The sequence below is a fragment of the Dromiciops gliroides genome, chromosome 6, assembly GCF_019393635.1.
Source record: "Dromiciops gliroides isolate mDroGli1 chromosome 6, mDroGli1.pri, whole genome shotgun sequence".
Taxonomy (NCBI): domain Eukaryota; kingdom Metazoa; phylum Chordata; class Mammalia; order Microbiotheria; family Microbiotheriidae; genus Dromiciops; species Dromiciops gliroides.
The window spans coordinates 13,279,015-13,416,349 of NC_057866.1; the positions used below are offsets into that span (position 1 = coordinate 13,279,015).

General features: G+C 51.7%; 1 protein-coding gene and 1 pseudogene across 8 annotated transcripts; both read right to left on the minus strand.

Annotated features, from left to right (window-relative positions):
- Nucleotides 1-593: 593 nt before the first annotated feature.
- On the minus strand, nt 594-69,601 carry DAGLA (diacylglycerol lipase alpha). 8 transcript variants are annotated; one of them, XM_043970730.1, is made up of 21 exons: nt 69,468-69,551; nt 33,128-33,333; nt 28,148-28,286; nt 27,412-27,623; nt 26,973-27,074; nt 25,626-25,764; nt 23,080-23,167; nt 21,934-22,068; nt 20,606-20,683; nt 18,663-18,787; nt 14,880-15,033; nt 13,900-13,983; nt 13,526-13,603; nt 13,144-13,224; nt 12,723-12,865; nt 12,489-12,557; nt 12,131-12,203; nt 10,695-10,891; nt 10,286-10,415; nt 2,735-2,922; nt 594-2,243 (listed from the first exon to the last, which is right to left on the minus strand). In XM_043970730.1, the coding sequence occupies exons 3-21, from the start codon at nt 28,240-28,242 to the stop codon at nt 1,388-1,390; spliced, it is 3,027 nt and encodes a 1,008-aa protein (XP_043826665.1). In that variant the 5' UTR covers nt 28,243-28,286; nt 33,128-33,333; nt 69,468-69,551; the 3' UTR covers nt 594-1,387. The 8 variants fall into 8 exon arrangements, with proteins under 8 accessions (XP_043826665.1, XP_043826666.1, XP_043826659.1 ...); XM_043970731.1 differs by having other exon boundaries at nt 594-2,090; nt 69,468-69,550; XM_043970724.1 differs by having other exon boundaries at nt 594-2,309; nt 69,468-69,549.
- Nucleotides 69,602-86,871: 17,270 nt separating this feature from the next.
- On the minus strand, nt 86,872-113,570 carry LOC122731802 (annotated as a pseudogene).
- Between the last annotated feature and the right edge of the window lie 23,765 nt (nt 113,571-137,335).

A 137,335-nucleotide genomic window follows, 5' to 3' on the forward strand; every position in this document is an offset into this window, starting at 1 on the left:
AACAACCCAGCAAGCAGCGGACATGCCTGCTTTCCCTCCTCTCTGAAGCAGTACCGCTCACCATGCGACTGGGGCTCAGCTGGGGGATGTTGCAGAGGTTGGAGAAAGGGATGAAGGAAGGGGGTCGCCGCTGCCACAGCAGGGACCAGTGGGCAGCTCCGGTGTCAGTCAGGAAGGCCCATGAGTGAGAGGTTAGTACAGAGAGGTGCCAGGTCCTCTGACCACCCTGCCCCTGACACCCCTGGTCTGCTTGCATGGCCTAGCTGCCCCCAGGACTGTGGAGGTGCAGGGACCAGCAGCCATCCCCTTCAGAAAGCTCACATCAAAGTCTCAGGTTAGGCTGCTGTCTACACTTGCAGGGTCTGAGAAGCCTTCCACGGTGGGGTGGGGGACAGGGTGAGTGCAACTAAACAGGGGTGGCCCCAGGGCCTGAGAAGGGAGCTGGGCCCAGAGGACTCCCTCCTCTGAACAGCACTGGGGAGGAGAAGGGGAGCTGGGACGGGGAAGGGATGGACCTGAAAAGTCCCCGAAGGAAGCCCTGGGCCAGGCCCACCCCGGGGGGAAGCACCCAGCCTGTGGGGAAGGGGGGACGGGCCAGGCATTAACATCTTCAGTGGAGCCTGGCGGCTTCTGTAAACATACACAGCTCGTGATTGCGGGACTGTGACCCAAACTGGGGACCGAGGGACCAGGGTGGCGAGCCAGCAGGAAGTCCCGCTTAGGTGCCATTACAGATCCGGGGCTTTGGGGCAGGGGATGAAACGGGAGAGTAGGAGAGAGAAACCACTACTCTATCCTGCCCTCTTCCCGGTCCCCAGGCTCTGGGCACCAAGAGGGGGACGAAGTACCTGGCCCTGTGGGGCGGGCCCTTGCGGCTCTTCCCAGGGTGGGGGTGGGGAACAGGGTCCTTGGGGCTCCTTCTCCCCAGGGTGGTCTGGTGGGAGGGGGGGGGGACGTGGGGGCAGGGCCCTTGGGGCTGTGGCCCAGATGAACAGCAAATGAGAATTCCTAGAAGCCCCGGAGAGGCCGCTCCTGGAGGGGGGAAGGGGGAGAAATGGGCAGCCAAGCGCTGCCCGGCGCCTTCCTGGCCCCTTCACAGATACGGGCGGTGTTGGTGACCCCTGGATTGCTCACCTCCCTCCCCAGCTCAAGCGGATCCCGGGGCCTTCGCTGCCTGGGGCTGAGGTAGGGAAACGGACCCTGTGAGTGCACTCTCCTTCTTTGCTGGCAGCGGGCCCCTCCCTCTCCAGCAGCACGGTCCCGAGGGCCCCAGTGGCCCTCAGGTGATGCTTCCAGCCGGGCCGGCAGGCAGGCAGGGGATGGCGCCCCCAGGCCTGGGGCTGCGGCATGCTTGGTGTGGCGGGTCCGAGCTCCCCCGCCCCCAGAACTAGAGGGCCGAGATCATGAGGTCGTCCTGCTTGGAGGGGCTGGCGGTGTGGCCGGCGGGAGAAGTCCGGATCTTGTCCGGCGCCAAGCACTCCTGACTGCTCAGGCCGGTGGGGGTCAAGTCCATGAGCTCCCCTGACGAGCTGAGGGGGAAGGAGGGCGACACCGAGATGCCCGACGAGGGCTCGGTGGAGCCGGCGAAGAGCCGGGGGGGCTTGGGCACCAGGTTCGGCTCGTACTGGGCCCGCAGCAGGATCTCCTGCTCGCTCACCGACTTGGGCAGCGCGCCGTAGTCGCCGCTGGGGCTCTCGGACAGCATCATGCAGTACAGGTCCTGCAGGGAGCTGCTCTTGCTGTCCAGGTTGAAGAGGCTATCGATGAACTCGGCGAACTCGAGGACCTGAGGGCTGGGCGAGTCCCCCAGCCGCCCGTTGTGCAGGGTCAGCTCCCCCCTGGCCGGGGCCGGGGAAGAGCCACCCTCCTCCCCGCTGGAGCGCCGCCGCGGGCTCTCCCCGCCGCCGCCGCCGCCCAGCCCGGCCTCCAGCGGCTGCGTGTCCTGCGAGTGTTTGGACAGGCTGTCGGCGGCCAGCAGTTCTGTCCTCGAGCTGAGGGAAGGGTTCTCCTCGGGGATGGCCGGGTCGATGTAGAAGCAGTGGCCCTCGTCCCTCTCCATGACCGCGTGCAGGCTCGGGGAGCCCCGGATGCTGCGGAAACCGGAGGAGCGGCGAGAGTCGAAGCTGTAGATGGACTCATTGTCCGACAGGCTCTCCATGGTGGCGAGGGGGGCCCGCCGGTCCTGCAGCTCCACCGACAGGCGCTCCTGGGTGGTGAGCAGCAGCAGCTCCACAGGGTCCTTCCTTGCGGGGGACAAGGCCTTGGTCTCATAGAAACCCTCCAGGCTGATCTCGGACTGGGACTTGCTCCTGCCAAGTTCGGGGTGGAGCAGGGGTGGGGGCAGGGAGGGCCAGTCGGTAGGAGGCTCCTGGAGGCAGTGGGTTCTGCCCCTCAGGAGGTAAGAGGAGGCTCGTGGCTTAGGAGGCCAAAGAACAGGGCGCTGGCCTCTCGGCCCATGACCCTGGGCAAGGGCAGGAGGACTCCTGTCAACTCTGGGGTCCTGGTCCCCATGGCCAGGGAGGGGCACCAGGCAGGGTCCAGGTGGGCACCCCTGGGGTAGGTGATGTGCTCATTGGGTGAATGCCTAATGGAAAAGGCGTCCCTTTACTGACTTAATCTTGGGGTGAAAGACCAGAGGGAGACAACTGCCACCCCTCCACCCACCCACACTCACCAGCCCCGGACCCTGTCCCAAGGTAGCCCAACCCTCCCAAGGAGTCAAAGCGGAACTTACTTGATGCTGCTGCTCCTCAGGGCAGCTGGTGGAGGCTCCAGAGAGTGGATGGTGGTTCCTGGGGGGCCCGTGGGCAGGGGCTGCTGCTGGAAGATGAGCTCTGGGGTCAAGTCCACCTCAGTGGGACTCACCATGACCTTGGCTGCAGACAGCAGTGCTGTCTTGCCCTTGTTGTAGTTCTCCAGCACCTGGGGGAGAAAGGCCAGCATTACTGGTCAAGAAAGGCCCTGGATGGGCCATTGGGAAGCCAACCAACCACGGGCTCAAGGCTGAGCAGACTCTGTCTAGGACAAGGCCAAATCCAAGTCACTCTTGAGGGCCTGTAGTCTAGCTAGCACCATGCTAGACTTGGAGTCCGGGGCAGCTAGGTGGCGCTGCAACGGCTACAGAACTGGGCCTGAGTGAAAATCTGGTCTCCGCTCTTCCTAAATTCAAATCTGGCCTCAGGCACTTACTAGCTCTGTGACCCTGGGCAAGTCCCTTAACTCCATTTGCCTGTTTCCTCAACTGTCAAATGATCTGGAGAAGGAAATGGCAAACCACTCCAGTGTTTTTGAGAGTCAAAGAGTTAGAAGCAACTGAACAGCAAACAAAAGACTTGGAGTCAGAAGAGACCAGGGCTCCAATCCTGCCCTGGGCATTTACTAGCTAGCTGACTACAGGCAAGGCACTTTCCCTTTCCAAGCAAAAGTTCCCTTTTCTGTAAAACAGAGGCAATAATACCTATCATATTTGTCTCTCAGGTAGCTAGGGTCAGATGAGATGAAGCACTTTGCAGACATTAAAGTCCAATTTATTTATTTATTTTATTTTTTGCGGGGCAATGAGGGTTAAGTGACTTGCCCAGGATCACACAGCTAGTAAGTGTGAAATGTCTGAGGTCGGATTTGAACTCAGGTCCTCCTGAATCCAGGGCCGGTGCTTTATCCACCGCACTACCTAGCTGCCCCCCTAAAGTCCAATTTAAACGTTAGCCATTAGCATTAGCCTCCAAACATACTAAGCCTAATCTGCTCTTCTACCCAAGGCCTGTTATCCCAAGGCCTCTACCTGGTGTAGACATGATTGGCTTGGGCCAGGTCCTGCCAGGAAACAAAGGCTACAGGGACAAAGAATAGCATATGAGGAAAGCAGGGTGGATCTGGAGTCAGAGAATTGAGGCATAAATCCAGGATCTGCTCATTACCTGAATCACCTCCCTGAACCTCAATGCTAAATGAGAAGATTGGCCTAGACCAGAGGTATTTCACCTTCTTGGTGTCATGGACCCCTTGTACAATCTGAAAAATCCTATGAACCCTTTCTCAGAATGTTTTGTTTTGTCTTGTTTTTTGGTGGGGCAATGAGGGTTAAATGACTCGCTCAGGGTCACACAGCTAGCGTCAAGTGTCTGAGGTCGTATTTGAACTCAGGTCCTCCTGAATCCAGGGCCGGTGCTTTATCCACTGCACTACCTAGCTGCCCCCTCTCAGAATGTTTTTAAATGCATAGTACAGAATTACAAAAAACAAACAGCAAATTAAACAAAGTTATCAAAAGTTTTAAAAATTCATCATTAAAGATTTATTAAGTGCTTCCTATGTGCCAACTAAAAAGAAGTTCTCCAGATTGACAGCCTCTGGATTAGACAATCTTTAAGGTCCTATGGCCAGCCTAGTTGGGTGTACAGAGCAGGGGTTTTTATCTGCAAACTTTTTTTGAAAAATAGATTGAGAACTTCGACATAATTCAACATAATTGGTTTCCTTTGTAATCTAACCTTTTGTTTTGTGCATTTGAAGACATTATTTTGAGAAGGGATCCATAAACATCACCAGACTGTCAAAGAGGTCCAAGACCACAAAAGATCAAGAACCCCAAGTATACGCATAACCTGCTGGGACTCAGGACAATATACTTTTCAGTCATGGGCAACTCCCTAACAGTTCTAGAGGAGCTGTGACCTGTATCAGTGCTGGATACCTTTACAACAGAAAAGTAAGAGATTCTTAAAGTATCACCACCTGGTGATGGTGTTTTTCTTCATCATGATCTTCAAGAAAAAAGATGCCATGTTTTTTTTTTTTTTTTTTTTGCGGGGCAATGGGAGTTAAGTGACTTGCCCAGGGTCACACAGCTAGTAAGTGTCAGGTGTCTGAGGCCGGATTTGAACTCAGGTACTCCTGAATCCAAGGCCGGTGCTTTATCCACTGCGCCACCTAGCTGCCCGATGCCATGCCTTTTTTTTTTTTTTTAAGTGAGGCAATTGGGGTTAAGTGACTTGCCCAGGGTCACACAGCTAGTAAGTGTTAAGTGTCTGAGGCTGGATTTGAACTCAGGTTCTCCCAACTCCAAGGCCAGTGCTCTATCCACTGCGCCACCTAGCTGCCCCGATGCCATGCTTTTTTAAAGCCTTTCCAGATGGGGTCCAGAGACCCCAGCACAAATTGCAGTCCTGCCACTACTTTGTGGTGAGATCTTGGATAAGTCACTTCCCTTCCCTGAGTCTCCTCACCTGTAGAATGAGGGCATTTGGCTAGATAATCTCTAAGGTCCCTTCTAGCCAGAGCTGTAACTATCAATCTTTGCATCTAGAGCAAGCTGTGCAAAGTGTGTGTGTGTGTGTGTGTGTGTGTGTGTGTGTGTGTGTGTGTGAGAGAGAGAGAGAGAGAGAGAGAGAGAGAGAGAGAACAAACTTAGGGCCTCATGAGGTCACTGTCAGGGAGGCTGCTGTGGAAGGTGGTGAGCAAAGCTGAGCTGGGCTATGGAACTCATGTAGGGGGTGGCTGTGGGGAGCTGGTTGGGAGGGGAGGATGCTGAGCCATCATCCGGTAGCTTTCATTTTACCTAATTAGTCTTTTTTTTGGGGGGGGGGGCTGAGGCAATGAGGGTTAAGTGACTTGCCCAAGGTCACACAGCTAGTAATTGTCAAGTGTCTGAGGCAGGATTTAAACTCAGGTCCTCCTGAATCCAGGGCTGGTGTTTTATCCACTGCACCAGCTAGCTGCCCCCAGCTAATTAGTCTTGCTAACGTTTCCCACCTCTGTGCCTTTGAACAGGCCATTCCTCATACCTGAATGGCCTTCCTCTTTACCTCCACTTTGTGAGATCCCTAGCTCCCTCAGCTCAGCCTTAAATAAGGTCCTTCCTATTCCCCCTAGTGGCTAGCATTGCATGTCCTGAACTGATATGTATTAAGTATTTATTTATCATGGGACATCCTGCACCACCCAGTAAAACACAAGAACAGACTTTTGGTTTTGTCTTTATACCCCTGTGCCTTGCTCAGTATTCATCAATTAATCAGTCATCGAGTATTTATTAAGTGCCTACCTACCATGTGCCAGGCACCACGATACATGTTGGAGATACACAGACAAGAAGCCAATAGTCCTTACCCTCAAGGAGGTTACTTTGTATTTGGGGGTGACATGTCTGTACATGTCTTTCTTCTCTTTTCCTTTCCCTTTCTCCCTCCCTTCTTCACTGTCTCTTTTTCTTATCTGACCCATGACTTCACTGGCATATGGAACTCCCAAGTGAGGGGACTCCCTGTGCCAATGAAACTTTGGGCTTTGGAGAGGTTCCTGGGGCACTCGGAGGTTCAGTCACTCACCCAAGTTCACCTAGTCAGTGTCTGTCAGAGATGGGCCAAGGGCACATAGAACAAATCTGAGGTCATCTGAGGAGGGGAATCAGGAATAGTGGTTGAAACTCAGTATTAAAGGAAGTGAGCAGTTCTAGAAGGCAGAAGATGGAGTGAATTCCAGGCACTGGGGAGAACCAGCGAAAGGCCTGCAGATGGAGTAAGTGCTGTGGGAGGAGAGGGAGAAGACCAGTGCGACTGGGCCATCCAGTATGAGGAGTCATGAGACTGAAGGTGGGGCGAGGCCACAGGGAGAAAGAGGCCTTTCCAAGGCAAATAGGGGAGTCTGTATTTTATCCTGGAAGCACTGAGCTGCTGACAGAATATACGGAGTAAGGAGATGAACGTCACTGCAGCTGTAGATGAACGTCACTGCAGCTGTAGAGGAGGCGGAGAGATCAACCAGGAGGGTGAGGGCCTCAACCATGGTGCAGAACGAGCGGAGAAAAGGGAAGAAATGGATACAAAAGATACCAAATAGGTGACCGGATACCTAGGGTGAGTGAGCATGAGGAATTCGGCTGCAAGACTGGGAAGATGGTGGTGCCCTGGCCAGCACCAGCGGAGTCTGGAGGAGGGCCAGGAGGGATGGGCAGAGGCTCGTTGGGATCTGATGCGAAGGCAACAGCGGCAGGTGCAAAGGGCCTCTGGGGCCTCCCGTGGTAAGGGGGCCTGGAGGCCTGGTGTGTGTCAGGATTTACTTCTGAGGGAGGCCAGCACTGCTGAGGGAACTCCCCCCAAGAGGGTCGTGGCAATGGTGATGACAATGATAATGAGGGTGAAAATGACAATGGTGATCATGATAATCATGAAGATGATAACAATGATTACAATCATGAAGATGATAACAATGATTATAATCATGAAGATGATAACAATGATTATAATCATGAAGATGATAACAATGATTATAATCATGAAGATAACAATGGTTATAATCATGAAGATAACAATGATTATAATCATGAAGATGATAACAATGATTATAATCATGAAGATAACAATGGTTATAATCATGAAGATAACAATGGTTATAATCATGAAGATAACAATGCTTATAATCAGGAAGATGATAACAATGGTTAAAATCAGGAAGATGATAACAATGCTTACAATCATGAAGATGATAACAATGCTTACAATCATGAAGATGATAACAATGCTTACAATCATGAAGATGATAACAATGGTTACAATCATGAAGATGATAACAATGCTTACAATCATGAAGATGATAACAGTGATTACAATCATGAAGATGATAACAGTGATTATAATCATGAAGATGATAACAGTGATTACAATCATGAAGATGATAACAATGATTACAATCATGAAGATGAGAACAGTGATTACAATCATGAAGATGAGAACAGTGATTACAATCATGAAGATGAGAACAATGATCATAATCATGAAGATGATAACAATGATTGCAATCATGAAGATGATAACAATGATTATAATCATGAAGATGATAACAATGATTATAATAATGAAGATGATAACAATGATTATAATAATGATGATAACAATGATTATAATAATGAAGATGATAACAATGATTATAATAATGAAGATAACAATGGTTATAATAATGAAGATGATAACAATGGTTATAATAATGAAGATGATAACAATGATTCCAATAATGAAGATGAGAACAATGGTTACAATAACGGCCACACTGATAACAATGAAGGTGATGATAACCACAATGATCATAAGGACACTGAGAACAATTATGACAATGATCACCACGAGGGGGGGACACTGACGATGATAACAATGAGGGTTATTAACCAGGATACTAGTGACGATACTGACGTGAATACTGCTGACGACAGCACTGGTGGTGAGGGTGACAGTGATAACAAGGTGAGCAGTAGCTCGCCCCTGAGAGGTCCCTAAAGGTTTACAGAACGCTCTAGGCTCATCTTCTCTGACTCTCCTAACCACCCCTGGAGTTGGATGCTATTGCTACTGTTGTTGATTCCTTTCAGTCGCGTCCGACTCTTCTTCGTGACCCCATTGGGGGTTTTCTCGGCAGAGACCCTGGAGCAGTTTCCCATTTCCTTCTTCGGCTCATTTTACAGATGAGGAAACTGAGGGCAACAGGGTTAAGTGACTTGCCCAGGGTCACACAGCTAATAACTGTCTGAAGTGATTTGAACTCACAGAAATGAGTCTTTGTGACTCATTCTTTTCCTTCTTTCACTGATGAAAACACTGAGGCTTAGGGGTTTGGGGACTTGCCTGAGGTGACATAGGGAGCAGGTGGCGGTCTTTCCCACTGTCCTCCACACTGGTCCTCAAGGAAGGGCCCTAGGGAGGCACTCTCCACCCCCAACTGGGGACCCCTTACCCTGTAAAAGGTGCTGAGTCAGGGATGCCTGAGGGAGCCTTGCCCACTTGCTTCCAGTAGGCAACCAAGGACTCCCAACTGTCTGGGGCTGATTTTCTTTCCTTTGACCCCAAATCTCCTGCCCAGAGGAGGCCTTGGGGCAGGAGGAGGAGAGAAGGCCACGTCCTCTATGCTGCTGCTTGTTAGTGGCCCCCACAGGAAGGCCGGGGAGAGTGGGGATGCTGTGACCAAGTACTAAGTGCAGTTTGGTGACTCCTCTTGGCGGGGGCACAGCCCCCACCCAGTGCACCAGGACCTTGTCCCCTTTGTCCATCTGAAGGACCAGGGAAGTTTGGGAAGAAGGTGGCTGAGGCTGTCCAGGCCCCAGCTTCTGCCCCAGTATCATGAATCGAGTCTCTTATGACCTTTCTATGGCTGTGGAAGGGAGCACATATGTGGAGGCATTCGGAAATCCCAGGGGACAAACGGCTCAGAAATTCTTCAGCATTTGCAGGATACAGAGAAAATTAACACAATAAAGAGCAAGAGCAGCTCCCTAAAGGACCAGTGGTCTGAGTCTGAGTCACCTTTCAAAAGAAGAAATGCCAACCATCAATGCCCACATGAAAGAGGGCACACATCATTAACGATTCAAACAGCTGGGAGGGGCCCTCAGATGGACAAAGGGGACAAGGCCCTGGTGCACTGGGTGGGGGCTGTGCCCCCCACAAGAGGAGTCACCAAACATCTTCCGATTCTGTCTTGCTGCCCCAGCCACATGCCCCAGGGGGCTGAGGAGGGAAGGCCCACAGACACCAATCTACTTACCAGGGCTCTCTGAGTGGAAGCAGAGATAGGAGCAGGGTCAAGAAGCCTGCTAGGCCCCCCAGGACTGGGGGTGGGGCGGGCACCAGGACGGACTGGCCGATATTAATAGAGTGGTGGGCAGGGTTAGACCTTCCCCTAGACTGGGCCTTTCAGTTATTGTGCTGTGACAAACAGGATGGATTCAAAGGGAAAACCCACGGGACCCCCTCAGAGCAGGGTATGCAAGGGCAGGACAGAAGGGGAGGAAGGTCATGGAAGAGACTTGGAGGGGCCCTGGGGGAGGGGAGAGTGGCAAAGGGAGGGTGGGGGTAGGTCACAGATGGGGAGGAGGAGGAGGGAAAGGGGGAGGAAGGAGAGGGGGAGGAGAGGGGAGGGGAAAGGGGGAGAAGGAGGAGGGGGAGGGGAAATGGGGGAGAAGGAGGAGGGGGAGGGGAAAGGGGGGAGGAAGGGGAGGAGGAAGGGAGGGGAGGGGAAAGAAGGGGAGAGAAAGGTGGTCCTGGCCTGTTCCTTCTGTTTTGCTCACTTACCTTAGAGGAGAGTTTGGGGGGGGGGCGGGGCAGAGGTCATTGAGAAGGGGCAATAAGGTGGAAAGGGAGGAAGCATCTAGAAAACCTCTTCCCCGGGTGCCTTGGCCCTACAGGTCCTGGGCTTTAGGGAGGGAGGCTGCCCTGGCCAGGGCCCTTCACCAGGCAGCAGTTCCCAGAGGACCCCGGGCAGCCTGCTTCCCTAGCGTGGGGGCCAGGTGCCCCCTTACCTTGTTAAGCCCCTCCATGACCACATAAGGCAGGTGCTCATGGAGCATGGCCGGAGAGATGATCACTTCATTGAAGGCCTTGTTGTCCCCCCAAATAGCAAAGTACGTGGGCTCCTCCTGCTCGCAGCAGCTGGAAAAGACACGCAGACATGGACAGGGAAGGGAGGGCACAGATCAGAGATGCCGCCTCTGCCCCCTTCTCCTTCCCCTCCCTTGGCTCTGCCCTTCATCTCTTCTGGGCCCTGGGTGGGCTTGCAGGCTAAGCAGTGCCTCAGTGTCCCCAAGTGGGGCTAGGACGGAGAGCCCCCAGACTCAGCTGGGATCAGGGCCAGGGTCCAGCACCCCGACCACGGGCAGTGGAACTTGGCAGCGAAGCCCAAGGCAGTGGCTGGTGCTCCCGGGCGCCTACCAGCAGTGCTCAGCAGGGTGGTTGTGGACCACGTGGATGATGCGGCCTGGGGGGTACAGGGGTGTGCTGGCCGACAGAGCGATGGTCAGGTCGCTGGGATGGGTCCAGAGGCGGCTGCTGGCCATGGCGGTCACTTCGGCCTCCTCTGGCAGCTCCGACTTGGGGATGCACTTGGTTGCTCCAATAATGATGCGCCACTGGGTTTGGGAAAAGGACAGAGGAAACCGGGGGCTGAGCAGCGGCCCCGGGGGTGTGGGTGCTGGGTGAGCGCCAGGGCTCAAGGGGTGGTGGGAAGGCCCAGTGCGGATGTTCTAATGGCCAAGGATTGGCTGCTGCCCCTGCCTGGGCTCCCCTGGGGCTGACCGGTTCAGTCATTTGGTCCCTTTATGAAGCACCTACTGTGAGCCAGACACTGTCTGGCTGGGGGAGGCGGGGGCCTCACAGGCCCCACCTCTCCCCAAATGCTCACCGCCCCCCTCCCCCCCAGGCTGTGGAGCTCAGGGACCTCAGCCCCGAGCAGAGGTTGAGATGACCAGGCCCTGGTCACACAGGGAACGTCAGCGCCTGGAGGCTTACAAAGCACTTTGTAGAGACACTGCCCCACCTTGCGGGCGAGAAGGCCGAGGGCCGCCCAGTCGGGCCACACGGCTCATGAAGGATTCGAGACAGGATCTGAACTGAGGCTCCCTACTCCAGGAGGACCCGGAAACGGAGCCACAGAGGTCCAGGATCTCAGGGTTGGAAGGAACCTCTGGGGGGGGGGGGCAGTTAGGTGGCGCAGTGGATAGAGCATGGGCCCTGGAGTCAGGAGGACCTGAGTTCAAATCCGACCTCAGACACTTGACATTGACTAGCTGTGTGACCCTGGGCAAGTCACTGAACTCCAATTGTCTCACATGCCTCTGAGGGCATCCTAACTGTGCCTAGATCCTCCCTGGGGCTGCAGCCTCCAACCTCCACGGGAGACCCTCCAGGCAGCCCCTGCCTGTTCTTCTCCTGACACCAGGCCTCAGTGGGCCTCTCTGAGAGTCCCCTCATCCCCCGCCAAGAATGCCTGGTGTCAAAGAACAAGCCTAGATTCCACATGCAGGGCTGTCCCCCCGGCCCCCCCTCTCATCTTTTGGCTAAACGCCCCTAGCTCCTTCAGCTGACCCTCCCGGGACGCAGTCTCCCTCCTCCACAGTGCTGAAGCGAAGGCTCGGACTCCAACCTCTGAAGTCACTTCACCGTCTTGAGCCTCAGTTTCTTTATCCATAAAATGGGGACATGGGCTGTGAGGGAGGGGTTTGGTGAGTCTTAGAGTGACACAGAAATGGGAGTTCTGGCTACTGGACGCCCGCGGGGACCTGAGGGACATATGTGCCAGCCCCGCCACAGCTCTGGAGCAGGCGTGGCCTTCCCCGGGCCATTCGGGGGAGTGAGGGGCGCCTGCTCACTTTGGGCTTGGTGCTGCGCTGCAAGACGTCCAGAAGCTGCCTCCGGAACCCTTCGAGCTGCGAGAGGCCGATCCTGCCAGACAGGGAATGGAGTCCGAGCTCACTTGGGGCAGCAGGCGGGAGGGCCAGGCCCTGGGGCAGGGGCAGAGGGGGACAGAGCAGGAGGAGGGCAGGGAAGCCCAAGGGAGCTGGCCGAGATGGTGACACCCCGGAGGCCTGGGCCTGCCCTGGGCTGGGGCAAAGGAGGCGGCAGGGCACGGAGACCAGAGGAGATGGGAGTGGGAGAAAGGGCCCGGGGAGTCGCCCATGGGGACAGGGACGGAGCTGGGTGGCGGGCACTCAGGAAGGCCGGGCTTGCCTGGGCACCAGGTCTTTGCCGAGGACCACAGCTGTCACGAACTCCTTGGAGTACTCCATGGCATCCTCGCTGCAAAGGAACCCAGGGCCAGGAGTCAGGGGTGAGGCCGGAACAGCTGGCCACGCCGGGTCGCCCCCTCCCCCGCCAGCCTCACTCCCCTGTGTTCTTCCTGGGTCCTCCCCTGCCCAGCTCTGAGACGGAAGTCCGCCTCATTCTCGCCAGGCACCCACCTACCTCAGCAAGCCCCCAGGGGGGGAGTAGGCAAAGCACTTGAGGGTTGGGTACTGAGGGCGCAGGAGGAAGGAGAGGATGGCTGCAGTGCCCGCGCCCAGAGAGTGGCCCACCACGATCAGGCCGTAGTGCTTGGTTCCTCTGCCCTGGGGGAGAGAGTTGCATTCAAACACCTCGGGCCCCATCTCCACTAAGCCTGTTCCTTTTTGGGGCTGGCGAAGGGGGGTGCTGCCCTGGGGGTGGTGTATGTGGCCCAAGGAGGGGGGGCATGTGTGGCAGGGGTGTGTGTGTATGTGCTGGGGGGGTGTATGTGCTGCCCCAGGGGAAGCCCCCCCAAACCACCAAGACATGACACAAGGAAGATGCTTTGAGGAATGGGGGGAGGGGGCTTGCCCCTGGACTGCCTCAGGTGGAGAGGACTCACCAGATCCCGCCCAAAGGCCTGCGACAGGACCATCTCTTGTTCCAGCTTCTTCTTGATATATTCAGCCGAGAGGACCATGCCCTAGGGAGGGGGGACAGGGGTGAAGGAGCCCCTTCTCTGATACCCAGATTCCTCTGGGGCCCCAGCAAGGGTGATGGACCTTCACCTACTCAAGGCCAACAGGATGGCAAGGGACCCAGGGAGGGGTCATTGCACTGACCCTAAGGTCAAAGGTGGGAGGGAGCCTGGGCCGGGCCTACTGATCTCAGGAGAGGGCCCTGAAGCGGTCCCCGTCCCTAGGGTGATCCCAAGGTGGGATGCTGAGGGCAGCCAGGAGAGGAGGGGGAAGGGGCAGAGGCGCCAGGCAGGGGTGGGGGGGTACCTTGTGTCCTAGCCATGTCCCGTGGTGGCCCTCCACTGGGAGGCGCTCAGCATCTCCGGTCAGATCTGTCAGGGCATCCTTGGAGGAGAGTCCAGACAGGTGAGTGATAAAAGGTCACCCTGGGGAAGGGGGGCCTGGGGACGGGGAAGGGGAGAAGGGGCTGGCAGGGAAGAGGATTCAGGAAGCTTTGGCCTCCTCAGGCCCTCCCTAGATGCTGGTGCCCCCCTCCCCCCCAACAGCATCCTCTATGCATAGCCATGCTCTTGCACTTTATAGCCACCACTGTGTGCCTGACACACAGGAGGTGCTTACTAAAGACTGGCTGACTGATGAGCCCAATGCCTGAAGGGAAAGAGAAGGGCGGGGCTATGTACCTTGGGGGACAGGGTTCCCCGGATACTGATCACCACTTTCTTCTTGTCGTGGTCCACAGCTACATAGAAAGGCGTCTCATAGACCTGGGGACAGGGAGGGCCGACAAGTCAGGATCGGGCGGCTCGGCCACTCTCATCCATGCTCGGCAGAGGGCGACAGGGCTCCAGATGCCAGCCCCCGAGGCTGCCTGGGGAGCTCAACCCATGGCTCTGGGCTGGGCCCTTCCCCAAAGCAAGGCCGGCGGCCCCTGCTCCCAGGCTTTTGCTCTGCTGTGCCCCTCCCCGCGAGGCCTCCCCTGGTGCATCCTTCAAGGCCTCTCCCCACTTGGCCAGCCTACACTCATCTCCCTGTCTCCTAACTCCTCCAGCCCTTCTGGTGGGTCCCACACAGTTTCACACTCTGTTATCTCCTCTCTCACGCTGTTCTCCCATGGGCGCCTGTGCAAACTTTGTCTTCCAGCAGCCTGGGAGGCAGGGCCCCCACCTCCTCCTCCTGCTGAGCCCCCTCAGTGCCCACCGCGCCGCTCACAGACGGACTCGAGAAAGAGTGTTCTTTCTCTGCTCACGCAGGACAGGGAGCGGGTAAGGGAGGGCAGGTGGGGACGCCCAGAGGCCACGGCTGGAGGAAGGGATTCAGAGTGAAGAAGCTGCTGAGGAGAGGAGAGGGCTACGGGGCGAGGACCGGGGACGTCACTTGTCCCGGGCTCTCACACCATCACCTTCCTAGCTCTGACCCTGGTCACCCGGGCACTGCCAGGCTCAGCGGGAGGGAGGGGAGCCGGCCACCTCCACAACGCGCTCTTCGGGCTCAGTCTGACCTCTCGGCTGTTGGGCCAGAATGGAGGGTGTAGGGAGGAGTCCTACGTCTTCCCTGGAGCTAGGATAAAGCAGGGGGGTCATTCGCTACTGGCCGAGGGGGGGAGGGGCAGATACCCGAGCTGGGGAAGCCGGCCCTGCGCCCCTCCCCCCAGCCCTCTCACCGCATCGTGGCAGGAGGTGTAGACGATGTCCACGGAGCTCATATTCTCGTCCAGGAAGTGGCGGCGGATGGCGATGGCATTGCAACCACAGCAGTTGTCCTCTTCGATGGTGACTCCAGGGGCAAAGCGGGGGCGAGAGGGGCAGAGGCAGCACCTGTGAGGGGAGACCCGGGGAGAGAGGGCAGGCCTGAAGCCAACAAGGAGCGCAGCTCTACTTGGGGCCACCAGAGGGAGCCGGCGCCCAACCGATCCTCCCCAAGCGCATGGGCTCTCACGGCCTTCTGGAGAAGCCTGGGTTTGGGTGCCTTAAAGAGGCTGGTCCTCAGCCACATCCCCGCACGCACACACGCTTCCAGGTGGGAAGCCTGCCCTAGACGCTCCGGCCAGAGCCAAGTCGCACCGGCTTTACAACCAGCACCGTCTACACTAGTCCTCAGCCTTGTCTCACCACCAGCAGCACTGCTTCCGGTCCCCAGCAGCTGGTGCGGCACCCAGCACACAGTAGGTGCTTACAAAAGACTCTGGATGGTTGGTTGGGGACGTCCACACTGGCCAAGATGAGTCAGGTTGAAGGGGGATCGCCCCAGCGCACTGGGCAGGCCCGAGAGTGGGGAGGACCTAGGGCTGGCACAGCTGACTCAGGCTCTAACTCCTGGGGGTTGACCCTGACCGGCCAGGTACAGTGGGCAAGCCGTCTCCTCCCTCCACACTCAGCCCCACTGGGTGAGACCTTTCCCTTCACTCCCCCACTCTCCTGTGCACTCATCACAGACTTTCAAGTGGGAAGAAACCCAAGAGCTCATCACTGAACAGAGGCAGCAGGGGGGGGGGGGGGGCGGAGAGCCGTGGGCCGGGCATTATCATCATCAGCAGCTTCCTCCTTGGACACTTACCAGCTGTGTGACTCTGGGCAAGACATTCGTAAACAAGCTAAGAGGAGCCCCTCATTGCCACACTTGTTGTGAAGAGTAAACCTCAGCAAAATGCTTTGGAGACTTTAGGGGCGGCTAGGTGGCGCAGTGGCTAGAGCACCGGCCCTGGAGTCAGGAGGACCTGAGTTCAAATCCGGCCTCAGACACTTGACACTTACTGGCTGTGTGACCCTGGGCAAGTCACTTAACCCCAATTGCCTCACCAAAAAAAAATGCTTTGGAGACTTTAAACCCACATAAATATTCTCATCACCATCGTTATCACAGATGAGGAAATCGGCTCCCATACTGAGGATACGGCTCACGGAGAAGCAACCTCGTACTGTGCTCCTCCCAAAGCGGGTGGGAGAAAAACCTCATGGAGATTTCAGGATTTGGGTCCGTCAGGGACTAGCGTGACTGAGGAGGGCTGACGGCAAGGCCTCTGGCCCTGGGGCACAATGGGGTGTCCATGTGGGCCACTGTGGATTCATTTTGCTCAACTCTTTGCTTATTACTAGGGAGCATTCTCTCAGGGGGCCAATGAGTCACTGGCAAATGGTAATGGTTTAAAAAGTAGAAAAAAATCAATGAAACATCTAAAATAAATTTAGGAGGGGGGGGGTGGCTAGGCTGAGCACACACCTCCACTAAGTCTCGCTGAAGGATGCTTTCGAGAGGAAATGCTTACTAAAGACTGTTTGAGTCCCAAGATTAAGGTCATGCTTTCAACTCAAAATTATTCAAATCTGGCGGACATCACCACCATGAAGGAAGGGTTGCAACGCTCAATTACTGGCTTTTTTTGCTTATACATGAATTAGAATTTCAACAAAAAATAAATTAGGTACTTTATAAACTTGTCAAGGACAACACGCGTGTGCTGCGTTACTAGGGGAATTACTGGAAAATCCTGCCCCCCACCCCCACCCCCCCACCTAGGCGCTCTTGTCCCAAATTCTGGGCTCTTGCTGCCACCGTGTTGCCTTTTGTATGATGTATTATTTTGTATTATACCATCTGTATCATGGGGGGGGGGCGGGGGTGGACACAGCATGGACAGCCCAGGCACATCAAAGTGGGAGGGGGCTGAAGTGGTCACCTGACCTGGGGACAGGCAGGCCCTGGGTTTGTGCACTCAGACTCTTTGGTATCTGGCTGAGGTCCCGGTGGGGTGCAGGACCCTTCCTAGTCAGGTGAGGGATGGCTCAGAGGGCCTGGCTGAGCATCAGGTAAGGGCCCATCAGCCATCCCTCCAGGGTAGCCATATTGGGGAGGACCAGGCTCCTTCGATGGAGGGGCCCGTGCCTCTCTGAGGGAGGATGGGACAAGAGGCTGCCACCTAAAGTGAGTCTGGGCCTCCTCTGGCTCTCAGGGACAAACATCCCCAGTGGGTTCAGAGCTTGGCTCGGGCATCCCTGTATCTCCAGCTTAACTCTGGTCCTGCCTGTCAGTTATGGGATGGAGGCATGTCCGAGCCCCAGGGACCTGGCTCGGAGATCAGTTAGCCTGCCACCCTCCCTCATCCCGACTACAAGGGGCCACTTGAGCCACTCCCTGAGAGGCCGAGATCACCAGGTGGGCTGGGGGAGGGCTCCTCTCGTGGCGTCCCAAAATGTCACAGCAAGGAGGACTCTGCATGCACAGGGATAGGACCAGGGCTGCCGGCTACCCAGGGAGAGCACAGCCTTGTGACCCCGGCTGCGTGGCCAATGTGTGGCTGGGAGCCACGGGCAGCAGAATCCACTCACTCAGAGAAGAGCTGGAGAGGAAGTGCTGGGGCTCCCTCTGTGCTCATGGAGGCCTCCCTCTGCTCCCCATGCGTGTGCAGTCCAGGTCCTGGGGCTTCAGCAATTCATATTCTAAAGCCCCTCTGCCCAGACAGTCTAAATCCCTTCTCCTCTGGTCTAAGGCCCCTCCCTGCTCATTTCCTGGGCAAGGACAGCTGGCCCACACAAATCCCAGCAGTCTAGAGAAGCTCTCCCCACTCCCTGGCCTGGCATTTGTTCGGTCAAGGTCAGTGAGAGCTACAGCTTACTCTGGAGGCCAGCCATGGCCTGGGTGAGGTGGGGAGGGCAGGGCTCGGGTTCTGCCTTCTGACCAGCTGCTGCTGATGGGGGACCTGGGCCCTGTGTGGCAGTGACCTTTGACGCCATCACTTGGGCTAGAACCGGAGGCGCAGGGAGCTGTCCTAGTTTAACACCTCGGCCGCTATGGGAACAAGTGGTATGCTCGCTAGTGTGGGACGGTGGAAAGTCCTGGTCCATGGAAGAGGGTGTGTCCTTGGAGAGGGAGGAGGGGTGGGGCAGGAGTGCTGGCAAGGGATGGAACGGAGACAGGACTAGGTCAAGGACGGGCACCTGCACAGCCAATCACAGGCCTGCTTTTTCCAGCCCAACTGCAATGTTCCAAAGTGGGTCAGAGAGGGACAGAGGGCTCACTATGAAGCTGGTCTGGGGCCTGGGGTACTGCTGAACAAACTGGGGATCGCCTGGGGCTTTATTGTTTGTTTGCCTAGTTCAGAAAGGGAGATGGAGACCATGGGACTGACCAAGGAGGGGAGAGAGGGAGAAATGCAGCCAAGCCTTCAGTTCTCAGAAAGGCACAAAGAGGAGAGGAAGGAAGGGGAAGGGAGGATAGTGAGAAGGAAAGAAGGGAAGGAAGGAGGGAAGGAAGGAAAGGAGGGAGGGAAAAAGAGAAGAAAGAAGGAAGGAAGGAAAGAGGGAGGGAGGGAGGGAGGAAGAAGGAAGGAAGAGAGAAGAAGGAAGGAAGGAAATGGGGGAGGGAGGGAGGGAAGAAAGGAGGGATCTAGAAAAGACCAGAAGAGAGGCAGGGGAAGGAGACTGCCCGGGGCCTGCCACCGCACACTTACGAGCAGGATCTTGCCAGCCGGCAGAGCCCACAGGCAGGTTTCCGCATCAGGTACATTGGCCAACCATAGGCAGCCAGGGCAAAAAGCATGTAATAACAGACCTCTTTGTAGCGAAGCATCTCTTGCTGAAAGAGAACAGAGACAGCAGCGTCAGTCTTGCGCTCGCCCAGCAGCAGAGGGCTCCGCCAGAGATGGCCCCTGCCAGGGACGGCCACCTTGCCTCCCAGTGTTACCCGGCAAGAACTCTGAGAGCTGTCACGCGGTATGAGGCCTGAGGAAAGAGGAGGGGGGTTGTCAGAGAAGACCGTGATTGCATTTCTCTAATTATCTCCCTGCAATGAGGTCGCAAATCCTACAGAGACTTGTCCTGTTGCGTCAATCTCGGGATTAATGATTTGGGGACAAAACAATCCTCTTTGCACTGGGTTGATTTGGGTAACCATCTTGAGGAGAGATGGACAGGCAAAGACAGAGATGGAGGGGGAGACACCGAGAGAGACAGAACAACTGGAAGAGAGAATTCAGGGAGCTCTCTCTGGCCCCAGCTCCAGAGCCCCATGGGGTCTTGGGGAGGGGGCTGAGGCCAGGTTTCTGCAGCTGAATCACCAGGACAAGCCACCGAGGCACCAGGCCTTTGGTTTCTTTCTCTCTAAGCCACAGAGAATGAACCCGGCTCCTCATCCTGTGTCCCAGCTCTCGGGAGGACAGGAGACAACAGCTCTGGGGTGTAGGAGGAAACTGAGAGTCAGTGAGGGTGACTGGGCCACGGTCCCACAGCACATGAGTGTTTTGAGGTGAGACGTGGGGAGGGGGGAGGGGCCCCTGCCCCCACCCCCACCCCGGGCTTTAGGCCAGGGTTTGTCCCCCATACTCTACAGGCCTCATGGGGAGGATGTGGGGCAAAGCCAGCCTGTTGTTATTTCAATGTATGCGATGGGGACCCTCTGGTTCTGGACTGGAGCAGGTCTTGGGAGAGGCTCCTGACAACAGGCCAGGGGCTTGGCTGCCTCCTATATGTCTGAGAGCCTTGGGCAAGGGGAGAGCCGAGCTTCTCCTTAGAGGGAATTAGTCACCTTGTAAAAGTTAAGAAGAGGTTATTAGTCATAGAGTTAAATAGGTAGCTCTGTAATCAGCCCCAGAGGGGTGGAAACGTCCCTGTCTTCTCTGTCTGCTCTTCAGGAACAAGTGGAGAGAAGGCAATTATCATCTCTGGGTGTCAAGGAAACTCCCGCCCTGGGAAGGTGCCGGCTGGGTGCCGAGGGCTCCTGTTCCTGCTAGACACTGTCTCTGGCAGGGAGAGGAGGCTAAGGGGGCTTGCGGGGGTGGCACGGCGGTGCAGTGGGCAGGGACGGTGAGCTCCCAGCCTGCCCCGATAAAGTGGGTCGGGACTGTGGAGGAGGCAGCCTAGAGGAAGGAAGGTGCCGAGGACAGGAATGGAGGCCAAGCAGCATTAATGGGAGGGCAGTGTCTCCTTCTGTCTCTGCCTGCCTGGGACCAGGACGGCACTTAGCACACACTAGGCGCTTAATAAATGCTTGCTGACTGGCTGGAGAAAAGAAGGATCGGGTTTAGGGAAGCTGGGCTTCATCTGTTCTAATGGTCTTTAGTTCAAAAGGCTGCGGCCACCATGATGGAATGCAGCCTGCAGGGCTGCTCCGCTGGGCTAGGGGGGAAGGCTATGAACTACGGAGAAGGGCCGGGGTGGACAGACTGGTTTGGGAAGAGAGGGCTGTGGCAGGGAGGGCGAGGATGGGCCTGAGGCACAGATCAGACTAGAGACCACGTCCAGTTTGGGGAGCGAGCGGGGAGGAAGGAGCGGGGAGGAAGGAGCGGGGAGGAGCGAGCAGGGAGATCCAAGCAGCCGTGAAGTGCCTGAAGGCGAGGGGTGAGCAGGCGGGCGGCACGTGCCCCTCAAGACACGTCGTGACTTTTTTCAGACTCACCGAGTTTTTGAGGTCCAGGTACTTGGTATTTCTGGTTACAGGCATCCCAGACAAGAAAGCCAAGATGTCATTGTTGGCCTGTAACAGAGGCACAGGGAGGGTCAGGGGCCCAAAGCCTGGCTCTGCCCCTAGGCCAGCCTGGGGGACACCTGGCAGCGGGAGCCTCAGTTTCCTCATCTGGAAGATGGAGGGACTGGACGCTTCCTTCCAGGCTCCTCTGACAGTCCACGAATCCTTTCTCAGCTCCCCAGAGCAAAGCCTCCCCCATGCCGCTGATCGGACACCGGGTTCTGCTAGTTAATGATCCCTGCCCAAAGCCTGCAGCCTTGGCCTTCCTTCAGCCACCCCAAGGCCTGGGCTTCCCAACAGCACCAGGCAGACCACAGGGCCTGGGTGCCTTCTTCTCATCTGACCTTCCGGAGCATCTGGGAATCTCCTCCTTCCAAAGACTTAAACCTACTGGGCCAGGGGGTGTCTCAAGCCAGAAGGTTTGTCGCCAAGCAGGCTGGTGTCCCCCTGTAGCGAGGGGCAGGGGGGCGGCAGGGGGAGGAGATCCAACCTTGGGGCTGAGACAAAAGGACCAACAGGGCAGGGGGCATGGGAAGGGTGTCAAGGGCCACTAGGACCCAGAGAGGGAAAGGACCTGAGAGACCCAAGCCCTTGGTCTGACAGGGAGACCCTGGGAAGCAGAAAGGCTCATCCACGTTTCCTAGGAGAGTCAGGTCAAGCCTAGGAACCTCAGAGTTGGAGAGACCCCAGGGGTCATCTGGCATGACCTCTGCTCCACAAGTATTCTCTCTACCCCATCCCCAGTGTGGGGATCATACCTGAGCACCATGGCCAGATGAGGAGACCCACCAGATTTGGGAGGGAGGCCTCCCCTGGACAAAGCCTAAATCTGCCTGGAGAATGTCCCTGTAGATCTGCCTTCTAGGACCAAGCAGCACACGTCTAATCAAGCCCTTCAGACTCAGGAATTTCCAATCTGGCTCAACATTCCCTGTTCCTTGAGACAACCCCCGAAGGGAGGGCCCTCACTGGTCTACACATGGCAGTCTGGTCAGACTGAGGCAGCTCCTTCCCCTTTGCCAATCACCTTGCTTCTCGATGCTGTCCAGGGTCTTTGTGACCATTACCTTAGTTTGAGCTTGTGGTCCCCTAAGACCCCCAGACCATTTCATGTTTACTGCTGCCTAGCCTTTGTGAGTGCTCAGCTTCAGGAAGCAACAGGAATTCAGGCAGTGAATAGGGAAGGCAGGGTTCCACCTGTGGAGGGTGGGAGAATGGGGGCCTAACAGGAGGAGCAAGGAAGCCTGGGTCTCACTCACCTCATCCAGTACCGCATTTCGTTTGGCTCGTTGCCTCTGTCTCAGAAGCACCAGTCCAGCGATGATATCAGATGGCACGATGTCGAGGTCCCGAAAAAACTCCGCAAAGAGGTAGGCGATTTCAGAGTAGGCATCCTGAAAAATCCAGGGAAGAAGATGGGGGTGGAACACAGGAGGAGGGGGGGGAGAGAAAGGAGAGAGCCGAGCGTCCAATCAGCAAAGGGCTACTTATTCTTTCTATCTCTTTCTTTTTTTATTTTTAAAAATTTTTTTTGGCAGGGCAATGAGGGTTAAGTGACTTGCCCAGGGTCACACAGCTAGTGTCAAGTGTCTGAGGCCGGATTTGAACTCAGGTCCTTCTGACTCCAGGGCCTGTGCTTTATCCACTGCATTACCTAGCTGCCTTTGACTCTTACTAATATTCTACAGCCTACAACTTGGACATGTTCTAGATTCAGGCACTCCTGCCAGCTCTCAGCCTTGAACATTCTGGAACACTCGCTCTAGAACTGGGCAGTGGCGTTGTCTTCCTCCCCTCCCCAGAACCCACCCAGCAGTCTTCCCTGGAGGGGGCCCATGCCAGTCACTGCTCTGCTATGCCTCTCCTGGCGGCTGACATGTTGCGTGATTGTCAGGGTGGGAACTCCCTTCACCAGCAGAGATCATAGCCCTGCGCACCTTGGCAGATGGTCTTCCAGGGCTGCTGTGGCTCCCTCTGTGCAGCTTTAGGGAGTCAAGGCCTCAGAAGAGCGTTTACTGATGAGGGACACCTAGGTGTCACCGTGGAGCGTGTGGGACTTGGAGTCAAGAAGACCCAGGTTCAAATTTAGTCTCAGACTCTTAGGAGACTGGTGCTTTCTCATCTGGAAAGTGGGGACCATCCTAACACCTAGCTCCCAGGGTGAGCGCTCTACAGGTTACTAAGGTGCACTGAGCTGGGCTGCCTCCCTTGGGAGGTGGAGGGGGAACATGTCTGGTGGTTACATTATGGTGGGGGGATTCCTAGGCCACGTGTCACTCAGTCCCAGGATTTTTTTCGGGACGTGTGGCTGTCATCAGGAGGTTTCCTTCTGGGGCCGGCCCCTGCCTCCTCACAACAGAGGCCCCTCTGAGGCCGGCCCAAGGGAGGGAGGCTCTGGGACTCACCGACTGAGAGTCCTTCGTTCGCGTACAGCAGAGAAACACTTTGAGACGGCGAGACCAGCTGGTGGCCTGGCCTTCTTCTAGGCGGTGCCTGCAGGGTCAGAGTCAGAGAGGGAGTGTCAGGGCGGTCACTAGCGCAGGCAGGGCTTGCCCCTAGGACCCCGATCCCCTGGAACTGTCTGCTCTGCCAGGAGGCCGCATACAGGCTGAGAAGAGCCACTCCCGAGAGACCCCAACCAAAGACACACCCTCAGCCAAGGTGCGTCCCAGGAACTTGGGGTGGGATACTCTAGCCTTAGCCTCACCAGGCCTTTGTGGGCTGGGCCCAGAATCCTGCCCCGCTTTCCACATTATGGACATCTCACCAATCTCAAGGAGATGGAGACCGCTCTGGGGCATGGGTACACACATGCTGGGACACCGCAGAGGGGTGTCACCCTAATGCCTTCTCCTCTCCCGGGCTCAGCCCGTTTGTAAGCACTGCCAGGAAGAGGCTGCACCCAACCAAGGGCAAGGTGTCTCAATACCGTGACAGATGGGAAGAAAGTAGCTTCGGAAAAGCCCTGCCTAAAGGCAGGGAGAAGACAGAATCACCCTGCTCTGGGATGTGGGGTTATGGACCCCAAGACTCTGGGGACATCATCCATGTCAAGTGATATGGGGAATCAAAACCACCAGGAAACAGGGCAGCGAGGTGGCGCAGTGATAGAGCACCGGCCCTGGACTCAGGAGCACCTGAGTTCAAATCCAGCCTCAGACACTTAACACTTACTAGCTGTGTGACCTTGGGCAAGTCACTTAACCCCAATTGCCTCACTAAAAAAAACAAAAAACAAACAAACAAAAAAAACCACCAGTGTCCCAGGAGCTAGGTGGAGGAAGGGTGGTCAGTGTCAAGCCAGGCCAAGGGCTGGTGCTCCTTGACTGACCCCAGCCGAGGTCAAGAGCTGGTGGTCCCTGACTGACCCCAGCCAAGGTCAAGGGCCAGTGGCCCCTGACTGCCCCCACTGGGGTCAAGGGCCAATGTTCCCTGACTGACCCCAGCCAGGGTCAAGGGCCGGTGGCCCCTGACTGCCCCTACCCCAAATCAGTGGGGATTCTGAGCTTTCAGGAACAGCTAACCTCCAATGAAGCAAAGATGGAGCCTGAAAGAATTCAAGGGTGTTGCTATTTCTGGGAGGGTGTGGTCAGAAGAGACTAGGGTTAAAAGGCCAATCCAAAATGCAATTGCTCATCCACTAAGACCTCTCCCATAGGCCGGCTTGCCAGGAATGCTGGGTCAAGGGGCTGGGGCGGACCTAAGAGGTGGCCACGGGGCCCTTCTACAAAGGGCTGTGCTGGTCTTTGATGTATGTAGGGGCTGGGGATCCAGCCTCTGGGGCAGAGGCGCCTGCCTAGGACGGGCCCCTCAGCTCAGGCTTGGCCAGAAGCATGGGCTACTCAGCCAGTGTGTGCTGCCTGTGCTAAGCACTCCACTTTCTATGGCCTGAACACAAAGGATGCTGGAGCCGACTGCAGGGCCTGGGACAAAGGCCAGATCCTGCAGCTCTCCTTCAGACTACCCCTGAGGAGATCCAACGGGCATCTAAGCGTTAAGTGGTGGCCGGGGGCAGTGGCGGCCGGCAGAGAACTCCAAACCCACCAAAAAGCTGCTTAATTAAAATGACGGCAGCCGCAAAGCCCCAACTGCAAGAGAGCCATAAGCATCTGCGGCCCCAGAAGCAATTAAGGCCTGAAGAGCCTGAGAAACCAGGGTGGAGGGTGGAGGTTGCTTTGAGCTGACCGGACACTGTGCTCACCGCCCTTGGCCCCAAGGCAAGAAGAGTGGAAGGGGCTGATTCCAAAGTGCTGAGACAGCCAGGGAGGCCCTCCCCCTCCTCTCCTCCCCCTCCTCTCCTCCCCCTCTCCCTCCTCCCCCTCTCCCTCCTCCTCCTCCTCCTCCTCTTCCTCCTCCTCCTCTCCATGATGGTAGTGGGTGGGCAGGCATGACCCCTAGTCTGACAGGGCAGACAGAACTGCTCAGGCCTTACAGTCCCTGGGTGAGTTTGCCCCTGGGTCTTCGTACAGCTGGGGCTTCCGCCTAATACACCCCCTTCATCTTCTCTGCTAAGTGAGATTCCTTCTTGACAAGAAACTTTGGGCAAAAGCCCCTTCCTCCAAGGAGCCCTCCCTGATTAATCCTCAGCCCACAGCACACGTGGACTACCCTCTGTTCATCTGCGTGTCTTCATGTATGCGTAATATATGCTGAGAGAGAAAGTCAGAGACAGAGGGAAGCAAGGAGGGAGGGAGAGAGACAGAGACAGAAAAAGACAGACAGAGGGAGACAAGGAGGAAGGGAGGGAGGGAGAGACAGACAAAGGCAGAGAGGCAGAGAGAGAAAGAGGTGTGTGGGGGGAAGAGTCCTGTCTCCCCTATTGGTTCCTCCAAAAGCCGGGGACCCCTCTGCCATTTCTTTTCTCTCCTTCCCAGTTCCCGCCCCTGCCCCAGCTCTCTGCCTGCAGTGGGCAGGGAGCTCCCGCCGCTGGCTGGCTGGCTGGCTGACTGACCGCAGGTTGTAGGTCCGAAGGTTCCGCTGCCTCCTCTTGGTGGCCCTCAGCTTAACGAAGGTGCGTCCCGTGGGGTCAAAGACACACAGGACGGTGATACAGACGCTCAGGATGACGACCCAATTGCAGACAACCATTCCTGTAGGTACAGGGAGGGAGGGAAGCAGTCAGGGCGTATCTGAAGGTCTCCCTCCATCTCCTTCTGCCGGAGGGTAATGGAAGCCCACCCTGACCACTCCTGATTCCATAGACGCAGAATAATAACGCTGAGGATGGGAATCTCTGCAGTGATTCACAGAGCTCATGTGGTGCCACCCTGTCTTGGAGGTAGTGTAGGAATCGCTACCCCATTTTTCAAGTCTTCACCCGAGTGTCCTGACCTCAGAAGACAGATGATGGAATACACTTCCCTCCTCTTGTAAGAGAGGTGGTGGACTGCAGAATACACGGTCAGTAAGGTGTTCTGTTTTGTTTTTCCTGACTGCCTTTTGTTACTGAGAAGGCAGTGAGAAATGATAGTTCTATTTCTTGAAAGTAGCAACAAAGTATTTTTTTTTTAAACCTTGAGGCTCAGAGAGAGTGACTTGCCCAAGGTCACAAAGTTAGCAAGTGTCAGTGCTGAGATTCCCATCCAGGTCTCCTGACCCCTAGTCCTTCCACTATAAAAGAGTGTCAGAAGTCCTCTCCCAGAGCCCCAGTGCCTTAATGATGCTTGTTGGCTGACTCTGCTGGGGAAGCAAATGTTGTGATCCATCTCTTACTGAGGAGACTGAAGCTCATAGGGGGTCACATAGCCAGGAAGCATCCAAGGCTGGATTTGAACTCAGTTCTTGCCATGCTCCAGCCACTGGGTCACCAGCAGTCACACAACTGTGGGTCAGCTGGCTCCCACCCATTCTCCAAGGAGATCTACTCCTAGCATGGCCCAGGGAGGCAGGAGAAGGGACTGGGGACCTGTTTCCCATGTTGCTGCCCTGTCCCCGCCCTGCCCTGTCACCCACATGCATGAAGGAAAGGGCTGAGCAGAACCCCACCGACCGGGGCTCTCGGGTCCTACTCTCAGCTCAGTTGTTGGTTTTGCCAAGTGATTTTTAGAATAGCCAAAAGTCCTCTGGTAGAGCTGGGCTGATGGAATAGGGGACCTGGATTAAAATCTTACCTTTTACCCCCTACTACCGATGAGATAGCACCTCTATGCCTCAGTTTCCCCCTCTTGTTTCTGAGGTCCCCTTGAGTTCTAAGCCATAGACTCTATTATCCTGATCATCTCTGTCCCTTTCTACAGGCCAGGGGTATCCAGCCACTTGAAGGACCTCCCCCTTCTGAGTGCCGAGGGTTGGGACATACCGAGGGTGACATTTTTGGCAGTGACATCATTGCAGGAGGTGTAGTAGTGGGTGAGCCAGACGATGCCCACAATGGCGTAGATGAACTCAATGAGCAGGATCGCTACAAAGAGAGCACAGCCAACATGAGCCCTGCGCCTGTCGTTGTCCAGCATGGGAGTGCCAGGCACAGGACGGCAGAGGGGGGGTGTCAGGGATGGGGCCAGCATCCTGTCTTGAGCACAGGCCCCAGACGGACAAATGAATGAAGGAATGAACGAACAAAGGAACAAACAAAAGAATGAACGAATGAATGAATGAACGAATGAACGAAGGAACAAACAAAAGAATGAATGAACGAACAAAGGAATGAACGAATGAAGGAACAAACGGATGAATGAAAAAACGAATGAAGGAACGAGCAAGCGAATGAATGCAGGGGCAGATGGGAAGGGCCTTACCCAGGCGGACGTAGAGCACGTACTGCATGGACTCGCGGGGCTCGGTGTAGAGGATGCCTCCCCGCATGCTCAGCCAAATGATCGCCATCTCGGCGATCATGCAGCTCAGGAGGATGCCCAAGTAGCCACGGCCGTGGTCCACCAGATTGAGGGAGCAGGCTTCGTTGGGGTTGTACGCCAGGCCGAAGAGGACCACCGAGAGGATCACAAACCTGCCGGGCATCGGCCTGGCGGTCAGCCTCTCCTTCCCACTATGCCCCCAGGGGCTGGAGGGCAGGGCTGGGGGCAGAGGAGGAGGAGGGTGGCTGTCTGGGGCTTGGGGACATTCCCTCCTCTGATGGAGGGCCACTGTCCCCTGGGTGTGCAGCCCTTTGGGGGCATGGCGCTGGCAGGCTGGGCCACAGAAGGGTCTGTGCCAGAGAGGTAGCAGCGACAGCCCAGCTGGGGGTCCTGAGACTGTCACACAGACTTTCCTTAAAGTCCAGGAAGCCTCAGAATCTCCTTTTAGAACTATTCAAGGACAGACGAAGAGGATGAGAGGCATGACATCTGGAGAGCTAAGGGGGTCCTCTAGGGTGTAAAGCGGGGCTGGGGGTTTCCCCGTGGCTCCTGGGGTGCTCAGACCCAGCCTCCCATTCCACACCCCTGTCACGGCATGCCACTGGGCCTACCAGAGGCTGGGCTGGAAGGGGCCCTGGGCCCAGGGGGCCCTCCATGCCCACACACCCACACTCACCAGGTTGTATGGAGCAGGAAGAGGAAGATGGCTGGCAGGACGAGGTCATCGCTGCCCACAGACCAGCGCCGGCGGAACACCACGATCCCGGGCATGGCGAGCGGGTCTCGGGAGGCTCAGCAGTCGTGATGCTCACCTCCTGCAAGCAGACAGAGCACCATCCACGTGCGTCAACGGCCCTTCTGGCTCAGCCCCGGCTTCTGCTGCCTGTGCCTGCTCTCGGCAGGGTAGGCCATCAGGGACCCAGGATGGGGATAGTGAGGGGAGGGGGATGGCGGGCAGGCCTGGCCGGGTGCTAAATGGTAGGAGCTGGGGCGGCCCCGGGCCTGCCCCTTGAATGACTCCTCCTTCTGCTCAGCTCAGAGTGATGAGAGCAGGGGATGGGGGGGGGCCTGGGGAAGGGCCTCAGTCAGAGCCAACCCCCCCCCCCCACCCCAGGCAGATGTCTGCTCTGGGCTGGCCCTGCTCTGCCAGCCACCACCCACGCTGACCCTGACCGTGTGCAGAAAAGGGAAGGATACAGGTAATGGGCATTTAACGTAGGGTCAGAGAGCTCCATATCTGGCTATGCCAACGATTTGATGTGCATCCTTGGAAAAGTAGCTACCCCTCTCTGGACCTTGGGTTTCACACCAATACACAACACTTAGGCTACTATGTCATAGAATCACAGGCTTTGAGGGTGAGGTGGGTCCTCTGAGGCTTATAGTCCAACTGTATGTGAGACAAGAGCCGGCCCAGGCTCCGTTGGGGCCCTGCAGCTGCACGGCATCCCTGGGGCAGGCACTTGGACAGGGCGCCCTGGCCCCCATCCCTCTCCAAAGGAGGCCCCAGACAAGCAGCAGGATAAGCGCAGAGATGAGGGAGGATTGGTCCCAACCAGGATCCCGGGCAGGGATCACTCACCCCTGAGCCCAAGGGGGAAGCGGCAGCCTAAGGGAGCCAGGGCTGGGGGGAAAGCGGGTGGGGCTCAAGACAAGAAGCTCCTCAGCCCAGCTCAGAGAGAGAACCCCCAGGAAGGGCTCCAGGGAGCAGCCTGGGCAGCAAGTCCTCCTCCCGGGGGGGAGTGACCAACTCCCCCTTTAGCTATTACAGCCCCTGGGTGGGCGAGGGGGAATGGCATGGGCAGCAGCTGCCCAGTGTCTCTGGCCAAGCAGCCTCCTGCCTCCCAGGCACAGCTACCTCATCTAGTCACTGGGCAGGCGGGCAAGGCGGGCAGGCCAGGGGCAGGCAGGCCAGGGGCGTGCCTCCTCCTCCTCCTCCTCTCCCCACCTCCCCTCAGGAAGTGACATCATCCCCCTCTTCAAAGGAGCCCAAGTGTGGATTCTGGGAAGAGGGGATAAGGATGGAGAAGGAGGGGGATGGGCCAGGAGTCAAAAGATGCCCCTCCTTTCTAAGGAGGGCTCGGCTCTCCTCTGCTGAGGGGAGCCGCCACCAAGGCTTGGGAGCCTTTCAGCTCCTCATCCCTCGTGGCACCTGCCCACCCCAGCGGGATAAGCAGGAGGGCGAGGGTTTGCTCCTGGTGGGAGGGGGCTGTTTGAAGGGAGAGCAGAGCGGGGATGCCCTGGGGCCCTGCTCCAATGGGGTCTGGTGGAATTCTGCATTCTGCTGTGCCAGACCAGAGCCCAGAAACAGGAGCCTCCCGGTATGGGTCCTGCTGCCCACAGAGACAGGGCTTACCCCAGCTGGCATGCCCCTCTCCCTGCGCCCTTCCAACCCTACAAACATCCAACCCTAGGCGCCACACACTGCCCTGCAGACTGCCCTCTGGGCCCCAGGCATTGTCGTTTGCAAAGGCTGGCTGCCTTCCTTTCACTGGCCTGCCAAGCTGCCCCCAAAGGGCATGAACTTCTAGCTTCACACACCCCCACACATGTACACACATGGACATGTGCACACATGCACACACTGCACAGTATACTCAATCACACACACACACATATCCATACAAGCACATGCACCACACACACATGCATACACATGCACACATCCACAAAGGAACGCAATACCCTTCCATAACTACTGTTCACTTTGTAGTCTGGCCATTTTAACATACCCTCCTGTAATGGATGGTAATGAGAGACACTGGAACTCTCTTGGCATAACCTTTTTTCCTAGGGATCTCCCTAAAGCTTGCTATGATCTTAGGGGAACATGGACGAGGCCCCCAATGTGCATAAGAATGAGGAGCGAGGAACCTGCCAGCCCTGGACAAGATGCTTTTCCTGTGAGTCCCCAAAGTCCCAGGATCTGGGGAGGAAGAACGTGGAGCTGGGAGTCGAGTGGGGTCAGCCCAGGGAGGAGCCGCTGCAGTCAGCCCACTGCCCAAGCCCTGCTGCTGGAGGAGCAGCCCGGATCCCAAGGGACCCCCAGAAGTTAAGGAGCCAAAAGAGCCCAGGAGCCCAGCAGGTCAGAGGGGGGTGGGGCTGGGGTCACAGACCCTGGGTTCCAATCCTGATGCTGTTCCCATTTAGCTGTGGAATTCTGGGCCACTTTCCTCCTCTGCGAAGTGAGAGGCTTGGTCCTATGCCCCCAGTCTCTGTTCCCCAGGACTGCTGGGCACTTAATGGACTTAGTAGACCTGGGAAATGCATGCCTGGCAGAATGGAAGCCATGCATAGCATGGTCTGTGGGGTCCTCCTTCCATTTATGCCTGAAAGCCCACCATTAGTGATTCCTCCTTCTAAGTGCCTGACACTAAGAGCTTCTCTCACTTTCCCCTCCCATCAGAACACGGGACCCTTCCCTCTCTCCTCTCACCCCGCAGGGCCCTCCTAGGCTGTCAGCCCGGCTGAGCTCACCCCAGAAGCGAGGGTCTGAAGGGGAAAGCATCTACTTGTTTGCTGCCAGGCCCCTCGGATGGCGTCAGAGTGAACCATCGCCACAGAGGAGGATGGCCTGCCCCATAGCTCCTGGCACTGCCAGCCATCCCTCCTCTGCCTCAGGGAGGCTCAGCCAAAGGTGTGGCTGGGCCTGGGACAAACGCTCAGAGACCTCGAACACAGAGCTGGCGGCCGCTTGCCTGCCAGGGTGGGCAGACCATTTGGGGGCAAGTCTGGCCCTCTGTTCTCCATGGGGATCCATCCATCTTGGAGCCACTATTGATAATGCCCCTGAATGGTCTTCTTTCTGCTGGAGACCCCAGCACCTCACAATCCTGGCTTTGTCTGGGCCGTGGTGGGGGCTGTGATTTCATCTCTGGGCAATGTCCTGGGGGAGGCGGAGGAGCAATCACATGGTCTGGGTGCTTGGCCCCAGCCAGGTTTGCTTCGGCGGCATACACTGGCTTAACAAGGCCTGGCTTCCAATCATCAGCAAGGCCGCTTGGCCTCTAGAGGCCTCAATTTCCTCATCTGTAAAATGCAAGGTTTGCTCATCTCTAAGGCATCACCTTGGGAGGGGTCCTCCCTCCCACTGATGCCTGAAATTCTACCCTTCATGGTGCCTTCCTTTGAGAGAAGGGCTGCCTTCTCCCTTCAGGGAGAGATGGTGCCTGAAACCCTGTGAGTCTGGGCCGTGATCAGATCCTCTTCCTAACAAGAGAAAAAGGGCCGACCCGGGCTCGTGAGAAGGCATGAGAAAGACTGTCTGGGAGCCAGAAGCCTGAGGGCTGGGAGACCCTGGAGCAGTCACTGCTCAGCCCCCAGCCCTGGGGGCTCCCGGGACAGAAAGGGGAAGGAGAGGCACAAATTGGCTCCTTTACAGCTCTGTCAGAATCGCCATCCTCCCTCCTGCAGCTCATTGCCACCAGCATCATCCATTCCCTCCAGAAGGATTTATTAAAGGCTAGACTAAGCTCTGGCCTATGGCCAGGTACGGGGAATCTGAAGATCTTAGACCTAGAACTGGAAGGTACTGAGTCCAAACCCCTCACTTTGCAGGCCCACACCACAGAGGTGTCCGAGGCAGGATCTGAACCCGGTTCCTCTGGCTCCAGAGAAGTCTCTGTCTACTGTGCCCCTTCCGCTGCCTTTCCAAAGTGGACGTCTCTGCTCTCCTGGAGGGCTGCACCCACCATGGAGGTAAATGGGAAGGAGACACCATGTGAACTCAGGGAACTCTGGGGAGGGGGGTAGAAGGGAACCCCAGGAGAGGAGGGGAGCAATGCAGGGATGGGGAACCACACGTGACCAGGCACAGAAACAGAAGGTGGCTCATGCAGAGAAGCAGCAACGAAGCCCATGGGCCCGGACCATCGAGTCCAGAAAGGGCCAGAGCAGCATAAGGGGCTTCGCACCAGGCAAAGACTCCTGAATTGGATCCTGGGGGCAGCAGGGAGCGAGTTTGTGGAGCATGGGGAGACAGGAGTGACCGGTGGGTGGATGGATGGACAGGATGGATGGGGGAAGGGCACCCCGGAGGTAGGGAGTCCCAGGGGAGAGGCGCCCTGGGCCTGGTGGGAGAAAGCATGAGCCTCTGGCCCACGCTGACTGACATCTGCGCAGAGAGGAGAGGGCTGGTGTTGGCATCAGGGCCAGCAGCTCTCTGCACGTCGTTGGAAAGGGTGGATCCCAACTAGGATCACAAGGCCTGGGTGCCGAGACAGCTCCCTGGCCGTGCCCCACCTTTCCTGCATCCAGGACCCTCCCTCGGCCGCCCTGTGTCTGTGGTTCAGGAGAAGAGACTTCTGGATTTGGGGGCCGGGCTAATTCAAAAGGGGGGCAGTGGGGGGGTGGCTTTCTTTCTTTCTAGGTGCTTCCTTTCTAGGTCACCTTCCATGATGTCACCGAACATGGAGAATCAACAGATGTGAAGCCAGCTCTCTTGGTCAGCTCCAGGGAGTTGGGAATCTAGGTCAGAGTGAACTCAGGGCCCACAAAAGAGACAGGGATGGGAGGTGGGGAGATGCCTCTCCTTCCCCCTCTCCACCTCTACCCTTAAAGCTGGCACCGGCCAAGGTTACCAGGGTCAGGCAGGGCTGGTGGCTAGAGCTGGCCAAGGGGGCAGGGGAATTATATTTAAAGACTGTTTTCATTTCACCTTCCAATGCCTAGGAGGGAAGAGAGAGCTCAGAGGCAGCAAGCCTGGCCCGGGCCACAGCTGCAGGTTATAAGATCACAGGAGGGGCCCTCGAAGTCATTTGCCCAAGGTGGCCCAGCCAGTAAGGATCTGAGGAAGGATCTTCCTAGCTCCAAGCACGGCGCTGTCTCCACCACCCCACCAAGGTGTCATCTCCCTTTGTGTGTCTGGTCAGAAAAAAAGGCAGGAGTTTAGAGACCATTTAAGCCAACTCCCACTTTACACTTGGGGAAACTGAGGCCTACAGGAGGAGAGGGGCATCAAGGTTATGCAGAGAGCCAGAACCAGCCCCCGGCCCCAGCCCCTACTTCAGTCTCCTTTCCATTACAGCATGTGGTTTCCCCAGCATCCTCCTCTCGCTTCATGGAAGATCCACCGGGGCCCCCACATTTTTCCATGCCTTACCCTGGCCCAGCCCTGCGGTCAGTCACCCCCTGGCCTTAAACACAAAGCACTGAGCCACCCCAGGGAGAATGCTGGTGAGACCATCTTGTTTTCATGAAGGAAGGAAGACATGTAACCTCCCTCTCCTAAGTCTGCAGAGCCCAAGTGAGCTCCCGCACTGTGGATGAATCAGGAAGGGCCAAGGAGTTTCTCCCACAGCTGCCCAGGATACAGGCAGCCTGGGCTCACTGACCTGCCCAGTTCCTCTGGCGTTTCTCAGGCCTCTTCCCTCACTGGGAGGCTGTATTCAATACTGCCTGTCCTGTCTCCTCTCTGGCTGCCCCTTCTCAGTCTCCGGTCCAGGCTCACCCTCTCTGTCCCACCCTGAAACCATGGGTGCTCCCCAAGGCTCTGTCCTGGGCCCCCTTCTCTCTCTACACTCTCACTTGATGACCGTCAGCTCTCATCTCTCCACACACGACTCCCAGGTCTCTATGTCCAACCCCAGCCTCTCCCCTGAGCATCAGGCCTGCTTCTCCAACTGCCCCGTGGACCTTTGTTGTCCCATAGACATCTTCAATCCGACATGACCAAAGCAACTCCTTATGCCACCCCCCAAATGCACCCCTCGTCCAAACGCCCCTATTTTCCTTTGAAGGCACCACCGGCCCCCGATCACCTGGGGCTCTTCACCTAGTTCTTAACCATCTCCCTCATCCCACACACCCAGTCAGGTGCCAAATCTCACCAGCTTTACCCCCACGACCATTCTTTCTCCTCGCCCAGCCCCCTGGCTAGCTCAGGCCCTCAAAGCCCCGCCCCGAGATGACTACGGCCTTGTCTTTCCCCGCCCCAGCCCCTCATGTCACGGGCTCCTTGTGGAATCTCTCTTTTCTCTCAAGACTCACCATGAGCTCCAGCTTTTACATGAAGCTCCTGGACACCCTTAGCCAGCAGGCTCCCCGCTCCTAAGGACCTGTGTTTAGTTATTCTGCACATGTCGGATATGTGTGTGCTTGTGTCCCCCATTAGAATGGGGCTTCTTTGAGTCACTGTCTCTGCATCCCCAGGCCTCACAGAGAGGCCGGCCCAGGGCCTCGCGCAGCAGGCGATCAAGTCGGACCAGGAGGCCAGCCTGCAACCCTCCATCACAGGGAGGAGAGGGGACCTACCCACCAAGTGCTCACCCTTGGATGGAACATGGCTACTCTTTCAAGATGGTGGGTGGCACCATCCTCTTGGGAACTCGTCCTCTTGGTAGACAGGATCCCCTAAAGCTCCAGGGGAGCCTGCGGGGCACAGTGGGCAGAGAGAACCAGCCTCGAAGGCAGAAAGACCTGGGTTCAAGCCCTACCTGACCCAGACTGGCTATGTCACCGTGCTCAAGTGGCTCAACCATTTGACGCTTTAGGCGGCTAAGTGGCAGAGAAGATGGACGTCCCCTGGGAGGAGGAGTGTCCTCACCTGCCCAAGAATCGAGTCACTCTCCTAGAGCTCTAGGAAGGAAACTGTAAAGGGTGAAAGGCCATGAGAGCTCTTGCTACCAAGAGGAAAGGCCAGAGTCACGTGGCTACTTTCTTTATGCACAAGAGACAAGAGCAAAGGCAGGGAGTGAAGGGACGTGGAGTGAAGATACCACCTCTTCCTGTTCCGGAATCCTCGCCTTTAACTCTTCCACGTGGACAGGCCATAGTACGTCCCAGGAGGGCTCCAGGCACCTCATTTCATCCTGATATCAGCACAATAGGCATTATCCCCATTTTGCAGATGAGAAAACTCAGGCACAGAGGGGTTCGGAGACTTGTCCAAGGCCTAGCTGGAGCTGAGACAGCAGCTCAGGCCCGCTGCCTCCCTGGGGGACTGTTCTTCTTGTGCTTTTTTTTTTTTTTTTTTTTGTTGTTGTTGTTGTTAGGCAATTGGGGTTAAGTGACTTGCCTAAGGTCACACAGCTAGTAAGTGTTAAGTGTCTGAGGCCGGATTTGAACTTAGGTCCTACTGACTCCAGGGCCGGTGCTCTATCCACTGCGCCACCTAGCTGCCCCCTTCTTGTGCTTTTTAAGCCACTTCCAATCCTTCGGCCTCCCCACTAAAATGCCCCAGGAACCACTGAGGCCACAGCTCCTTTGCCTTCCTTTCTGTCTCGTCTCTCGCTCCACCCTCTCCCTCTCGGCTGTGCCCGAGAGCCAGCCCGGCCCAGCAGTGAAGTCAGGGTTTGAAAGGTACTGGCCGGGCCGTGAGGAGGAGAGGGAGGAGAGCACGTGTGGGTTTGGGGCCGGGTGTGCTCAGCCCAAGCAAGAGGCCTGAAAGCTGCGGGATTTCACACATCAGATGGGCTGGAGCAAAAGCAGAGCCGATCTTGCCCAGGGCTGGGTCCAGGATTCAGGGGCCTTTTGACAGTGTCTCTAACTCACCATGCCTCTAACATCCAGGTGGTAGAGTCAAGTAGGATGTCTGGGTGATGTGGGTCTACCATGGAGAGCTCCGGGGACGGGCCTGGGAGAGGGAACCCACCCCACCCACCCAAGGATAAAGCACCTCCTGGACTCCAACCCCACCCCCCAAACAGGGCGATCTCAGGCTGGGCAGAAGGTGAAGGGGGGAGCAGAGAGACTCCTATCTCATTAGGGACAACCCCTGCCTCTGCAAAGCCTTGCTCGCTGTCCCTCTGTGGAGTAGCCGAGGCCGGAGGGCCGGCAGCAGCTCCTCCCTGCCAGTGAGCCTCTGCTCCTCTTCCTCACCACAGTTCCGTCTAGTCTCTAGCTTCTTGTTCTCACGCTAATTATTTTGCCTTTGTCTACACTGAACTGACTTTGCCATCTGCTGCTGGGCCAGTCATCGACACCAGCCAACTCTGTTGGAATCTGGTGCTTTTGTTTCCTGCTATTTGTCCGGGAAATGAGGAACATATTGCAGAGAAATGAGAAGGGTCCAAAGAGGTCCTCTGAGCCCTCCCCGGGAGACCTTTCTCTGCCCTTCTGCCCTCCCCATCACTCCTGGTTTCTTTTCTAGGTTTGTGGCCCAGATGGTTTCAAAAGATTCCAGTGTTTCCCACGAGGGGCTGTTCTGGTTCTAGAAGCCAACCAACTTGTTCCTATCCCTTTGGGCTGCTCCTCCTCCCGCCTGGAACCGTCCTAATTCCATCCCACCATGGGGTCCGTGCAGTCGCTGTATGGCTATGGACTAACTGGACAGTTGCCCCATTTGGCAGCTCTTTCACCCAGTCATCATTTTTGAATCTTCTCCTTTGAGGCCAATTGGTTTCATAGACTGAGCTGATCGGGCCCTCCAGAGCTCATCCAGTTCACATTGCGGTCACCAGGCAGACCCAGAATTAAGTACACTGCAGAGATGAGGACGCAGAATTAGAAGTGCTTTAGGGAAGGAGGCCCCCCAATCTCCCTTAGTAACCCTAATGAAAGGGTTGTCCTTCGTGAAACTCGCTGCTCTGTGGTGAGCTGAATTGCACTTTGGGGAGCCCAGTCTTTTCTGAGGTGGCTAAACATCTACAAGTGTTTCTTCTTTCCTTGTTTTTTCCCTTGGAAGAGGGGAGAGGAAGTCGATAACTCCCATATTCAATAAGGAGGCTTCTTGACTGGGTTAGAGGGTGCCTCAGATTGGAAGAATAAAAGAACGGGTTCCTTCCAAAGATGCCAAGTGGGGTTGGGAGGGAAGATAAGATCTTTTTCCGGGGTTGTCTAGGGAGTAGCTTCCAGTTAAGAGAGCATCATGGGTCAAGCTATTTCTGGGTAACTTCAGTTAGGGATGGGTTAAAAGGCCCCCAGGACTAGGTCACTATTTCACATGTACATCTCATCACCTTGCTATGTGGATCATGTCTGAATTTGTCTAGGCTCTTTCCCCATATTAAAAAGCTCTACAAGATGTGAAGCACATGAAAGAGGTAGAAAGGAAAGAGGGAAATGGGTCAGTTAGCAAGGTGCAAGGAACATCTCCCAGCACTTCACCAGGAGACATCCAGGTGGTCTGAGATCAAGGCTGGCCTTGTCACGGCTGGGGCTGCCACAGCTCTCTGCATCCGAGGAGCAGGGCCAACTCAGGCAGCCAGGAAGATATCAGGGATCACCGAGTCAGAAGGTCTCAGAGGCTCAGTGCATCCAGAAAGAGATCAAAGAAGTTTGGAAAGTCTGAAGGTGCAGGGCATTTCAGAAAACTCTTCCTTTTCTCTCTTGGAAATCCTTCCTGCCACAAACACTGAGGCCATTTCCTCCTGCCTGTCATTAATGAAGCCCCAAGGCACCTGATCTTCAAAGCCAACAGCCGACCTCTGCCACTTGCAGGGTTCTAAGCTAAGCAACACCAACACCTCTGGCCTTCTCCTGTGCAACTTATTCTAGAAGTCTTTTAATCCCTGAGCTCTTCCCTCCAAATTCTTTCCATGACCCTGGGTCTAGACACAGCCAAAGGCTTTGGACTCTTCTGCCTCTGCAAGGCCTTGCTCGCTGTCCCTCTGTGGAGCAGCCAAGGGCCAGGAGGGCGGGCAGCAGCTCCTCCCTGCCAGCGAGCCTCTGCTCCTCTTCCCTACCACCCTTTGCCCACAGTCCTTCTGTCAGCTTTTGGGTCTGTCTGGAAGGCCACTGAATCCTGCCTATTTGAATTCATTGCATGAGAAAGAGTCATGAGCAGCTGTGTGAAAAGTTTCCCAAATGCACAGACACAGCCGAGGGGGTGGAACAAGCCTGCAAGGGGACTGCTTACTGTGGCACCGGCGCCACCTCACCAGCCCAGAGCACATGCTGGAGGCACAGCCGATCCAATTTCACTTGAACCTACTCCCCGGGGCCACACGGAAGTGGGGATCGAGTGTCAGAGTAACAGGATTCCCTTCTATATGGGGAGGATGTTTGCGGAGTCACACACATGTGAGGAGATGGACAAACCTGTCCTGTCTCTGCAGCTGGGAGGAGCCTTCAGGCACAGGATCCCAAGAGCAGCCATGCATGCCGACTGGGTGCAGGGTCTCCCCAGAGCCTAGAGGGCCAATCCACTCTGGCTGGCGCTCTTGCATACTCCCCAAAGGACAACAGTGCACCAGCAGACAATCAGAAACTGAGAGGTTTGGAACCTAGCTTTAATTCCTCATTCTAGCAGATTTTCTCAAGGAAAAAAAAATCCATCAAGTTATTTCTGTCTCATGTCCCAGGAATCTAGAGCGGGGGTCTTCTAATGCCTGCTCTGGGCTCCTGAGTCAAGGACATGGCCAGAAGACCCCTTGTTGCGGCTGCGGCCCCTCCAGCTCTCAAGTTGGGGCCAGGGCCTCTGTAGGCACAGGCACCTCTTGGGCTGAGCAAACCTAGTGTACACAAACTTGGATTTGCCGATCAGATCCTTGGGATTGCTGGGCCTTAGGTGGTGCCTCCCTTGCCACAGACCTCCTTTAAGGACGTTTAGGATGGGATTTGTGTGTGTGGCGCTGCCCTCTTTTCCTCATCTCCCCCGATTTCCAAGTCCTTGTACTGCAGCTTTCTCCAGGCCTGGGGAGCAGAACCACTCCGTGCCTGGACAGCTTCCTTCCCCAGCTTCTCCTTGGCCACACTCCCTTCAGTCTGGCCTATCCCCAGCAGCATGATCGAAGTTACAGGGGCTCCCGAACTGCTTCTTAAATCAAATGAAAACTTGTAATGATGGGCTTCAAGGCTCACACCAGTTGGCTGCCCCCTGCACAACCTCCTTCATCTTCCATCAAACTTCCAGCCAGGTATCTTCTTGTTTGCTCACAAGCCCAGGCCCTGGCCCTGCCTCTTCCTGGGAGGGCCTTCCCCTCCTGTGCCAAGCGCCCAAAGATCCCCCTGCCCCAGTCTTCTCGGATGAGGCTTCCGTCTCCCCTCTCATTCGGTGACAGTAGAGATGTGTCACTTGTGTTTGCTGCACACTCAGGGCCAGGCCTTGGGGCTAGAGCTCAGACCCACGGAGGCCCAGCCCTGGGAGGCCCAGCGTCTGAGACCTATGCATGCTTAGAGGACAGCCATGGGGAGGGGCCTTGAGCTCAGGCCATCCAAGTAGGACTGGCTCATGGAGAGCATGAGGGTTGCCTTCCAAACTGGGAGCAAAGGCTCACTGGACCAGAGGGGTCAAGAGGCCAGCCTCTCATTTTACAGCCAAGGAGACTGAGGCTGCCCCCAATACCACAGTGTATGTGTCTGAGGCAGGATTCAAACCCAAGTCCTCTGACTCCAGGCCCATCATTGCCCTCCCTGGGCTTTCACTTAGACAAACGCGCACGTGAGCTCAACGCAAGCAGAACTCCTTAACCCGCAGCACTCCCCACAAGCTCGATGCACTGCCGCAGGAGGCAGTCAGTTCTCCATCCTTGGAGACCAGAGATGCCCATGCAGGTAGGGCTGGGACTCGGCTGCCAGTACAGAGTCTGCGACTGGGAGGCTGCCCTGGAGTTTGCTTCTCCCATTCCACAGACGCGTATGATGTCCCTGCTGTGTGTGCGAGGCACTGTCTGTCCAGTGAAAACACAAGGCTTTTACACTCCAAGTACCAAGGGCTGAGCTAGATTTCCCCTGACGTTCCTTCCAGTGGGAAGATGCTGGGACCCACAGGCTCATCTCACTGAGGTCTCAGCCATCCCCAAGGACACTAACAATTTCCCTTCTGTTTAATTTCCTGGGGTCCACCTGAAACACATTCACTGATTTCCCTAGGCACCATCATGAGGCCCTTTTCTGAGGCAGACAAACTAAGGCTTGGAGAGATCAGACTTGCTCGTGGCCACACAACCCACCCGCTGCTCTGCCCAAGAAAGCCAGCAGATATTCTTTGCTTTCATATCTTCTGTGCCCAGAGGCCCTGGACTGGAAGGCTCTGCCCTCGGACAAAGCCCCAGAGCTCTGGCCGGCAGGAGCAGTGACCGGGCCTCACCAGAGAAAGGCCTTTGCTGACCAGACAGGCCTGGGGGCCCACAGTGGGCAGCAGATTCCATTTAGCACAGAAACTCCCTGGGGCTTTGCAGGAGCACGGCAGGGTTTGACACCAGCCTCCCTGGGGCTCATCTTCTCCACACCATTAACCACGGCGGCGGCAGTGGTGATAGCAATGAAGAAAAGCTGTCCCTTTTACGGCAGCTGAGAGGTCTAGAGAGAGCTCAGAGGGGCTCCCGGTAAACCACAGGCAATGAGCCTTTTAATGCACACACTGCCAGAGTGGGGAGAAGTCCAGGGCTGAGCTGGATGACTGCTAATGGGCTACCCTGCCTGGGAGCCCGGGGCCGGAGCGGGGAGACCTGCGTACAGAGGAGCATGAGCTGGGGATCGACCGCTTGGCCCCTGGGCTGGGCCCAAGCCTCCATTGTGGACGCAGGAACAAGGACTGGGAAACCAGGAGGAGACGGCGAGGTAGTGAGAACTGGGCACTGGGGCTGGGGTCCGCCTGCCTCACCAGGACAGTCAGAAATCATTCTTGGTAATTCTCTGCTGCAAGCAGTGACCTGGAATCGTGGGCTCGGGGCCTCCTTGGGTGCCCCCCAACCTGTCAGCACTGCCCCTTGTGCCATCTCAGTGTGATGCCCACCTTTCAATGTGTCTGGCCACAGTCTCCCCCGCCCCCCAACCTGGGCGTGCCCCAGCTGTCAGCACCGCACATAACTGGGAACCATGGGCAAAGGTGCAGGGACGAATTCTGGCACCTGGTGACAAAAGCCTTCCTAACTCTAAGCTTTCTCAGCTGTCCCAAAGGGAGCTGCACAGGGGGTTCTCATCACTGCAGGCCTTCGGGAGCAGGACAAATGCTTGACCGCTTGGCAGGAAAGCTGCAGGGGGGACACTTTTTCAAATGTGGGTTAGAGGAGAGGCCCTCAGAGGTGCCTACTGAATGCAAGTCTGTATGTGGCCAGTTAAAGGTTCAGGACCACCCTGCTACACCACAGGCATCCCAGGGCCAGCTTCTAGAGGGGGTGGCAGGGAGGCGGGCAGACCCCTAGTCCAGCAGGATGTATCTCAGTGAAACTTCAGCCCCGCAGTCCTTGCTAGCCAGCTGTGGTCACACAGGTGCAGTTGTCCTGGCTCACTCAGCTCAGAAGTGGTCTCAGCAACAAGAAGAATGCCTCGTGTGGTAGAAAACCCTGAATCTGGAGCCAGAGCACATGGGTACCAGGCTGGCTCTGCCTCTGATAGTGCCGAGGTGAGCGTGGGCAAGCTGCTCCTCCCCCTGGGCCTCAGTTCTCTCCGATCCATGATGGTGGGGGGTGCGTGGGTAACCCCCAGCTTCTGCCTTGGCTTCATCTTGCCAATACTGCATGATCCTGCCCCATGAGGTTGGCCCAAGCTCCTGTCAGAATCCCCAGGCCCCCACCCAGGAGGACACCAGCACACTCAATGCTCAGGCTTCCTCGACCCCATTTCTGACCTCTGAGTCTAGGGGACACCTGCCCTAGTCCCTCATTTCCCACCCAGTGCCAGCTCACTTCCCTCCTCTTGGGCCATGCCCAGCCATGCTCTGGAGCATTCCCAACCCCCTCACCCCCCCACCCCCCACTCCCAAGGAGGAGGCTCTTGTCCAAAGGGAGCCTTGTCCCTTGCAAAGCACCCATATGAGCACCTCCAGATGCAATTTCCTCGAACACTCTGTGAGAACGTATTCCCATTGCCTCTCTGGGGAAACTGAGGCCCAGACAAGTTGGATGGTTCATTCAAGGTCGCAAAGCGGCCCGGGATCCTTTCGACATCCCACGCTGCCTCCCTGGCGTGACTGGGATTTGCCCTCTGCCAACCTCCCAGGATATTATGAGAACAAATAAGATAAAACACAGGCTTCTTAGAAGAAAGAAAGACACTATAAAAGTCGCCCTAATGTCATTAGTTCCCTTAATGCTGTGCCAGTGCCTTGGGGCAGGCTGGGCCTGTTCTCTGGAGGATAGGGCGGGGGGGAGCATTCAGTTGGGGTGTGCCCTGTGAGGGGGGCAGCTCTCCCCAAAGTGCTGCTGGGGCAGGGGAGGCCAGGTTGGGCGTAACCTGCAGGTGGGCAGCCCACTGAAGTCAGTGCCTTCTGTTGCCAGCCATTGTCACCAGGGATGACACAGCACCCTTTCTGCCTCTCTGGGGCCTTGGAGAAGGCTCCAAGCTGCCCTCAGTTTCCTAATCCGGGAAGGGGGCACTGAACTGTACGGTGTCTGGGCTCCTGGCTCTGCCGCTCTCCATGCCAGGCTCCTTAAAGAGAAAAGGGCAGCAGTGTCTCAGGTGGTATGAATTATGCACTCCTGCTGCCCAGTAGGGAAGAGGGCTGTCAGCCCCAGTCAGGAGGAGGTGGCCACTCGATAACCCCAAGCCTTGGGCGGGGGAAATTGGACACTCCCTAGCTTCCCAGCCCTGCCGGACAGCAGCCTGGCCTGGCCCTCCAAGCCACTCCCCTTGCCTTGGTGAGTGAGTTACAGTCTGTTTCCCACTTCCCACACCACCCCCAGCTGAGAGGCCATGGGGAGCAATGTCTAAAGGGTGTCTGCCATGGAAAGCAGGGTTTCTCAAGAGCAGGAGACAGTGGTCCTTTCTTTGCAGCTGGGCCCTGTCAATACATGGTAGTCTGGTCTCTCCTCCCCCCAGCAGCCCTGGAGTGGTCAGGGTCAAGGGGACAGCAGAAGACTCAATTCTGTTTTGCCAGGGAGAGGAACTTCCCTGCCCAGGGAGGGAAGGGCTCTGGAAAACAATCAACACGGGGCCTTTGCTCCCATCTCAACCTGGGGAAAGGCTCACCCCCCAGCCCAGGCAGGGAAACCCAAGGGCAGAGAGATTTCCCTCCCAGCATGCCCGGTGAAGCAGGGCACAGGGACGTGAAGGCCATTCAGCTGGGCAGGGCTGTGGATGCTGACAGGCATTCCGACTTGCACAGTGACCATCCCCAAAAGGAAGGGGAGACCTCTCCTGTGGAGGGAGGACAACAGGAAGGAAGGCACGCAGGGCCCAAGGGGAGAGCCTCTCTGCTCCTGGCATCAGATTGGGCCTTTACTTGTATCTGCCCACACAGCCAAAGCCGCCACAAATGGACACCGTCTGCCAGCTGCCTGATTGTGGCACAGGAGTCAGCAGCACGCCCAGGAGGCCAAGGTCTGGGACAAGGGAAGGAACTGATTTCACCTCCAGGAGCTGAAGGGGAGGCCACCAGAGGAAGCTGAGCCAGTGTGTGATGAGTCCTTGCCACTGTGAGGCAGCCCCGCTGGTGAGCGAATTCAGTCCTGACCTCCTCTGTGACTCCTGCCCCTGGTGTCCCAGGTGCTGTGAACAAGCCCTACAGAGCCCTGCTCTCACATCCCCGGAGGCTCTTCTGATTCAGGCCAAACAGCCCCCATTCCTCCACACACTCCCGTCACAACTTCTCCAGACCCTCTCACACCCATCTGTGTCCTCCTGAACCGGTGACTCCGGAAGCAAACCCAGCGATCCAGATGTGCCCTGAGAAGAGGAGCCTCCCTCAGCTGGAGGCCAGGCCTCCCTCCATGCAGCCCAACATGGCACTGGGTTTCCTGCTGACCCTGCAGTTCACTAACCCCTGGCTTCCTGGAGATTGGTCCCATCTGGTGTTTGTAAAATGGATTTTTTAAACCCAAGGATAAGACTTCCTGTCGATCTCTACAGATTTCCTCCTTACTAGATTTGCCCAACAGAGATAGTTGCAAAAGATAAAACAGGTGATTTTAATTACATGGGATTTAAAAGCTTCTACATAAACAAAATTAATGCATCGAAGAACAGGAAAGAAAACTATTGACTACTGACTTGGGAAAAATATTTGTATTGAATATCCCTGGTAAGGGTTTGTATCCAAGCCATTTATACAACTAGCAGAGACACAGAAGAGCAAAAACCAATCCCCAAGAGAAGGGGTCAAAAGATAAGGACAAACAAGAATGAAGGATCGCAAAAGATGGACGACCATAGGTTGACTGATCAAAATTCTTAACCAGAGAAACACAAACCAACATCCCTGATGTGCCTCACACACAGTAAATTAGCAAAGATGACAAAACATGGGAATAGTCAGTGTTCCTGGAGCGATGAATTAGTGCAGCCATCCCAGAAAGCAACTGGGAATTAGGCAAATAAAGTGATGATGGCTCCCATCCTCACTGAGCATGTACCCCAAGGGGGAGATACCTGACCAAAGTAAGGCTTCACAAATACTGAAATCTTCACAGCAGCACTTTTTTTTTTTTTTTTTAGTGAGGCAAGGGTTAAGTGACTTGCCCAGGGTCACACAGCTAATAAGTGTCAAGTGTCTGAGGCCGGATTTGAACTCAGGTCCTCCTGACTCCAGGGCCGGTGCTCTATCCACTGCGCCACCTAGCTGCCCCTAGCATTTTTAATGATAGCAAAGAACTAGAAACAAAAGAGATGCCCATTAATTGGGGACCGACACATGTATTGTTCGTTACATGAAATAAAGAAATATGGACGGGCTGTAAGAAAAATAACCATGCTAAACACAGAGAAGTATGGGAAGACTTCCATGAACTGATGCAAAGTGAAGTAAGCAGAGCCAGAAAAACAACAGACCCAACAACTAACTATAAGCATGTAAAACAGCAGAAAAATGAATGCTATGAAATGATCAAGAACAGACCTGACTAGGAGCAGCTAGGTGGCACAGTGGATAAAGCACCGGCTCTGAATTTAGGAGGACCTGAGTTCAAATCCGGCCTCAGACACTTGACACTAGCTGTGTGACCCTGGGCAAGTCACTTAACCCTCATTGCCCTGCAAAAAAACAAAACAAAACAAAACCAAAAAAGAACAAGCCTGACCCCAAAGAAGATGCACAAGATGATGTCTCCATAGGCACCAGGGAAGGGGGAAGACATGGCATGGATGGGCGGGGAACAGCGCATATACTAGAAGTCTTTTTCTGTATACTAATCAATTTTGCTAAATTGTTTCTTCCTCTTTTTCTTTTTGAAAAAAAAATTTGTTCTAAGGGATGGCTCTCTATGAGGGGGAAATTGGAGGGAGGAATACGGGGGAAATCTAGGTGATGAAAAACCAAAAGCTATCAACAAAAATTTATTTTAAAACTAGATTCAACCCAGTCTTGACATTCTAGCATGTCAGGATCTTTTTGGATTTTGACCCTCTCATCCAGTGTGTTGGTCATCCCCCAACTTGGTTATCTGAGAGCTCACAAGCATACCCTCCATACTTCTGTCTGAATACCTCAATTGCCCCAAGTTAGTGCAGCTACCTGGGGCGCTCCCCTGGAGACCTCTGGCCAAGCCAAAGCTGGCCCACTAACGACTGACTGTTGTGATTCTGGCCATGTCCTTCGCTGCTCTACGACGTCTGAAATGCCCAAGAAGCACACCAGAAACTGCAGAAATGCTTCGCTAGAGCCAGGAGCACTATCTCCGGCACTTCCCTCCACAATCCAGTCACAACAAGGATGTCCATTCAGACTGACGCAGCCTGTGCTTGGACACCGCGCTGGCTCTCCGTAGTCCCTGCTCCCTCGTTCCAGATGCCCCCGAACCAGCTCCTTCGTGATGGGTTCTAGAATTTCCCAGGCACTGATGTCTATTCCCTAGTGTGGAGGCACTGCTCTGTGTCCTGCTCTGGCTCCCCTGGACTGCTCCTGTTCTCCACGATGGATCATATCCAACAGCTCCTTCACGGGCATTTCCAGGCTGGATATTTATCTCCAGAACTCTGCAAAGTGCTTAGCACAGACCGATGAACTTCGAGTCCAAAGACCCGGGTTCGAATCCCAGTCCTTCTATTTGCTACTCATGAAGGTTTAGGGAAGCCTCAGCTTTCTTGCCTGTAAAATGATGGGGCTGAATAACAGCCTGGAAGGCTCCTCTTACTTCTAAATCTTATGATCCTATGACCCAGTAAAGGCTCGCACACCTTCATTTATACCTGCAAATATGGTACCACAGGGTCAGGAGACTTGAATTCATTAAAAATGACGAGATGCTGCTGCTTTTTGTTCAGCCATGTCCACTCTCTGTGACCCCATTTGGTATTTTCTTGACAAGGATACGGGAGTGGTTTATTGTTTTCTTCCCCAGCTCATTTCACAGATGAACAAACTAAGGCAGAAAGAAGTTAAGTGACTTACCCAAGGTCACACAGCTAATAAGTGTCTGGGGCTGGATTTGAACTCAGGTCTTTCTGACTCTCCAACTGGTGCTCAATCCACTGTGCCACCTAGCTGCCCATAGATGCTCTTTCTGCCTCCTTGAATCTTGGGCACCAGCTCCCTCTTCACCCTTTTTGTACTGTCATTTTCAATGCAAAGGTCATTTTCCACGAGAAGAAAATGAAAACAAAGAAGGAACTGTCTTCTCTCTGTTGTCAGGTATTGTCATCCCATCGACCCCACACACTGGACCTGGTCCTTCCTGAGGCTCTGCTCTCAGCCAGTGTAGCTTAGAGAAGCTGACTAACCCCCCCCCACACACGATAACCTCCTTTGTTTTCCTTGGTCCCCCCACAGCCTTGAGCTCTCACGCTCCCGATGCCATGTTTTCGAGGTTGGGCAATGCTCCCACAGCCGTCCTGTCTCCGCCCCTGCTTCCCTCTTCTGCTCAGCTCATTTTTAAAGTCTAAGTTGGTGGGTAAGTTCCCTGTTCATCAAGTTGGTGTCTTCAGAGAACTCCCACTTTTCTGCCTCATTGGCAGTATTTTCCTTTGTGTCTTCAGAACTTCATCCAGGAGAGTTTCTGGGCATGAATTTCCCTGTGGGATTTTAGTCCACAGCATCCTACCTGTTCCTCCTTTGAATCCTTGAAGTCTGTTTTCCCAACATCAGACTATGCCCAGATCTCTTCTTCCCCACTGCAAAGTTTAGGAGGGCGTGCTCACTTCCCCCTTCCCCAAAGTTCCCATCATTTCACCCCAGCAACCACTTCCTCCCCATCAGTAAGAATCAGATTCAGAATTTCTCCTTGCGGGTTCTCTGTCTTTGCAAAGATGAACCTATCATCACTGCAAGTCAAGAAGCCCTAGGCAGCTCAGTCTTTGGCAGAAAGCGCTCCAGCAGATGTTCGGATAACTGAACTGGCCTCTGTGTGGGATTTGTAAGCTGTATCCTGAAGCCTAAAGCAGTCTACTGGACCTCTCTTTTTTCTGGATCATTCTACCCAGAGCTGGGGTGGGATCCCCTGGGCCTCCTGTGGTCAGCCGCCGGCCCTTCTCCTTGGGCCCTTCCTAGGTGACTGCCAGACCAAGTCCAATGCTTTCCAGTTCACTCACCGGCAATACAGGTGTCCCTGACATTGCCGCCCTCATCCCCAAAGCATTCTTGTCCTTGGCCCCTTCCTAGTCCCTCTCAGAGCTGGAGGCCTAAGGAAGCTTTGCCAGCCACGCCAAGGGAACAGGCCTGTGACATCTCAGCAGGCCAGGTGGTGAGAATGAACTACACGGAGCCAATGGACACAGAAGGGAAACCTGCTCTCCCTTTCTTACCTGAAAAGAACCACAGTGGCGGCCCCCAACAAGATAGAGTCTGGATGGCGGGGCCTTGTAGAACGTCTCCCCCTCCCCTCACATGCCACCTGCAACAGCCAGGCTGGGGAATCCTTCAGCAAACAGCCAGCCAGTCAGGTGTGCGGGCATGGGCCGACAGCCTGCAGTGCTAGGAAAAGCAAACAGAGCAATGACTGTCCTCCTTTACCGGGTACCAATAAATGGCTGGGCTGCTTAGGGGCAATGGTTCCTCTGGACACACCTAGGCCTCGTCTGGATGGGGACCTGGCCCAGGGCTCAGCCGTGCCCCAAACCAGGGAGTGGATGACCGGCACTGGCACAGCGAGTGCCCCCCCACGCAATCTCGGTGCCCTGGCAGGCCAGTGGGGGGCTACTCTGAGGGGAGCCAAGGGAGGCAGGGGATTTAAGCAGTGTAGACACTGAAGGGGCTGAGCTCCACCAGGGGACAGGGCCGGCGACATGTGTGGATCCTACCAACTCCTGCCACCTCCTAGGCTCTCCCCACCCCCTTCACTGCCCTCCTACCCTTCAGGGTCTGGAGCCCGTGGATGGAGCTGGCCCTGCTTTAGCTCCAAGCAGCTGTCTGGTGAGGGAGGACACAGGACGCCCCTCTGGCATAAGGCACGGTGGCTCAGGAATGCCAGGGGCCGGTGGAGGGCCACAGGTGTTGGAGACACACTTTTCCCAGGCGTGGCCAGCTGATGTGGCCAGACCTCCCCAGAGCAGATTTCAGCCAGGATGGGGGCCGCCGAGGAGCCGGGATTCCAGACGCATGACTTACGGGACTGCTGGGCCAACAGTCAGGGAAACGATTTTCTGGTTCCACACCAAAAGCTGTGGTTTCTCCATCCCATGGGTGGAGCCCTGTTTGGACCCTGCCCCAGGTAACTGCCCGGGAGGCTGGCCAGAAGTCTGGGCTGAAACAACAGCTTAGGGCAGAATTATTTGTCCAGCGCTTTGCTGGGAGGGAGGAAAGCACAAGATGGAAGGAACAGCTAGTCTCCCACCTTCCTTTGCACCGTTTGGAAAGACACCCGTGGCCCCAGCCCACTTGCTCTGCCAGGGGCCCGGGCTGCCTGGCTTCTGGCAGGGCCCTTCACAACTGGACACCAGGCTGCTCTGCCAGGGTTTATCTCACACTATTCCCCTCCATGCACGCCACGGTCCCATCAAACTGCCGGGCCTGCTCTTCTCCCTCCTCCAGGCCTTGGCCCAGCCTGTGCCCCGTGCCTGGAATGCCTTCCCTTCTCACCTCCTCCTCCTCTCAGGCCTGGCTCTCATCAGAGTTCAGCTCGGGCACCACCAGCTCCTGGTGCCCCTCCACTACTTTTTTTTTGGGGGGGGTGGGCAATGAGGGTGAAGTGACTTGCCCAGGGTCACACAGCTAGTAAGTGTCAAGTGTCTGAGGCCAGATTTGAACTCAGATCCTCCTGAATCCAGGGCTGGTGCTCTATCCACTGCGCCACCTAGCTGCCCCCCTCCACTACTTTTTACTAGCCTCACATTTTTCCAGATTTACTTATGTGTCTAATAGAGATTCCTGTTAGACTGTAAGCTCTCTGAGGGCAAAGATGATTTCATGTTCACTTCTGTACGCCCAGGCTTTAGCCCACATGAGGCCCAGGAATAAATGCCTGGGGACTGATGGAGTCTTTGGGCTGGAACTTGAACCCAGGTGGGGGACAAAGACTAGGCAGAACCTTCCCCATGCTGCTGTAGGGGGAGAAGGATAAAGGCTGGGCCAAAATCACCTGGGGTGGGGGTGGGAAGATGAGCCAGGACCCCCCCCCAAGAGAGCCCTGCAGAGCTGACCATGCTGGGTGGCACCTCAGCCTCTCTTCTCATATGCCTCCCTTGTTCTCTCACAGCCACAGCTGGGAGCTGGCACCCAGGGCAGGGGCACACCTCTGCCAGCCTGGCCTCTGCTGTCCTGCACTGGCCCTTCCTTAGAGCTCTTCCCAAACATCCTGGGTCTTCCTGCCTGACTTCCCAACTGGCTCTGCCGTTTTCTGCATCCCGCGGGGAAGATTGATTGGAAGACCGAGGCCCAGCTCGTTTCACAACTTCCAACAAGGCGTCATCTCATCCACGTGGGCACCAGCTCCAATGACGGAGCTCGGCCGGGCTCAGGCCTTCACAAGAGGCTGCTCTGGGCCTTGATTAAAAGTCTTTCCTTCCAGCCTGGAACAACTCAATAAGCATTTACTTTGTGCCCTCTCCACAAAGACGAGACAAAACTGCAATCAGCTCTGTCCTTGGCAGCCCAGATTCCATCAGGAAAGCGCATCAAAATAAATGTGGGGTGATGTGGAGGGAGATGGGGCAGGGAGGCAGGAATGGCCTCTTGCATAAGGTGGCCTGGAGCCGAGCCCTGAGGGGAACTGGGACTGGGCAGGGGCCCAAAAACCCCAGGCATGGGGGCTCACTTGTGCAAAGACCAGGAGATGGGAGATTGGATCACTGACCAGAAACAAGGAGCAGTTTGGCTGGAATAGAGGACCAAAGTGAGTGAGTCTTAAAGGCCCTCCAGGGAGCTCCCAGGGGAGAGAGATTCCCTGGAGGTCTAAGAGCAGGCCTGCGGCCTCCCGTGACCTGAGGGAGAACCCACATCCTCGAAGAGCAGAGGCCCGAGGATCCTCTGGGGGCCACAGGGCCTCCCCACGTGGAGGGTCCACCTGTGCTATCTAAGGAGCTTAGTAAAGGTCTTCCTCACACGCCCTCCTCTCCCAAGCTGAGTGAAGACCAAACCCAAGACCTTTCTTTAAGGAGGAGACGACCTATGTGGACTGCCAATGTGGCCTGGAAAGAAGCACCTGTCCTGGTGCCAGCCTGCAGTCTTCACCACAGCCGTGCACCAGCCTCGACAGGTGAGGAGGGTGAGACGGCCAAGCTGTAGTGCCAGGCAGGGGCATCTGCAGTGGACATTCCAGGCAGGTCCAGAAGAGGGAGAGGCCACGCTCCTGCCCAGAGTGGCTGGGCGGGCCCAGGGGGCCCTGGGCTGGGCCTCTTCGTGCCTGGGGAAGGGAGGCTTGTGCGTGAAGTGGAGAAGCGCAATAGCTGCCCGACAGCCTCAAGCCAACAGAAACTGGTGACGAATCTCAAGCAAGGCAGCAGATACGGGTGCAAAACCGTGTCCATGTGAGAGATCGGGCAGATCCACAGAAGTGACAAGGGAGCTGAGGCTCACTGGCTCCCCCCCCCCCCCCCGTGTGCCCACAAGCAGTGCATCAGACTGACACACACACCTAGCGCCAGCCTGGCCCAGCCCACAGGAGAGCTGCTGCTCATCTGCCAACGCCCCCACAGGGCTGCTCCAAAGCCTTCCCCATGTGTCTGCGCCTTCTCTCTGCACCCCCTCCATGTGGGAGCCACAGCACAGCTACCCCCACTGACACGGCAGCCACGGCAGCCACGGCTGCCCACACACCCCAACTGAGAACAGCTCTCACCACACACAAAACCCACTTGGTGCACTGAGGGACAAGTGTTGGGGCCAGGCAGAAACCGGCCCCTGGAGTGAGCTGCCCCACAGCCAGCCCTCCCCCACCCCCTCCTCCCTTGGGGCCCCCTTCACCCCACCCTGGTGACTGGGTAAGCCAGCCTTCCCCGGGGGAAGGAGGGAGGCGGCTTCATGGAGGGAACAATCCATGAATTCTCTCTCTCTTCCCTTTTCTGCAGGGGGAGGGGTGGGGAAGTTGGGGGGGGGGGAGCAGAAGCGCCTAGAAAGAAGAGGAGAGCTTTGAGCTGGCCGCACCCTGGGCCCCCATGCCGCCTCAGGCTCTCTGCAGCCAGAGAAAGAGCCAAGGCTTGCTGCCACTGTGGGCTAAGCAGGAAGAACGAGACCTAGGCCCTGGGGTCTTCACCAAGTCTTTCCCAGGAAGCCAGGACACACATCCAGCACATCTAGCTGGAGTCAGTGGGAAAGCCGACATGGATGCTGGGAGGCTCGGAGCTGTGCAGTCACACTAGAGGGGGGTACACCCGGGCCAGCCGGGGGGCACCGGGAGCCCCCACTGGGGGCAGGCCTGCCCTCGGCACAGCAGGGGCTCTTGGGGACTCCTAAACGTCAGATGTGAAGTCACTCTCATCACCCAGACACCCTCCCCAACAACCTCTGCATGATGCGCAGCAGCAGAGCTGAGGCTGAGTCAGCCAGGGAAATCCCAGCATTAGGCTCAGGGCGACTGTGCCTTCCTTCCAACACCTACGGAGCAGGGCAGCCCAGCCGCGCCCCCCACCCCCACCCCCCGCCAGCCAAGCGGGAAGGAAAGGAGGAAGGAGACAGGCAAGGACCCCCCTTCCCCCCAGGCTGCTCTCACTCCCAATGCACAGAAGGCAGGACAGAGTAGTTGTGGGGTCCCTGACCAGGGCAGGGAAGGGGAGGAGCACCAGGCCTGGACCCACCTAAGACGAGTCACTTCCCTGCTGTGGGCCTCGATTTCCTCCTCTGAAAAACCAAAGCTAGCCTTGAGGCTGTGAGGAGCCTGCCTGCCCCCCACCTCTGCCTCCTCCTAGCCCCCACCAAGAGCCTCAGCTCAGCTCTCACCCCCTGCATGCCCCCAATCTCGGTCTGCCCCTGCCTCCTCCCAGGCCACCACCCCACATGGGCACTGCCTACGTACAGCCCTTGGGAAAGGCCTGCCCAGAACCTCAGCCCCTGCCAAGAATCAGATGCCAGCTCCAAGGACCACGAGAGGGAGAGAACACAGAAGGAAGGTGCAAGAAACTCTGGGAGACAGAAGGCCAGAGAGGAGACCGACAGCCTTGGCTTGGCAGGGCCCGGGAAGAGAATGTGGCTCCTTCACAGTGACCTCACTGGCATCATGCCCCCTCTTCTCCCCCCAGCTCCGCCAGATTCCCTGGAACCAGTAGGACCGGTTAGCAGCCTCCTCCTCCTCCTCTCTCAGCTGTTTACAAAGCCTGGGCAGCCTCTCCATGCTGCCCAACATCTCACTGCAGCATCGCCACAGCTTCCCTGCAGCCCTATCCCAGCCACTGGGGGAGCAGGTGGGAAGGGAGAGGGCCAAGAGCCGGCTTGGGAGGGGATATGCACCAGGAGAGTTCAGGCTTGCCTAAGGGGGTCAGGAACCCCTCCAGCATGGGTCTCCCCAGCTCATAAAGCTTCACTGGCTCCCAATTACTGCTAGGGTCGGCCCCAATGTCCTCAGTTTGGTACTGATGGTTCCTCATAGTGAGGCTCCCACTTCTCTCTCCAGACTGATTCCACTCTGCTCCCTGTCCCATCCTCTGCATTCTCAACTGGACGGCTCGCTGTCCTCTGGACACCACGTCTCATCTTTCACCTCCACTCCTTTGTCTAAGCTATCCCCTGCCACCTCTGCCTCTTGGAACCCTGCTCCCCATATGTTCTGCCTCAGCACCGCCTCCTCCCAGACTCCTTACCTCACTCACTTCCCCAGGTGACAGAGCCCTCCCTCCTCCATACATACCCCAGAGTTCCTTGGTACACTTTACAATGACATAGCCTGGCAGGGAGAACATGAGCTCCTGGTGATCAGTGACTGGATCCCTGGGTCTCTGTGCCCACACTGCCTTCCCCATCAAGGGCTGAACCCAGTTCTTGGCATGGTGGAGACAGCACTGTGGCATTCACAGACCAGCCACAAGCTCTATGGAGGTGATGAAGGGAGAAGAGCTTCTATAGGCATCCTGATGCCTAGAAAGTTCGAGGTCAAACATCTAAGCCTCAGCTCCTTGGCGTATCTGCCTCGAATCTAGAAGGATCCTTCCCAGATCCTGCCTCTGGGGTTACTGAAAAGGGGCAATGTTAACAGAGCTCCCTGGGCCAGGATAATGAGGACATGGGGTCCCGCAGGGCTGGGGCTGGCATCCTAGGGAAATCCAGCAAGGCGGATGAGGCCCAGTCACTAATGAGCCTGCTTGGGATGTGGCCCCATAGACCTCTGGGGTGGCACATGGGGGCCAGAGAGGCCACAGCCAGAGGCTCCTCAATTCCCAGCTGCCCCATCCAAGGGATCTAGCTCTTCCTCTCCCTATGGTTTCTGCTGCAGCATCTGGTCTCCTGCACTTTCCCAGGCTGGACATTTGGAGGCCGGAGGGACCTGGCGCCCGACCCATTAAACTTAGAGAAGATGAAAATATATAAACAAGGTCTCAGAATGCCAGGGCTGACTGAGAGGTCTTTAAGAACAAATGGCTCCAACGGACTAGGGCACTGACCTCAAGTTGGGGGAGTAGCTAAAGGGGGCGCCAGTGGCTGGAGGAGGCTCCCAGGTGGCTGTGGGGCCAGCAATGAGAGTCATGGTCCGGCCTGGCCCCCTCCCCCAGACACAGAGGATGGGAGGGGCCTATGGCATCACAGCTCTTTCTGATTTGTCAGCTAATCACAGTACCACCACCTCCAAGTCCAAAGGGAGGCCTCTAGGGTCCAGAGATGCCGGTCTTCCTTCATGTACAAGCCTGGCAAAGGTCTTGGCCTGGATGAGGCCAGACAGCCCTCTGGGCCTGCCCTGATCCACTGCTAATAAGCTCCCACTGGTCCCAGCTGAGCAGAGGGGCTGCTGCTATAGAACATCAGCTCGGTGGAAAAGGTAAGGGATTTGGAGTGAGAGGACTTGGGTTCAAATCCTTGCCCTGTCATTTCCTGAGGGGTCCTGGGCAAGTAACCTTAGCAGCCCCCACCATGAGAAGAGGAACTGGGCAAGATGCCATCTGGCTTCTGGCTGCATGATCCTCAGTCTGGTAGCAGAGCCGGGGCCTGGGTAGGGGGGTCGGGTCCTGGCTGGGGGGTCCCGCCTTCCTCCTCGGCCTTTCTCCTCCACCTTGAGGAAGGAAGACGTGAGGGCAGAGGGAGGGCCAGCCACCTCTCCAGCTCCAGGGGTGGGCCCCTTGCCCGGCTCTACAATCCAGCCTGCGAGCTGGCCTTGCTCGGCCCTGGCCGGGCCTGGCTCAGGTCTCGAGCTGCTTGCCACCGCGCCCAGTTAGAGCTGCCTGTAATTTCTATACCCCAGGACACACTTCTCCAACTGCTTTATGACAGGGGTTCATTACAGCACTGAAGTTAAATTTTTAGAAGGGGTCATGCAGGCGGCGGAGGCGTGCGGCTCAGTTACTGCCACCAGCGAGGCAGCGGCATGGGGTCTGCCCAGAGAGGGGGTCAAAGCTCTTTCAGGGAGCAGGGCTGGGGCCCGCTATGCAGCCCCACAACATTTCCAGGCTCTGGAAGATCAGTGTGACAGGCCTCCATCAGTGGCAAGAGCCCACAGGGTTCTAGGAACAAATACCTGCTGCCAGGAGGTCACCCACAGGGCCCCTGCATTGTTCAGGGACTGAGGAAAGGCAGGTTTGAAGCTGGGCATAAAAAGTTGGGAAAGATGGCAACAGTGAGGGAGCGGGTGGGCAGGCAGGCGGAAGGAGCAGGGGCGATGGTCTGTAGCAGGAGGGATAGGCCTGTCTGGGCCAAAGAACATAAATCACAGAGGACATCCTTGGAGCTAGAAACAGGGAGTGGTGAAGGATCATAGCTGTACAGGGCTGCCATGGGAGGTAGTGAGTTCCCCGCCCTCAGAGAGGAAGGCTAGATGTGGTCGCCTCTCTGGGACATTGCAGAAAGGCCTTGCCTTCCCTGGGGACCTTGGGAGCTTCCTTCCATCTTGACGTTCAACATCTCTCCAGAAGGAGCGAGATGCATCCAAGAACTCTGAGAAACTGGACTGTGGAAAAGACCCTTCCACTTCTAAGAAACCCATTCTTTTTTTTTTTTTTTTTGGTGAGGCAATTGGGGTTAAATGACTTGCCCAGGGTCACACAGCTAGTAAGTGTTAAGTGTCTGAGGCCAGATTTGAACTCAGGTCCTCCTGACTCCAGTGCTCTATCCACTTGGCCACCTAGCTGCCCTGAGATCCATTCTTGTAAGTCTGCCCCAAGGTCCAATAAAAGGTGGGAAGAAAAGAGGCCCAGAGAACCTACTAATACTCTGGAGACAAATCCCTAATTCCCAAACCCTAGCCTCCAGTGTCTGTTTAAGGAAAGGTGAGCAAAACAGTAAGACACCCCCCCCCTTCCAGAATCCAGAGCAGCCTTTAGAGAATACATTTCTGGGACAACGGACTGCGTGGATGCTGCTTCATCTCCTTCCAAAGGAAGGCTCAGGAAGCTTCCATTGGGACTGAAATGGATTATCTATGGCTGGAGGTCTCTATTCAGGGCTGGGAGGGGCAGCGGTTTCTTCCTGGGGCCCCCCTCCCTGGCTCCCGGGGTGTGAACTGCAGTGGAATTGCTGTGTTGGTGGAGGGGGCGGTGCTGTACTCTTGGCTCCCAAGCTACCTTAGGGCTCCCAATGGGAGTTAAAGGAGAAATAGAGCAAAGACATCAAGGGGGCCTCCAGGGTGGCACAGAGCTCCTTCCGGTCAGGGAGAGGATGTGAGGAAACCTGGCTCCCCCGAGGGCTTAGGAAGGGGAAAGAGCCGGGTCCCGCAGTGGACAAAGAGAAGGCAGATGCTTGGGAGAGGCCCTGGAGGGAGGGGAATAGAGGGGGAATGGAGGGCAGGGGGAAATGAGCTGGGAGATGGCAGTGGGGGTGGAGTAAAGACAGGATGTGAGCCGGGAGCCAGTGGGGGAAGTGGCTGGTTTTAGAGACAGACTGAAGAAAGGTCAGCCCTCCCTGCCCCTCCCCCTGCCCCTCTCCCAGCCCTCCCCAGCTTGCCGAAAGGGAGCCTAGGCCAGAACAAGGGCCAGGCTTGTATCCTAAGGCTCAGGGAGTGTCAGCTCAGCACATTCAGGGGAGGGAGAGAAGGCCGGAATGCCAAGGGGGACCACGGTATTAAGGAATGTCTGTGGTACGCCAGGCAGGAACAGCGAGGGGCAATGGGGACTGATCAGGCAGAGTGGCTGATTGAGCCCGTGCGGATGACGGGGAGGGGACGCCAAGGCAGGAACACCTCAGGCCCATCCAAACGAATCTCCTGCAGCTGTGGCTGAGGGGCTGCCTGTCCCAGCGCCTAGTGGACGAGGAGTCTGGACAACACGGGGCTGAGTGCACGCTGGCTGTGCGAGCCAGAGAAGACTGATGTCATCCCCGGCTGGAGGCTGAGAGGAAGTGGAATAGCAAGTCCCTTGATGAGCCAGCCAGCCCAGGTGGAGACTTACCAACTGGGGGGAGGGAGCGATGAGCAGACCCCAAGATGCTAACCCAGGGGCAGCCCCAGGTCCTCCTCTAATCCACAGGCCTTTGCCAAAGGCAGCTGCTGGCTCCTGGGATAGAGCACTGGGCCTGCAGTCAGAAAGACCTGGGTTCAAAGCCAGCCTTAGGCCCTTACCTAGCTGTGAGACTCTGGTCAAGTCACTTAACCACTGGCTGCTGCAGTCTCCTCTGCTGTAAGATGGGGGTGATAAGGGCACCCACCTCCCCCTTGTTGTGAGCCTCAAACGAGATATTTGTGAAGCCTTTAGCACAGTGCCTGGAACACAGGAGGGACCATCTAATTTCTCATCCCCCTTCCCCTCCTCCAGGATGGAGCAGGCGCCTCCGTGACGATCCGTGCCATATTCAGTATCCCAGAGACAGCCGCAGTGTGCCCAGGAGGAAAGCCGATGAGAAAGCAAGAACACTCCAAGCCAACGCCCTGGGAAGGCGGCCACAGGGAGGCCTGCCCCAGCTCCAGGCTCACACACCAGACTCGCACTTTCCCTGGGCCTGTGGGCCAGGCAGTTTCTGGGTTACCCCTTGTCTCTCCAGCAAACTGGACCCAGATGGATTCCACTGTACAGAATCCTGGGCACCCGAAGGTCAGATGAGGAAGGAAGTCTAGGCAAAGAGGGTGGTTTGGTCCGTAAACTTCCTGTCCAGGGGAGCCACGAGGCCAACAACTTTGACTGGCGCTCTAAGTCTTGCAAAGTGCTTCCCAAAGATCACCTCACTGGATCCTAACCACCCTAGGAGGTGGGTGGATTATCACCCCTTGTTTACAGATGAGGAAACTGAGGCAACAAAGGTGATACAGACAGTAAGTGTCCGAGGCCGGATTAGAACTCAATTCTTCCTGACTCTGAGTCGAGCCACAAACAAAATTTTCCCTATGTCCCCAAACCCCAGCCCGGGAATCCAGGGACCTGTAATAGGAGGGCGCCGACTGGTTTAGATAACCTCTAAGGTCCCTTTTATCCTGAAATCAGTGAGTGGATGAGCCCGAATCAAGCAGATGGGCATAGAACATGGCATTCTCTTACTGCTCTCTCTGAGGCCCTTCTCATGATCAAGATGCACCCCCCGGGGCTCCTGCTGACCCTGTCCCCCATGACAGGAGTCCTTTCCAGCAGACTGGCCACACTATACCCATCCCTCCAGCAGAAATGAAGCCAACACGGGTGGTTACGTCGGTCACTTAAAGTGCAACCTCGGGAGCAGGGACCGGCAAGCTTTCAACCCTAGACATCCGGAGCATAGCACAGCAAGAGGGCCTGCCTTCTGGAACCAGCCTTTCCTGGGCCTCCATCTTGGGGCCTTCTCCCCGAGAGTGTCCTCCATTCACCCTGGCTTGAGCTCACTGGGAGCAGCTCTTTGCCTGTTGTCTGGAGCAGGGGACATCTTCTGTCTGTCTGTCTGTCTTTCTATCCTCAGTGCTTCAGGTCCAGAATAAATGGTGGCTGACTAGCTGGCAATGCCTTGTGCATCATAGTAGCTGATATTCTCTCACACACCCCTTTAGGTTCATAATCTAAGGGGGCATGGGCTAAGAAGCAAACATACACATATATACAGTATGTATGTATGCAGCTATATGTACATATGGTCGTTTCATTCCAGTATTATATTCCTTTTTAATCTGCTGCCTTTTATTGTGTGCAGGTACAGACATGATTCCGAGAGGGGGCCATCAGCTTCCCCAGGCTCCATATCTCCGGTCCCTCCCCAACAGTCCAGGACACAGATAAAGTGAAGACCGGTTGCGTCCCAGTTTGCAAAAACACTTTCTATGCGTTATCTCATTTGATTCTCACAATGATCCGAGGACAGAGGGGCTGTTATTACCCCCATTTCACAGATGCTAACTGACTTGCCCAGAGGCTGATAAGTGTCTGAGGCTAGATTCGAAGCCAGCTCTTGCAGGCACCACGTCCAGGACGTTAGAGTGGGCAGCACTCATTATAGCACTTAGAAAGCACTTGGCGCTCTTTCAAAACCCTTTCCTATCTGCTAGCTCACTTGGTTCCACCCCAAGCTGTTAGGTGGGTGAAGTGACTTCTCTAGGGTCACCTAGCCAATAAGTGTGTGAGAGAGCATTCCAAGCCTGGTCTTGCCGCTGTACGCCATGCCAAATTGGCTCTCTGATCACAAGAACATCTATGTAGCCTTGAAAGATACTAATACACATCCTCATGAGACATTGTTTATCCAGACCGAATGTTTGCTTATTTATCACAGCAAGTCCTTTAATGAGATGGCTGGTACTGTTCTGCAAATTTCAGAGTCAGGGAATACACATGAAGTGATGAAGGTTGCAGCCTGCAGCTACTGGAGAGTGCATTCACAATGTAAATCACTAAGACTCAGGACCCATTATTCACATCACAGAATCTGTTGGAGCTGAATAAAGGTCAAGACGACAGTGCATAAGTGGGATTCACGAACCCAGGCGGAGGTTAGCAATCGCTGGTCTAGCTCAATGGCCTCATTTCACAAATAAGGAGAATGAGGGCCAGGGAGGCGGTGATTGGCTCAAGGTGACATACATCACAGTTCTCACAGACACAGGGGACGACACCGGAGGAACCTGAAAAGCCCTGATAAGGACGATCAAATCTTGGGCTGGAAACCACAGATCTTAGGGGACAAGTGTGGTGGTTTTCAGAAAAAGCGTCCCTGTCAAGTGAATGGCTACTTAAGGTATCTGTCTTGTCACTCACTGATTAAACACCTACTAGGTGCCTGGCCCTGGGTTAAATTCTGGGCAGGCAAAGAGAGGGATGATAAGGAACTGCACCTCTCTCCTTCTCCCAGGAGAGGACATAGAGAAGAAAATAGGACTGGATCCTAATGCACTCCCATGTTTCTATTTGTTACAAGCCAGGGTTCAGAGGGGAGTGGAGAGAGTTTAAAGGGAAATGATAGTGTAACAAGTGGCAACAAAGCCACTTAGAATGAAATACATTGTTTTTAAGTCAGTGGGAGGGGAAAAAAGATACCTTGAGACCAAGGTTTCAATATCTGGATTATGGAGTAAAACATGGGAATCTTGGGCTGTAAGCAAGGGATGGAGTACACCTAACAAGGGCAGATACAAATCTATTTACCTAGAGTCCTCCAAGCCTAACTTTAAAAGGCTTTAACTGACAAGGATGGGGAAGGGAAACATTGTTTCTATCAACCAAGCAAGATACCATAGAGAAGAGCCACAAAAGAAGAAAAAGGGAAGGAGAGGCCCAGAAACTTATCAAAACTAAAATCCAAGAACAGAGCAGGCCGTTAAGCCCATGGCCTTGGGTGTCTCTAGACAAAGTAGGGAGAGCAAGCAAGGTGAACTAAAGATTCAGATGCAAGGAAGATGAGACATCACTAAGCTTCAGTGAGATGGACACAGGACGAGAATACAGCTCCAGAGCAGGGGTTCTTTTTTTTTTTTTTTTTGCGGGGCAATGGGGGTTAAGTGACTTGCCCAGGGTCACACAGCTAGTAAGTGTTAAGTGTCTGAGGCTGGATTTGAACTCAGGTACTCCTGAATCCAGGGCCAGCGCTTTAACCACTGCTCCATCTAGCTGCCCTGAGAGCAGGGGTTCTTAACCTGGAATCCTTGAACTCACCTGGGGCTTTTTTAAGTTTTGATACTAATATTTCAATAACTGCTCTCCTTGGTAATCCTATGTATTTTACTGTTGCATCTAAAAACATTCTGAGAAGGGGTCTAAGCTTTGCCAGGCTGCCCCAGAAATCCAGGATACACACAAAAAACTGAAGAATCCCTGCTTTAGGAGGATACACTAAATTCAAAAGGGAAATAGTAGACTGGGATGAATGAAATGTTATACTAAGAGCTACATTTATATGACAAAATCTAGGGACCAGAGGAGGGTATGATGGTAAAACACATTTAGGTGAAGGTCAATGGAAGCAGGACTAATGTCACCATCAGAATATACTATAGACCACCTGGGCAGAAAGAAGAACTAGATAAGGTAACTGGCCTACCACAGAAGAAGAGAGAGGATAGGAAAGATCTGGGCATCTGCTGGGGATCCTTTTGTGTCAAAGGCAGAGCAGCTGTAATCTTTGACCTGCTGCAATAATAATGAACTACTTCAAAAAGTAGAAGCAGCAATAAAGGGGACTGCTATTGTGGATCTAATTATCATCAACAAGAAGAAACGTGTTCCCAAAGTAGGACTGATAAGAGCCTTGGGAGAAAGTGACCGTTCCATCTCAGATCTTGGGCAAGAAGAAAGGAAAGTCAGCTGCGGTCTGACACGTGCCCTAGATTCCAGGTGAGCAGCTTCCAAAGGGTTCAGACAAAAGGACAGGGAGGGTCCCATGGACGAACACTCTACAGAGGAATTTAACTACCCAGGAGGGAAGTGAAGTTCTCATGAAATAAATTCTCAAGACACAAAGAGAAAGCATTCCATTGAGGAGGAAAAGGTGGAGTTGTCTCAAGAGCCGATCTGGATGTCATTGACCAGCTTGCTTTGCCCACCAGATGGAAGGAGGAGAATGGAAGAATAAGGTAAGAAGCACTGAAGTTCAGAATATGCTGAAACTAGGGAAAAGGGCCACGGCCACCAAACAGGGACATTTTCTTAAGCTGGGAAAAGAGGGAAAAGAGGAGGGTCAAGGACAGGTAGGGCTGCTGCTTGGGGTCACCATGATGACAATACTTCCTGTGGTTCTTTTCTGGTGAGGAGAACAGTCTTTGAACTGGAAAAGACAGAACTATTATGGCCGACAGAAAGGTGAAACTCAAGCTAAGGAGGAAGGTAGTGAGAGTGCGCCTAGCTGCCTGCCCTAGATGGGCCCGACCACATCCCAGAGTACTGAAAGAACTGGAGAAAGCTCTGAAAGCCTGTGGAAAACGAGAAAGGTGATAAAGCATTAGAGAAAGGCAAATGTTGGCCCAACGAACCCACACCCAGGAGCTTGAGCCAAAAGCCTGGAAACATTCTAGGGCTGATTATTAAAGGGACAGTTCGTGACCCCTTAGGAAGGAAGTGGCAATCACAACAAGGCTTCCCCAGGATCGGCTCAGGCTGGAGTCACTTCCTTTCCTTTTCTGACAGCATTACCAGACTGGGAGACGATGGGAATGCTGTGGACACAGGTTAGCTTGTCTCTCTGGCTGGTCCTGTGCTAGAGACAGAAAGACGTGGGCTTGACAGTGGCATGGCCAGTCAGGCAGACTGAGAGCAGGTGAAGTGGTCAGACCCAAGGAGCACTCACTGATGAGGAGTGTGATGTCCACGTAGCAGGAGGGCTCCAGGAATTTCTGCGGGCCACTCTATTGTTTACCGTCCCCTCAGTGACTGGAATAAAGTCATTGCATAAAGGTAACCCTTATCAGATGAAGAGATGACACTAAACAAGGAGGGATGGCCAGGGTGCTGGGCGCTAGAATCAAGACTCCAAGAGATCTCAGTGTGACAGGGAGAAATGGAGTGCCTGACATCTGGGTTCCAAAAATCCACACCAGGGGTCCAAGATGGGGGGGGCGCGTGTGGCTGGCTAACAGCTCCCCCGAAGATCTGGGGCTGCTAAAGGATGGCAAGCTCAAGGCAATAGCCTAATTTGCTATTTGCTATAATTTGGCAGCCAAAGAGGCCAACAGGCGGCAGGCAGCACAAAGTCTGTGAGAGCCGATGCTCCACCTGGCCAGGCCACAGCTGGGATTCCGGGGGCAGCTTCAGGTGCCACATCCTAAGGACACTGGAAAACTGGGGAATGTCCAGAGGATGGGGGCTAGGTCAGAAAAGGGCCTCAAGACCTGGCCGCACGGCAAAGGGGGCTGGGAACAGTCAGCATGGAAAAGATGGGTGGGAACGAGAGCAGGTGGGAGAGGGGTTGGGCTTGAGGTGGGGAGGGAGCTTGAACGAACCTCCTCATAACTGCAGCTGCCCCAAGGGAGCGGGGGCTCCCTCTCAGGAGAAAACTGTGTCCAACAACTAGAAGGTCACTTTGGGGAGGGGCTGGAGGAGCCCCTTGGCTGGGGCACCTGGGGAAGAGGAGCCACACTGATCACTGTCCGCTCAGGCCTGACTCTCAAGGCAGCTGCTCACCCCCAGCCCACATTAGGCCATGCCTATCTCGCTTTGCCCTGTTAATGTCCTACTTCAGAAGGGAGAGTTAACCTGACTCTGGCTGACACACTCAAGATTAGGGAGGAGCAGAGGTCAGCTGGGTCACCCTCTGTCCTGAAATAACCCCTCAGGGAAAGGGGACAATAGAAGGGTTTTGTCCTCACTCCCATACACATCCCAAAGGCAGACAGACCTGAACTAGGTGACAGAGAGTGTCCACAATACGAAGCGGACCCCTCCAGAGTGTCCTTCAGACACAGAGGATGAATGTGCTGGGTTCCGTTCAGGATAATGTTTTTTATAATGAATGGACATCAATAATAAATCAGCCTCAAGTAAGAAAAGGAACATCAATCATAAATTAATTAAATGGTTCCAGGAGAGACCCAACCTGGGGCTTCTTCAGGATGAGTTAGAAGTATTCTAGCTTCTCTCTACCAAGAAAAGGAGCCTATAGCCACACAGGCACACATCCACCCACGTGCACAGACACAGAGCTCCCAATGCCCTACCCAGAATTCTCCTCATCCACCACAGGACATCTGGGGGGCCGGGTTTTCTACCTGCTCTCCCAACTGCCCCCCAATCCAAAAAGAGCAAAAAAGACTCTCCACTTACTCTCTCCTACCCCCAGCACAGAGATCCAAACAGCTGAAAAGGTTTTAATGAAACCTCCCAGCAGAGTCACCTCTTGGGCTGAAATCAGGCAGGAGAAATTTCAAAGGGTAATTTGGTGAGAAAATGATGAAAAGGCTAGGAATAAGTGGAAAGAGCACTGGTAAAGCCTAACTAATAAAAGTGGGGGAGGGGGAGAGGCCACAGCAGGTCAGTAGAAACCAGCCTTAGAGGAATGACGAAAATCGCTGTGGCTCACCACTGTTCTGGAGAGATTCAACTTGCAGAAAGCCTAGGTCTGCTCAAGTCAATGATTCATCACCCCTTGCTTGGGCCACTCCGATGGCTTCCTAATGATGGCTTCCTAATGAGTCTCCCTACAGCTATCCTCTTCCCTCCTCCAATCCATCCTCCACACAACTTCCTGCCTGACTGTCCTAAAAGCACAGGACTGCTCATGTACTCCCCTGCTCAAGAACATTCAGGGGCTCCCTATTATAAAGTACAAATTCCTCTGGTTGACACTTTGGCTCTCTTTCCAGGCCGATTCCACATTCGTTCTGGCCAAACTAACCCATCAGCAATCCCTCGCACACAACGATCCCCACATCCAGTCTGTACTTCTGCCCAGCTCATCCCTCATGTCTAAAGTGTTCTCTCCTCCTTCAAGCTTCTGAGAACAACTAAACCCTTTCCACCACAGCACAAGCAGTGACTCTTACAAGGAGCCTTTCCTAATGCCCCCACTTGTTGGTCTGCCCCCCAAGACCAAAGTGACTTTGCGTTTATTTCTGTGTCTTCTGCATTCATTGTACACCTGCTGTTCTCCTCCCCTCCAGCAGAAAATTCTTCAAGGGCAGGCAGGGTGTCCCCCTGCAGTGCCTGGCACACACTAGGCACTCACATGGAAGTCAGAAGGAGCAATACAATGACTCTCTCAAGGTCTCTCTGAAGAACTCTGAAACTGATGGTGTGACATGGGAGACATTGGCCCAGGACCGATCAGGGCATCAGAGAATGTGCCATGCTCTCTGAGCAAAGCCGCATTGCCGCAGAGGCACGTCCACTCCAGAGGTCCACGTGGCCTCTGCGTGCCTGACCTGTGGCAGAGCCTTCCCAGCTCAGGTTGGTCTGCTCAGCCACAGTCGCACACTATACTCGACCCCAACATTGTGAGGACACTTCGGTCTTCTTTGAGCACCAAGGACAACAGCCAGGCACCCCCTGGGTTCTTGCTGAGGTGCCTGCTGCAAGTCACCAGGACTACCTCACCCAGAGGCGAATGTGGCTCCTCTTTGGAGTTCATTCAGCAGGGGGCTTGTCTACAGGGAGTTGTTCTCCAAAGGTGGGGTGGACCTGATCCTCATCTAGCCAGTGAGCAGAGCTGGAAGGGACTTTAGGAGGACACTGAGGCCCACCTGGCCTCAGAGGTGCGTAGAGGGGAAGACAAGGTAGACACAGTGTTTAAGCAATGGAGCCCGGTGGCGCTTCCGTAGTCCCCAGGAAAAGGGCTCTCCTTTGCTGCTGGTAGCCAGCTTCTCGTGGGTTTATGAGAAAAGGGAAGACAGGCCTGCCTGGAAAGCCTACAGGTGGCATGGATTTCAGAGACAAGCCCTATATGGGGACTTCTGAGGAATGCCCAGGAAGCCATTCTCCCCCAAGCTAGAGCACCAAGGCGTTCCTTCTCCCTCCTCCCACTGCTGTCTCCTGCTGTGCAGAACCCACCAGCGCCCCACTCACACACACCCACTGCCATCAGCCCGGGCCAGACGCAGAGTCCCGAAGCCTCCCGGGGCCCACACAAGGCACCCCCACAGGCACTGGTGGTAGGCAACTCCCTCCCCCTTCCCCACAGCCTCCAAGGGGCACTGGGCCCAACTCCAAAAAGATGCCCTCAATTATGCCATCCCCAGTCCCAGCAAGGATCTGCTAAGTGCCCCCTTCCAGGCCCAGTTATTTACTAGGCTGTGCTGCCCTCCACATCACACCCAAGCGCCGACCTTTCCTCCTGCTCCCTCTCTCTCCCATCTGACCCAGGGAGCCCCAGCACAGCAGATGCTGGGATCATAAAAACCCTAAGAAAATCAAAGCAAACACTCATCTTAAGCAGGTGTGCGGTGGTTGGGTAACCACATCCTGCCCTGGCCCCCATACCACATTTCTCCTTCCTTTGCCACAAAGCTTATGGAGAGCCCTCCCAGGATGCTGGCTCTGGCAGATCCTGGCTCTGGAGGATGGGGGCCAGGCCTCCAGCCTCCAGGTAAGGAAATGCGGGAGATGCTCTAGGGCCCAGCCCCAGCATCTCCGGGGATGGGGGGAGAGGAGCACCAGGCGAGCTAGGAAGTTACCACGACATGAGTTCAGCTCCGGCCTCTCCTCACAGGGTTCCCTCACATACCCCACAAGGTGTTTTTGTGCTAGCCGAGAGGAGGATGAGGCAAGGCAGAGGACCATTCCTTCCCACTTTAGAGAATGGGAGAAGGGAGCAGGCACCAGCGAGTGGGCAAAGACCAGGTATGGTATCAGGTCCAGGATGACCCCGAGTGCCAGCTTCGTACTAAGGGTGAGGGGCCATTCCCCTAAGAGGTATCCCTGTCCAAAGCAGGGGCCACATGCACAGAGAATTCAGACGGGGTGTTGGGAGGTGACCTGCCAGGGGCGCACACTGTCTGAGAGTCAACCAAGACACCTCTCAGGAAAAGGGGCCAATTCCTTTAGCCCTTCCAGATGTGCCGGGCCGGCCTGCCAGCCAGCCTCAGGGCGCTGCAAAGCAGTCACACCCCAAGCTGATGGCAAGGGGTGACGGCAAGGGGCGACGGCAAGGGGCGACTGGAAGAGCGCCTCAAAGCATCTGGCCAGCCAGCACCCAGTGGTGTGGGAAGGTGGCACAGGGATCCCAAGGGCTGCTGACCACAGACTCCAGGAGGGCCCGTGGGCTCCCCATGCCTTGCGAAGGAGACACTCTGGGGATGTCTCTCCCCCTCACTTCCGCTGCCCCTGAGAACTGCAGAAGGAGCAGGGAGGAGCCCAGGCGGCTCTGCCCACATTGGGGAAAGCGCAGACTGGCAGCCACCTGTCCTGTGCCCCAGGCCCTGCTGGGGGCCAGGCCTTCCTGCCAGCAGGGACACTGCAGCAGGAGGGCTGCAGGCCAGACCTGCGGCAGCACTTTCTGCGAACAGGGATTGCAGAGAAGGGGTCAGGGGCCAGGGAGGGGGCCGATGGGACAGATCATCCTCCTCAGGACTCGGGAGGCCCCAGGGCCAGGCAGCAGAGCAGTTAAGTGCCAGGGCCACTTCTACCACATGGGGACCATCCCTATGGCTCCAATAAGAACAAGGTCAGGGGAACTCTCCATGTGACAGGGCCCTCAGCCCCTAGTGCAGGACACACAATCCATCTTCAAAGCTTCCTCTGTGCATCCCATGCCCATCACCCCGCATGAGAGCCTCCCAGGGTCCAGAGAGGCACCGGCCCAGCAGAGGAGGGGCTGGGCTTGGGTCCAGGACCCCTCAGGGTCAAATCCTGCCTGTGTGATGCTGGACATGGGCTCCTCTCTGGGCCTCAGTTTCTTCGTCCATAGACCAAGAAGTCTAGATGGCATCTGAGAGCCCTTTCAGCTCTGACTCCATGGTCCTGACGTTCATCTGTGAAATGGGACTAAGCATGATACCTATCTCACAGCTGTGAGCCTCCAGGGAGGCAATATGGCAAAAGGGGGCGCGACATGAATAGAAGCTAGCATCGACATTGCATGGGTGGCAGCGGCACCCACCCTGGATTCTGGTGCCCCAGCCTGCGGGCATTCTGACCTCCTCCCCTTCCCAACATCCCACCCCCTGCCCCCAGCTCCGAACCAGGTTCTGTGTTTGGAGGCGCGCCCTGCCCCCCCCCCCCCCAGCCAGGAAGGAGCCAGAGGAAATTCTCGAGAGAAAAAACAGCATTTCCAAAATCTTCCTCCTGCACAGACATCCCAGATCTGTCTAGTGTGAGCAGTGCTGGAGGGAGGGAGGGAGGGAGGGAGGGCCAGAGGCCTGGCCTGCAGCCTCCTCTGGGGCCCCTTGGCCTGGAGGGGCAGGCCCTCCCCACACCTGGAGCTCCCCCCAGCCTGGCTGCTGACTCACCAGGTCAGTGGACACTCTGCTTCTGTGGCTGGTCCATGTGTCCCAAGTCTGATCCCAGATCCAGAGCTGGTCCTTCCTCCCTCCCCTCCCCTCCTTCCCCCCCTCCTCCTGATGCTGCTGCTGCTGGGAGCCCAACAGCTCCTTACCCTCCTTAGAACATCTTGGAGGTCCACTCTTCCTGCCCCCAACCAGACTCTACTTTTGGGGCCTCCACCAGACCCCATCCCAAGCCTCCTCCGGCCTGTCCCCACCCCTCCCGGCAGCATGGGGCTGGCTGGTGCCTGGGATCCCCGCATGACCCCCTCTGCAGTGGGAGGAGGGGGAGGCTTACCGGTTCCGGGATCTGGGATGCTTACTCCGGGAAACAAGTCCCCAAAGAGACCCTGCCCCACGTGGGGGTCCCCCCACTCCCCACAACTCCTGAGTGCCTCAGAAGCCAAGCTCAGCACTGGGAGGAGCAGGCTCTGCTGGGAGCAGCGGAGCAAGGCGCCCCCCCCCCCCACCAGCGAGCAGGGGCAGGAACCCCAGAAGGGGTCTGGCTCCCCCCCAACAATTCCCGGCTGTTCCCACCGTATGCATCCCTCCCCCGCAGCCGCCGGTCCCACTTGACACCGGCTCGCAAACAGGCCACCAGCAGGTGAGACGCGCCCTCCGTGCACAGGCCACCCAGGGGCTGGCATCCCACGACCCCCCTGCCCCCTCCCCGCCGCGGGCAGCCCAGGCATCTCCAGGAGGGGAGCGGTAGGTAATCTGGGAGCCCCGGGACAGGCAGGAGAGTGGGGCGGGGGGCTTCCCCAAGTCTGGGCACCCCCACACCTGGGCAAGGAGGGAGGGGTCCCTCAGTCCTGGCTGACCTCACCCCTGGGCCCCGGCACTCAACACCGCAGGAGCGCCCCCAGCAGGAAACCACGCGCTCCATCACTCAGTCAGTCAGTGAGCAAGCACTTATTAAGTGCCAACTGTGTGCGGGGCGCCAGAGCTGGGCGAGCTCCGAGGAGGCCGGCAGGGGCAGAGGCCAGTGAGTGCCTGCCCTCCAGGAGCTGCCAGCGGGGTAGGGAGCCACCACCAGCGCCAGGGCTGGCGCCCACCGGCCCTGCCCCAGCCCCGGCAGGGTCCCCGAACCCCCGTGTCAAGGTCACCACCTGTGTCCACCCACCTCCCACACCGCCGCTCACTGCCCTGTGACCTTGGGCGAGTCCCTGCCGCTGCCAGGCCTCAGTTTCCCCGCCTGTAAAACGAGGGGGCGGCCCAGCGGCCGCTGCGGTCCCTGCCAGCTATGACTCGCGGGTCCGGCGATGCCCGGGCGGGGGGCCGCGTGGGGTCCGGCGGCCCTGAGGCCCCCCCACGCGTACCCGCGCGGGCCCCCAGATCCCCACGTGTCAGCGCCCCGGCCACCCCCGCACACGCGTGTCCGGGCCCGGGCGCCCCGGCCGCGCCTCCCCCACGCGTGCCCGTGGGCCCGGCCGCCGAGCCGCCGGCGCTTACCTCCCTCCCGCCGCCGCCGCAGGGCCCGGCCCGCAGCAGCTGCTGCGGCCGCCGCTGCTGCCGCCGCCTCCATCCCGGGAGCCCGAGGCCCCGATTCACTAACGCGCCTTCCGCAGGGCCCGGCGCCGGCGCCCAGCCCGCCCCCGCCCCCCGGGGGACGCTGCGTGCTTTACGTAACGCCCCCTGCGCAGCCGGCGGTGACCATGGCGACGGGGCCGGCCTGCAGCGCCCCCTGGCGCCAGGGAGGGGAGTGGAAGAGGAGGGGAGAGGAGAAGGGAGGAGAGGAAAGGAGGGAGGGGAGGAGGAGAGAAGAGGGGAGGAGGAGAAAGGAGAGGAGAGAAGAGAAGAGGGAGGGGAGGGGAGGAGGAAAGAAGAGAGGATGAAGGAAGGGAGGGGAGGAGGAGAGAGGAGTGTAGGGGCTAGAAAGAGAGAGAATAGGAATGGTGGAGAGAGGGAGAGAGAAGGGAGAGACAGAGAGGAGCCTTAAGTAAGCACCTCTTTCATGCCAGGCTCTGTGCTTTACAGAGGTCCTACCTGAGCCTTTCACCAACCCTAGAAGGAAACTCAGTTAAGGAAACTGAGGCAGGGGCAGATTTGAACTCAGGTCTTACTGACTCTAGGCTCAGGGTTCTGCCCACTGCACCCCCTCCAGGAGAAAGGGGAGGGAGAAGGGCCCCAGAAGAGAAGTGAGAGTATGGGGATGATTAAGGAGAGGAGCCAAGGAGGAGCGGAGAGAAGGGAGAGTGCAGGAGCACACTTGGTCAGTGGGTAGCGAGCTAGAGGGGAGCAGAGAGGATGGAGAGAAGCCAGACAGGATGCTGGGAGAATACAGAGGAGGGCAGAGAGAAAACTGGAGGCTGGGGCAGGGTGGGGGTGGCATGAGGAGGGCTGGGAGCAGAGCAAGAGGCCACAGAGACTTAGGATTGCAAGTAACCTTACTTAGAGGTTTAGCTGACCAACCGGATGTAGCTAGGGCAACAGGGTAGCTCAGTGATTAGAGCACCAGACCTGGTGTCAGGAAAACTCATCTTCCTGAATTCAAATCTGGCCTGAGCCACTTCTTGGCTGTGTGACCCTGGGCAAGTCACTTCCCCCTGTTTGCCTCAGTTTCTTCATCTGTAAAATGAGGCATGGTAGCTTCTGAGGTCCCTTGGCTGCTTGAGCTGCATGATCTCTGGCCTCTGCCATTTCAGCCATCTGAGCTTCTGGAAAATGAGGCAGTTGGACTAGCAGCCCCTAACTAAGATCTCTCCCAGCTCAGACCCCCTGGCTGCAGCTGGGCCCCTTTCCCAGGTCCTCCTATCCCCAGGGTCTATTGTGGGTTTTTCTGCTCTTCTGAGTTTCTTTTGTCCCCTGGCCTCTCCTCCCCTCCCCTGGGTCCTCATCCCAGCACAATCCACTGCTTGGGAGACCTCTGGAGAAGTCACTCCCCCTCTCCAGTCCTGAGTTTTCCTACCTGTAAAATGAGGTGAAAAAGTTGGGGGACAGGAAAATTTTAGATATAAGGAAAAACTTTATAACTGGGACAGTTGCCCAGGAGGTGAGCGAGCCGACTGAGGAGGTGGTGGTGGTTTTGCCCACCCTGGAGGCATTCAGTGGGGGTCTGATGGATGACCCTTTTCTTGGGACTGGTGAAGAAGGGGTCCTTGCTGAGGTGAGAGGGAGTCCCTTCCTGCTCTGAGCCTGAAGTTCTGTGCTGGGACCAAAAGCCCTCACAGACCTTTTAGGAGTTTCATGCTTAAAAGGGAAGAGAAAAAAGGAAATGGGATGATTTGTCAGTCATTTCTTTTGGAGAAATAAAGAAGTGGGATGATTTCTCCACAAACTGTGACCCCTCAGGTGGAGGAAGAAGGAGGTTTTGGGTCACTCCGAAGAAAGCGGTTTTTTATCTGATGGCTGACCGCCTCAGGGAGGAAGGAGGGGAAGGAGGGGAGGAGGGATAGAATTTGGAACTCAAAACTTTAAATGAAAATGTTTATCAAGAAAAAAAAAAGTGGGGGCAACTAGGTGGCGCAGTGGATAGAGCACCAGCCCTGGATTCAGGAGTACCTGAGTTCAAATCCGGTCTCAGACACTTGACACTTACTAGCTGTGTGACCCTGGGCGAGTCACTTAACCCCCATTGCCCCGCAAAAAAAAAAAAAAGAAAGAAAGAAAGAAAAAAGAACCATGGTTTGGAGGATCCATCATCCCTCCTCCCCTCCCTGCCCTGGTACTTCTCCCTTACTGTCCCCAGTTATAGTTCTCTTGATGGAAGGAACTCTCCCCACATCCTGAGTCCAGAGGATTGCTCAGACCAGGAAGGGGAAGACAGCTACCCCTGCCTTATAGACCCTGCTGAGTGTGGTTTAAAAGCCCATATGAATTAGGAGGGGAGGAAAAGTCCTGCCCAGCACCCATCAGGGGTGTCCCATTACTTTGGGGTCCATTTAATTCCTCCACCAATGCAGGTCAGCACCCTCTGTCAAGTGACTTGTCCAAAGTCACACAGCCAGCCAGTGTCAGAGACAGCAATTGAACCCGGGTCTTCCAGCTTGAAAATCAGCTCTCTAGCCACTTGGCCACACTGCCTATAGGCCAGGATTACAAACTCCCTATAATTTTGTCCTTTCCAAAGTTTCCAGTGATCTCTTAACTGCCAACCTGGGTGCTCTTTTCTCAGTCTTCATCATTAGTTCCCTCTGCTGCCAGTGATGCCGTTGACCACCCCCCTCTTTCTGGATCCTCTGCACAATATATAATGGGGAATTTATCTTCCTTGCTCAAGAGGAATTTGTAGGCTCATTTCACTTGCATAAGGGGAATTTAGTGGAAAAGAGAAAAAGATCTCGATAAAAGGTAAATTAGGCATAGGGATTTTTACAAAGTTTATAAAGAGGAGGTGGGCCTCCCCAAAGTAGGATCTTCTCTTTGACATGGCTCCTCAAGGTGGGGAAAGAAGGCAAGAACAATTCTAACTCTATCAAAAATACACCTGTATGGAGAAAGGCAGCAGCTCTATTTAGATTTACCATTAAAAATGGCAATAAAGTAGATACACATTTTTACTTGTTAACACTTCTCTTTGTTTAGTTCGGAAATGAGGCCAAGCAACCTTTGGACTTCCAACTCCACAGCAGGCCTTTATCTACAGAAGGATCGGGGCTTTGTTTTCCAAGCAGAGAATTGTTTCCCTTTAGGAGTTGTTTTGGAAGGGACAAAACAGCTGAAAAATTAATATGGGAAAGAAAAAGATTTGGAGTACTTACTCATTTGCCCAAATGTTGCCACACTTGGGTTAATTGGAGCAAACAATGCACAGAAAGAAATGTCAGCCAAAGCATGGATTTTTCACAGAAAGAATAGATTGAATAGGAGAAGCTTTTTCTTTATCTCCAGCTGTTGGGTCAACCTCTTTCAGGGGAAAGTGACCAATGGAATCCTCCATTAGGGGGTTCAGTTATATGTTATGGTTACCATTCAATATCCTGGTCCCCTAAAGAAATAAACGCATAAAGTGTGGGGCTTAGGTGGGAGTGGGTCTGCAACAGGAGAAAAGGGGGTTGTGGGGAGTGCAGGTAGGAAGAACTATTATCTGCACCTGGGAGAAAAGAAAACTAATGTGGGGAAGACTAGAGGGAAATTTGCTTTTGATCATTTTTAATTTGATAAGCAACATTGTTATAAACAGAACAAAAAGAGGATTGTATTTGAAACTGTAAGTCTCTATTTCATATTACCCACTTTTTTTCTTGGTGTTGTTGAGTCATTTCAGTGATGTCTGACTCTTTTTTACCCCATTTGGGTTTTTTTGGGCAAAGATACTGGAGTGGTTTGCCATTCCCTTCTCTAGCTCATTTTATAGATGAGGAAACTGAGGCAAGCAGGGTGAAGTGACTTGCCCAGGGTCACACAGCTAGTAAGTGTCTGAGGCAGGATTTGAATTCAGGTCATCTTGAGTTCAGGCCCAGAACTCTATCCACTGCTCCACTAGCTGCTCAATATGTAATATTCTACACATTACTTTCAAAACTATCCTATTTGTCTGTGTATCCTTATGTTCCCTTTTAAACACATTTCAATGTTTCCCTCTCCTTTTTTCCCCTACCACTCTAACTCACTTCCCCCCAATTAAAAACCAAAAGGGAGAAAAAGGGGTAAATCAAAAACAAAACTTTGGAAGCATTTAAGCATAGTAAAGCAAAACAAATTCCCACAATGGTGATATCCAAAAACATGTCACTTTCTGTACCTTATTTCTATTCCCTCTGTCAGGAAGCAGGTAGCGCACTTCACAAGCAATGCTCTGGAAACGTGGAGAGTTGTTGCATTGACCAGCATTCAAAGTTGTTGTTCTTTACTGATACTTCTCACTCTGCCTTGGTTCAGACAACCCAAGATTCTCTGTAATCATCTCTCTCATCATTTCTTACAGTATTATCTATTCCATTCCATTCCTATGCCACAATTTAATCAGCTCTTCTCTGATTGGTGGACACCCCTTAGATTCTAGTCTTTTGCTTTTCTTTTCTTACCCCTTTAATACCCATGTTGGGATCAAGGAGTTTGTTTGGCTTGAAACTATTCCATCACCTTATTTCCCTCCCTTTTAATCTCTCCTCACTCTTGAGTCTGATATATTTCTACACAAAGCAATTTCTGTGTGTTCCTCTTCAGCACTTTGTTGACTGTTTCAGATAGGAATATTTATCTGATGCCTGCCCTCCCACCCCTTTCTTCACCCTAAATAGGAGAAACAACTTCTTGTTCTACCCCCTTCTTCCTCTTTCCTACACTAGTATATTCTTCCTTGTATCCTCCCTTCTCTTTTCCCTCTTAAGATTCTCAGAACAGAACTAATCCACCTTTAGGACTCTCCAACTTTGATGACATTTAGATTCTCAAAATACTCTCATTTCTTCTCTCCCTATTAGAATATCATCTTTACATCATCAGATGGTCCCTTCTAATCGTTCAAATAAATTGAGCTTCCTATGCTTTTCTTGACTCTTGTGTTTGCATATCAAAGTTCCTAGTCAGGCCTGTTCTTTTCACGAGGAATGCTTGGAAGTTCTCTGTTCCATTAATTAGACTCAGCTTTTCAGTGTAAGTCATTCTTGGTTGGAAGCCTATATCTTTTGCCTTTTGGAATATTGTATTCCAGGATCTTCTTTCATTTAGAGTAGAAGATGTATGGTCTTGTATAATCCTGGCTGTGGTTCCTTGGTACTTAACTCCTTTCTGGATGTTTGCAGTATTTTGGAGGAGCTCTGGATATTGGCTATTATATTTTGGCAATTTTTCATTTGGTGGTTTCTTTCAGGATGCGATTAGTGTATTCTTTCTATCTTCACTTTGCCCTCTGGTTCTAATATACCTAGATAGTTTTCATTTGTGGTTTCTTGAAATAGAGTGTCCAGGCTTTAAAAAAAAATCATTGGCTTTCAGGGAATCCAGTTATTCTTAAATTGTCTTTCCTTGATCTTTTTCCTGTAAGTTATTTTTGATATCAGATAATCTATCTCACATTTTCTTCTATTTTTTTTAATCTTTTGATTTTGTCCTAATATGTCTTGAGATCTCATGGAGTCATTGATTTCGTGTTAATTTATTGTAGTTTGCCTAGGTCTCTTCCTTGGGTAAGGGTTACCAATTTCTTTTCTAAATTATTTATTCTCCTTCCAATTCTTTCCTTCACAGCTTTTATGTTTTCTATCTCTTGCTTCATTTCTTCTATGTTTTTATGTAGTCCCTATGGAAGATCTAGAGCTTCCCCCGGGTTCCTGCACTGACCTCCACTTCCAGAGAGGTTAGGTTCCTTGGATCTTTGAGGTTAAGAGCTCTCAGTCCTTAAGACCTTCTCTGGCAACTCAGGACACAGTGCTAGGAATTTTGGACTCCCTAAGTCCCGGCTGGAGTGAGCTAAGAACTTATTCTTATTCAACGCTATTCTGATTGCTGACAACCAGATTGCCCTCTTCCAATTCCCCTAGTCTGGGGCTTTCTGACTTCCCTGGGTCTTTTTCAAAGCCTGGGGTAGGAGGAGGCCTCTCAGATACATATTTGCTGTGTCACCCTAGACAAGGCCCTTAACCTCTTCTGGACCTATTTTCTCATCTGTCAAATGAGAAAGGTGAGCCTACAAGTGTGTATTTGGTTGGGGAATACAACTTGTAAACAGAGAAGCAAAAGGGGGATAAGTACAGACTAGAAAGAACAGGAAAGCTTATGGGAGGAGGAAGCAATGGAGGAAGAAGGAAAGCCTGGAAGAATGATTCTCAGGATTCCAAGGGGCAGGGAGGTCTGGAGGCTTCCGGGAAGGGGGACATACCTTCTATAAAGGCTCAGAGGTGGGAGATGGGAGTATGGAGTTCTGGTAAAAGCAAGCAGACCAGTTGGGTTTGGGCACTGACAGAACAAAGGGCAGGAATGCAAAATATCCAGAACACAAACTGTAAAGAACTTTAAATTCCAGGCTAAGAAGTTGGTATTTTACCCTAGAGACAATCGGAGAGGCTCTCGCACTCAGGGAAACCAAGGCCCAGGGGGGAAGGAGCCTGGAATTTGCCGGAAGGAGGCACAGTTCTGAATGCGGCATTGACAGCCAGTTCCTGACCTGGGCTCCTCATCGCAGGCACACCCATGCCAGTGCCCACACTCTGAGCTCTCCTAGCCCCAAGGGGCTAGTGGAGATTACTGAGCAGGCAGAACGTGGTCAGACCCGTTTTCATCAAAACTATTTTGACAGTTCTGTGGAGAAATGGATTGAACAAGGGGAAGACTGGAAGCAGAGAGGCCAATTTGGAGGCTATTGTGATGGTCCAAGAGAGAAGTAATGAAGCTCTGTATTGCACTCGTCCCCCTAAGTTCCTGGGGTGGAGGCTACCTTCCTCCTCCTCCAGTGGTTTGCTTGACCTTCTAAGTCCTTGACTGCTCCCAATTCTCCCCACCCCTCTCCTTTTTTCCCCTTTGGTTGCTAATAAAGACATTTATTTTTTTAAAAAATCCAACCTCTGGATTTCAGGAATCTGAAGTCTGGAATAGGTCAGTCCCCCAAAGAAAGGAAAAGATGACATCGTTTCCTCTTCCCCCTCCCCCATCTGCCCCAGTTCCCGCCCCTAGAATCAGGGAATTCTAGCAGCAGAACGGATGTCAGAATTCATCTAGGCCAGCCACCGTACAATGAGAATCCTCTCTGCAACACAGAAGCAGAGTGGGGCATGGGAAAATCAGAGCACCTGGTTTCAAATCCCAACTCAGACACTCACTGCCCCTGTGACCTTGGACAAGTCATTTGCCCAGACAAAGAGTTCGCTCTAAAGCTCTGGAGCCTGCAGGGTAGAAATCTGTGATCGGGTAATTCTAATTCAGAGCCTGACCCTGCCTTCTCACCTGATATGTGCCTCCATGCTGACTTCATAGGACCCCCTCAAAATCCCCTGGGATCTGACTCACCCCCACCCCAAAGGCACTTGTCTCTTTGAGACTGGCAAACCTGCTTGGAAAAGAGCTCTCAGCTGGAGAGCAGATAATGATCATAAAAATAATTATTAATAATAATCCCTAGCATTTATGTAGCACTTTAAGGTTTAAAAATAACTTTAGAAATATTATCTCATTTGATCTTCACAACAATCATTGGAAGTGCTGTTGTTTAGTTGTTTTCAGTTGTGTCAGACTCTTCATGACCCCATTTGGGGTTTTCTTGGCAGAGATACTGAAGTGGTTTGCCATTTCCTTTTCCAGATCATTTCGCAGATGAGGAAACTGAGGCAAACAGGGTGAAGTGACTTTCCCATGGGCACACAGCTAGTCTGCGTTTGAGGTCAAATTTGAACTCGGGACTTCCTGACCGCAGGCCCAGAGCTCTACTGAAGCTGCCTAGTTGCCTTCCAAGGGGTGGGATGATATCATAGTTCTGAGGTGTAGAAATCCTAGTCAATCCTCCATCCTAAATAGAGATAGCCCACAGAAGTCTATGGGATGATAGCATGAATCCAAGTGTGGGGGGGTGTTGCCCAGATTAACAACCTTCTGAGTTCTTCCTCTACCACCGCCTCCCCACCCCAATAAGCTATAAACTCCTTGTCATAGACTCATTGGAGCAGGGGAACAGTAGAATGCTGGAACACAGATTTAGAGAATAAAAGAAGCTCAAAAATCATCTAGTCCAGCCCCACCCCCCACTTCAAGTGAATTGCCCAAGGTCACACAGAGAGTCAGTAGCAGAGCCAAGATTTGAACCCTCATCTTCCAAGTTGTTTCCTACTTTGCTTTCTGGGGCCAAGCCCATTGAATTCTACTGAACTGAATTCAATCCCACCAGCATTTCTTAAGCACTTTCTGCTATGGTACTGGATTTACAAAGCACTTTCTCACAATAGTTCTGAGAATTGGGGGTACACATAGTTATCTGTTTTATAGACAACTTGGCCAAGGTCCCATAGCTCATAAGTGCCTGAGCTGGGATTCAAATCCAGTTCTCCTGATTTCCCATCCAGTGGTCTCTCCATTATAATTCATTGTAACCAGGACTGCCAAAGCCCCATGATTCTGAGAATACACCTGAGCATCAAAGGCGGTTCTCCCATCCACTCTGTCCTGACACACCCCCTATGAGCCTCGATCACATCAGTGTCCTTGACTCTGCCTCTGACCATTCCCAAGGCGTCTGGCTCACACCTATGGCTGGGGCGACAGGGCAGGAATATCTATCTGCTTATGCCCAACCTCAGGTAGATCAATCCTCGGCCAGGGAGAAGTCCGAGAATGTCGTTTACCTGAACAGCGTAAACTTAGCCTGCCTGAGAAGCCAAGCTGAATGATTCCCACGAGGGGAGAAATGAGTGTGTCTCGGGGCAGCTAGATGGTGCAGTGGATAGAGCACCGGCCCTGGATTCAGGAGGATCTGAGTTCAAATCCGGCCTCAGACACTTAACTAGCTGTGTGACCCTGGGCAAGTCACTTAATCCCAATTGCCTCACCAAAAAAAAAAAAAAAGAAATGAGTGTGTCTCATGGCCTAGGAAATAAGTATGGATTGGGTTCTTTGTCACCTAAAGCCAAGCATCCAAGATCAGGTTTATCTGGAGATTAGGGAAACCTTCTGGAGGGATTGTCATTCTAATCTCTGCTCTGCTCTCTCTTAAATAACTGCTTTCCCTTCCCTCCTTGGAGGCCCACCACACCCGGAAAGAACTCTGAGAAAGAAGAGTCTCAGGGTTAGAGGGAAAGAATGGTCCAAGTTGTCACCTTACCTGGAAGCAGGTAGGATGAACCTAGGGGCACTTTTTTCCTCTCATTCTAGAAGTCACTTGTGATCAAGTGGAGGTGAGAAGGGGCCTCTGCAATGGACCACCAAAAGGAGGCCTTCCTGGTCTATGGTGTGTTAAGGGGTGCATTGTCCCTTATATAGATAATGACCATTTACACACAGAAAGGAGTTACCACACTCAGGAAGGAAGGGCAGTTGAACTGTGAGAGGAGATCGGCAAGAGATGTGGCCAACACTTCTTAAGACCGACACTAGACTAGCTCCCAAACTGAGGCCAAAAAAAATAGAGTTTGGGCGTCTAGGTTGGAGTTAGTTAGGCTGGCCCATTATAGTACACCATGGTCATTGAGCTGTTTGTTTGGGCAAGAGAGCCTAGTGGGGCCTCTGTGCTAGAGCAGAGCATGTCCTGGGAGTCTTGTTACCTGGGCCGTTTTCCCTCTGTGTCTCTGTCCCCCTGGGCTTGTGCATGGGACTGTGCTCTAAGTTGCTTGAGGTTGCAGGCATCTGCTTCACTTGGTTGGTGGGCGATCATGTTACTCCATCAGTGACAGCTGGGTCCCTGACAACACCTTCCGAGCCTCAGTCCCGTCTTCTTCGGCATGCCAGGGACCGTGATGATCAGGATGGGGACAACGATGCTCAGTGATGGTGGTGGTAATGGAGTGGAGTTTTCCGAGTATTCTCTCTCCTAGTCCCACGTGAGAAGAATTTACTCCGGCTTCACCAACACTTTCCCCAAGGCCATTAGTAAAGCCTGGAGGGTTCTGGGGATCCTCGTATCTGTGTTTATACAAGCTTATTTGTCAGGGTCGTCTCCCTGGTGGACTTTATAGTAACTCGTTTCTCTGCTCGGGACACCGGGGAGATGTCGAGTGGCAAACACAGACATCTCTGGAGAAGGCCTGCCTCCCTTGACGATCACCACACTACATCTGGAGAGGAGGCATGGCATAGTCCAGATCCCTCCTTTTCTAAGGCTCTCCCTTGCGTGAAGAACAGACTGGCCCTGAAGGGAGCAAGGATATAGAAGACTTTTATTTAAGTGAAAGAAATGGAAAACAATTTAAAAATTTTAAACCTTCCTTTGCCACTTGTTAGAGGACAGGCTCAGAAGGAAATGATAGTTTAAAGAGAATTCTCCCATTCTGAGAGTGGAATAAAGGTTGGAGAGAAGACAGACCATCCCTTTCTCCCTTTTTTTGGCCACATCAGTCAGATGAGGCAGAATTCTGCTGAGTAGGAGGCTCAGAATTTAGATCTAAGTCATCTCTTCCCATCAGGACTGGCACATCATAGGTGCCTAATACATGTTCACTGAATGAGTAAACCTCTACTTTCTCAGGCATTCTCATAAGGCATGATGGAAGCAGAACTAGCTGTGGACTTGGGAGACCCAGATGTGAGCTCTGGCTGTGTCTCTTACTGATGTTACCTTGGGGAAGTCCCTTCATCTGTTTCCATCTATAAAATGGAGATAAGAAATCACACAGAGCCTTGCTTTGCAACCTTGAGGGCTATGGAGAGGGGACTTTCTGTTATCATTCAAAGCTGACTGTCAAAGGCCTGCAGAATGTGCTGGGGAGGTCATCTGAGCCCAGCCCTGATACCTATTAGCTCTGTGAAAGTTTCTTCACCTCTCAAAGCCTCAGTTTCCCCGCTTGTACATACAACCTACCTCATAGGGTCCTAGAGCTAGATAGAGCGAGAAGGGGTCCCAGAGGCTTTTGAACTAAAGCCCTTTATTTTCCTGAGGAGGCAACCAGGATGTTCGGTGACTTGCCCAAGTTAGGTGGGATTTGAACCCAGGCTCCCTGATTCTAGGGGCAGAGTCCTTTCCCCTGCTGGGCACTGTCCTCCAGGATTGTCCTACAGAAAGTGTTTTGTGATCTGGGGAGTCCTATGAAAAGATGAGCTTCTATTACGGCCCAGGAGACCTTTTGAGAAGCAGGCTCCAAGGACCGAAGGGTTTTTTAAGTGAAATCCAATCTAAATGGGGCAGCTCTGAACAGACGAGCATTAAGCGGTGTGGGCTTTGCCCAGCTGCACGCCTTCCGGACGCTTCATTGGCAATTTCAGAATAACCAACCAACCGGCTACTCCCTGAGCTTGATGAGCTAGGAGGGGCCTCTGGGAGTTTGTACAGTGCAATCCCCGCCGCCCCCCTCCGCAATTTCTGCCTTCAGAAAGGTTCATCTCAGGGGTCACCTGCCTCATGGAGCCTCGCTTGATGCCTGCCCCAACGTGGAAAGGTGTTCAATGTCTAGAGAACCTTGTCCAGGTCTGGTCTCTGCCCCACTTGCACCCCCCCAATCCCCAGCTGCTTTTTAGAATATGGGCAGCTAGGGAGCCCAGTGGATAGAGTGAGCCCTGGGCTTGGAACCTGGAAATCTGAGTTCAAATCCTGCCTCAGATGCTTACTGGCTGGGTGATCCTGGATAAGTCACTTAACCTCTGTTTCCTCAGCTGTAAAACCAGGGATAATAATATTAATAGGGATCACCCCTACTCACAGTGTTGTTGTTAGGCTCAAAGCATTTCCTGATCCTTAAAGATCTTTCTAAATGCTGCCTATGATTATTATGATAATAGGCACTTAATAAATATCTGTTGAATTAAATGAAATGGAGGCTTCCATTAGAAGAGGATTTTGAAAGTCAGAAATAAGAAGGGACTGTGGACATCCCAAATGGAACAGCAGATAGACTGCTATAGCGGGAGTCTGAAGCTCTGAATTCAAATCCTGACAGTGCTGCCTGTGTGACCTTGGGCAGATCACTTCCTCTATCTAGGCACCAGTTTCCTCATTTGTAAAAAGGCTTCTGAACATCCCTAGATCTGTGATCCTGTGACCCCTGAGGTCTCTTCTAACTCTGATCCCAAGATTTTAAAGAGTAAAATATAGCATAAAGTGGAGAGTCCTTGGAGTCAGGAGACCTGGGTGCAAATTCCACCTGGGACCCTTGCCATCTGAGTAATTTAAGTCATTTAAACTTCCAGAGCTTCAGTTTCCCCACATGTTAAATGGAGACAACAATTCTTTCTTTCTTTTTTTTTTTTGGTGAGGTAATTGGGGTTAAGTGACTTGCCCAGGGTCATACAGCTAGTACGTGTTAAGGGAGACAATGATTCTTGCCCTGTTGGCCTCATTGTGACTTGAATTCCCCTGGAGATGTGAAGTATTATTGTTCAACTCAAGTTGATAAACTTCTGCCAAGTCATTGATGTGTGTAGAGAACTCTGCTGAATGTTGGGGAGAATACTCTGCCCTCCTAGAGTTTACAGTCTACCTCAAATCATCTGTAATTCAAAATAATGCATCCGTGTTTCAGGGAAAATCTGGGAGAAGCAGGGAGGGCTTCCTGAATGAGGCCACAGCCCTTGAATTGGGCCTCCAAGATTGGGTAGGAGTGGGATGGGTACAGACACTTCAGGCATAGGAAGCGGGAGAACAAAGGCATGCAGGCATTGGAGGTGGAAGGGAGGGAGGGTTCAGAGGTCATGGGCTCACTGACCTAGAGCTGGAAGGAGGCTTGGGAGACATCTGGTCCAGTTTCTTCCTTTAGCCAATGAAGAAAGGCAGGCCCAGAGAACCTAAGTGACCCAAGGCCCAGACTCTGCAGATGGCAAATCTGTGGCTTCCTCCCGCCTCTCTGGAGGTCCGACCACATCTGCCACTGATGTTTCTCCTGTGTGCCCAGGAACAACAGGTGGAAGCTGTCAAAAGATAAGCCTAGGCTTGAGGTCAGGAAGAACTTCCTGGGAATGAGTGGAATGTATAGGCAGCTAGGAGGCCCAGTGGATACAGCGCCAGGCCTGGAGTCAGGAAGACCTGAGTTCAAATCCAGCCTCAGACACTTCCTAGCTGTGTGACCCTGGGCAAGTCACCTCACCCTGTTTGCCTCAGTTTCCTCATATGTCAAATGAGCTGGAGAAGGAAAGAGCAACTCTCTCCAGTGTCTCTGATAAAAAAAACCCAAATAGAGGTCACCGAGAGTGGGACACTATTGAAAAAAGAACAGCAGACACAGCAGGTTAAATTCTGGGGATACAAGGAAGGACAAAAACAGACCCTGCTCTCAAGAAGCTCACAACCTAATGGGGGGAAGCATGCCGGCCATCGCAGACAAAGGAGCTCATGGAGAGAACCAGCAGAGAGAAGGCCCTGGCATGGATGGGAATAGGGAAAGGCTTCCTGTGGAAGGTGTCTGTGCACCCCAGGAGGCAGAGAGCAGGAGGGAGAGCACGCCAGGCAGGGGGACAGCCAGGGCAAATGTTTGGAGTCTGGAAGGGAGTCTTGTGCTCCCACTAGGAGAGGACAGGATGCAAAATGACGGGGAAGGCTGGAGGGAGCCAGATTGGGAACCTGTTCCTTGGCCAGCAAAGGCTTCAAGGATCAAGAGGAAAGTGCTTTGCAAAGACATTTTTAAAAGGATTGGATCCTTTAATCCTTAGCATTTGTAAAGAGCTCTGAGGCTTCTGGAGCCACTTACCAGCCTTATCTCCTTTGATCCACAAAGCAGACTGGGAGGGAGGGGAGTGAGCACTCTCCCTTTTGGTAGTTTTATTTTTATCTTATAGATGAAGGGACCGAGGCTGGGAAGTTTAAATAACTGTCCGAGTCACACAAGTAGAGAGTAGCTGAGCTGGGATTAGAACCCGAGTCCCCTCCCTAATCCCCCCCCTCAAGTGGCCTTCACCCCCTGGAGAGTCCATCCACCTCACAAGACCCCTCCTCTCATCAGGGAGTTCTTCCGGGAACTCCCTTTGGAGGAAATGCCCCTGCCAACCAAGCTCGTCCCTTCACTCATCTCCCAGCTCTATTCCCGACTCCCTGCGCTCCTCCATCATTCCCAACAACCCGCTCACCCAGGAAGCTGGTGCTACCCCTGTGTCTCCCTATTCTCTTTCACAAGTTCCTCCTAGAAGCTCCATTTTGAGGAAGTGGCCAAGCTGGTGATGCTCATTTTTTCACTCCTTACTCCCCTCCCTTTTCAACTTCCCTTATGCACCATCTCCCTTTATGCCCTTTGACTCTTCTTTTTGTTTGTGTTTGTATTCTTAGCAGAATCCTGGAGCGTCTTAATGCTTCCTGACTCACCCAAGATCGCAAGGTGGTAAAGAGCAGAGCCAAGATTCAAATCCAGGCCCTCAGATGCCAACCTCTGTGTCCTTGCCACTTTACCGCTGTTCTTTTCTGATGAGGAGCCCTGAGGACATGCCATGAATGTCGAATGGAATTAGGAATCTGAAGAAGGGGAGACTTGGGAGGTGGTTGGATGGGGAGACAGGGCATGACAAAGGCTATCATGTGGAAGAGGGATTAGGTTCTGCTTGTCCCCAGAGGACGAGCCAGGAGTGATGAAGTAGGAAAGTTACAGAGGAGCAGATTTAAGCTGAAAAATAAAACAACTTTCTACCAATGAGAGCTATCTTAGAGTAGAGTGGGTGGTGTCAAAGGTCAAGGATTTCCTTTCCTTAGACCTCTCCAAGCTCACAAGCATGAGCACATGTGTGTTTTGTTGTTTCAGACTCTCCTTGACCCCAGTTGGGGTTTTCTTGGCAAAGATACTGGAGTAGTTTTACCTTTGCCTTTTCCAGTTCATTTGACAGACGAGGAAACTGAGGCAGGCAGGGTGAAGTGACTTGCCCAGGGTCACACAGCTAAGAAGTGTCTGAGGCTGGATTTGAACTCAGGAAGACCAGTCTTCCTAACCATGGCTCCAGCCAGTTGCCCTTTCCTCTAAGCAAAGTCTGTGTGATAACTTGTTCGGGACGTGGAGGCAGGGATTCCTGGTAAGGGACGTGTTGGACCAGATGGCAGCTGATGCCCCATCTGCTCAGAGAATGTCTTATTCGGAGGTCTCGCAGATCACCTTGTCCAATCGCCTCATTCTACAGAGGAAACCCAGGCCCGACATGGGGAAGTAACACAGAACCATAGATTGGGAGCTCCGGGGGCCACAGCTGCCTCCTGCCCAGCATTACAGGCTTAGCAGCTTTGTTATCTAAGGGCACTGGAGACAGACCAAGAGCCAGGGGATCGGGAACCTGCCTTTCCCTCTGCCGGCCTTGTTGCTTCTAATGAGCTCTCCTCACCTGTCTCCAAGAACCCGTCTCCTAAATGGCTCCCGCTGGGAGATAAATGGGATGTACCTTCCTTCTTGTTCATTCCAGCCAAACCCTTCTCCCCTCAGGGCTCTTCTCCCTTCCCCCACCTCAGTGACTAAGGACTGCAGAGGTTTAAGTCAGCTCAGAACTCCTCCATTGGAGCAGCGCTAATTAAGAGCCCTGGCGCTGACCTAGGTCCTGGGGAGACAAAATCAGAACAAAACAAATAACTAGCCCCTGCCCTCACAGGGCTTACAATCTCTACTGAAAGTGCAATCTGGCCTATAGAGCTCCACCCAATCTGTAATCAAGGGAAGTGGGTTCCAGTCCAGACCCTGACACTCTTGTTCAATTCTTCCTGACCGTGTCTGGGGTTATCTTGGCAGAGATACTGGAGGGCTTTGCCATTTCCTTTTTCAGCCTATTTTACAGATGAAGAACCTGAGGCAAACAGGGTAAAATGACTAGCCCAGGGTCACACAGCTGGTAGGTGTCTGAGGAAGGATTTGAATTCAGGAAGACTCATCTTCCTGATTCCTGGCTGGGCACTCTATCCACTGTGCCATCTGGTTGCCCTGTCACTAAGGACCTGTAAAACCTTTCAAGTGCATAATATAATGTCCAAAGTCCTTCTCAGATCTGATATCCTATGTTCTAGGGTCCCTCCCAATCCACATTTTGTTCTATGTTCTAAGACTCCTCCCAGAGATTCATAGGATTTAGAGCTGAAAGGCACTTGACAGATCATTCAGTCCAACCTGCCCACTTTACAGAGGAGAGAGCTGAGGATGGGCAGTGGAAAGTGACTTGCCCAAGGTCACACAACTGACAAACAACAGATTTCTTTCCTTCTTACATCAGGTTCAAGAAGAGAAGCTGTGCTCTCTTCCAAACCTAACACAGTATGACCGTGGCTTTGGATCTGGTTCTTGGTCGGGGAAAGAGGGGCATCAGTGTGAGACAGAATTATCCCCCCAGCCCCATTCCTGAGCCTGGAAGCTCCTTCTTTCTCCCAAGAGACCCCCTCTGCAAATCCTAAAGCAATGAAGGGACCATGGGATTAAGAGACTTCTGGCGCCCCCTTCTGGCATAGCCAAGCTCCCAGTCCCCTCTGGACGGCTTCATCTACAGCACAACCCCAAAGGGGCAGAAAGCATCCAATCAAAGGCCGCAATCAGAGGAGCACCCTGTGCTCTGGAGCAGCTCCAGGCAGTCCCTCCCCATGCCCGCATCTCTCCATTGGAGCTCCTCCCCTTTGGGGGAAGGCATTGCCACCACTGGAAATGCAAACCCAATTAGGGACCCACCCCATGTCCCCAATCTCAGGGAGCTGGGAGGATCAAATGAGATAACACACGTCCAGCACTTTGTGTGCCTTAAAGCATCGTGGGAACGTGGGCTGGGTTGTTCTTATTCCCAGACTTCTCCAGCAGATGGGGGGGGGGGGAGGTGACAAGGCTGGGGCAAGGCTGGGCATGGTGGACATTGGGCAAGCCCCTTTCCCCTTGCTAGGCCTCTGTTTCCTCATCTCTAGAATCAAGGGGCTGGACCAGAGTCCTCCAAGGCCTCTCTCTTCCAGCTCTGACATTTGGTTCCTCTGAGCCTGGCTTATGATCAGTCTGAGAGCAGTTTCGAGGATCTCGGGGGTTCCTCCCAGAACCCTGGGGGCCAGGGTCTAAACTCTCATCAAGCCACCCCAGACCCATGACTCATGCAGCCTCTTCTTTGCCCTGCTCTGACTCCATACGATTGCTGCTGCATCTTGCTTTTCATTTGGATGTAGCTATGTTGTGGCTCCCTCTCCCTCGGGGCCAGGCCACTTAGGCTTCTCTTCAGTCTTCCAGGGCTCCCTGAGGGATCTGTGGTGTCTTCTTTACTGTCATACTTAGATGGAACCCCCACCAGTGGCATTCCTCCCATTGTTAGGACCAGTGACTGTCCCCCAGTTCTATTTAACCATTAACACCAGGTATTTTTTACATGGGGATATTTCTTCAAAGATAGCTAGAACAAAAATACAAACATTTCCCCCAGTGCCTCAGGGCTATGTCCTCCCATATACCACCTCAGTATCTGGGGGAGATGGCTCAACATTGAGCTCAGTTTTTCTATATTTGGTTCCACCAAGCAGCACCCACCAGACGAGTCCTCGACTCGACCACTGCTGCCCTGGGTCTAGAAGGTCACTCTCTGATCCTCTGGGCATCACTGCTGGGTTGGCTCCAACTTCTGGCTTGGGATACTGGGACCCCGGGGTGCCCTCCTGAAGACCTTTCACCTGGGGCCTACTTCTTGGGGCCACATGGCCTCAGAGGAAAGGGCACTAAGGCAGAGTCTCCGCCAATGAAGCAGAGGCTGACAAAAGATGCCCACAGTTCTGGCTACACAGCAACCCCCCAAAGCTCCTCCCAAGCATGTGACTAACCAACCAGATCAGGTGCAGAATGTCCACTGAAGCTCTATAATCTCCCCAAGCCTCTTCCCTGAGGCATCATCACACCTCCCAGAAGCCATTCCCCATCATCCTTCCAGGGGAGAGATTGCATCCTACATACAAGCTGATGGGATGCAGCCGCGGGCCATTTGGCCCCGTTACACTGAGGATAGAACATTGTGCATAGAAGTCAGAGTTGGAAGAGAGTCTAGAACATAGAACATAGAATATAGAATGACTGGGTTGGAAGGGAACTTAGAACACAGAACATAGAGTATCAGAACTGAGAAGGCCCTTAGAACAGAGAATAATGGGACTATAAGGGAGCTTAGAACATAGAAAACAGACTGTCAGAGATAGAACAGAGAATCATGTAACTATAAGGGAGGTTAGAACTGTGATGAAATAATGGGATTTAGCAGATACTCAAAGACCCACCTGGAGATTAATCTAGACTGATTGAATCAAGTGAGAGTGATTGACTGCTGATTAAGCCTACTTCAAGTTAACTGGATTGTAATCACACCTGGCTATCCCTTAAGAAGGTATTGTTCTCAGAAGCTAGACTGTGAACTCAACTTGAGAACACCTTCAAAACCAATGGATTTGGATGACACCAACCAATCAGCTTGAAGCAGCGTGTAAGGACCGCCTCTGTTCCAGACCTATAAAAAGCTTCCACAATCAGCTTGCTAGAGAGTTCCTGATTAAAGCAGGCTCGTGGAGGAGGACTTCAGGAAGAACCCAACCAGGCTGGAACTCTAGGTTAGGTAGGACTTCTTTTTCTTAACTTTCTGAATTCTTTGTGAATACCTCTATGCTTTAATAAATGTTTAATGCCCAAAACTGGTGCTGAAGCTTCTGAATTAAGGCAACCACAATTTAGATTTTAAACATCACAGAACATAGAGTGTCAGAACTAGGAAGGCCCTTAGAACAGAGAATAATGGAACTATAAGGAAGCTGAGAACATAGAATATAGAATGTCAAGGTTGAGAGGGAGCTTAGAACATAGAAAACAGACTATCAGAGTTGGGATAATTATTGGTTCAGAGAACAGAGAATAATGGAGATATGAGGGAGTTTAGAACATAGAATATAGAATATCAAGTTTGGGGAGGAGCTTGGAACACAGAACACAAAGGGTTAGGGCTAGGAGGCCCTTTCATTTGACAGGTAATAAAATTGAGGCCCAGAAAGTGAAAGTGATTGGTCCAAAATCAGAATCTGAGTTGTAGAAAGTTTGTGATCAGCATCATTCATACTGATGACAGTCAGGTGAAGCCAAGAAGACCTCTGTGCGAATCCTGTCTCCCACACTTACTAGCGGTGTGACTTTGGACAAGTCCACTAAACCTCTCTCAGCCTCAGCTTCCTCCTCAGTAAGACAAAGGTGTTAAGAACACTTGTCAGAGGTTGGATGCTCTGCTGGTTCCTCGATCTCATTGGTGCGGGTACCATTCCACCCATGCCTTCTCAGGTCGTGCAGCTTGTAGCCATATTGATGTCCTCCCTCCTTCTGTCTCCTGTTCCTCCTCCTCCTGCTCCTTGTGTTTTAATATTCTGTGAATTCCAGCTCAGCCCTTGGGCCATGTAGTCCCAAGTCTTCATCCTGGTTATATGAGTGACCTCCTTCTCTCACAACCACGTACAAGACATGGTTGATGTCATCTACATCATGAAGCACCGTCAATTATAGGCTGCAGGCTACTTACCCCTGCTGTTCTGCTCTGCATTGCCCTTTGGGTCACTGGCAATTTTGATTTGTCAGAGATAGGAATGTTCTGTCGCCAAAAAGAATCACTGGGAGAATATTAGGGTTAAAAAGACCAGTTTAGCAGCAGTGAGTTTCTCAGAATGAAAAATCTGTCTAATTTTCCCAAAGAAAGCCAGCCCTCTCCCATTTACCTTTTCAATGAAGAGTCCAACCCATTCCCCAACTGCACAATAAAATTAAAAATAAGAATTAATAATGATCATTATTTACCAAATCTCAGAGTTGGCTATTTAGGGCAACCCATATCAGATAAAAATCCCTGAAACACACACAGACCTAACTCCCATTCTGAATTTAGCACAAGTATTTTTAAAAACCAAGCTGTACATGATGAGATTCAGAGTTTGATATATAATACTATTTCTGTTCTTTTTATATGGAAATGGTCATGTTTATTGGAGTGTGTCCAGTTCAGAATAACAAAAAAAATTGTCTAACTTGTTACATATGTGTGTGTATGCAAGCAGAGATGCGTTGCTATCTGTCTCCTTGGAGAGAAACCACAAATTGATAAGATCATAAATTCTAACCTCTGTTGAAAGACTTCTAGGGATGGGGAGCCCCACCTCCCATTTCCCAAGACATCCCATTACACGTTTGGAAACACCCAATAAGATCTATGATCTTATCAGTTTGGGGTTCTCAGCAACAACACAGATAGCAATGCAGTTCTGCCTGCCCATCCTGTGGGACTCTCATCCACATCTTCCCCAGAGGACACCCCAGAGGGTCCGTTCAGTGTGTGGAAGGTCTTTCTCCCTTCTCTCTGGCTGGCTGGCTCATGCTCACCACACTCACACCCGGGATTCCTGTTCTTGGGAGTTGCTCATCATTTATTTCCCTGCTGCAGCCTGTGCACCCTCCCCACGCTCTCCATTGGCCCTCTCCAAGGTGCTCGTCCCAAGTTCTTCAGAGGTAGCGGCAGAACTGGGGCTCACTGCCCAACAGCAGCTCTGTGAAGGTGTTTGTATTCAGCAGATGGGCCTTTGCTGGAATGGGAAGCTTAAGGTTGGTAAGTGGATTCTGCAAGTCCTCCAAAGCAAAGAAAGCTCTTTTCAATCCTGGGCCTGGCTAACAGGCCGTCTGCGCTATCTATCCAAGGAAGACACTAATATATGTGAAATATATCCCATGTAATATGACCTATTACCATATTTCATAATATATAATAGCATGTGGTGATATTTAACATATTATATGGGATATACCACATATATTCCTATAATAATACAATTTATGGCTATGGTTTACCCCTATTATATAATATGTAACATATTGTGGTATTTAATATATTATATGGAATTATTATATTATATTCATATAATAATCTAACACGACTATATATTATCCACATTACACAAAATATAACATATGAATATATTTATAATATGTAATAACATCATGATATTTAATATATTAAATGGAATATATCAATAAATTCATATAATAATATAATGTATGGCTATATTTTACCCATATTACAGAATGTTTAACATATTACCCTATTTTATATATACACTAACACATTGTGACATTTAATATACCATATAGAATATACCACGCATATTTATATAATAATGGACTATATGGCTATATTTTACCCATATTACATAACATATCACATATTTCCATGTCTACTGCACACGCAAACACCAAGCCAGACAAGTCTGGTAGAGTGTCCTTTCCAGGTGCATGTTGAAATCTGGGTAATAGACATTCTTCTTCCACTTAGTCATTCTTGTGTGAATGGAGAAGCCAGACTCCCTTGGGTGATTCCTTATCTCTTCCAGGAAGCTGGACAGTGTCTTGGGGCTTGATTTAATCTACACAGTGTCCACCAGACAGGCTCATCTGGAGGCATTTGCCGACCACAGGAAACCCCTCCCTTCCCTGGACTTGGGGCTGGATCTCCTCCATGCCAGAGGTCGAACCTTCTGGCAAGCAGGCATCTCCCTGTTTGTACTTCACCTGATAATTATTATGAGAGGGTCATTGAACAGGGTTGTTTCTGTTGTTTGAATTTCCAAAGACTCCCCGATGGCAGCTTTCCTGGGACTGTTTTGTTCCACCCAATTAAATGCTTTTCCATAATCCACAGATAAGCTTGGTGGGATCTGATGCTCTCTCCACCTTTCAGTCGATTGTGAGGTGGTGAAGACATTTGCCATCACTGAATGTCATGGCTAGTGACCTTATAAAGACAGATGGGAGAGGAGGCGTGTAGGTTGGCGGTGATGGGTGCCCATTTGGCCGACTTTCCCCCTGTATTAATAAGATTGGAGATGTTTGCCCCACAGTTTGGGACCTTTCCCTCCTTTATCCCATATTTATTGGTGCCTCAAGGCTCTCTCAATTATATCACCTCCAACACTGATCTCCCCTGTATAGATGGGGGGGGGGCGCGGGGCAATGAGGGTTAAGTGACTTACCCAGGGTCACATAGCTAGTAAGTGTCAAGTGACTGAGGCCGGATTTGAACTCAGGTCCCCCTGAATCCAGGGTCAGTGCTCTATCCACTGTACCACCTAGCTGCCCCTGCCCTGTATAGACTTAATTGGATCTGGGGGCTTTTGGCAAATTTAGCAACCTCTGAAACTCTGACAAAGGCCAAGTCACAACCTCTTAGAGCCTCGGGCAACACTAGAAAACTAATGTAAGGACTCAGGGAAATCATGGAATAGACAGCCCCGCTTTTTTTTTTTTTTTTTGCGGGGCCACGGGGGTTAAATGACTTGCCCAGGGTCACACAGCTAGTAAGTGTCAAGTGTCTGAGGCCGGATTTGAACTAAGGTCCTCCTGAACCCAGGGCCGGTGCTTTTATCCACTGTGCCACCTAGCTGCCCCCAACACCCCCACTTTTGTTAAGGGATTACTCTTCCTACCTTTCTAGGCCTCTTCCACCTCACTCCCCCCCCCCCCCCCGTGGCGATCCTCGAACACAGGACTGCAGGTGTTTGCCCTGACTGCGCCCTCTGCCCAGAGCACACGCACGTGCTCTCTCTTCATGGCCACCTCCCGCTTCCTTCAAGTCTCAGCGGAATTTCCATCTTCCGTTCCCAGGCCTCCTTGCTCTCAGTGTCTTCCCTCTCCTGCCTATATCTTGTTTATACATAATTTTTTTTTTTGGTAAGGCAATCGGGGTTAAGTGACTTGCCCAGGGTCACACAGCTTGTGTTAAGTGTCTGAGGCTGGATTTGAACTCAGGTACTCCTGAATCCAGGGCCGGTGCTTTATCCACTGCGCCAACTAGCTGCTCCTTGTTTATACATAATTGTTGGCCTCTTGTCTCCCCTGGTAGGTCCTTGAGCAGGGACTTATTTTTCCTTTTCTTGGTATCCCCAACATTTAGCACGGCACCTTGCACATAGTAGGTGCTTAAGCATACAAATACCAAGACAAAGCAGACAGTCCCTTCCCTCAAGGAGCTTCCATTCTCGGGAAGAGGGGGGGGGGGCGCCAACACAGGGCCAGTCACTGAGGCCTGGGAGAGCCCCTTAGCTTTGCCCAGAAAAACAAAACAAACAACCGCGTGCCCCCTAGCTCAGCCAACAACTGCACAGGTCACGGGAGACTGGGAAATTACATATGGAGCTGGAAGAGACTGCGAAGCTTCAGGGTTCTAGGATGAAAGGGGCCTCAGCTAGTCCAACTGCTTCATTTTACAGATGAGGAAACTGAGGCTCAGGGATATCACTTGCCTAAGGTTATAGAAGTGGTGAGTGTCAGAGGCAGGATTTGAACCCAGGTCCTCTTCTTCTAAAGGAGAGCACAGACGAGGAGGAAGAACAAGATTCAGCCTCATGAAAATCCCTGGGCATTGTTTGTACCCTCAGTTAGGACATTTACATGGGCTTTAAGGTTCATTGGGGCCCCAACAAGGTGGTGAGCTCAGTGAGCCCCATCTGCCAGGTGAGGAAAGGCAAGCTCACAGGCTGGCCAGTAAGTGCCATGGGCAGGATTCATACCCAGATCCCTCCTGGCGGGAGGCCCAGGGCTCTTGCTATCTTCTCTTTTTCTCTCTCTAGAGTAGAATGTTGAGATCTTTTAAAGCAGAGAATGTCTGGGATAGGAGGGACCTCAGAACAAGGGATGTCAGGGCTGAGAGGGGCTTTAGAACAAGGGATGTCGGGGCTAGGGGGACCTTAGAATATAGAATGTCAGAATTTGGAGGAACCTTAGAACATGGAACATAGGATGTCAGAGTTGAGAGTGAGCTTAGAACATAGACCATGGAATGTCAGCACTGGGAGAACGTGGGCTGTCGGGTCAGGAAAAGCCCATCAAACATGAGCAGAGAAAACCTTTTCTGCTTTTGCAGAGCACCCTGTGGGCCTAGAAGGCTAGAGACACACTCACAATTCCTCAGTTCATCAGCAGTGGAGTCAGAACCTCCTCTGCTTCTACTCCACCAAACCACCCCATATTTTCTCTCCAAGTAAGTGCTTAGAGGCTTGGGGTTCTGCTCCATTCACCTCTATGTTCTCCATGCTAAGCCCTGCACGAATGAAAAGTTGGAGAGTCTCTGGACTCTGGTCTCAGGGAGACCTTTTCGTCCTTGTTGGGAGGTTATCAGATGAAAGCAATTCACACTAAGGCATGACAGAGTCAGTCCAGCTTCCCCAGGGATGTGTCCCCAGAGCCAGAAGAGAGATTGTGACGTCAAGTGACCTGAGACTTAGCACGTGGGTGGGAGATGAGCCTGTGGGTACCCAGCCACCCCCTCCTCGCCCCCTCCCGAGAAGCCGGGCACCCCTTTCTGAAAAGCTTCCCTTGGATGGCCTTCCAGGAAGGTGCAGGAGGGTCGGCCCCTTGACTGGGTGTGAATGGACCATGCCAGGGCCTCAATGCAGCGAGACGGACTCAGAACACAGGAGCTCAGGCGTGAGCCGAGGCTCAGCACTGAGAGGGCCTTAGAAGCCAACTTGTCCCACCCCCGTCCTCTTACAGAAGAGAAACTCCAGCCCAGAGAGTTAGGAGACTTCCCTGAGGTCACACAGGTGTTAAGTAAGGGTCAAAGTCCGGATCCCAAAGCCCCTTCCAGCCCTGACAGTCCAGGTTCATGGGATCACAGTACTGAGCAAGGAAAAGGACCCTACAGTGGAAACCTCCTCATTTTGCAGATGAGAAAACTGAGGCCAGAAAGGTTCTGCCACAAAGTGGTCAGATTAGAACGCATCTATGTTTTAACGTCCCTTTGGGTTCTAGGGTCCATTCTATGTCCTAAAATTTCTCCCAACTCTAACATTCCATGATCTAAGGTTCCTCCCAGCACTGACATTCCCTGTTCCAAGGCTTTTCCTAGCTCTGACATTCTGTGTTCTATGTTCTAAGCTCCCTTACTGTTCTGATACTCACTCAAGATTCTACTCACTGTCAGGATGCCAGAGAACAAAGTATGAGCCCTTGCCTTCCCAGAGTTAATAGCTCAATGGCCAAGATGAGCCAACAGATGTGAACCTGGGGTGCAAGAGTTGGGCAGTGCGGTAGAGTGGGTAGAGTGCTGGACTTTGTATACATAAGGACTGGGTCTGAATTCCATTTTAAATACTGTGTGACCTTGGGCAAGTCACTTCAACATCGTCAGCCTCAGTTTCCCATTCTGGTTGTGGGGCCCAAATGAGATAATTTTTGTGAAACATTTAGCAAGCCACAAAGTGCTCCATACACCTTAGCTGTGGTCAACATGGTCATTGCCAATATGATCATCACCATCACCATCATGTCAGATGACCACAATTTAGCAAACTAAAAGACCAGCATTTGACCAGAGGCTCCTTACTTCTCTTTGCTAAGATCCCCTTGTTGTGTTGGGTGTTAGGCCCAGTGAGGGGACCCTGGAGGGGGCTTCTGAAGCTCTAGTCCCCAACATCTAACTCCCCCAATGAACCCCAAGTGGCTCAAAGGCCTCTTGGTCAGAGTGGCCATGACCCCCGAAAGCACCCACCAGTTGTGAGCTAGTCTATATGTTATATATTGTTGAGAGCAATGTGGAACAAGGCCCAAAGAGCTATCAAACGGTGCATACCCTTTGACCTAGTGATACTCTTTGTGACCCCATTTGGAACTTTTTTGGCAAAGATACTGGAATCGTTTGCCATTTCCTTCTCCGGCTCATTTTACAAATGAGGAAAGGGAGGCAGATATGGTTAAGTGACTTGCCTAGGGTCACACAGCTGGTAACTATCTGAGGCCAAATTTGAATTCAGGTCTTCCTGACTATAGATAGGCTCAGTGGTCTAACTACTGCACCGTCTAGCTGCCCTGTGATGTAATACTATTGTGCTATAAGAAATGACCAGCAGGATGCTCTCAGGAAAAACCTGGGAAGATTTATATGAACTGATGCAAAGTGAAGTGAGCAGAACCAGAACATTGTACACAGTAAAAGCAACATTGTGTGATGATCGACTGGGAATGACTTAGCTCTTCTCAGCAATACAATGATCCAAGACGATTCCAAAGGACTCATGATGAAAGATGCTATCTATCAGTCTCCAGAGGAGGAACTGATGGAGTCTGAAATGCAGATCAAAGTCGACTATTTAAAAACTTAATTTTTCTTGGTTTTTTTTTGGGGGGGTAATCTACCACCCCCTACTCCCCCACCCCAGCAATTTGACCAATGTAGAAATGTGTTTTGCACAACTGCACGGGTATAATCTATATCAAATTGCTTGTCTTCTCAAGGAGGAGGGAGGGACAGGAGGGAGGGAAAGAATTTGAAACTCAAATTTCTAAAAAATGAATGTTCAAAATTGTTTTTGCATGTAACTGGAAAAAATATAAAAATGTTCACTTAAAAAAATACAAAAAAGAAAGCAGCCAACCTCCCCGTCATCCCTCCCCCTCAAGTCAGGCCTTCTTTGTGTTACCTTGCCTGAGAGTCTACCCTGAGAGATGATAATCATAGTAAATTCAAGATAATTATAGCTGACATTTCATTTGTGATCCTACTTAATGTTACAATAACACTGTGAAGTAGGGAGGGGCAGGTATGATTATTCCCATTTCACAGATAAGAAGGCTGAGATGATTACAATTTCCTTCAGGCCTTATCACCCTTTGGGAGGGAAACTAAAGGGAGGGGTTTGAAAAAGAAGAGGTGCTCAGGCCAGTAGGAATGTGGGCCCTAGCGGGTCAGTCAGCCCTGGCTTAGAGACATTTGTGGATGATCCAGCCAGGAACTGGACATTCAGGGGATTAAGGGTATTTGGGGGAAAATCCCTAACAGTCTGGGGTTGATTTAGCAGTCAGCATGCATAAAGAATAGTAGTGTATAGGGAACACCCAGAAGTTGTTGAGTCATTTCAGTCGTATCTGACCCTCTGTGACCCCGTTTGGTGTTTGCCATTTCCTTCTCCAGCTCATTTTACAGATAAGGAAACTGAGGCAAATAGGGTGAAGGAACTTGCCCAGGGTCACACAGTAGGAAGAGTCTGAAGCCAGATTTGAATTCAGGCCTGAGTCTTCTTGACTCCAGGCCCAGGGCTTGAGGCACTATGGCACCCCCCTCTCCCCCCCCATCCAAATCCAGAAGGCCTGTGTTCAAGTGATGTCCCTAACACATATTGGCTATGTGACACTGAAGGTGATGGTCATTGGTTGGAGAACTTCCCCCACACACAGGAGTTCTCTATACTAATGAAATCATAGGTCCAGGCCCTATTCTCATCCTTAGGGTTGTAAGATATTTATGCTGGACAGAACCTTAAAGGTCAAGCAATTCAACATTCCCATTTTCAAATGGGAAAAGTGAGACCTGTCACTCAGGCAGTGAGCATTTATTAGGCCCCCATCAAGCCAACAAGCTCTGCTCTAGGCTCTGTGCTAAATACTGGGGCTACCATTTCAAGCAAAAAGAAAGTTGGTCTCTGCCCTCAGGGAGTTTCCAATCTTATGCTGGAAGAATATCAAAGGGAACTGAAAAAGGGGGTCGGAAGAGAGAGAAAATCCCACTTGTATGGAGGGAAGGGAGGAAGGTAGTGAAATCTGGAGAAGGAAGGGTGGATGGTCAAAATGGAGCTTGAAGTTGGAATTCACCCACAGGGGCATCTCATGGACAGAGGGAGAAGGCAGGTGGAACGTGGTGGCAAAATCTAGAGAGAAAAGTCAACAAAGTGCCAGCCACCAGCCAGCCATGACTAGAGATGAAAACCCCAACTGAACGGGTCTGTCAGGGAAGACCTACACCTGTGTAAGTTTGCAAAGAGGCAATGGTGGCATAAACAGGAGGTAGTGGAGAGAGGGAGGGTGGATACTCTCATTTGGAAAGGCCTCCTCTAGAAGATAGTGCTTGAGCTGAGTCTTGAAGGAGACAAAGAATCCTGAGAGCAGTGCAGAGAGAGTGCAGCCAGAGCCTAGAGATAGATTGTTGTATGGGAGGACAAGCAGATCGAAGGCAAGAATAGAGCACTGGGCCTGGAGTCAGGAAGACTCATCTCCCTGAATTCAAATCCGGCCTCAGACACTTCCTAGCTATGTGACCCTGGGCAAGTCGCTTCAGCCCGATTGCCTCAGTTTCTTATCTGTAAAATGAGCTGGAGAAGGAAATGGCAAACCACTCCAGTTTCTTTGCCCAGAAAACAAGAGTCAGACATGACTGAAATAACTGAAAATTAATTTTTCATGGGTAGGTCATTCCAATATAAAATAATAAAAAAATGACAATACTACTTAAATTAGTTTACTTATTTAGTGTCATGCCAATTAAACTGCCAAAACAGCAAAATTTATCTGGAGAAACAAAAATCCAAGAATCTCAAAGGAAATAATGAAAAAAGTGAGGACGTAGGGTCCTAGCAGTATGAGATCTCATGCTATACCATAGAGCAGCCATTATCCAAACCATTTGGTACTGGTTTAAAAAACGAGAGGTTGGTCAATGTAATAGATTAATTAATGCAATAATTAGAGTATTCCTAATCTATGAGGAATAGATTCCTTCTTGTTTTTTTTTTTTAAGTGAGGCAATTGGGGTTAAGTGACTTGCCCAGGGTCACACAGCTAGTAAGTGTTAAGTGTCTGAGGCTGGATTTGAACCCAGGTCCTCCTGACTCCAGGGCTGGTGCTCCATCCACTGTGCCACCTGGCTGCCCCAATAGATTCCTTCTTAATTAGCATTCAGAAGGAAAAAATATATAGTAGCCTAATGTTCCAAACCCTCCAAACCGCAGCTAACTAGGGTAAGAACTCACTACTGGACAATTGGGAAAATTGGAAGGTATACCAAGATAAATTCCAAATAGGCTCATGATGTAACAGGCAACATCATACCCAAGTTAGGGGAGCAAGGAAGAAATTAACCATTGAATCTATGGCAAGGGGAAGGATTCATGGGCATGAAAGGGATAGAGAGGATCACAGAAGATAAAATGGACAATTTTGATTGCATAAAATTGTTCAGCATTTGCACAAATAAAGCTGATTCAGCTAAAATTAGGGAAACAGTTAACTTGTGGAAATCTTTGAAGCCTTTTTTTTGTCTGATCAAGCTCTCATTTCCTATATATAAGGGACTTTTTCAAATTTGTAAGAATAGGAGCCATTCTCTAATTGATAAGTGGTCAAAGGATGTGAACAAGCAGTTTTGAAAGGAAGAAATCTAAGCTATCAACAGCCATATGAAAAAACCATCTGAGTCACTTATAATTTGAGAAAAGTAATTTTTTAAAACTCCAAGGTCCTACCTCTCATCTATCGCATTGGCAAAGTTGACAAAAAAGAAAAATGACAAATGTTGGAAGGGTTGTGGGCAAACAGGCACACTAATGCGCTGTTGAGAACTGGTTCAACCAGTGACTTTTTTTAGCATAATTCCAAATTGCTTTCAACTCAGTCACTGAACAGGGCATGTCTTTTAACTGAGCAATCCTACTACAGGGCTACAAAGAGGTCAAAGAAAGAGGAAAAGGTCCCACACATACAAAAAAATATTTATAGCAGCTCTTTTTGTAGAGGCAGAGAACTGGAAACTAAGGCAAGGGGGTATTTAGTAATTGGGGAATGACTGAATGAATTCTGATATATGAATTAATGGAACACTGTTCTGCCATAAGAGATGTGGAAAGGCTTGGTTTCAGAGAAATCTGGAGAGACTTATATGAACTGATGCAGAATTAAGTGAGCGCAAACACGAGGAAACATTACGCAATAATGGCAACATTGTAAAGACAACTTTGAAAGACTCAGGATAACTGCAATGGCCCACCATGATTTCAAGGAACCAATGGTAACGTACACTGCACAGCTTGGGTCAGAGACACGATGGACTTAAGCTGCAGAAGGAGGCAGCTACAAACACTATAATAGCTTCAAAGTGGACGAAGATTTCGGGAACACTGTACTTTTGGACGTGGCTGAAGTAGGGATTTGTTTTACTTGACGATGCACATTCATTAGAAGGGTTTTGTTTTTCTTTTCTTTCTCAGGGGCAGGTTGGAGGTGGGAGGGAAAAAAGTGGATGCTTTTTTTTTGTGAAAATCATAAATTCATTTTTTTTCTCTTCTATCCATTGTATTTTTTAAATGACTTTTTTTTTGCGGGGCAATGGGGGTTAAGTGACTTGCCCAGGGTCACACAGCTAGTAAGTGTCAAGTGTCTGGGGCCAGATTTGAACTCAGGTACTCCTGAATCCAGGGCCAGTGCTTTATCCACTGTGCCACCTAGCTGCCTCCGATGCTTTTTAATTGAAAAAAAAATTAATTAAAAATGGGGGGGTTATGCTTGTTCTTAGGGGCATCTCAGAGTTTATTGAGAGTGACATGGTGAGACCTGTACTTTAGGAAAATTACGTTGGCAGCTGAGTGGAGGATGGAGTGAGGAGTGGGGCAGAGACACCAGTTAGGGCGCTATTGCCAGAGTCCAGGTGAGATGTGATGAGCTCCTGAGCTAGGACTGAGTGAGTGGAAAGCATCTAAACTCCATTCCAAGCTTTCTTGCATCTCTGTTCAGAGAAGAGATTAAGTAATTTGCTCAGGGCCATACAGGTAATGGTCCTTTCACCCTCTGCCCAAGGGCAGCCTCGGGGTACATAAGGAATAACTAAACCTCCGGCTTCTCCCTCCCACCTCCCAAATGATTTCACCCTGAATTTTAGAAGACAGAAGCTGTTGTTCATTCTTCTTTTCAAAGAGGGCCGATGACATCACGGGGTGATGTCTTAACTTGCGTGTGAAATGGATTTAAGGGAGGCAGAGCTGGGCCAAGTCACCGGCCTCGATGTCTCTTCCAGGGTCAGGGAAGATCAGTAACAAAAGTCAGGAAGACAGAAGCTAGAGCCAAGGAGTGGGTTGTTTGCGTGTGCATGGAGCAGGGTTGGGGTGGAGGCTAGATCTGGCCCCCTGAGCATATGTTGGGAAAGCAAACTCTTGGGTTTGATCATTCAGGGCAGCATTTATTACCTGCCTTCTACAAGCAAGGCATGGTGCTAGGCACTGGGGATACAAAGATTTTTAAATGCCCTCAGGGAGCCTCAATTCTGTTGGGATGGGGGAGATGACGAGATTACAGGTCAGTATGATATAAAGTACCATGTGATGGGGGCCGGGGAGAGATCCAGGTGAAATGTCCAAGAAACACTGAAGAGGGAAGGGAGCACATTCAGCCAGGGCAGATCAGGAAAGGCTTCATGGAGGAGGTGGCTTAAAGGGCAGGGGCCAGGAGAAAGCATGTTCCAGATGGAGGGGGACATCCTGTCCAAATGCACGGAGACAGAAGAGGGCAAGCAGGGAAACCATGGGAGCCAAGTTATGGAAGGAAGGCCTTAAATATTTAAAGGATGAGTTTTATCCTGGAGCAAGACAGAGGCTGCATCACTAAGGGTTTCAAAGCAGAGGGTGACAAGGTCAGATCAGTGGTGTAGGAAGGTCCCTTTGGCAGCTACATGAAGGGGGAAGAGGTGTCCCTATCCTTTGTTGTTTTTTTGTTTGTTTGTTTTAGTGAGGCAATTGGGGTTAAGTGACTTGCCCAGGGTCACACAGCTAGTAAGTGTTAAGTGTCTGAGGCTGGATTTGAACTCAGGTACTCCTGACTCCAGGGCCGGTGCTCTATCCACTTCACCACCTAGCTGCCCCTGTCCCTTTCCTTTGCAAACATCAACCCCCAGCTTGTGCCCTGGATCCTAACCCCTCTCAATTGTTCCAGGAGTTTGCCCCTTCAGTCAGTCATCTCCTATCTCCCTAATTTGCAATCTATCTCTCTTTATCTATTGGCTCTTTCCTTATGCCCTACAAACATGTCCAGACCTCTCCCCATCCTTAACAAATCTTCATTTGAATTGATCATCCCCTGGAAGCTAGCATGTACCTTTTCCCTTTCATAGCCATCTACATTTGTTGCTTCTACTTTCCCATGAAATTTGGCTTCCAATCTCTTCTTTTTAGATAATGTTTTATTTCTTCCCAATTACATGTAAAAACAATTTTTAACATTTGGAGTTGGGTTTTTTGTTTGTTTTTTTAGTTTTGAGTTCCAAATTCTCTCCCTCATCCTCCCTGAGAGGGTAAGCAATCTGATATAGGCTATACATGTGCAATCATGTAAAACATATTTCCGTATTAGTCATTTTGCAGAAGAAAACTCGAACACACACAAAAAAAGAAAGTGAAAAATAGTATGCTTTGGTCTGTATTCAGACACCATCAGTTCTTACTGTGTAGGCAGATAGCATTTTTCATCATGAGTCCTTTGAGATTATCTTGGATCATTGCATTGCTGAGAATAGTTTAGTCATTCACAGTTGTTCATCACACAATATTGCTGTTACTGTGTACAATGTTCTGTTCACTTCACTCTGCATCAGTTCATTTAAGTCTTCAATGTCCAATTCTTAGCCACCTTAAAAAAGAGCTGCTATACTTATTTTTGTACAAATAGGTTCTTTTCCCATTTTATTTTTTAATCTCTTTGGGATACAGCCCCAGCAGTGATATCGCTAGATCAAAGGCTATCACACAGTTTTATAGTCCTTTGGGCATAGTTCCAAATTGTTCTTTAGAAAGAACTGATGGTGTCTGAATACAGATTGAAGCATATTTTTTTAGTTTCTTTTTCTTACGTCTTTTCTGGTCTGTTTTCTTTTACAACCTGACTAATGGGGAACTGTTTTGCTTGACTACATATGTATAACTTATATTGAATTGCTTGCATTCTTAAAGGTGGGGAGTGGGCAGAGAGGGAGGAAGAGAATTTGGAACATAGTTTTTAAAATGGATGTTTAAATTGTTTTTACATGTCATTGGAGGGAAAATAAAATTCAATAAAGACCTAAAAAGAAAAAACAAACTGTTCTCTAGAATGGGTGGATCAGTTCGCAACTCCTCCAACAGTGTCTTAGTGTCCCAGTTTTCCTACATCCCCATCAACATTCCAATCACTTTTTTTTTTTTTTGGTGAGGCAATTGGGGTTAAGTGACTTGCCCAGGGTCACACAGCTAGTAATTGTTAAGTGTCTGAGGCCGAATTTGAACTCAGGTCCTCCTGAATCCAGGGCCAGTGCTTTATCTACTGTGCCACCTAGCTGCCCCCCAATCACTTCTAATCACTCAAGTGAAACTACTCAGTCCATGGTTTCCAATGATCTATTAACAGCCAAATTTCTCCTCCCCTCTCTTCTCCTTTTCTGTCCTCCTCTTCTCTCATTCTTCTTTCCTCACTTCTCCTCTTCTCTCTTCTTTCTTCTTCCGTGATCTCACCATTTCTCATGGGTTCAGTCTTAAGCTTACTCTGAGCTGAATGTTGGGGTCACAAATACAAAGATCAAGGCAGTCCCTGCACTCAAGGAGCTTACATTCGAATGGCAGAGGACAGTACATAAAAGGGAACTAGAGAGGGAGGTAGAGAGAGTCCACGTAAGTGCAGGTGGCAGGAGTTTGGAAAAGGCCCCTAACCTGGCGTCATTATTATTATTTTTTTTTTAGTGAGGCAATTGGGGTTAAGTGACTTGCCCAGGGTCACACAGCTAGTAAGTGTTAAATGTCTGAGGCCGTCCTGGCGTCATTCTTGATTCGTCCTCTACCTCGTGCATCCCAATCAATCATCGTCTTTTCAGCTTCCACAGTATCTCTCACTTTCATTCCCTCCTATCCACTATTTCACTCTCCTCACCCCCTGCCTGGATTCAACAGCCTCCTGCATGGCCTCCCAGCCTCCAGGCTCCTCCCTCTACAATTCATCCTTCAGAGAGTTGCGGAGGTGGAGGCAGAATTCTGGCTCCCAAGTCAGAGGGTAGTGTTCCGGTCCTACCTCCGATGCACATTACCTGTGTGACTTTGGGAGTGTTATTTGATATCCCTGAGCCTCAGTTTCCCCACCTGTAAAATGAAGGGGTGGGACTAGCACTGGTTTCTGTAGTCCTGAGCCTATGATGCTGTGACCACCTCACACTCCCTTTCTTCAAGGAACTCCGAGGCTCTCGTCTCTAGGATCAAATATACACTCCTTTGTTGAGCATTTAACTCCCTTCACTTCATAGCCCTGACCTACATTTTAGACTTACATTTTATTCTCTTTCCCCCCACTCCAGGGTTGGGCCAAGCTGGACTGTTTTCTACATCCCATTAGACTGTAAGCTCCTTGAGTCAGAGCCTGTCTTTTGCTTCTTTTTATTTGCCCGGTGCTTAGCATGATGACAGACATGTCATAGGCACTTGCTGTTCAGCCATTTTAAAATTGTGTCGGACTCTTTGTGACCCCATTTGGGGGTTTCTTGGCAGAGGTACTGGAGTGGTTTGTTACTTCCTTCTCCAGCTCGTTTTACAGATGAGGAAACTGAGGCAAAGGGGTTAGGTGTCTTTCTCAGGGTCACACAGCTAGGAAGTATCCAAGGTTGGATTTGAACTCAGGAAGATTCCAAGCCCAGTACTATACCCACTTGGCCCCCCAGCTGTCCTCTGGGAGGACCAATAATAGGTCCAATAAGAGTTCACTGGCAACTATAGGCACAAAATGAGACACACATTTTCAGGCCAGACCAATATAACACAAATCTGTTTTGCTTGACTCTACTCATTTGTTGCAGGAGAAGGCTTTTTTTTTTTTTTAGGAGGAGTCAGGGGTAGTAATAGTAATGCAAGAAAAAAAAGATGAAAAAGGTCAGTGAAACATAAAAGAAATATAAAAAGAAACATAAAAGAAATGAAACAAGAATACACAAAAGGGAGTTCGGAAGGTCCTGAAGAGGTCAGAGTTGGTAATGTTATGTTCTAGTTGATAAGACCTAATAATAAGGTGTGATGCTTTCTTTAAAAATAACCACAAGTTACATGGGGTAGATTCTCAGTTTCATAAGAAATCCATTTTTGTACCTTTTTTAAATAGGGAAATTTTCATGTTTGTTGTTGACTGTAAAGTTCATAATAAAAATATTTATTTTTTAAAAGGTAGAGATCACTGGTAACCTTTGTGAGAGCAGTTACTGGAAGGTAGGGCAGGAAACTAGCCTGCAAAGGATTGAAAAAATAATTGATGGTGAGGAAGGATAGGCAGCAAGCACAAAGGTTTCTTTCAAAGAGCTTACCAGTAAAAGAAAGGACTTGAACCCCCTGGAGCCTGCATAAGGAAGGCCTGTGATCTCTAATGCCCTGCTATGATTTATACTCATGCTTGCTCACTTAGCCTAAGGGGGTGGCAGGACCAGTAGAAGAGAAGACCTAAGGATGTTTGCAGGCAACTGGAAAGAAGCCAAGAGATAGGAAGAGATAGGACATGAGAAAGAGAGAGAGACACAGAGAGAGAAAAAGATAGATAGAGAGAGACAGAGAGACAGAGACAGGGAGAGACAGAGAAACAGAGACACACAGAGAGACAGAGAAACACAGAGAGAGACAGACAGGGATAGAGAGACAGAGACACACACAGAGGGAGGGAGGAGATGACTGACATAACAAGCTTCTCAAGAAGATAGAAGGGCTTATGAATGGCATGAGTAGAGGGATTAGCCTTCCTGAGCAGAAAGGTCATCTCATCTTTTGAAACTAGGGCAAAGGAGGAGAGAATGGATAAAAAATGGAGAAATTTTGATGTGTGAGTAGGGCAGATGAGAGAGTTCACAGACAGGCTCCATCTCAGTAAAGTAAATAGTGAGATCATTCACCGAAGGAGAGGGGAGCAGGAAATCAGCAAAGATGATAAAAGATGGAAATAGTGTTGGAGGAGCTGCAGAGAAATGGGCATATTGATAGACTGGTGTTGGAGCTGTGAATTGGTCCAACCATTGTAGAAAGCAATTGGGAATTGTGCTCAGAAAGTGACAAAAATGTGTACAGCCTCTGACCTCAAGATTACACTTCTTGGCATGCACCTCAGAGGAGGTCAAAGATGAAAAGAAAGGTCCCATACACAGCAAAATATTTGTGTCATTGCTTTTTGTGGTAACAAAGAACTGAAAAAATGAGATGCCCGTTGTTTGGGGAATGGCCAAACAAATTGCAGAATATGAATATAATTGAATATCATTTCAACATTTCCATGAAGAATCAGAAAAGTGTGGGAACACTTAGATGAACTGAGGAAGGAAACATCCACAGAACCAGGAAAAAAAGTCTACATAATGATTACAGCAAGAGAAATGGAAACAATGAAAAAAGTAACTAAACACTGATTAGAACCATCAAGCTTGGTCCAGATGAAGATATTCCTTCCATACTTTGTGGAAGAAATAGACTGTAGGGGTGCAGAACTTTGCATATATTGTATGGGCTAGTTTTGCTGAATTGTCTGTCTGTCTCTCCTCTCTCTCTCTCTTTTCTCTTTCTCTCTCTTCTCTCTCCCCCCTCTTCTGTTTCTGTTTCTCTTTCTCCTTTTTCCTCTCTTCTTTCTCTTGCTCTCTCTCATTAGAAGGGATAGCTTAGGAGGAGAGGGGAAAGGATAAATTAGAAAATGAAGGTGATACAAAAAAGAGTAATTACTTTTTTTCTTAAACAAAGAATAAGAGTAGAATTGGGGGTTGGGAAGGAAAAGAGGTTTCTTCTCCATGAGGCCTGTGACAGTCAGAGATAGGATAAAAGGATTGCCACATAGCAATGGACAGTTGAGTTAGATAAGAAGAATTTTTGTTAGGATTCAGTCTGTTTGGCTTCCTGGCCCCCTCTAGCAGCTAGAGAATAGGAGGGGAGAAGGCAGATGGTGAGGGTTACTGAGAGTTGAGGGTCAGCAGGCTGTAAACAGAGGAAGGACAAGGGACAAAAGACTCTGGGTCAGTGCATTGTTGAACTGGTTAACTTTGAGTTCAAACTGTAAAGGGAAGACAGTGAAGTGGGGGGTGTGGACTGAGGGGACAGGAAGGGATTGAGGCACTACAGCAGGGGGTCTTAGCCTGGGGTCCATGGACTCTTAAGGGATCTGTGAATAGATTTTGGGAGGTCTGTGAACTTGTATGGGAAAAAACTACATCTGTCTTTTCACTAACCTCTGTCTGAAAAATAGTATTTCCTTCCATTATGGTGTTAAAATTTAGCATTTCCTTCAATTATAATAAAAAACATCTCTAGAAGAATCCATAGGCTGCATCAGACTGCCAGAGAGATCCATGGTACAAGAAAGCTGAAGGACCCCTCACCTAGAGGAGGCTGGAGTGAGAAGGAAGAGGCTTTAGGGGACAGTGGAGCATGGGGAGAGGTGAAGGAGGGGAGGTTGTGATGAGGAAGGCTGGATTCCTGGGTAAATATCTTGGAGGTCATAAAGGTTTTAGGGAGATAAAAAGGCTAAGGTATGACTGTGTTGGTGAGGAGTTGAGGTAGAGAGGAGGCACTGAAAAGACTGACTGTTCAAAAGGGTCATCCATCAACATGGCCACTGGAATCACCAAGAATGAGGTCAGGGGTTAGGGTGAAGAAGACTGTGAACCTAGAATACAGCAAGTGCTTAATAAATGTGTGTTGAATGGAATGGAATCAAGCCAAGTACTGAATTTATTCATATCCTTGTTTTTCTTTTTTGTTTTTCTCTTTTTTTTTTGCAAGGCAATGAGGGTTAAGTGACTTGCCGAGGGTCACATAGCTAGTAAGTGTCAAGTGTCTGAGACTGGATTTGAACTCAGGTCCTCCTGAATCCAGGGCTGGTGCTTTATTCACTGTGCCACCTAGCTGCCCGTACTGAATTTATTCAGAATGGGTGAATTCATGAAAAACCATTTATTAAGTCCTTACTAGGTGTGAGGCACAATGCTAGGCACTACAGTCAGGGCTATCAACGTGAGATGGACAGTCCCTGTGATCAAGGAGATTACACTCCAACGGCAGAGATGACAGATGCAGAGGAAGCTGAGGGAGGAAGAAGACAGCCAGGAATCTGGTAGAGGATGGAAATAAAAACCTGGACAGGGATATCCAGAACCATAAAGCAAACAATTCAGTAGAGGAGAGTTTGCTGAGTGATAATGGCAGGGATAGAAATAAGGGTGGGGGAGAGAAATACAGGAAAAAAGGGGAAAGGAGAATGAAATAAAGAACAACCACTTGGTTTCTGACAAGGGATGTAGTGTCTTCAAGAGAAAACATGACTAACGTGGAAATATGTCTCGCATGATTGCACACGTATAACCGATATCAAATTGCTTGCCTTCTCAATGAAGGGGGGAGGGGAAGGAGGGAGGGAAATAATTTGGAACTCAAAATTTTAAAAACAAATATTAAAATGGTTTTCACATGTATTGGGGGGAGGAAAAATAATATTAAATGTTTTAAAGAGAAAGGCAAGGGGCAGCTAGGTGACGCAGTGGATAGAGCACCAGCCCTGGATTCAGGAGGATCTGAGTTCAAATCTGGCCTCAGACACTTAACACTTACTAGCTGTGTGACCCTGGGCAAGTCACTTAACCCCAATCGCCTCACCAAAACAAACAAACAAACAAACAAAAAACCAAGAGAAAGGCAGGCCACATTGAATGCCAAAATATGGAAGGAGGGTGAACTGAAGAGATTTAGGATGAAGAGAAGTTTACTAATAATGAGGGGTGTGTAAGGGGGCACAGTGACACCCAGGGCAAGCAATGAGACAAATTGAATTGGAAACAGGGGAAAGAAGTCTCAACCCCAATCCTTGGGACACAAAGACCCAAGAGAGCAGAGACCTTGGGGCACTGATAAGCCTCTGTTGGGAAGTGTCTTATCACTTATCCAGGGGAGGGAGGAGAGCAGGACCCCATTAGGAGAAAGAAGCTTACCTGGGACTCAGCAGTAGGGTGACCCCTGTTTTAGTAATAGTACTAAGTCACTTAAGTGGTTGCAGCTTCAGTTCCCTCATTTGTTAAGCTGGGTAATTTATATTTTTGTACAATTTCCTCATTTGTAAAATGGGAATAAGACTATTAACTGTAAAGCACCATATAAATACTAGCTATTGTTATTGTTATTGCAACTCTCAAGTGCTGGGCATGAAAAGAACAGAAAAACCATGGTCCCTATTCACAGGGGGCTTAATGGAGGAGACAGGATATAAACAAGTAGTTAGATACAAGACATATCAAAACTATGGTAGAAGTAGAGCTAGAAGGAACAGAGCTAGATCAGGGCTTCGTAAACTTTTTCCACTCTTGGCCACTTTTCACCTGAGAAATTTTTACTCAACCCTGTATCTAGGTACATAACAAAAGGTGTACACAACGTTTTACCATTGCCACATTTTTCACAACTCCCACATTTAGTTATGTGACCCCACGTGGGGTCAAGATCCACAGTTTAAGAAGCTTTGGCCCAGACCAATCCCCATCATTTCACAGATAGGAAAATGAGTCCCAGAGAGGTTGAGTGACTTCCCAGGGTAGTGATGGGCTGGCTTTGAAGAACTTGGGTCCTCTGACCCCAGAGCCAGTGATCTTTCCCACCAACTCTCGCTGCCTCTCAAGGGTTGTTGTGATGCCCAAATAGAATGAATGTAAAAGTGCTTCATAAATTATGAAACTATATAAGTGCATTGGATAAAAAAGAAAGAAAAACTTACGATAATTCTTAAAGATCTACAAAGCAGAGGTTATTAATGGAACCTCCCCTCCAAGGTCTCCTCCCTGATCACCCTTCCTGGAACCCTCCCATCCTGGCAAGCAAATCCAAGGAAGCTTTTGCTGCCGGACCCCAACCACAGAGACTCCTTCACACTAGATTTATGGCTGGAAGCTTGACGTTGATTTTATCTCCAAGCCTTTCCAGGGTTGGAACTTTTCCCTGCCCCAAGACCAGCAAATTCCTGCCTCCTGCTTCCCTAATCTTGGTGATTCTGAACCATCTGTCTGCCCAGCTCCATTGCTACCTCTCCTTGGTTTTGCTAATCTCCACCCGGCAAAGATCTCTTTCCCTGGTTCCTATTCAGTCTAACTAGGGTGGATTCATTGGGGGTGTGTCTTAGGGAGCATTAATTTAGAGGGGGCAGGGGCTGACTGCAATGTATTCCAGCAAGTAGGATAATAGCAAGCCCTCATATCGGAGGTGCTAGTCCTGCTGAACATTCCGTACACCCCAACTCTCACCTGTTTCTCCCAGAAGCTGTAGCATGCCCAGCAGACACACCCAGGCAAACCATCTCAGAAAATGAACCAAATCAGGTTGAGGGTAACCGACGGGCCTCAAGCCTGTCAGCAGGTTAGGTGGCTGAGTACCCCAAGTATGTGAAGACTTTCTCCAGGGGAATGTGCAGATGAAGCAGGTACTGCTTAGAGTGTGGTCAGGCGTCAAAGATGCCACGGTCATCCTCTGCATCCAGGGTCATCACCCGTCATCTTGACTTTTGTTCTGCCACTTGATGACTTAGGAAGAGAGAGAGGCTGTGCAGCGCTGCCTCTCTTAAATACAATCGAATAAAAGTCAAGGATGCCATTGGTCCTCTTCCAAAATGAAGGACAAACAACAACACCCCAGCACTTAGCACAGGGCTTGACACGTAGAACCTGCTTAATAAATGCTTGTTGACGACTTCATTTGATTCCGCGGTGTTTTAATTTTATAGAGGGGGAAACTGAGTCACAGAGAGGAAGCGACAGAGCTTTTGATCCCTTGTTCATCCAGTGTTGTCCTCTCTACCACGTGGTGCTGGCCTCCTGAGGATTTCCCCAAGCCCACCAGGGAGGCAGCCCTACCATGGAAAGGAGATGAAGGCTTGGGGACCAGACAGAGGACAGTGCATGGGAAAATGGCAGGTCAGAGTCTAAAGGAGGGTCACCACACACCACGCACATCCTTGGCTCATTCCTGGATCCCTGCCTCCTTAGGGCATGATAAGTGTAGTAGCAGGCTCTGACCACAAGGGGTCTGCTGTGCTCCATTAAACAGCCCCTCTGTGGCCTGACTCCAGAACTGCAGGTTTCTCCTCCAAGGGACTGGGGCTGGGAGGAGCATGAGGCTCACTAAGATAAGGACATCTGAGAGGTGGTGGGTGACTCTGGCATATCCCATGGTGCCTTCTTTGTAGGAGGCAGAAGATCTGGCCTTCATTCCAGCTTCTAGCACCCATGTGACTTTGAACCAGTCCCTTCCCTTCCCTTCCCTCGTTCTTCTTCATTCATCCTTCTTAAATGGGAGGGTTGGATTACATGGCATCTAAAGTCCCTGGAAACTCCAAATCCTTGAATCTGATGGGAAGCCCAGGTGTTGTCTTCTTTTTTTTTTTTTCGGGACAATGGGGGTTAAGTGACTTGCCCAGGGTCACACACAGCTAGTAAATGTCAAGTGCCTGAGGCCAGATTTGAACTCAGGTACTCCTGAATCCAGGGCCGGTGCTTTATCCACTGCACCACCTAGCCGCCCCCTGCGTTGTCTTCTAGTATCCCCTCAGACACTTAGGAGCATCAGATCCCTTACAGCCCATAATGTCAAAGCTGGGGGGACCATCTGATCCAAGCCCCTCACTCTACAGAGAAGGAAACTGAGGCCCAGAGCAGTTACGGGACCTGTCCATCATCAAAGATAATACAAAGCCCCCATCTCTGACATGTAGCCCCTATCCCTATCCCTCAGTATGCATTTCCTATCCCATGATGCCAACCCATGAAAAAGAAAAATACGGTGTGGCTCTTGGTCCTTCATGGCAGAGATCCCTATCCTTTTGTGTGTGTGTCCTGGACCCTTGTGTCTCCATCTGGTAAAGCCTGTGAACCTTCTCTCAGAATTACATATTTGTAAAAAAAAATTTTGCGGGGCAATGGGAGTTAAGTGACTTGCCCAGGGTCACACAGCTAGTAAGTGTCAAGTGCCTGAGGCCAGATTTGAACTCAGGTACTCCTGAATCCAGGGCCAGTGCTTTACCCACTGCGCCACCTAGCTGCCCCAATATTTTTTTCCTTATTCAAAATACAGAAATACAAATTGTAGAATCAATATGATATAGTAAACACATCAGAATTATATTTTTAAATAATTGAAGAAAATGTTCAATTTCAGTAAGAAGTTAGTGAAAAGAAAGATGTATTTTTTTTCACATTCAAGTTCCTTACCAAAAAAATATTTCACAATCACATTTCACTAATTCTTTGTGTCTGTGATAACAAGGGTGCTGGAGTCACCATGGCATTAGACAGAGCAAAGTCCAGCTCATCTATTTCCTCTTCTTGGAAACCGCTCAGTCGACTGATGTGCTGATTAAAAGAGCGGGGGCGGAAGCCCTCCTCCAGGTGGCCAGTTAGCTCCATGATTACCTGAAGGGCATTTCCTTGGCTCTTCTCCAAGGTCAAGAGCGGTTATGGAGAATAGTGTGCTTTTTGTTTGCACTATGAGCTAATATACATAAGAATCTCCTTGGCAAAATTTAAAACCTATAAATTCTTGATCAGGATGACAATGTCAGATTACTTGTTCCAATTACTTCACTCTGCATCAGTTCATGCAAGTCTTAACATGCTTCTCCGAATCCTTCCTATTTCTTATTTCTCATGGAACATGTCAGAGACATGATTTTTGAAAATTCCCATTTGATGTTGTAATTATAAACTACAGGACCCCAGTATGGCTTTGTTTAGGTCAAGTGGCCCTAGTGACTGCAAACATAAACAACGACAGACAGCCTGTACTTCTCCACTGTCCTGACTCATTTGGATCCTGTGTCAACCATATAAAGACTCCTGATTGGATGAATGTCCCCCCACTGACTACAGTGGCTACACACATACCCATTTCTAGGGAACCCTCTCCAATTTCTGGTCCCGATTAGAAAACTCCCCTCCTAAAGAAAAAAAAAGAAAACTCCCCTCCTGGAAGCTGGTATGGATAAATGATCACCCTCTCCCCCAAACCCCTCCCCTGCACATCTGAGTCTAATTAGGAATACCCTCTCCTACATCTGAATCATTGATGGCTGGGGAGGGACCCTGGATCACCTGAGGGGCATTTCTTCATCTCTCCTCCAAGGTCTTCTCAATCAAGCCCATCTTTTTTTTTTTTTCAGGGCAATGAGGGTTAAGTGACTTGCCCAAGGTCACACAGCTAGTAAGCGTCAAGTGTCTGAGCTGCATTTGAACTCAGGTCCTCCTGAATCCAGGGTCAATGCTTTCCAGGGCTAATGCTTTATCCACTGCGCCACCTAGCTGCCCCAACCAAGACCATCTTTAAGGCACACACCTTCCCTGCTCAGACTGAGGGTATATTCCCACTGTCCCCCTCCCTCACACCAGTGACCCTGGTCTTACATTTAGCCAAATCGCTGTGTGTGTATGCTCCCCTGACCCCCACTTGCTGTGCCACGTAATAATAAAGTTCAAGCTTGCAGTAACTTCCCAATTACCATTTCCTTTAAATGCTCAAGCCCATGTCTTTGCTCTCACCCAAACAATGAGGCCAAATAGAGTAGATCAATAATATTTTTTTTCCCAAGGATATCCATTCTTATTGTTCAACCTTTAAAAGTACTTATTTTAGACAGATTCTTGGACTGGCAGGTGGCTCACATCCATCAGCTTTCTTGTTTAGTGCCTGTCTCATTCCCATGCAGTTTCATTCACTTTCCCAATTGGAACCTGGACTTCCTGAACATCATGAACAAATACACTATTGAAGGAGGCAAATCACCCAGTAAGTCTCTTCTCCATTTTTTTCCAGCGCTGTCTGGAATGAGTTTATTAACCACTTTTTTTAAATCGTGCGTCTGCACCTGCTGGGTTGTGATTTCATCATCTTCTTGCAAATTTGATGGGCCTGTTGGTGCTGGGTATGACATCTTACAGATTTAGCAAAACCAGTGAAGGAGAGACAGAACAAGAAACTGTCAATAGTTTTGACATCGGTATGAGCTTCAATCATTGTCTGTATGTCTTTTTTTTAACCAGGGAATACATCTTGTTGCAGATAAGTTTCATTCTATGGAAATCAGTCAAACCATTTTTATCCTGAACATTTTCAGTAACCAATTTCAATTTATGAAAAACAACCTCATGATCCCTCATGTAGGCAAGGTTATCTTTCAAAACATCACCCATAAGACCATCAGAGACAATTTTCATTTGTTAAGTCCTTGGGACCAGGGTCTTACCAATATTGTGAATATTGAACATAGCCACTGATTTAATACCATACCAGTCCTTCGAAAATATATGGACTTGTTTGTGGACTGGAGGCATGAATGCATCATTAGTGGAGATGTGAATTGATCCAACAATTCTGGAAAACAATTTGGAAATATGCTGAGACAGTACCTAAAATGTCGATGCCTTTTGATGAAGAAATTCCACGACTAGGCATTGATTAAAGAAAGTCGTTGATTAAAAGGAAAGGTCTCATGTACACCAAAATGTTTATAGCAATACTGTTTTATGAGAGCAAAGAATTGGAAGCTAAGTAGCTGCCCATCTGTTGGGAGATGGCTAACCATGTTGCAGTACATGGATGTAAATGTAAGAAATGATGAATATTATGAACAGAGAAGTGAGGGAAGAAATTAACTAATGAGAAGACTTGTATAAGTAGCTGAGCCGGGAGAACAATGTACATAATGACTATGATGATATAAATGGAAACAACAACAAGAAGACAATGCAAACTGGATGTTTTGAAGTGATCATCACTAAACTTGGTCCCAAAGGAGAGAGAGAATTCTGGAAAAATCCAATCTGGATTCTATATGGAAGAACAATCTCCCCCAATGGAATGTGGTATAATTGTAATGACTGATCTTAACCTTGGAGAAAAGATGATGAAGTGCCCAGGTGATCTTGAAGCTGATTGGCTACCTGGGAGAGGGGTCCTTCCTCTGGGTCTCTGAGAGGCAGAGGACTAAGGGTATGGAGCATTTGCACATCATATCGTCAATATGTTTTGCTCAACTCTTTACCCCCTCTTTATTTTTGGTGAGGCAATTGAGGTTAAGTGACTTGCCCAGGGTCACACAGCTAGTAAGTGTCAAGTGTCTGAGGTCAGATTTGAACTCAGGTCCTCCTGACTCCAGGGCTGGTACTCTATCCACTGTGCCACTTAGCTGCCCCTACCCCCTCTTTTTCATTCTTTGCTCTGAGGGTGGGCCTCTGGAAGGGAGAGAGCAAAGGATACATTAGAAATGTAGATGATGGAAAAACAGAAGTTATCAATAAAAATGTAGCCTACAAAAAGCAAATGGATCAACCACACTCTTCTTGGCTTCTCCCCACTTTTTATCTTTATTTTTTGGTGAGGCAATTGGGGTTAAGTGACTTGCCCAGGGTCACACAGCTAGTAAGTGTCAAGTGTCTGAGGCTGGATTTGAACTCAGGTCCTCCTGAATCCAGGGCTGGTGCTTTATCCACTGCGCCACCTAGCTGCCCCAGCCCATTATTCTTGCCAACTGCCATGATGCTCTGGAGAGCCAAAGGGCTTCGATAATATTTCGTTACATTTATGCATCACAACTTATTTATACATTCCCCAACTGATGGGCGTTTCCTTGGATTCCAGCTCTTTGAGGCCACAAAAACGTGCTGCTATAAATATTTGGGTATGTATGAGAGATTTCTTTCTGTCTCTAACCCCCTTGGGGTCCTCCTTCTGCAGTGACAATTGATTGATCAATCAATAAGTATTTATTAGGCACCTACTATGTGCCGGGAACTAGGCTAGGCAGGAGGGCTACAGATATAATAAATGAAATGGTGCCAGATGGCAGAGCAAGGGAGAAGGGGGCTGAGAAGGGGTACTAAGAACCCCACAGTTATTAGACCCTTTAGGAATATGAGTTTTGCCACCGGCATGCTAATTGTAAGATCCTTCCCCAGGGACCACCAATGAGTGGCCATAATGGATCACATGAATGTCAATAATTTCTGACCTGAATTCAAATCCTGCATCAGACATTTACTAGCTATGTCATCCTGGGCAAGTCACTTAACTTCTGCCTGCCTCAGTTTCCTCATTTATAAAATGTGGATAATAATAGCACCTTTCTCCCAAGGTTGTTGTGAGGATCAAATGAATAAAGGCAAGTTAATACTATTATAATATTATTATTATATTCTATATTGTTATGTAGAATATATTATATTATTATTATATAAATAAGGAAATATATTCTCTTTGGAGAGGCAAAGAAAATGACAAGCAGAAACTCTGTTTTATCCTGAGTTTAATGGCAGCAAGAACATAAGACTCTTACTCATTCTGCATTGTGGTCCTCACAATAACATTCTGCAAAATGATCCCTATGAAGATAATGGAAGCTTATGTACTAACGTCTGTCTGTTTGAGGGGATGAGGAGGCAGAGAAATTCCACAAAGAACTTGATGGGACTCATCCTAATGAAGTCAGTACATGCATTTGAATACTCTGACTTTGGTGGGTATAGGGGAGGGTGAAAACAATATATGTTGAATAGTATAGTTCATAAGTAAGAAATGAGAGGGACCAATGGCTTGTTTCTTGATAGAAGCCTCATGCCTGTGTCATATAATGAATACTTTCCTGGCCCTGGAAATGACAAATGTGCCCCACCCCACCCCCCAAAGGAAATGGGCTCTATTGTACCGGACAGGAAACAGCTGATTACTGATATGAGCATCAGTTCCGAATCAGCAGTCTGTGCACAGTTAGGCCACTGGCTTGTCAGAGCAAAGATGAATATCGGTTCTAAATTAGAAGAAAGAAAAAAACAAGGAGATTTGATGCCCAGCATGGTGTCCTGGATAGGACACCAGGCTTGAAGTCAAGAAGACCTGGGTCCAAATCTGACCTTGGATACTTACAAGCCGTGTGGCCTTGGATAAGTCAATAAATCTTTTTCATCCTCACTTCATATGAATAAAGTATGATATTCTGAAGAGCAAATGAGATCCACCCTTAAAACCTAAGTGCTATCTGTTAGTATTAACCAAGTTGTTGATGATGGACTAATGGGAAATAGATCAAAGAAAAGATGTCCACATAAGTCATCATTAGCACTTCCTAAGGAAGCTTAAGGGTTGTGTATCAGTGGCTATAATGAGTGAACCAAAAGGTCTTACAAACTGTAAGAAAACCAGCAAATTTGCTACAAGGGAAGGAGTTGGTTGGGTTTTGTTTTGGGTTTTTTTGGAGTGTGTTTGTGGGAGAGATGGGAGAGACTAAAAGTGATGCCTCTTACCTCTTGACAGAAAATTGGTAGACCAGAGGTTCAGAGTGAACTGTGTGGATTTGATTTGTTTGCCTGGATTTACTTGTTTCAAAGGACAAATTCTGGGTAGCGTGGAGATGGGGGAGAGGAGGGTTAGTGATTGTAATGTGGAAAAAAAGGAATGTTGATAAAACGTTTTAAAATATGGAGAAGAAGACAAAAAATAAGCTAATGAAGGGACAAAAACAAACAGGGTAATTTTGTCAGGATCAGGTTGAATTTACCATATGCTTTAAAAACTAATATGCAGGGGCAACTAGGTGGCACAGTGGATAAAGCACTGGTCCTGGATTCAGGAGGACCTGAGTTCAAATCCGGACTCAGACACTTGACACCAGCTGTGTGACCCTGGGCAAGTCACTTAACCCTCATTGCCCCCCCCCAAAGTAATATGTAACATACATCGTTTCACATACAATCACCTTTTTTTCCTTGAATACTGAAATGTTCACCTTTCTTGATAATTAAGGGGTTTTTTGGGGTGTGTGTGTGTGTGTGTGTGTGTGTGTGTGTGTGTGTGTGTTTTGTTTTGGTTTTTTGCGGGGCAATGAGGGTTAAGTGACTTGCCCAGGGTCACACAGTACATTTCAAGTGTCTGAGACCAAACTTGAACTCAGGTCCTCCTGAATCCAGGGCTGGTGCTTTATCCACTGCACCACCTAGCTGCCCCTGTTCATTTCTTTTTTTAGAAAAAGAAAACTTAAACTTAGAAAAATAAGGAAACTTGAATAGAGACCCAACTAAGTGCGATCAACCCCAGGGTATTTGTGAAAAGAACTGTAAGGAAAACAAACAGAAGAAAAATGAAAAAGATCTGTAGAGATTTCTGCAGCAAACTCTTTCCTCCATCATTGACAGTGGGGCTGGGACATTTTGATAGGATCATCAGAGCGCGTGAGGAAACAGGAATAACATTAAAGAAAACAAAATGGAAAGAACAACTGGGTAGAACCCCAGCCCTCTGATCCACCCAGGAGGCAGGGTGGGGCAGAGGGCACTGAGCAGCAAGATATCTTCAAGGGGGAAGGACCCCAAAGGCTGAATGGAAATTCCAGATGTTATTCACAAATCAAGGTGCCCAAGAACTCCCCACCTCTCTGACGACTTTCCTATTTCCACAAGTTCTTTGTTAGGATCACCGGCATGCAGGTTGAATGTCTCAGTCACTCAAAGGGAGTGGAGAGAAGGCTACTGGGGAGGGCTAAGAAGTGCCAAGACAGACTTATGCAGAAGACTTGGAGTAGCAGTAGAAGAAGTGGAATAGTAGGCTGGTCATAAAACAAAATCAAGAGATAGTTTGATTTACAGCTAACAGACTCCACTGATATCCACCACCATTAACAGATTTAGACACAGCTTGGTGGCTCAGTGGATAGAGCGCTGGGCCTAGAGTAAGGAAGACTAATCTCCCTAAATTCAAATTTGGCCTCAGACACTCATGAGTTGTGTGACCCTGGGCAAGTCACTTAACTCTGCTTGCCTCAGTCTCCTCATCTATAAAATGAGCTGGAGAAGGACATGGCAAACCAGTCCAGTATCTCTGCTGAGAAAACCCCAAATGGTGTCACAAGGAGTCGGATATGACAGAAACAAAAATGACTCAACAATGACAGAACAGGGCAGTGAATTGAGCACTTGACTTTGGAGTAAGGCATTTGTTTCCTGGCTGTGTGACCCCAGACCGCAGTCACCTCGTTTCTGTAGGCCTCAGTTTCCTCACCTGTAAACTTAAGGGGTTGGGCTGGAGGATCTCTAAGGGCCCTTCCAGCTTTGAAACCATGATCCAAGTGACAGAATGTTGGGGTTCTCAGGGACCACCTCAACGGCCGCCACGGAGTCCAGCCCATCCTAAGCAAGTGTTCTACAACACAGCCAAGAGGTGGCTGCACAGCCTTTGGGGGAGAACCTCCCGCGATGGAGACTTGACCACCTCTCAAGACAGCGACTTTTGGACAGATCACAATCCTAGCTAACATATACATATATATATATATATATATATATATATATATATATATATATATATATATATATATATATATATATATATATATATATATATATAACTATGTGCCTGGTGCTGTACTAAGTGCTTTGCAGATGTTATCTCATGGGATCCTCAAAACAACCTTGGGAGGGAGGTGCTATTATTATCCATTTTACAGATGAGTAAACAGGTTAAGTGACTTGCTCAGGATCACACCGCTCAGAAGTGTCCAGGAAGGATTTGAATTCAGGGCTTCCTGACTCCAGGTCTGGGCCACCTAGCTGCCTATACATTCCACTCATTCCCAGGAAGTTCTTCCTGACATCAAGCTGAAGATCTTTTAACAACTTCTGTTGCTCCTGGACAAACAGTAGCTCTTCCGAAGGGAATGGGGGGGTTGGGGAAGAGAAGTCATGGATGGGCTGCAATCTACACCATGGGAGGGAACATTCATAAGGAAGAGGTCATAGAGGTAGTGATTGTCCCCTGGTGGGGGGGGAGCAGGCCTCGGCTTTCTGGATCAGATGGGTGGAGGGTGTTGGTCTGGATCGGGGGCTCAGGGGTTTTTCAGGAGCAGGTCACATGATCCAACATCCACATTTCTGGTTTCAGGGAGTAAATCGGTCCAAGTCGGGGAGCAAAACACCTAGTAGCAGGTGGCAGTTACACAATGGGAACTGTGGGCAGGTGGCTGGGCCCCACTGGCCTGAGCCAGTTAATTAGGTAAAATGTTTTGGCTAAGACTCTCCAACAGGGGCCTGTCTCCTGATCCAAAGGGCCCCCTGGGGGTCTCTGGGACTCCCAGGCCCATTGCTGGATGTCAGGGGACCAGAGGATATCAGAGGCCCCTTTTGGCTCTGGCCACATTCTCCGGTTCTAGGAAGCCAATTAAGATGTCTTAACTAGCTATTGTCCTGGGGCCTTGGGTGACCGTGACCAACATCTCTGTAGGGGAGAGGACTCCCATGGAGGGAGGAGGGGGCCAAGTTTTTCAGGCAGGGCTCTCCTCACACAGGATGGAGAGGAGAAGCACAGAGAAGACAGTGGGTAGCCTGCCATTATCTCGGGGGAGATCTCTCCGCTGGGGAAACTCATCCTTTTAGGCTTTTAAGAAATGCTTTGTCCTTAGTTCCCTCGTAAACTTCTTTTTGCATAACCCAGATGCTCATTATTGAGAGAAGGGGTCTTAGAGGCCTGGGGAGTAGAGGCTAGAAATGGGGATGCTCTTGGCTCTCTCCTAGTCCTGACCCTCTCCACAGTGTGTGCCAAGACTCCAGCCTGTTCTGACAGTCTCTCCTGTTCTAGCATCACATTCTCATTTCTAACAATTGTGTCTGACATTCTAAAGTCCCTTCTAGCTCTAACAACCTTATTTCCTCCCAGCTCTCACATTCTGGGTTCTATGTTCTAAGACCTCTCCCAGATCTGACATTCTGTGTTCTAGGTTCTAAGACCTCTCCCATCTTTTATATCCTGTGTTCTGAGACCTCTCCCAACTCTGACATTCTGTGTTCTAGGTTCTAAGATCTCTCTCAGCTCTGATATCCTGTGTTCTCAGACCTCTCCCAGCTCTGACATTCTGTGTTCTAGGTTCTAAGATCTCTCCCAGCTCTTATATCCTATGTTCTGAGACCTCTCCCAGCTCTGACATTCTGTGTTCTAAGTTCTAAGACCACTCCCAGCTCTTACATCCTGTGTTCTGAGACCTCTCCCAGCTCTGACATTCTGCATTCTCCTTCTCAAGTCCAAATTCTCTTCTCCCCACCTACTTCTCCTTCCCCCAGGCCCCACTGAGAAAGCAAGGAAAACAAACCCCGTTACAATCATGTAGTCAAGCAGGACAGATTGGCTCACTGGCCATGCCTGACGTTCTAAGGTCCCTCCCGGCTCTGACATTCAGCGTTCCAAGGTCCTTTCTAGCTGCAAGCTTCTAGGACTCAGCCTGTCTCTGATCTTGCCCAGAAAGCTCCCTCCTCCCCTGTCGCACCCCTCCCCTGCTCCCTCTCCCCACTCCAGGGGCTCCCTCGCTTTGTCCCCTCTAGGGGAAAGAGCAGATTCTCCACTCACAGTGACCTGAGCCCCTGCACTTAGGCTTGGAGGGTTATGGCCAACTTGGAGAACAGGAAACAGAGCAGGGCTCAGCCCCCACACTGCTCCCCCCAAGATCAAACCCAAGAAGCACCTGGCAGTCCTCATGGCAACTCTTCACCATCCTCCTCCTGCTTGGGCTTCATCCCCGGAGTCACCAATGCCTTAATGTCGATGGCCCTCCTGTGCCCGGTGGCCTGAGCAGAAAAGGCAGGGCCTGGATGGATCCAGTTACCTCTTGATGTCATGTGAGCAGAGGCAGCTCTTGGAGCCGGCTCCAGGCTCAGCAATGCCAGTCTCTGAAAGGTGATAGGAAATGGCAAAGAAAGAAGGTCCAAGCCCCAGCATTGGAGCCCAGGTGCCTGACGCCAGATCTTGGAGGTCATCCAGCCTAACCCCCTATTTTACAAAGGGGGAAACTGAGGCCCAGAGAGGGTAAGTGACCTTTCCCAAGGTAGTAGCAGGAAGTAGAAGGGAGAAGACTCCAGAGACAGAACTCTTTCCACTAACAGTATTGTCTTAGGAACAGAGAATTCCCAGGCTCAGAGCTGGGAGGAGCCATAGAGAGCATGGAATTCGTCCTGGAGAAGAGAAGGACTTACCTGAGGTCACAGAATTTGTAGCAGAGTCAGGATTTGAACCCAAGTCCTCTGGCTCTAAATCTGGGTTCCCAAGAAAGGAAAACCCTTTGGCTCCTCCATCCCACTTGTGACCTCGGCTGACTACACCTGAGCTGGGCTCGGAGGGAAAGGGCCTCCTTCTTCCCCCTTCCCTCCCGACAGCAACAAGTACCCCCTGAGGCGTCTGTTTTCTCCTCCTCCTTTCTGCTCCCCAGGACCCAAGATCTGTCTCCTCCAGGGGCCTGGGATGGCCCTTATTTACCACTGGACACCCTGAGGCGGGGGTGGATTGGGTACAAGAGCCCACTCCCACAGGACCCCATCCTGGATCCTTCTCTAATGCAGTAGGGGAGGGAGGGGGGACCCTCACCCCAGGAGGAGGGAGCAGACTGCTCCCCGCCCAGCTGCCTTAGAGAAGTTCCCCCAATATCCACCAGGAGGAGCCGTGAGACTGTGCCTACTCCTCTGAGCACCTGTGCCTCCCTCCCTCCCTGAAGCTCACCTGGGAGCTTAGGAGGTGGGAGGATGCTCGGGAACAAGGCTATTGGGTTACCCCAGCCCAGCATCTACAAGCCTCCAGCCCGACCCTTTCGAGTGCTGAGCCTGGGATCAGGGACGAAGGAGAACGTCCCTGCAGGGAGGGTCCCTAGAACATAGAATGTGGGACGGCAGTATGGGCAGGGACACAGCCCAGGATTCTTCTCTGCTGATCTAAAGTCCCTCCCAGATCTGCTGGGCTCTCTTCTCACTCTACCCGACCAGATCCCAAGGTCACCCAAGGAATAAAAAGCAGCGCCGTGTTTTGAACCCAGTTCTCCTGACTAAATTGAGCTGGCTTCCCACAACAGAGTCAGGTCAAGTCAATAAGCATTTGTTACGGGCCTAGTGTGCGGCAGGCAATACAAAGGAAGGCACAAGACGGTCCCGATCTCAAGGATCTCCCCATCTAATGGGGGACGACAACCCAAATGATCTAACCGCCTTGTGACCTTGGGCGAGTCTCAACCTCTGGGGGCCTCAGTTTCCTCATTTGTACAATGATCACCAAGATCCCTTCCGAGCTGTCAATGACTTGCTCCTTGCCCTGGGAGGGTTGTTCCCAGTCTAGTTAGAGAGACAGCCCATGGATGGAACATCACAGCATCGTCGGCAGTCAGGGTGTCCAGGAGTCATCAGGTCAAGCACCTCATTTTGCAGATGAGGTAACTGAGGGTCAGGGAGGGTAAGAGTTGTTCAAGGCCACAAAGTTACTTGGTGACAGAGTCAGGATTCGAACCCAGGTCTTCTGACTTCAAAGCCCTGGAATGTCTTTTCTTCTGGGCTATATAGCCTTTTGAAGGCTGCTGGGTAGGGCTATTGTTCCCAATTGTTTCCCATTCTTCTCTTTCCTGTAACCCACTGACCCAGGGCCCTGGGGGACATTTATAGAGCATTTATAGGGAGTCTAACTGACTTTCTCTCCACTGGCCTTCACAAGGGCCCTGGGAAGGAGGGTCTATTATGACCTCCATTTCACAGATAAGGAAACTGAGGCAGAGATTGTAATTCAACAAGAGTCACAGAGCTATAAACGTCCAAGGCAGGATTCACATCCAGAGCTTTGTGACTCTGTGCCCAACACTCCACCCCCACGCAGGACATCCTCTCTGGAGGGCACCTGTGGGGTACCTGGGGCTCGGCAGGAGCAGTGAGCTCGAATGGAGTCCCCCACCTACACCCCCGTGCATTCCCGTCTGCTCTGACCTCAGCACAATCACTCCAGCATCCCCAGAGGTTACTCTGCCCCGGGACAGACCTCAGGAGAAGGCTACAGGCCCAGGGACCGAGGGGAAAACCAGCTTTCACAAAATGAGGATGAGAAGACTCAAATCCATCTTCTATCAACCAACAAGCATTGATTTGGGAGCTACTACGTGCCAGGTACTATGCTAAGCCCTGAGGATGCCGTGAGACCTGGGGCCAACTTGTCCCCCCAACAGGGAGATGCCTGAGTCTCCCCACCTCTCGGGCCTCCCCAGAAGCAGCTTGCCTCGCAGGCTCACTGAAGGGTCTGAGCAGCCTGGCACTGCTTCAAAGACTAAGCCAGTCTCTATTCCTCCCTCCCCTCCCCAAGTCAAATCCAATTCACCCTCCTCTTGGCCCATCATGAGTTGGGGTTGACTCAGGCCCTGCCCCCACCGGACCTATAGCTATCTGCAAGGTGGCTCTCAGTGCCCCGGGGCCTGGATCCAGACCCACCAAGAGAAGGCTTTCCCTTACTGTGTTTCCCCAGGCCCATCCTGCCCTCCCCTTCCATCAGGCAGCACTGGCCTGGCCGGCAGGGCCTCACCTCAGCTCACAGAGGCCTCTTTCCCTGGGGTCCTGCCTGACACCTCTGGTGCTGGGGGGCCCTGGCTTAGCACCAGATGCCTTCTCTCTCCCCCTGCCCCCAGGCCTGTCAGTGCCACCAAACCTGCTCTTCTAGGCCTTTCCTGCTGCTGCTCCTGGGCAGTCCCTCCTGGCTCACTGGACATGCCAGGCCTTGGGGGCATTTCCTCCACAGAGCTCCCTCTGAAAGCCTACCTGAGCAGAGCTGGCAAAGGGAGCGAGTAGAGATCCCCCCCCCTGCCCAACACACACACACACACACACACACACACACACACACACACACACACACACGCATTTTACCTCTCTGGAGCAACAAACAGGTTTCCTGCACTTGTGAGAACCATAGGGTGTGAAATCTAGAAAGGGCCTTAGAACAAAGCAAAGCATGTCAGAACCCAGGACAGAATATCAGAGCTGAGAAGAAACTCAGAGGGTGTCAGAGATGGAAGAGAACTTGGAACAAAGAATGTCAGGGTTGGGAGGAAACTTAGAACCCCAACTGTCAGAGCTGGGAGGGGCCTTAGAACATAGAACTTCAGAGCTGGGAGGACCCTTAGAACATGGCATGTCAGAACTAGGAGGATCCTTAGAACAGGGAATGTCAGAGTTGGGAGAGACCTTAGAACCTGGACTGTCAGAGCTGGGAGGCCTCTTAGAACATGGAATGTCAGAATTAGGAGGAGCCTTAGAACAGGGAATGTCAGAATTAGGAGGAGCCTTAGAACAGGGAATGTCAGAGCTGAGGGGGGTCTTAGAACAGGGAATGTTGGATCTGGGAAAGGTCTTAGAATATGCAATGTCAGAGGGCTCTTAGAACAGGGGATGTCAGAGCTGGGAGGGGTCTTAGAACCTGGACTGTCAGAGGTGGGAGACCTCTTAGAACATGGACTGTCAGAGGTGGGAGGCCTCTTAGAACATGGAATGTCAGAGCTGGGAGGGGTCTTAGAATTGTAGAAGAAACTTGGAAGATCAGAGGGACCTTAGGGTGTCAGTGATAGAGGAGACCTTGGAACAAGAGCTGGGCAGGCCCTGGAACATGGACAAAGCCACAGAACATTAGCACAGGGACAGGGAGCTGAGAACGGAGCCCAAGAAGAAAGGATCCTCAGAACTCAGAATACAGCCTGTTATAGGGGAAAGAGAGCACTGAGTGCAGCCCCCTAGTTGACAGAAGAGAAAACTGAGGCTGGAGGAGTTGTCCCTGGGCTCCTGGCCTGGCCAGGCTGGGACCAAGGGTCCGTCCAGGTCACCCTCTGCCTGCTGCCATCAGCTGTGCTGGCTGGGTGGGGAGGAGTGGAGGCAGGTGCGTGGCCAGAAGGGCACTCCTGGACCTGCCCGGGGCGGGGGGGGGGCAGCACCCAGCCTTCTCCCGGTTAATTTTAGCTGCTGGGACTTCAGAGGCACCAGCGTAATTAAGTGGTGGTGTGTCACTTTCCAGCTGCCTCTCACATCTCCAGAGCAGTCACACGCCAGTCGGGAGGGAGGAGGCGTGGGTGACACAGAGGGGTGGGGGTGCTCAAGCTGGGGTGAAGGGAAGGAGCCGGCAGGGAAGGCTAGAGGAGACGACAGGATCGAAGAGCTTGGGGCCGGTGGGGACCTTTCTACGAGGAGGAAACTGAGGCTCACCCAGGATCCAGACCCAGGTCCTCGGGCTCCATCCAGGCCCTTGATCTCACCTCAGACACTTCCTAGCTGTGTGACCCTGGGCAGATCACTTAACCCCAATTGCCTCAAACATCTGGGGCCATCTCCAGTCGTTCCTGATCTATATCTCACCACTGGACCCAGATGGCTCTGGAGGAGAAAGTGAGGCTGGTGACCTTGCACAGCCCCACCTCACTTAAATCCTATTATTCAGGGCAGGTCATGACATCACCCCACTGTCACAGTCCTCTTTGATCTGTAGGGGAATCCTGCCCTGGCCCCGAGCAGGGCTGGGGAGCCTGGCACCTGGGGAGGGGACCGTAGAGCATGTGACAAATTCATACAGCAGGAGGTGGGCGTGGCAGCGGCCCGGAGTCCTGGTACCTTGTTCCGCCTGCCCCAGGGAGTGTTTCTGCCCCGTTAGCCCTTGTCTCTCTCCTGTCCCCATGGTGTACTGGGAGTTTCTCTGATTGAGACTCAGAAGACAGACTTTGAATCTAAGCTTGTCTAATTACTACTGCTATGCCCCCATCCAAGTCACCCACTGTCACTGGGCCTCAGTTGTCCCATCTGTAAAAGAGGGAGCTGGGCCACATGAACTCTAAGGTGTTTTCTAAGCCAAATCCTGTGATTCTCTAAGCCCCAGGCCAAATTGGGATGAGGAGGGGGTAAGGCTGCCTGGACACCACAAAGAATACTTTATAATGTGACCTTGTAAATGTACATTCAGTTAAATTCAACTGCATTCAGTCTAAATGGCATTCACAAAGGGCCTCCTGTGGGTGGCACACAGGGCTAGCCAAATCCCGGCCTTCAAGGCTCTATCCAGGAAGGGCCTGCAGGTGAGAAGACTTGCCATCTTCAGGGGTGACTCTCCCTTTGCCTCCCCCCCCACCCCAAAGGTATCCCAGAACCCACTCAGGATGGCCAAGGAGTAGGAAGGCCACATACCCTCTCGGGACTGCCCAAACCCTTGATGTGACTTGGCTGAGTTGGGAGTCACCAGCCCCATGTCCTTGATGAGAGAGTAGACCAGTGGGTCTTACCCCTTGCCCCGAGGCAGCCTCCTAAGGCCCCCCAGGCCTTGCCTCTGAGTCAAAGACCCCCAGTACTAACTGCCAGCCTACTGATGAAACTTGAAGACACTGAGCCTTACCCACTACCCTGTGGCTGAACTCTCTTTTATGAGCCGTCTCCCCCAATTAGTGAGCTCCTTGAGATTGGACACTGCCTGGCCTTTTCTACTGGTGTGCCCAGAATTTAGCAGCGCTTGGTACACAGTGTTTAATATGGGCTTTTTTTCATTCATTCCCTCAATCATCCATCCATCCATTCATGGAACATACATTTACAGAAGAAACAACTTGTATGCAGAAACACAAAATCTAGAAAAAATAAACTAATTTGGTAGGAAGAGCCCACTAAAGAGGAGGAAACTGAGGGTCAGAGAGGTGAAGTGACCTGCTTTTTGTCACACAGGCACTAAGTATCAGAGACTGGATTTGAACCTAGGTCTCTGATCTTGAGTCTGGCTCTCCTACCCCTGGGCTAGGCCACTGTGGGTAGACGTCTACCAAGGGCCCCAAAGCCCTGTTCTGGTTCTGGTTACAGGGAGGCAGATTTCAGTCCACTCAAAGGAGGAACCATCTTAGCAATGAGAGTGGCCCATCTTTGGAAGGGGCTGCCTGGTAAAGTGATGATCTCCCTGTCACTGGAAGTGTGTAAGCAGAGACCCAGTGGCCTTCTGGTGGGGATATTGCAGAAGGGGGATTTGTAGGGGGTCTTGGGTGGTGAGCCTTGAAGCCCAGAATCAGGCCATTTTGGTCTGAGAAGGGACAGTAGATTTGAAGTGAAGCATTTCCCAAGGGTTACAATACCTCTGGAACTCATCCTTCCTCTTGGCTCTAGCAAACTCCAACCGATGGATTCAGGGGAAATTGGGACCTGGCCCAGCTGCTTAATCGAGATTTGCCTGACATTGGACAACAATTGGCAAGGGTCTGGCCATAAATTTCGTATCCAATTACCGGAGCGTCCAGGACATACTACCTCATTGTATCCATTACCCACAAGTTTTGTCATCATAGAGATGGCAGGCATACTGGTGCCTGGGAGAGTGGAGTGGGTGTCCGAGATCCCTGGGGCGGGAGGTGCTATCCACCATCGACCAATAATGCAGTATCAGAAGCCAGACAGACTTGCCTGGAGAGAGGCTGTGCGGTCATTTCCATACAGCTTTGGGGATGGACTTGGCATCACTATGGACTCTTGGGATACTTGCTTCAAGGAGCTGTGGTTTCTCCAGACACAGGTTCTATTCTTTCCTTCACTTCCAAGATGGGTTGTGGTGGGAAGGAGCCATGGCCTGGTGGCCAGCTTCTGCACTATGCCCGGCCTTGGCTGGCAGACCTAGGGTCCATCGCAGTGGTCTGGACTAGATGCTTTTCTGCTAGAGTCTGTTTTCTGTTGACACGACCTTCATCTAGACCAGCCACATTTATCTTTGGTGAGACATTGGATCATAGACCTAGAGATGGGAGGGGTCTCAGAGTCCGTTGAGACCAACTCCCTGATTTTACAGATAAAGAAACAAAGTCCCAAGAAGGTCAACTACCACAAGGTCTCACAGGAAAGTCAGCTTTTCAGGGAGGGGAGTAGAATGATCAGGTCTGAGGATGGCAGCGGTATGGAGAATGGATTGGAGAAGGGAGAGACAGGAAGCAGAAAGTCCAAATAGGCGGATACTGGAGTTATCTGGATGAGAGGTGATAAGGGCTTAACCTAGGCTAGAGGTTGTGTGGGTGGAGAGAAAGGAACAGATGTATGGGCTGGCCCAGAGCTAGAATGAATAAGGCTTGACAACTGGCTAGACTGAGTGGAGTGAGAGGGACTCCAAGGTTGGAAGTTCCCAGAGAACTTGGAGATGGTACTGTCTCAAAAGAAAGAGAGAAGTCTGGAGGAAGAATAGGCTGGAGGGGAAACAGAATGGATTCCATTTTAGGAATGTTGAGTGTAACATGCCTACAGGACACCCAGCTGGAGAGGACAATGGGGAGGTTGGCGATGTAAGAATGGTGCTCAGGAGAGAGACTAGGGCTGGGGGTATAGATCTGGCGATGAGATCACCAAGGGAGAGAGTGTCCAGAGAAGGGGACCCAAGTCAGAGCCTTCAGAGATGCACATGCTTAGTTAACTAGGGACCTGTGATGCTCTGGCAAAGGAGACCAAGAAAGAATGGTCAGGCAGGTAGGGGGAGAGCCAAAAGAGAGAACCCAAAACAATGCCTTTGGAACTCAAAGAAAGGAGAAGAAACAGGAGTGTCAAAAGCTAAAGTCAAGTAGACTTAGAAAAAAACCAACGACCTTTGGATTTAGTACGTAAGACATTGTGAGTCACTTTGGAGAAATCCATTTCAGTCAAGGGTTGGAGCCGGAAGGCATTAAAAAGTGATTAGCTCAAAACTTTAAATAAAAATGTTTATGAATTTTTTTTTAAAAAAAGAAGTGATGGGGGCAGCTAGGTGGCGCAGTGGATAAAGCACCGGCCCTGGATTCAAGAGTACCTGAGTTCAAATCCGGCCTCAGACACTTGACACTTACTAGCTGTGTGACCCTGGGCAAGTCACTTAACCCTCACTGCCCTGAAAAAAAAAAGTGATTAGGCGATGAAGGGATGGAGGCAACAAGTATAGATGACCTTTGCTAAGAGTTTGGCCATGAAGGGGAGGGGAGACATAGGATACTAGCTTGAGGGGATGGCTTGGTCAAGTGAAGGTTTTTGAAGTGTGGGGGAGCCAACATAAAAAGGGGATACAGTCCCCTAGCCTAGGAGGGGATAAGTGCAAGAGCAGGAATTCAGGATTTGACCTTGGCAAGGAGATGGGTCACCTCTCGATTAGAGTGAAGGGAGAGAGAAAGAGGGATGAGGAAGAGAAGTTTTCTTTCTCTGGATTCCTCACGGTCGTACTTTCTTACAGAGCAATAATATTGCATTACAATCATAGACCCCAACTTCTGTCACTTCCCAATCAATGAGTACCAATGTTGGATCTGGTTTTTTTCCACTACAAAAAGTTCTTCTATGAATATTTTCCATGTATATGGGACTTTTTCTTTTTCTTCTAACATCTTTGGGGGTAAAAACTCCATAGCCAAGCCTCTCATTTTACAGAAGAAGCAGGAGCAGCTAGGTGGCACAGTGGATAAAGCACCGGCTCTGGATTCAGGAAGACCTGAGTTCAAATCTGGCCCCAGACACTTGACACTTACTAGCTGTGTGACCCTGGGCAAGTCACTTAACCCTCATCGCTCTGCACCCGCCCCCCCCAAAAAAGCAACAGAGGCTCAGAGAATTGGTTGGCAGAACCAGGCCCAAAATGGAGGCCTCTTAACTCCCCAGATCTCTTTCTGTTGTTCCTTGAAGAGTTAGTCACTACCTCCATCCCTACCCCTCTGCATGTATAGATCCCTTTTCAACTTGACTTTTTTCCCACCCCCATCCCTTGGCACCAGGCCTCAGTGAATTGGAATCCTGATTCTGAGCTTCCAGGGATTTAGAAACCCATCCCCTCCCCCAGTCCCCAGAAACACCCCCCTCCTCACCCACCCCTATCCCCAGTCCCTTAGCAGTCTCTAGAGTACACTCAGGTGGCAAGCTTAGAGCCAGGCTGGACCCGCCTAGCTGAAATTAGATCTCATTATGACCTTTCAGCCGAAGGCCCTTTGGGGAGGGGGCATGTCTCTGCTTCCATTATCTCTTTGTCTTTTCAAAGCAGCTCTGTTAAATAATTATGCCTCCTGTTCCTTTCATGGTTTAGGGTTTAAAAGCCTTTTCCTAACAACAGGCCCCTAAGTCTTATTGTCTCCATTTTGAAGATGTAGAGACTGAGGCTCAGAAAGTTGAGTGGTTTGCCCAAGATCACAAGACTAGGGAGGGGAGGTTGTTGTTGTTCAATTGTGTCCCACTCTCTGTGACTCCATTTGGGGTTTTCTTAGCAGAGACCCTGAAGGGGTTTGCCGTTCCTTCTCCAGCTCATTTTACAGAGGAGGAAACTGAGGCAAAGGGGGTGACGTGACTTACCCCGGGTCACACAGCGAGGAAGTTTCTGAAGCTGGATTTGAACTTGGGCCTTCTGGACACGAGGCTCTGTGCTTTCTCCATTGTGCCACCGAGCTGCCTTTAGGTGAGTGGTGGAGTCAGGATAAAAGCCAGTCTGTGCCATATGAGGATCCATTGGAACCAGCTCAGAGAGAAGGGCAGCAGAGAAAGGAGGCACAAGAGGGGTCTTCAGGCATTTGACGGACTGTCACACTGTTCTGCTTGGGCCCAGAGGAGTGACGGGCAGATGATGCTGTGGGGCAGCTTTCCCTTGGATAGAAAGACGTGGAATGGACAGGAGGTTTCTCCTCCCCGCAGGTGTTTGAGGGATGTCAGAGAGGATTTCTATATAGGGACAGGTTGGACTGGAAAAGTGAGCATTTGGTCTCCTTCCTCCGAGCTCGGGGTTCCTTCCCAGCACACGGTGCTGCCACCAGATTATTATCCACATTCACAGAGAGCTGAAGAGCAAGATTACTGATGGAGGATGGGAAGGGGAAATCTAAAAAAAAAAATTCTCCATTTGTTAGATGAGAAGTTAGGGGACATGTCCAAGGTCACACAACTAAGAAGGGGAACTCGGCTCCCACTCCGGTGCTCCTTGTGAAGAGAGAATGTTCTTGTTCTGACCTTGTTTGGGGAATGTGGGATGGAAGGGGGATGATGAGATGGGTCTTTCTCCCAGAGGAAGTCCCCTGACTCAGCCCCTGCCTCAGGCTTCCTGAGCTGGGCTAACAGACAGCTAGATCATTCCTTTTGTCATCCACTCCCTCCCAGGAAAGGCAAGCATGTCATCTGCCCTGTCAGTCCCGGATGGATCGGGAGGCAGTGCCCCACCCACTCCTGCTGCCTCCCATGAGTGTCATCCCTAGGCCTGACAACCTAGACAGCAACAGTGGGATGGACAAGGCTGGGAGGAGGGGGGGACAAAGAGCGTGTGCTAAAAAGGCCTGTGGGTACCCTTCTCCAGAGAAATCCTGAGACAGTACACCTGGGATCCCTGCCGCTGAGGGAAGACCTTACCCTGTAACACACACATATACATGCACACACACACACACACAGGGACAGGACCTGAGTCAGACCTGAAAAGTATTCCCGGGACTTTCCTTTTCTAGCTTTTCAGCTCTTCCAAGTTGCAGTTCAGACATGATCTCCTCTGTCAAATCTTCCCACCCCACAACGGTTTAACCCTCTTCTGAACTTTCATAGTTCTTGTTGTCCTTTTCACTCCTTGACCCTTGGAGGTCAGATAATTATAGAACAACATAGAATGGGGGCAGTTGTTGGAGATCTTAGAGATCATCTTGTCCAATGCCGGCATTTTACAGATGGGGAAACCGAGGCTGAGAGAATGGAAGAGACTTGCCCCAGGTCCCGCACAAAAGTTATTGACAGTTATACATGATCTCTTTTTTAAAAATTACCCTTTTCAGGGGGTGGCTAGGTGGCGCAGTGGATAGAGCACCGGCCCTGGAGTCAGGAGTACCTGAGTTCAAATCCAGCCTCAGACACATAACACTTACTAGCTGTGTGACCCTGGGCAAGTCACTTAACCCCAATTGCCTCACTAAAAAAAACACTAAAAAACAAACAAACAAACAAAAAATTACCCTTTTCATGTGCGACAGGATTATAAGCTCAGTGAGGACAGAAATAGCATTTTTAAAACCTGCTTTACAACCTGTTTACAATTTAGTGCTCTTCTCAGATGGCCACAGCGTTCCCCTGGCTCACTCTCTATTCCGGACCAGAGGGTCCTCCTGGCTATTCCTCACGCTCATTTGATCTGCCCCCACAGTGCCTTTCCTGAATGGTTCCCCCACACCACCACCCCCAAGCACATTCCCTTAGCATCCCTGATTTCTTTTAGATCCGACTCATGAACCTCCTCCTTCTCAAGGCTTTGGGTTGTCTCACTCCTCCGATAAGTACAAGATATAAGTTGTGGTTGTTCAGTTGTGTCCAACTCTGCATGACCCCGTTTGGGGTTTTCTTGGCAGAGATGTTGGGGTGGTTTCGACATTTCTTTCTCCAGATAAGCTTACAAATGAAGAAACTGAGGCATTCGGGGTTAAATGACTTGCCCAGGGTCACACAGCTAGTAATTGTCTAAGTCAGGTGCTCTTGACTCCATTGCACCACCCATCTGCCCTTGAGAATACATATACCCATCTTTTTACATGCTCACCATCTCCTCCTCTACTTGGGGGAGGTTGCCCAGGCTCGGGGACCACTGTGCCTTCCAGGGAGAGGCCCCTGGGATCAGATGACGGCTCTTCCAGGGGGCCTCCTGGGAACTAGGAAGGAAGTTTTGATGACTGGATCCTGGAAATGACTGACATCTCCCCCTCACCCCCAAACACACACATTGCTGCCAGGGCTGAGCTGATTCCCCAAGGGACACCATCTCCCACTCCTTGGGGGCGACTGATATCTCAGTGACACTGCCAATTCTGAGGGGATAAAAGCATCTGTAGGATTTGGGGACGGGGGAGGATGCTGTGCGTCAGCCGGCCAGTGACTCTCCCAATGAGGGAGTGGGAAGGGGAGATCCTGGCCGGGGAGACAGTCACTGATTGACTCACTGGGGAAGTCAGCTCCTCTGTGGTGGAGGAAGGGGAGGAGAGAGAGAAGAGGCTCAAGGTCCTCGGATGCCAAGACCAAAAATACCCAAGCTTCCCCTTCTCCTGCTCTTAGGGGTCTCAGAGGTCATGCTTGGCCAAATCTCAGAGTCTCGGGAGTCAACTTGAATGAGAATGCCCTCAATAACCCACCATAAAAGGGGTCATCCAGCCTCTCTTTAAATACCACCCATGATAAGCCACTCACTACCTGTCAAGACAGCCCGTTCTACTTTTTGGTTGTTAAGGAAGCTTTTCCATATAATTGAGCCCCATGTTCCTCGGCACCCCATACTTCTTCCTTTCTGCTCCTTGCTGCCATGCAGAGCACACTTGATCCCACTCCCACATCAAATGAGATCATTTCTGTAAAGCACTTAGCACGCATTAGGTGCCTAATAAATGCTCGTTCCCTTCTCTTCCCTTCCACATGAGAGTCCATTAAATATGTAAAACCAGTATCAAGTCACCCTCCCCCCCAAGCCTTATCCCCTCCAGGATCACCATCCCCACCTCCATCATAGGACATGGGCTCCACCCTGGACCTATAAAATTGGGGCGTTGGGGCAGATTTCTGAGGCCCCTGCCAGCTGTGGATCCTGTGGCTCTGCTTCTGACCTAAGCCAGGCTCCATCTCCCTCCTCACCCCAGGTCTGAGCCTCCCTCTTTCTTCTCCCCCATGCCTTGTGCTAGGGGCTGGGCACCCCCTGGGTGAGCCCTGGGTGAGGCACTGATTTAGGCTGATGAAGGCTCAGTCTCAGGTAATGAGTCCAGAGGTCCTGAAGGCGGGGAGAGGCCTCTGGGGGAAGCCCAAGTAAGGGGGACAGTATCACAATTCTGAAGGTCAGTCTGCCTCCTGGCCCAGAATAACTAAGATGCAAATGTGGAATTTACACTGCAGAGTGACAGGGAGAACGTGGCCCTGAACCCATCTCCCCTGAGGCCCAGCCTGGCCCCGGGAGGCCACGACTGGTCATGGAAACAGAAATGGGCTGGGGCAGCCCAGCCGTGTGGGCCAAGGCAGAGGCTGGCGATTCCATCATTCAGCTCCAGGTTTCACGGGCCTTCATGAATCTTAGGGTCTGTGGGATGCCCACTGAGCTCCTCCTCTTCTTCTCTGGAACTGAGGCATAGCCTGAGTCAGTGGCCTGTCGTGTGTGTGTGTGTGTGTGTGTGTGTGTGTGTGTGTGTGTGTGTGTGTGTGTGAGAGAGAGAGAGAGAGAGAGAGAGAGAGAGAGAGAGAGAGAGAGAAAGAGGGAGAGAGAGAGAGAGAGGGAGGGAGAGAGGGAGGGAGGGAGGGAGGGAGAGAGAGAGAGAGAGAGAGAGAGAGAGAGAGAGAGAGAGAGAGAGAGAGGGAGAGGGAGAGAGAGAGAGAGAGAAACTGCTTCACCCTCACTTCTAGAGAGCTCCTGTCTGCCATTAGCCTCTAGACCTTGGGGGGGGGGCAGGGAGAAAGGGCAGAGGGTCATTACATCACAAGATGGAATGGGGACATGGGGACGGAGTAGAGGGAAGGGACCTTAGAGGCCCTGTCATGCCATGCCTTCATTTCAGAAAGGAGGAGAAGGGACTGGTCCAAGGTCATACAGCTAGGATGCCCTGGAGGGAGATTTGAGCCCTCTGACTCCTTCCACAACCCCAAGCACAGAACTCAGCCGGGAGTGGAGGGGTGAGAGTTTGGCCCCAGCTGTCTGTTGACTGACTGGCTGACAGATTCCCTTGAGAACTCCTTCCCTGGTGTTCGCCAGAGTCAGTGCGCTGCTTAGCAATCTTTACTCTCTTCAATCTTCATTTCTGAGTCTCTCTCTGCCTCTCTCCCCCTTCCTCCTCCTCCTCCTCCTCTCTCTCTCTCTCTCTCTCTCACACACACACACACACACACACACACACACACTCACAAGCACGCACACAGAGCTGGCTGCCGGCTGTTTCCCCCAAAGCTCTTCCCTGGCTAGCTGTCACGCTTGTCTGCAGAATCATCAGAGCCCATCACTGTCAGCCAGTCCAAGTGTTTAATAATATTTACGCTACAGCCGTGGCACTTCTCCTGTTGACAGAGCCTCCTGTCCCTGCCTGGGCCCAGCCTGCCCGAGCTTGGCTCCGCTCCGAGTGGAGAAGCAGGCAGAGCTTCCAAGGGAGCCAGGACAGCCACTGAGGGTCAGAGGGCCTGACTTCAAGCCCCAAATCCCAACCGTCCTTGGCTCTACCTCTCAGAGCCTCCGCTTTCTCAGTCAATCAATGGGCAAACATTTAGTAAAGACCAACTGTAGATAAAAAGACAGAACAAACCAGCCCCTGCCAGTCGGGGACATGGGGTGAGGTGGAGAAAACACCTGTGAAATGGGGACAATTTACTTAAGCACCAGATCTCTGGGTCCTTGGAAGGAGAATGACTTGTAACCATCAAAGCCCTAGAGAAAAGTGCCCCAGGCAGAGGAACTGTAGGCCCATCGGCTCCGCTTCTCCCTCTCATAGAAGGAATGATTGGAGCTTCCTCAGACAGCTGGAGATGGGGGGGGGGGAGGTGGGAGGGGTGTGTGAGCCAGTGGAGTCGATCTCATTTGAGCAAGTGTCAGAGGGAGGATTTGAACTCAAGTCCTCTGACTACCAGTCCAGGGCCTCTGTCTATTGTACCAGACTGACCCGTCTGGCCAGCATTCACTTTGCCATATCCTTAGCTGCTCCATTCCTGATCCTTAATTCCCATCTCCCACCCCAGCACTCAGCTCCCCCCCACCCCCCCAGGCCTGATGCTTAGCTCTTTTATCTCAGGCCTTGGGAATTTTGCCTCTCTTTGTGCCTCAGCCGCACACAGCAGGCACTTAATCAAGGACTGGATGGAATGCTGGACTGGAGTCTGAAGACCGAATCCTAGCAGACATTTTCTAGCTGTCCAGTCACTTCGCCACGGTCTACCTCAGTTTACCTTATCTGTGAAAGGGGGGTAATAACAGCACACCCACTCGAGCACACACACACACACACACACACACACACACACACAGAGGCTGTGAGGGTTGTATGAGGTCATGTTTGTAAAGCTAACTCTTATTGTCTTTGTTGACTGCTTCAGCCACTCTAATCCCAGGGGCTAAGGACTGAAAAACCAAAATAGCCCTCTTTCCTCTTGAGGAATGGGGAGTTTTGAAGAAATCCTTGCCCTTTAAAAAGCATAGTCCTTAGGCTAAAGTCTCCTGTCAGCCTCTCAGTGCTGTCCTCAGTCCCGGTGGGGCCCCAAGGCTGGACCATGCTTTCAGCCCAGCAGCCTCCTCACCATCCCAGAAGCCACTAAGAACCACAGAGGGCGGCAGGAGCGGGACTACATAGGAAGGGGGATACAGGAGAAGACTGGAAGGGACAGGCTGGGGCACCGGGGGCTCCTGGAGCCCAGGGAAGCCCCTTTCCCCAGCCTGGTCCCCTCAGCATCTGAGGAACTCCCGGAGAGTGGCAGAGATAGTAGGTTATTAGAGGCCCGCTTTGAAGCCTCTATTATTGCTCCAAGCGCCGAGTCATTATGGTTTAATAACCCTTAATCCCCTCATTACCACTTATCTCAGCTGACTGGTGACTCAGGCCCTGGAAGCCAAAAGCCAGTTCCTCTTTCCAAAAAGCGCTGCCCTCCCCTTCCCATCCCCCGCCCCCCACCCCACCACCTGCTCTCTCACGTCTGGGGAGCAGCTGGTCCTGGCACAGCCTCCTGGGGGATGCTCCATCCATCAGTCTGGCCCGTTAGCCTCCCTCCCTCTGCCTGCACACTCGGTCCAGCCTCACCCAACACAGGATGTGGCCGGTAGGGCCTCCTGCCTTGGAGTCACTGGGTGGGGTCGCCCTTAGGCTGGGGCTGGAGCAGTGAACCCAGGTGGCCCCTGACTCCCCAATCCCTAGGTGGCTTGTTGGTGACTTGGAACGTTGCCCCAGAAGTTACTAACTGTGCCTGTCCCACCCCAAAGTGATTCAAGAAAGAGGGAAGGGTCCTATGGGGATGAAACCATTGATGGCTGATCTCTTTGTAAGGGCAAGGTGCTGGAAATGAAGGAGGTGCCCAGCTGGGAAGGGCTTAATAAACCATCTTCAGACTATTGCTGCCCCAGAGAAGTGGTGACCCAGAAAGCTCCCAAGGGGAAGAGTCACCCCAGAGCACCATGGACACAGCTCCGACAGCCTTAAGAACTCTGATCAGGGCAGCGATGCCCATCCGGGACTGGCGAGGGCCTCATATTTCCCAAAGGAGAGGAGAGAGACTCGGGGACAGAGGGGGACAGAGGGAGATGTGGGCACTTTGGGGATGTGGCCCACAAAGGGGTCTGTTGGGCTTGAGTCCCAGTGTCTTTTACAAGAGGC

Excerpts from the sequence above, each read along its gene's own strand:
- DAGLA (XM_043970725.1), bottom strand. The coding sequence starts at position 28,242 with ATGCCCGGGATCGTGGTGTTCCGCCGGCGCTGGTCTGTGGGCAGCGAT. Across the intron at positions 18,788-20,605 it reads ACCTGGACCTCAAAAACTCG|CAAGAGATGCTTCGCTACAA; the intron begins GTGAGTCTGAAA and ends GTTCTCTTTCAG. Across the intron at positions 10,892-12,130 it reads AGCGCAGCACCAAGCCCAAA|TGGCGCATCATTATTGGAGC; the intron begins GTGAGCAGGCGC and ends TCCCAAACCCAG.